This window comes from Thermobia domestica, chromosome 6, assembly GCF_964235325.1.
Source record: "Thermobia domestica chromosome 6, izTheDome1.hap1.1, whole genome shotgun sequence".
Lineage (NCBI taxonomy): Eukaryota > Metazoa > Arthropoda > Insecta > Zygentoma > Lepismatidae > Thermobia > Thermobia domestica.
This window is the reverse complement of record NC_137459.1, coordinates 101,743,921-101,888,099: the sequence shown is the minus strand read 5'-3', so window position 1 is coordinate 101,888,099 and position 144,179 is coordinate 101,743,921.

The following is a 144,179-nucleotide window of genomic DNA, read 5'->3' as shown; positions in this document are numbered from 1 at the left end:
AGTAACAAATAACGCAACATATTCTACTGTAATCGGTCACGAAAATAATTTTGTAAACCTATGAACTGTCTGACAGTAGTTACATCAGTACAATGCTGTCACCTGTTGATATTGTATCCTAGCTCAGTGGACGTTATGGAGTTTTTACAATCATTCAGCTGTTATTCGTAGAAAAGTCTCTATAACACCGCCTGGAGGAAAAACGACACCTACCAAAAATGGAGGTTGCTTTCTGTTGATGAGAATGAGAGTAAAAGAATGAAAGTAAAAGTATACACTTGCACGGTATTATGGACGTCTTATACACACGTGCAGTAGCCGTGCAAATACCCATGTGCACACAACGGCTTAAGAACCGGTAATTTAAATGTGCTTCATCCACGCAAATGCACATGTGCACATCCACTGCTCAAGCATGGGTTATGCACATGCGCTGCATCCACACAAAAGCACATGTGTATATAACGGCTACAGCACGGTTTATATAAATGTGTGCTTCATCCATGCAAATGCACATGTGCACATAACGGCTTAAGCACGGGTTACGTGCGTGCGCTGCATCCATGCAAATGCACATGCGTACATAACGGCTTAAGCACGGGTTATATAAATGTGTGCTTCATCCATGCAAATGCACATGTGCACATAACGGCTTAAGCACGGGTTACGTACGTGCGCTGCATCCATGCAACTGCACATGCGTACATAACGGCTTAAGCACGGGTTCTATAAATATGTGCTTCATCCATGCAAATGCACATGTACACATAACGGCTTAAGTACGGGTTCCGTACGTGCGCTGCATCCACGCAAATGCACATGTGTACATAACGGCTTATGCACGGGTTACGTGCGTGCGCTGCATCCACACAAATGCACATGTGTATATAACGGCTACAGCACGGGTTATATAAATGTGTACTTCATCCATGTAAATTCACATGTAAACATAGCGGCTTTAAGCACGGGTTCTGTACTTGTGCTTCATCCACGCAAATGCACATGTGTATGTAACGGCTTAGGCACGGGTTATGTAAATGTGTACTTTATCCATGCAAATGCACACGTGCACATGCACGACTTAATCACTGGTTATGTACGTGTGCATAACCCACGTAAATGCATATGTGCACATACACGGGTTATGTATGTGTGCTTCATCCACGCAAATTCACGTGTACTGCTTATGTACGGGGTTATGTACGTGTTCATCATCCACACAAATGCACATGTGCAAATGTACGGCTTATGCATGGATAGTGCACATGTGTCGTACACGTACGTGTTGTCTGGGTGTGCTCCCTAAGGCGGTGCGGTACCAAAGTAACATCCCATATTAAAAGACACATGCGTTTTTAGCACAATAACACCAAATTTAACTTAAGTGATTTAAAAAAAAAATAGTTTATTCCGGTAGTTCCTGCTACGGATATTTATGGTGAATTTTTAATATGATTTTTGGAAGGGAGGCTGTAGCCCTATATCAGTCACTGACACATGCAAGGAGCATCGAAATATTAATTCTGTGACATTTGTGATTAATCTGACCCTCACTGGCATTTCCGGAACAAAATTTGGAATTTTTATAAAGATCTATCATCTGATGCTTCGCCCCTGTGCCCCCCTAAGGCAGTGATTACTAAAATAACATTTCAGATGTGAAAAACTCATACCTTTGTGCTACAAAGACGCCAAATTACACATTAATTGACAAAAAGTACATTCTTTTCGTATGTCACTACTAAGGATATTTATGGTGATTTTTTGAGAGGGGGCTATAGCCCCATATAAGTCACTGCACGTGCAAGGAGCATTAGAATATTAATTATGTGACAGTGGTGAAAAATCTGACGCTCACTGGCATTTCCGGAACAAAATTTTGAATTTTTATAAAGATCCATCATCAAGTACTTCGTCCACTCTGCCCCCCTAAGGCGGTGCGTTATCAAAATAACATCCCAGATTTGAAAAACGCATACTCATTTGATACAATGACGCCAAATTTCACATTAATTATTAAAAATACCTTCTTCTCGTATGTCCCCACTAAGGATATTTATGGTGACTTGTTTATTTTTGAAAGGGGGCTGTAGCCCCATTATCAGTCACTCTTACATGTAAGGACATTGGAGCATTAATTCTGTGACATTTGTGATTAATCTCACGCTTACTGGCATTCCGAAAATAAATTTTGGGATTTGGTAACATATCACTCACCACCTTTTTAAGCCTCTTGCCCCCCAAAAGGGGGACCTTCACAAAATAATGTTTGAGACGGCTTTACTAGCTTTGTGAATATGTGCTTTTGCATTTTGTAACAAATACAACTCATTTGCTCCAAAATCTTCACGAATAATTATTGGAGAAAACTGTTTCTAAGATTTAACATTTAATCTCCCATAAGAAAAATGAACTTTCGTGTTTACACCCCTAAAAGGGGGGCTAAACAGCAATTTTCTCTTATTTTCTTTAAAAATTCGAAAAATTCAGATATTTCTCAATAAGAGTGCGAAATTAATAGTGTATAAACTTCATCTTATCCCAGTGCTGTAGAAAATAACACGAATTATGGAACAGTCTGTATATATATATATATATATATATATATATATATATATGTATGTATGTATAAGGACCTATAGTGTCAATGTGCTAGTTATGTTTCATAATTTATGTTAATTCATTCTCTTGGAAAATTTTGTGTTACTCTTCGTAGTGCTAGTATTAACCCAACTGGAAAAAAAACTCTATGAACAAAGTATGCACATAGCTAACTAGCTTTAAAACATTCTTTTGTTAACCATTACAATGAAGTGACACAGCGAATTATAGAGGTACCCCATTGGGCAAGATCAAACACTCCACTTGAACAAGGTAACTTGATTAGCGAGGCAGCTGAAGGACAAAGTGAATTCTGGTGTTCAACGATATGCATGAGTTGTGAGTGACAAGACTGGAGGCTACTGAAATTGTATATTCGTATATTCTAAAAGGAGCTTACATATATAGTCTTCTTCGTACACTTTTATACTAGGGGCTATATTTAATTACTTTTAAATACAAAATGTTTCTACTGATAGAAACAGTAAAACAATGTGCATCTGCTATATTAATAGAACGCTAATGAGTTGGTTATCTATGAAGGTTATGTTTGGCTGTTCATGGTTAAAACTCTGCTACACTAACTTTAACGAATTCTTAACCAACATCTATAAATATATGAAAATTTTTATAGGTCAGTTGTTTACAACTGAATGCTCTATGACGTAACGTCACAGTTAGGCCTACCGCTCACTGGTGACAAAACAATTAAAGACATTGGCTTCCAGGGCCGTGCTGTGGGAGCACGAGCGGGGCTACGGCCCCGGGCGCCGAAGTAAGGGGGCGAAAAATCGGGAGAAAAAGGAAAAAATAGGAAAAATTACTTGGAATATATATACTGTATGGGGACGCCGTCATATACTCTCGCCACTGGCGCTGATTTTCCACGGCACGGCACTGTTGGCTTCCTTTGCAAACACCTTTTTTTTTACGCGCTGCACACGGAATTAACTGTTGTGAAAAATAACTGTAGAAAACATTACTTTCTTTTATCTCCCTGCTTGGGGGCACCTCAGCAACCTTTCTGTCGTTTCGCTGCAGCAAGCGAACTTCCATAAGACTTAATGCATTTTTAGTTGTTGTACAACTGTTCCGTCGCCGAAATGCTGCCGAACTTCGCCACACCTCGGCAACTTTTCTGTCGCTGTCGCCTCGGTGAGCGGATTCTCATAAGAATCAATGCTTTTAGCTAGAGCAACCAGATTGTTGCCCGACAAAATGTTACCAGTGAGTGGTAAACCTTAGTGACCACACGGAGAAGGAACCTCATGTGCAAGTCGTAGTCGGATCGACCGCGAACGTCGGCAGCCTGCCGTTAAAAAATTGTCGGGCTGGTGGCGGCTAACGTGGCGGTACCGTTACGAAATTACAAGAATGCCGCAATTTTACTGCCATGGAAGTAATAAGGCGGCATCCACCGTTTCTCCTCGTCTGAATCGCTAGTTCCGCTCTTAAACAGGCATGTGGTTTCTATGTAATAGCCAGTGCCAGCTTAAAACTACCAGTACCGCCATTAAACCGCAACATGGCCGCTTCGTAACCGCCAGTGCCGGCTTGAAACCACCAGCATCGCCATTAACCCGCCACACGGGCTCTTCGCTGCTGCATTTAATCTTCTATTCTCAACTTTCCCAACAAGGTATTGCATTGGTAGTTATACTCTGGAAGTTCTATACCAGTACATGATTAAAACTCAAAATAACTAGCATGTTTGCTTGTTACTTCTTTGTTACTTTAACACCAAAGCCATGAGTAGCAGTGCTGTCACCTGTTGTTCTTGTATCGTAGCAGCGAACGTTATCGAGTTCTCACAATCATTCAGCGGTCATTTTTCGAAAAGTCTCTATAACACCGCTTGGCGGGAAAATGACAACTGTCATCTAACTTTATGACGACGCCAGCCATTTCGCTTCCGCTTCGATGGCTTTCCGCTTGGAACCGAAAGCGGAACGATGCCGGCAGTCATTTTTCCTTTACTTCGGCGGCTATCCACCAAAGAGAGACAGCGGGCTAATGATACTTGGCGGCGCTTTGCACACGGGAGAAGGAGCTGGCAAGAACCTAAAGTTGATAAAAGAAGTCGTGACAGGTAAACAATAACAGGATAGCGCAGTTGATTGATTTGCAGACATAATACTCCTGGACCCATGAATTACTACGCGTAATTCATGCTAACACTTTGATCACCACTTTGATCACTGTATTTCTCTCTGGTTTTCCCATGTTATAAAAGTGTGTTTCTGCGTTATACATCGGCCAGTTATAAATGACTGTTATAGGCTAAATCCTACCGCACGTTGACTTCACGAAATTCTCGAATAAAATAGAAAGGTAAAAAAAAAATGTTCTCGAAAAAGTTGAATACGGCGAGGAAAACTGTGCCATTATTGCATATCTTTTTGTTTTGCGCTTTCGTCATAAAGACACGAAATTTGAAAGAAATGAATCTTCGTACTCCACAAAATAGCATTATATAATCCACTCACACGAATTCAACATGCAGAAAACAGTAAAAAAACATTTGTTTAAACACTGGATGTGTAAGGTTCAAAGTTCCAGGTGTGTCTTAACGTACAGTAGACGAGAGGAAACAGGAGTACCCCGAGGGAACCCATGGAAACGATGTTGTCCACCACAAACTTACTTGAGCGGGTGATCGAACCAGGTGCTCCACGAACCAGAAATAAGCGCTCTACTACTGAGCCACCGTGCACCCTAAAAGGAAAACGAATATTATTTCATGCACAACCAACCATATCGGCCACATTACAAGTTCAACGTTATGCAGCGGTGGTTCGAAGAGCATAGTTGTGAATTTTAGTTGCTGCAATAGTCCAAACTCACCTCATCTTATCCCGATTGTACACATTTAGAGTATCATTTAACGTCAACTTTGAGCCCATCGCCGCCGAATTTACAGAAATAAAGTGGTTTGTGTGTGTAGACGTGTCATATCTCTAGCAAACTTTCAAAGCCACATTGCTTTCATGTCAAATCCCATTACTGCTGTGCTGGGAGTCGGGCTGATCATACCAGATTATAAGTAAGTGGTTATAATGTTTTGGCTGGTGAGTGTGTAGTATCCTTGATTTTTCAGGGTAAAATGAAACTAAAGACAAATTGTTACAAACTGATTTTCACATTAAATTGGTAGCATACAAGGTTTATCAGTCCAAGTCTGTTTCATCTTCAATTCCAATGAGATCAATCATCAGAGACCCAAAGCCACATACACTTCGTCCATCTTTACCATCATTGTTGATTTTTTTTCCTCGCGCATTTTTTTTTTTTTTTTTACCCAAACTATCAGAGTTCTTGCTTGTCAACATTATGTATCTACTCGATGAATCTAAGTCAACTGGTAATAAGCTTTCCGAAACTGTACTGTTAAATCAGTGTTTGATGTTATACGTGTTTTTATTATACTGTCTACTTCGGCTAGACATCTTAGTGTTAGAAGATTACTGTGTTGTACTTAAAGTGTTTGAGAGCATGTAACATGTTAATAATTAAGTTTTCCATGAAGAGCCTGCGTTTATTGTTTAGTCGTTCTTGTTCCTTGAACTGGATCTGTGGATATAGTAAATTGTTTGCCAAGAATTATTGTATCTGATTAGGGAACCAGCTGTCAGATCGAAAATAGTCCTTTGTATATAGTAGTTTTGAGATATAAATTCTTTGTAATGGAAGTTGTATTATATGAAGAGGCATTAAATACATATGGCATATATACGAGATTAGGCTGATTAAATGATGTAGCCTGTGTTAATCGTTTAATATTCTTATTGGTTTTCTGAAATATAGGGCAACTTCCTGCTAAATCTTGAAACGTGTTCTCCTTCAGGAAACACAGTTCTACAGCATATCTTGGAATTCCTTCCTTAAGAATCTTTATCAATCTTGCGTTATTTTATACAACACAATGGTGTTGTTTAATTGTAACAAACCATCTCTTTGAAGATTTGTTTTTAGGAAGGTCAAGCACAAATATATATATATATATATACATTAGTGGCTACCGCTATTTCTTTGGTTTAGGTGTAGTATTCTGAAAGCAATATGATTACTTCTAGGATAACATTTTATAATTCTTTGAACTCTCACATGCAAAGTTTCCAGATTACTTTTTTCTAAGAAAAAAAAACATTGTTATAAATTGATTAAAGTTATAAAATTTATTAGGAACTTTATTTCTTAAGATATTCTTATACAAAGTTAAATAGGAAATAACAGAACCTCCAATATTCTAGTTGTAATTCGTTAAATACAGTGTATGTTCTTAGCTCAAAATGTCTAGTTAAAAAAAAGAAAAAAAAGAAAGAAAGAAAGAAACACGATATTGCAAAAATCAGATATTTTTAAAGGAAATGCTGACTACCAACGCTTATTCCAAACTGTTTAAGCTTGAAACTAGAAATTTAAACAGTACCTAGAATTTGTAACTAAGTTATATTAACAATGACTTTTTGAAAATTCCACATAAAAGAGGGTAATAATTTGTTGCAATTAATGCAATAAAATGTCCATATCTCAAAATTCTTCAATATTACGAACATGATAATCAGTATTTAGGTTTTTCATTTAAAATAATTTTGTTTCAGTGGTTGATCTTATATTTGTCTAGGGAGGGAAGAAAAGAGGTGTAAAGGGAAAATGGTTTCAATTACTAAATATAAGGACTGTATCGAAAAGTAACTATCAACATTGGTAGCGCTTGTAGGCACGGGCCAGGCAGCTGAAAGTGAGTCCACACAGTCTGTGGGTTAGTTCGCAAGTTGTACTTAGCTGCTGTAGCATGTTAAATGCCGTGTGAGGAGTTGCAGAGGCTATGGGACGAATTCCGAGGAAAGTGAATTGCAAAATTGTGCACATATGGTGTTCCCAAAAAGGAGCTACCTACAATCAGATAGCAAAACAGATGAAAGTGCATCATGCAAGTGCGAAAACTATTATTGAAAAATTTGGTAATCATTTTATACTTACAGATTTGCCGAGATCGGGGTGCAGGGTGCAGGTAACCTTAAACTGGGCCAGTCGCGATTTAGCAAAAAAGGCAGATACTACGATCGCAATGGTTCAAAGAATTAAAACTAGGAATAATTTGAAAACCTACAGAAAGCAAAAAATAGCCAAACAATCGTCTAAGCAGAAATTGAGAGCACAATCACGAGTTCGCAAATTGTATGAACGAATTGTGAGCAGGGAAGGACACTGTGTTTTGATGGATGAAAAAACTTACATGAAGGAGGACTTTACAACACTTCCTGGCCCTCAATATTATACAAAAGTCAAAGATGAAGATGTGGATGACTCGGTCAAATGTGTTTCAGTGGACAAATTTGGACCAAAAGTGCTCGTGCGGCAAGCAATTTGTTCGTGCGCCTTACGATCTGGAATTTTCTATACACAGGGAACTATTAATCCGAAATATTTGAAAAGGAATGTCTACAGAAAAGATTGCTCCCTTTGTATAAAAAGCACAGTGTTCCCCTATTGTTTTGGCCGCGTTTGGCGACGGTCCACTACGCTAAATCTACGCTAAATTGGTATATTAAACACAAAGTGGATTTTGTTGTAAAACAGGTGAACCCACCAAACTGCTCTCAGCTCCGACCTATTGAACTGTATTGGGTACTTGTGAAGAAAAATGTCAAACAGGGTGGTAAAGCTGCCAGGAACATGGCTGAATTCAGAAAATATTGGTCTGCCGCAACGAGAAAATGCACCGCCAATATTGTGCAGAAACTGTTGGGTGATGTTCGACTAAAACTTCGTTTATTCATCAGACACCAACTGTAAATGTATACTTTTTTTCTCTTTGTATTCAACAAGTACTGTAGTGTAACAAATTGTATTTTTCCTTTTTACATCTCCTTCCATTTCTATTCCTGTTAATCATACATGTTGATAGTTACTTTTCGATACAGTCCTTATCTATATTTCGGAATCCCTTAAGGTGAGATACATGAAATTTAGTATTTAGATTTTTCATTTAAAATATTTAGAAACATGTTTCAGAGAATTTCGTATTTGACATTGAAAGCAGTGGGGGTTGTTCACTAAGATGCCCACACGAGGTTTCTGAGTTTTGTTGGCGACCTCGAGCTCAGATAAATTAAGTATAGAATGAGCAGGTGAAGGAATGCAAATTGTTTCCAGCAAAACACGCGATAGTATTTTGTAGCAAAATATATTCATCTGTAACAAAATGTGCTGCATTCGATGAGGAGAAGATAGCACTTCTTACATGAGGATCTTCTTGAAAGGTTCTCATAATAAAACTGTTTGACATTATCTCATTTATCAAGTTCAACTTCGTTGCTATACAAATGGACTCCCTGGTTCACAAGGAACTCGTTGCCTTTGTGCCATATGACGGTGGAGTTCTCTCAACAGCAAAACTCCTAGAAAAGTGAATAGTAGAACATCCTCTTCTATGTCCTTCTCTACTTTGACTTCAGCCATATCAGTTACCTTCATATATTGAAACACTTTGCTTTTGTCTCTATTGCTCGTACATTCTCTTCTTATTTTTTTCTTCCACAAAATGGACTCCCTTGTGGGTTAGTTAGAAATGCACGTTTCTAGAACACATAGCAAGTGTTGTTAAAAGGAACAAAAATTTAATTCCGGCATTTCGAAAAATGACTTGAACCTTATTTTATAGCATGTGTAGCAACACATTTGATTTTATGAAACAAGAAGAATTATAGCCAATAAAAAGAAAAAAATATATTCTTTGTAAAACTTTATACATACCTAATTGCAAGTATATTAATATCCTCAAGGGAAATGCCTTCAATTGCAATTCAAAATGTATGGTATAATATGCAAGGACTTTTCCATCGATACTCATTTTGAAAATGGCACAAAATAACAAACAATCTGTTCTTTTAGAAACTACTTTCTTCATGAAGAAATGCTAAAAGAATCGGTAGATAAGAAAGGAACTACATTTTCTTGCATTTATGGGAATTGAAATACTGAAACAGCACAATATTTTTAAGGATTTGTAATATCACTCGCAAAATTCCACATAGGAAATCTTTCAATATGTGTATAGTGTACTGCTTGGATGTATTGGAAAAATTACAAAAATGTTTTTTAACTTGTACTCATTTCACTTTGAGGTTTCTTTTTACTTATCGCTATTTGCAATTCCAGAAACTTGTTAATTTCAGAAACTAAACTTTTAGTGCATAGTACTGGAGTTAATTTCAGCTCATAAGCCACTTCGGCGGAAAACGACGCTCCTTGATGTGAGTATGGAAATATCAAGGTGAGTTCTGCTCCTCAACAAAAAATAGTAGTTTGAGAATGAGGGTGCTAAATGCATTTTCAGAATTGAACGCTTTCTGCTTTCTTCTTGCATTACCTTCAATATGATTACTATTGTTTTCTGGTTTGCACGTAGAAGTTCATGTCGAGTTTAGTTCAATAGACCCAATAGGGATCTTGAGAGGTGTTTTCTCTCTATAGAGAATCTGCAATTTGGCAATGTACCCAATAAGAAGAGAGAAGTGGGCTTTTCTTTTTTCTCCCTCTCTCTCTTTCTCTTTTTTTTATTGTTTGTTTGTTTTACTAAACTTCTGTTCTTTTACAGTTTGATTTGAATTTCCCAGTTCCTTCATTAGCTTGTCAGATAATTATTTTATTATCCAAGATCGGAATACAACCACAATTAGTAAGTTGCATCTCAATTCAATAATTTTCGTCTTCACTTAATTTTTCCCTCAAAAATTAAGGACATTATATATCGTACTAGATCAGCCGAACACATCCGATTGGGATCAAACTTGGTAGCAGATCTTGATCTGCTATATAAAAGTGTGAAACGCTATTTGTACACACTTTCGGTTCCTGAGTTATGGGTGGTCAGATTTTGAGTCGCATTCTCGAAGAAAAAAATCGTTAATCGAAATCACCCGATTAGGATGAAACTTGACATGCTGGTAAACCCTGATCTGCTATGTGATATATTATGGCGTTTCCGCTTCTGTTTCCTAAGTTATGCTCATTCAACGTTCCAATTCAATTCATTGGTCAAAATAAAAGTATTGTTTAAATAGACAGAAAATCCATCAAAATCAAATGAAGGACGATTTTTCGACTATATGTATTTCGCTTTAAATTAAACAATTTTAACCTTTTAACACGCTATTTTACATATTTGTTCCACAGTACTGGTATGAATAAGATTTATGTGATAAACAGACTAGCTTTTAAGCTATCGTTCGTGAGTACCAAATACTTTGATATTAAAGACGATTTCAGAATCAAAATACGAAGAAGTTTAAGAAATATCGACTTAAAATGAAATGCTGAATTTAAAAATAAATTTTAACCAATTTTAACAAACTTGCTAGAGTGAAAATTGTAAGAGCGCTAAAAAGCAGAAAATAATATTGTTCAATACTCTGCAATATTATAAAATTACTGTAAAGTTATTACGACAATTTCATTTGACTATTTAAATTACTGTTAAACTTGAATCATTTGTAGTCTTTAATAAAACTTATTTAATTCATTAATTCAGCCTCAAAAAAAAATTGACATTGTCAGACAAGTATAAATATTTGTGTAATCAATACATTCATTTCATCCTTGTAAAATTAGCCAATAAACAAAAGAATTGTATTCTTTTTATTACCACGCATACGTTCCTTTGCATCAAGAGGCTTCTGGTTGAATGATCTAAACTCCATTGTCCTCTCCCAACAAAACTGTTAGACTTCTCAAGGTAGTAGTTGCGAGTTAGACCTCGATTGTATGACATGAAGTGAGAGAATAAGCAGCCACTATTCGAGGATAGGATCATCTTGAAGTCGTCTCTGATTGGGAACTTAGATGCTCATCGCAGCAGAAGCAATCCATAAAGGAAATCCAGGTTATCATCAAGCCGAGACAAGAAAATTCATTCATCGCCTCTTGCAGATTTGACAGGATACGAAATCCAATCGTCAATCTTAGTTTATTTCATTACTTACGAGCCAGGGAGTTTCGCGTCTGTTTTTATTTATTTATTTATTTATTTAATAACCACCAGACACAACTCACAGGCCATTTTATACTGAATATTTAACAACAACAATAAAAATGGAAAGGATTTGGGAAGGCCAGGGCCTTTCGGGGAGACATTTTATCATTTCTAACAACTACGGCTCATCAAAAATAGAGGATTATTAAGGCAAGTGCTCATTTCCTATCCTCATAGTTAAATCTCTTATATTCCCCATCTTTTATCCTTTACCCAATGTAGTCGATATTTTATCATTTGAAATGGTTGAGTTTCATTTATGCATCAAAGCATGATCTTTCATCATAACAGTTAAATGCGAGTTGTTAGTTCTCATCCTCATCTACATTCCATTGAGTCATTTATAACAGTTCATGAATGAATTAGATTCACAACTGAGCTAATTGAACTGACATTCCACACTTGCACAACATTAATAAATCACTTGAAAGCAAACAACAAGTCATTACTATTATCTACATAAGAAATCTTGAAGTCTGTGTCAAGCCAAACAAATTAATAAATCATAAAATTAACATGGAAACTAGTTTTACATTAACTATTAATTTGTTTGACTTAACATAGACTTCATTTCTTGTAGAGCTAAGAGTAATGACTTATTTTCTACTTTTAAAAACTTGTAAATCTATCTATACACACACACACTATATATACAGTATATATAGTAAGTTTGGGTGATTCCGGACAGTCGCTGAATCCGGACATAATAAGCGTACGATAATACTGTTCTTTGCATGTGTAATGTGGAGATTAGTAGTGATGACTATTTGAAGCACCGTATCTTCCTACAGTTCAGTGCTGAGTAGGAAGTGGAAAGAGTGTTATACATAGTTCCAACAGTGGCTGAAAGAAGAAGAAATAGGAAAGTACATGCACGTTTTTTGACCTGATGTAACTTTTTAGTGCAAATTGTTAAGGTTATCCGCAAAAGTGGTTATCAGCAAATGGTTAAGTGAGAGATATATCGAAGTGGAGACCCTACTTTACTCGTTGCATATTGGAAGAATTATATTACTTTGCGAGTGTCTTCTCAACGCGTGCACAAGTTTACAGTGCTCAAAACGGGCGAATTCGTACGTTTAGGGAAGCATAAATTCGGACACGTTTATTACGTTAAGCTGAATCCGGACAATGTGATTAATGAACTAAGGGAATTCACAACACTCTCTCCTCTCTCGCTTTCCACGTTTATGAGTGTGAAATACTACGTGAAGTCTATTGCTAATATCTAACATCCATTCATTTTTGCCATAAATGGACTCCGAGGAATCACCAGAAAAAGCTATAAAATTATCTTAGGATCTAAAAACACAAATAAATTACAAAATGCTAATCATAAGGCGCTAAAAAATTCTACTCTACTGAATGGCTACATCATCTGGTATATTCCCATTTGATCCGCAACAAGTTCGGGAACATGAATTTCTTTTGTCGAATGAACATGATCCTCCAGTAGCTGGAAACAATTCATCTTCTGTTTCATCAGACTCATCCTCAAAAACGTCTCAATCGCCTTCAGAGTCATCAGTTAAACAGTTCATATCTATTCCTGCTGTTGGGTTTTCCAAACCCACATTCCAAAGGCCAGTTGTTGCTAAAAGATTAAGTGTCACGAATTGCAGTTTGTTTCAAACTATCTCCTCAAACACAATCGAAGGTGTGGATGAAAACAACTTTGGATTTTGTGGGAGAATTATTATGCACCATCATCAAGCAAATACGATTCCTCGGTGTCCTTTAGTGTGTGTAAGATGGACATATATTTTATCTGTGGACGATGTGTCTGAATTATGACTAGTGCTTCACGAAACTGGCAAACGTCATTAACGCAAAAATAATAATAATAAATAAATAAGTGCTAGTATCAATGCACACATATTATATATTTTACTAATAATCTAGTTCCTACTAGCAAAAGATAGCAGTACAATGTAGTTCTAATGGAAACAAATGTGATTACTATGTTTAATGATTAAACACTATAGTGGTAGTTATACTACTCTACATTTAGCTTAGTTTCAATAGTAATTAATATAGAAATTGCTATGTTAGTAATTTGTATATATTTATGATGTATTTGTATTTATACATGATACTAGGGGTCATACCGTGATACTAGGGGATCACAATATCGAAGTTTCCAAAGGATTCTGTGCTGACACTTATCGGTAGCGTCAGTTCCCGTGATTATGTCGCCATTCTATAGAACCATGGTCTAGATATTGTTGTTGCAATAACGCCATATTTTAAGATGATAATGGGTCTATTCACACAGCTCAAACTGTTGATGCATGGTTTTAAAAACATCAGGATGAAGGTGGACATCTGCCTAATCAACGGATCAGAACATCCGTTTAGGATACACGAATCCGGTGCAGATTACCGCCTACATCCTCTCGCAAGGAGCGTAGTGATTAGGGTGGGCCGATTTTTTTTTTTCAGATATTCAGGATTGAGTAGTTATCAAAAGTTGTGTATTGGTACGAAATGAAGTCATGTCAAATATGTTGATTTTAAAACAATATTTAACCGGGCCCCCGTGGCCCTACAGTTCCTAATTTTTTGTTGAAATAAAATGATGTTAGGTAATAAGAACATTTTTCCAGACAATACTATTAATACATAAAACATGAAATACATGGTTTTAATATACGCAAGTAGCTATTGAGACCTTAACTAACTTTCATAACTACCATATTAACCACGAAAAACCTTCGTGTTGAGCCCAGCTCAGAACTCTCAAACTTTAAGAGAATATCACTTTTTCGCATCTGGATGCAAAATGCTCAACACTGGCTTTCGGAAGGCGGCGCTTATATTGCTGAATTCAAATAAACTAGAAACGATATGGCTGCGAGCCTCTCTTCCTGTATTGTCTTGCCTTCGAATTAAGGATACGATTTTGAATTACAAGTCAAAATGCAAAACGACCATTAACCCCATTAAGAAATACCTCCATTAAGAGCCAAATTAAAGAAATTTAAGAACGGTGCTCAAAAGTTATTTGATATTTTCTCTTGCAAATGCTGCGATAGAGTAACCTGTAAGTGTGATAAATCAAATTAAATACCACCGTGGGAGCTCATATTAGATCAGAGAAATCAGAGACAAATGACGAGTTGCAATGTAGATAAAGCAGAAACCCATAGGCTCAAAAGAAAGCATGACACACAGATCGATTATGATGCTGCGGTACCAAATACAAGAGGGTTACAATCGTTAGCCTCAATCACGCACTTGAAACATACATACATTAAGTGCTTCCACCCCGAATTTGGACGATGAAGAGTTTGCATGGAGCTATCGTTTAGAGAATAAAATCTAAAGTAAACCTAAATAAACAATAGTGAGCTCTAAACAAATGAGTACCGCCAAAGATTTAACAGGTGTCTCGAATAACTCGGCTGCTAAAATTGTATCCGCTGTTTTAGAAGATATTAATTTACTGAACAAAACTAACCAAGACAAGGTAGTAGATAAAACCAGAATCCATAGGAAACTAGCAAAAAAAGAAAAAAGAGAAAACAGAAACCGTGTACAGTGTAAAGCTACTAATTTTAAGGGTATGTTTTGATGGCCGAAAATACCAAACTATAGTTCTAATTGACAATTGCAGTAGGCAAAGCACTGGAGAATATGCGGATTATATCGATTTGACCGATTGGTCAGACGTAATAGGAACGAAACCTCCAATTTCGGCTAACGTATCAACAGAAGAATTAACCGAAATGATTGTGGAAAAGAGGAGGTTCCACAGTTTGTCACGTCCCCCTTCCACACACAGGCTTTGGAGAGGTGTGTAAAGGTAGCAACAGAACCTTCTTCAGAAGTATGCGGTAGTGTTGCACGAGACGGTTATATTCGCGCAAAACTGAAAACACGAAAGTATCTACCAAGCTTCGAACATAAATCTCAATATTTTATTCCAAGATTCAACTAAGGAGTTTTAAGTAAGAGGAAGGTGGGTGGGAGGAACTCGCTGTGTAGTCATCTCCACGTGGTTAGTTCTGGGCTGGTTTGGTGTTTGTTGCTCAATTTTCCAATCTTACCTTATGTATTTGTGTCCGTACTATTATATCTACTAAACACCAATCAGACGAAGAGCTGCACATCAGATCAGAACATTTAAAATCCTGGGGTCAAGTTAAAGTATTAGGAATCTTAACCAATTTTCTATACATACTTAAAATAATGGTATATATTTAAAAAAAATAACACTTTTCGGACCCGCAGGTCTGGTGAAATATTTTTATCTGCCTCTGTTTTGGGGAAGAAACATAGTATTATACAACTTTTGCACGGTACTCAAACTTAATTTTCTGAAAACGAATATTTCAATAATATTTTCACTACTCACAACCATATTTTTTCAGCATTAACGTTCTTTCGGGCTCCCGGGGCCCGGTTAAATATATTTTTATCTGGCCCTGTTTTGGCGATGAAACATGACATTATAAATTTTGCACGGTACTCAAACTTAACTTTCTAAAAAATATATTTCAATAATATTTTCACTATTTACACTCTTTTTTTTTTAAATAAACGTTCTTTGGGGCCTTCGAGGCCCGGTTAAATATCTTTTAATCCGGCTATATTTTGGTGAGGAAACATAATATAACATTTTACAACTTTTGCACGGTACTCATAACATTTTACAACTTTTGCACGGTACTCAATCTTAATTTTCTAAAAAAAAAAAATCCGTTTTTGGCCCACCCTAGTAGTGATGTACTGTAAGCGAGGTAGTGTGATATTTTACTTGTTACCATTTGCGTTCTTCAAGAATAAATTTTACATCGCATTAGATCTGTTCTAAGGGTAAAGGTGGTTCAACGCCTGTTAATCCATTAAGTTGCACCGTTTTCAAAATGTTTCTATGAAATTCATATCAATTTGAATGTATTATACATAGTCACCTCCATAGGTTAAAATAGTTGGAAGAAATTTGAGGGTCCGGGCCCCAAAACCCACCCCTTGACCACGTCCCTGGCGTTTTACCTCATCAACCATTCATTTACCTATACAAAACCCAGTTTTTATGCTACGAGGAAGAAAAGCACCCTGGATTTGTGAACCCGGAAGAACATCACCACTACATCCAACGTGTTCCCAAAGACGCACTAAACCTAACAAGCCAGCCCGCTAAAAAAAAAATATATATATATATATATTTTCATGACTACCAATCAATTGTTATAAGTAGTTATACATTAAAGATTTTTTATTTTAACCCAACGAATTATTATTATTATTGATATTTTTAAACATTAGAATAGGTGCTTACAAGGATTCGTGTTGGGCCCCTCTGTAAAGGAAACCTAGATACGTGCCTGCACTGAATGATATATATATATATATATGTCATGGTGAAGACGGACGTGTTGGGCGATGGAGTCCAGAGCATCAAGAAACAGTCTAAGACCACAACTTGCAGTTCTTCTCGCCTATAGATGCTGTTTTTACCTGCAGTGATATGTCGTATAGTACGGTGTGTGGAATAAACAAAGTTCGGATAAGCGAGACCATAGTATATTGGTTATTCACGCAACTAAGCCTGTAATATATTTGTGCAAAAAATCAGCTTTCACTCTTTAGCTAAATTTGTGGTTATAATCGCACATTTTGCCTTATAAAGTATAGTCTCATAAAGAAAATATATTTTTAACATGCTGAAAAGCTAAAGAAAAAACACTTCCAATAATTTGCTATATCTCTCTTTTTTAATAACGGTAAACTTGTCAATTTCATTACTATAAATCACGTTTGGTACTAAGATGTCTGTGTCTGCGTATATATTTCACACTTTATTGAAGACAAAATTGCTTTTTTCGAAGAAAAAGAGTATGAGAGAAGCTATACAACAGCATAAACTGAAAACAACCGCTGTTACCAATGTGAATCCTGAATAAATACGTCGATTAAAATATACTATCAACAAGTTATTTCCTTATTATATTGTTTCGGTTCTTTTTAACATCAAAATTATACACTTCCTATCATGTTTTATAAACAAAAATATGGGATGGAATGGCATGGGATTCGATCTGGTGTCAAAATAGTATAAGAACTACTAGTCTGCAACTCTACTCACCTAAGCACGGAGACTACTTTCTGTTTGTTCTCTTTTTCTTAACTAATAATGCTCATAACCATGGTGCGTATCGCTTCGAACCTTAAAATAAGAGTTTTCTGTTGTTTGATTTTATATTTTGTTACGATATCTTGGTTACAGAAGCTAATTTATATTGCAGTTGGTTAACACGCGTTCGTTGGAGGTTCAACTCTTCCCACGATCATCAGTTCAAATCCCATGCTCGACAGTAACTTTTTCTTTTTTCTTCTTTTAAGAAGAGCTAGATTCTGTCAGTTCGTTAAACAATAATGTTTTGTTCTAATAATGTTTCTTAGCATTATTTTCTTCATTCAAGTTTTTTTTAATATTTACACATAATTCAAAATTATTTCTTTAAAGAACTTTACAATAATCAAAGCGTGGAGCTTCCAAGGTTCATTCGTTTTCTCCATTTTTGCATTCCATCATTACCATGCATCTCATTATCATCGTCTCCCTAACCTCAGACTATAATCGTGGGACATTAAACCTAAAGAAAGGATAAAATATATAATTAGATAACTATAGTATTTTTCTCATTATATGAACATGAACTTTAAAGTTGTCTACCTTATCATCACAGGAATAAAACATTTAATCAAATATTTCTAACATTTTTTATATCTTTAGACTAAATATAAATAAAGCATACACTGAAAATTATCTATCAAAAGGGACGAACTGGAACACGATAATAACGAAAATCATGTCTTCTAGTAGAACATACATGTAGAGTGTAAGAAATTGGTAACGGCAATCGGCAAAAATTAACCTGTAATGTTAAGAGTAAAGATGCCTATGGTGTAAAAGTCATGACATGTTATTCTTTTACTTATAAGTAATTATATGCTCCACGTACTACTTATTGTACCTATTTTTTTATTCTAGAGTATATTCCTTCTGTTTTAGCGGATCATGATCGAGAGTGTCTTCCAGGTTCGTTCACAACAGACGATGTCAAACTGTCCATATGATTAAGCAAGTTGTTAAAATCCACAGGCTTTGATTCTTTACCATTAGAATCTTGTGTTACATTTATGGTTATTTTAGCTCCCTTCCTCGGTATCTTTTTTAATGAATGCCACATAATCTTGTTTTAGGACAGTCTCTTAGAGCGGGTATTACTGTTTCAGTCCTCAAATATTCATTGCAGCTTTTCTTACCAGTTTATGACCTATAAGTCTTTTGTGCACGGACTTAAAACTATTAACTAGTTCTCTCACGGTCAAAGTGAAAACATATCTTGGAAAACTGTTAAGTCCTTACAAATATGATCTTGGACACAATAACCCTGTTTATAAGACCCTGTCAAATCTCGGGGCCGCGGTGGATCAGTGGTAGAACGTTAATCTCTGCAGCACGGGGTCCCTGGTTCAATTCCAGCTTGCGCCAAATGAACTTTTCGTTGGACAAACACTGTGCGTGTGAGTTTTCTCGGAGTTCTCCCGTTTCCTCCCACTTTTTCGTTCCATCATTCCATTCATTTCTCATCATCAGCGTCTCCTTTAGCATATCCGGCAAAATCATGAGACGTAAAACTTACAGATTTCATTTGTTATCAAATCTCAGAGATTTTATTCCTTTTCATAAATCTATAGCAATTTTATCCACTAATTATTCCAAGGCCTTTGATAGAATTAATCACAATTATCTCTTCCAAATTTTAAATAAATACGGAATTTTTTTATATTTCATTTCTCTTATCGAAGGGGTATATTCAAAACGAATTACAACGTTGAAGCTAAATGTTGGTTTAGATGCTCCCATCTCAGTTTATAATGGTATTCGACAAGAGGACACAATATTTAGTATTTTATTCAGTTTATCATTAGTATCACTTTTATATGCAACACACTTCCCACTTCCTGGTATTTCTCTGTATAATAAGTCTAGCAGTGCAATCATAGATAGATGATACTATTGCGCAATGAAGCAGATCTGGAATATATACAGCACCTACTAAACCTATATCAAAATGCCTCTGGCGCGCAACTTAATAAAGCAAAAGCAATAGGTGGGTGCGGTGGCTCAGTGGTGGAGCGTTACGGTGCTTGGGGTTCCTGGTTCGATCCCAGCTCGCGCCGTGTGGACTTTCTGGTGGACAAACACCGTGCTCGTGTGTTTCCACGGGGTTCCCCGTTTCCTCCCACTTTCTTCATTTCATTCATTTCTGATCATCACCATCTCGTTTAGCCTAACCGGCATAAGCGTCGAACGTAAAACTTAAAGATTTCATTTCATTTCAGATTTTGCAAATGCAAAAATATTATGTATACATGAAAAAATACCAATCCCTGTATAGATTGGCTCATGGTAATACTGAATAGAACACCACAGAAACGTTTGGTGCACTGACGTTTATATGTGTCCTTGAGCGATATATATCTACTCTCAATGTCAATCGAGTGATAGTCCTGTTTCAGTCGTGTTCGTATTGTTTCGAGCAATTTCACCGTATTTGTTTGGTTTCCCAAACGTTAGTGGTATGGGAGATATAGACAGGAATAAATTACTTCTATTTTATTTCCATATATTAGTATCTCCTTGCAACAGTGAGGCTGTATGAAATTTTACTTTGGGATTCGTAGGGAAAAAGATTTTTCCCTCTCCTCTTCGCAGAAATTCACAAAGGGGCAACGTAAGAATATACTGTATGTCTTGACGGGTTGATGCATAATCATTTCAAAATGAATACCTTTTAAGTAGAATACGTTTCACTAGAGGTTCTGCATCTGTGATGATGAACATTCGATGTTCTTAAGTCATACGGTAAATTCAAAGAACAAAAATAAATGTATTTGGAAAAAGAACGGAAATAAATATAGAAAAGGAAGAAATAACAATTAAAACACGAAAGCAATATTTACCCGTTAGGTAATGTCATTGTATATGAATACATTTCCCTTTCAATCAAAGTATTGATAGCAACGAGAATAAATTACTCGTATTATCAAAGCTTTTCCACAAGGTAAAATAATTGTCCAATACTTCACGGTTTATGTGGATAAATTAGTAGGTGAGCAAAATAGCGCAGGTGTTTAAGGCATAATGCTTGTAGTCTCACGGACGGAGGTTCGAGTCCCGTTAAAGTAAAATTTACGTTTTCTTTATTTAATGCAGCAGTTTCTACGCCTTCCGAAATGTTCATTGACAAACGCAAAACCAGCTGAAGTATCGGAGGGGACAGAATTTTTAGGTAAAACTCAACACATGGTTGTTTCATGATGCCAGTCTTGAACCAAACGAGTCTTTGAAAACTTTGAACACTTTCCATTTCTTGCTTGTAACGTCTGTAATACATTCGACTCAAGCAGAATGTGGACAATTACTGTTACTTTTTTCTTTTAAAAAAATTACGCTGTTAGGAACTTTATTTTGTAGATTAGAAATATATTTGTTAATTTCTTCATGTAAGCTATATACTAAATTTCACACCTTTCGCTGCTGGCCTCATGGAATTAAAACAAAAATACTCCCATCTCCACAATAGTCGCAACATTTCTAAAATTGTTAGTGAATAACTAAATTGAGTTGAGTTGAGTTGATTTTGAGTTTAACGTCCCGTTCAGCAGCGAGGCTATATGAGACGTGGACCTACTGATTAACGTGGAATCCGAGCCACATGAGCTCCCGCCGGGAATCGAACCCGGGTCTCCCACGCCAAAGGCGCGTACGCTAACCGCTTAGCCACGGAGGAGCTCAATAACTAAATTGAAAGTGTTCGAAATGCGATATGTGTCAGGAATTCACTACTTGTTCATTTAATGAAACGTTTACGACGGTTACTGATATTTAAAGGTTGCCTAGGACCAAGCTACCTAATTTAATAGGGTGACCGCAAGACGAGATTGTAGGCTGTTTCGTCTGGTCTCGTGAAAATGCTGTCCGGTCTCGAAAATTATATGACTGTCTCGTCTCGAAAATTATATGACTCTCGTCTCGAAATATCACTACTTAATTTAATGCGTTATAGAACTTTTACCTAAAAAAATGCTTACAGAGAATTAAACATTTACTGTGGAAGTATATAAAACAAGTAGATAGAGGGTAGAGTTATATAATGCATTTAATTAATTAGTGTTGCCACGAGACGAGACATTCATATAATGTTCGAGACGATACGTAATGTGAAAATTTATTAATAAATTCCCTATATTAGTGCTTTTAAGAAATATAATTTACTGGAAACCTTTCTTTATGCACAATGAGCACACAGGCAATACTTACGAAACCTTTGCAAGCAAAAAATGAAAAGTAGTAATAAAGTTGCAAGATGGCATTTTTTCATATTTTGATATCGTGATGAGTCTTAAACATAGAAGTTTAATTGTTTCTCACATACAGAAAACAAGAAGTTATAATAGTAAACAAATTTTTCAGTTCGAGGTTCGAACAGCTTACAATCACATCTACTGATTGACTATATAGTTTCACGTTAATCAATTTTGCTATCCATTTCTTACACGCGAACTACCTGTTCTACTAGAGTCATGATTTTCATCACTATAGTGTCCCAATTCGTCCCTTTTGATAGATAATTTTCATTGTTTGCTTTATTTATATGGAGTCTGAAGCAGGGGCGCCCGAAGAAAATTTTCTATCGATTCTATGGGGGCCCATCTCCATGATTGCTATATTACGTCTGGTATTTCTGGTATTTAATTACGTGGTTTGCTATATTATGTATACATTTTCGTGAGCCAGCGGGGGCCCAGGGCCCCACCCCGTACCAATGCCTGAAGTTATAGGAAATGCTAGAAATATTTGATTAAATGTTTTGTTTTTTATATGAATTCACGTTGTTCGCACTGTCAGTGACGTAGAGATTTCCGTTCTACGTTGACTTACAGAATTCTTCCTCAGTTTAGAAAAATACCTTTTGAATAAAGTTGATAATTTTCAAAATATTGGCCAAATTAAAGTATTTTTGCTTTTGATTTCTCTGTTTTAAAATAATATTGAATATAAACATTACAAATGTGTTTGTCATTAACCTTTCCTGCTGTGGAAACCTTCCGAATTTTCGAACATATAAAGGAAACGTAGATATTTTAAAACAATGTTAGCTTGAAGAGACGGATCAATAATTTTGCTCATACCTATATGTTTGAGCACTTTTCCTCCCCTTAGGATACGCTTATAAAACAAAGTTAAATTAGAAAAAAAAAACAAAGCCAGCACCATGCTGTAAACGTCGTCAACACCTAGTGACCCATTTGCCGGTAAATGTCGATCGTCCCTATAGCGACGCATCGAAGGGCTGCCGCTACTGTGCCACTGGCGGAAGGGTTTCGTCGAGTCCAAAGAGATATCTAGAGTCGGGGTATTGAAGTTACCATCGCGTAGCAGCGACGACTTCATTTAGGTCCGCGCTTCCTCGATTCGTAGCGGAGAATCGCGAAGGGACCAACACGAATTATCGCGTCATGTGCATGCGGTTATTGTTATATATTATTTTTCCTGACGAATTGTTCCTAAAGTTAGCTACGGGGTCAAGAATAATGCCTGTCTCCACATCATGAAGTGAAAAATCTAGAGATGAGTGCGTATAATTGTATGAATTTAGATGACAACTGTAGCCGATCGTTTGAAAGTGAATATGGGAGAACCATGAAATAAAGTAAAAGGACGCGCGTCATGTTGTTATAAAATTACATGGCGAACGCATTTTATCTAATCTCAAACGGTTATCGTCGAATATACACGGTTACAGGAACATTCTGATTAGCTAAATTAGAAATACCTCAACTATTTCTGCCTCTACAAGCGATGTTTTGTCCGTCGCCTTCGTGACCAAGTCGGAATACACGCTTCTAGTAATCCAAAAATTGGTTTTTCCCGCCTTCTGTGGGGCACGTATATTTTACTTTTTTAAAAGTGTTTTTTAAACTCTCCTTAATGTAACAGTTTACGCATATAGGCGATTTAACATATTTTAGGGGAGTAAATTTTTGTTCATTGGCGTCTCGTGACGTCGCCGCTGGTGGTATAATTTTCAAAACGGAAGTAGGGCCACCATCGATCATCGCTGCGGGGCCGCCATTTTTTGGAGAGATATTTCAGTAGCCCATCGGTGGTCCTCCGACGCCTACGGCATGGGGGGTAAGTCACAAATTAATTTTAAACGTTTTAACTATTTTGTGAATTTGGTTGATTTGGGTTTAACGTATTTTCAGCAGCGAGGGTATATGAGACGAGTCCTACTGATTAAAGTGGAATCCGAACCACACGAGCTCCCGCCGGGAATCGTTTGGCTGTTTTGTAAATAGATAATGTGAATTTAAAATATTATACAGTTTGATTTTCCTTCCCAAAATCAAAATTTTCGAAGGCGATGGGAATGATATCAGATTTCCCATATACAGAATTTGATCTGTCTATCTTTAATTGGTTCTAAGATATATTCTGATATTGTGATCAGTGTTATGACGTAGATTTCCGAAACTTCCGGTTGGCATGTAGGTATAAAAGTTGAAATAAAAGTTGTTGTTTTGTTGTGACGTTTCATTGAATAAGGAAGGCCGATTCTCGATGTCTCTTAACACTTTTACTCTATGTAGTGGCGTAAATATGGGCCCCGTATACCCCGCATTCTGGGGGAACAAGCCAATAGGGGACCCCAAATCGTGAAGGTAACGTAGAGAGGCGGTCCCACTTCACGCTGTCTGCGGGGAGGCCCCCAAACCTTTTGTTACTCCACTGGCTCTATGGTTAGCAATATCTACGCCGGAAGTACTAGTAAATCTTTACCATTTCTGGTTTTAGTAGAGTAATAATGATGAGATGACCCTTTTACTTGAGATATTAAATCGAAAACACGCTTGCCTCTTATATTACCGTTTTTGTTCTATGACGATCAACAATGTAACTAAAAACTCTTTATTTCTAGCAGTTTTGGTTTGAATTGAGGTTGACAGAATAGGTGGAACCTATCCTTAAAACGCTGAATCAGTTATTAAAAATATCGCTTCTCGATATCTTAATTTTTTTGTTCTGACAGGTGTCGGAGACTTTCGATATTTAATCATAGCATAGTTTCCAAGTCTAATATCCCTGTAGGAGCAAAGTCATAAGTGTTCATTTCAGACGGTTCTGCCATTTTCCTGTGGTGATTAGGTAGATAACTTTAGAGTTCATGTTCATATAATGAGAAAAATATTATAGTTATCTAATTATATATTTTATTTTTTCTTTAGGTTTAATGTCCCACGATTATACCCTGAGGCTAAGGGAGACGGTGATAATGAGATGCATGATAATGATCGAATGCAAAAATGGAAGAAATGGATGAACCCTGGAAGACCCACGCATTTTATAAAATTCTTGAGCATAGTAACATTCTTTGAAGACATAATTTTGAACTATTTGAAAATATTTGAAAAAAAAAAAAACTTGGCTGAAGATAATAATACTAAGAAATATTATTACAACAAAACATTATTGTTTAACGAATTGACAGAATCTAGCTTTTCTTACAAAAAAGAAAAAAAGAAAGAAGTCAGAGTATGGTATGGGATTTGAACTGACAATCGTGGTAAAAGTTGAACGCCCAACGAACACGTCTTAACCAACTACTGTACGAAAGCAACTTAATATACGCGCACTTGGTACTTTGTAGTAACACTCACTCATTTATAAGGAAATCACTGAGAGAAAATGTCTTATCGTTTCGCATATTTTGTGTCTTATTTCTATTTAATTTTTCATTTACTTGTAAAATCTTTAATACCTATTGTTGTTAGAGCTATGCTATATATATAGTCACAAACATTATAAAAGGTTTACGTTATATTTCTAATAGAGCACAAAATTCCCTCTGCAAATTTTGCTGCACAATTACCACGTTTACTGATATGGAACTTATAATTTAGCGATCAAAGTTTCGGAGATTTCTTTTTTTAATTATAACTTGCTTATTTCTTAATTTTTTTTTAAATTTCTTTTTTTTTAATGTGTGTTTCCTTGTTCTGCATATTTGCAAGGCAATTTTGATCATAAGAAAGAGAGCTATTCTCATTTATGTAATTTCTAAAGACATGCGACAGAAATTCTGGGCAGAAGAGTACCTACAGGACATGAAAAATTACAAGACTATGTGAACGGACAATACGCAGAAACTAAACGAAGGTGGTTTATTATATTCTGCGGAGAAACTTTTTAGGGGGCAAGAGCTCCCACCCAAAGGTCTTAAAGGACCCCGCACTTTTCTTATGGAAAGTGGCTTTCGGCTAATGTTGTTGAAACTTCGCTGGTTGATAGTTCTTAACATGTGGATCAAACGTCTCAATGGGCACAAAGACCGAAATCCACTCCTTCCCCCCAAAAAAACCGCCTCCAAGTAGTTGGGGGGGATTGAACTGATTTCATGATGTAAAACAATTTGTTGTTTTAATCAACTCAACAAGGACCCCAAACAACCACATGTTAGACTATCAAACTACCCCACTTAACACCGCCCTTTGCCCCCACATCCCCCCGCGCGAATTACCTTACGGATGTTCCATATTACTGTAGTTTATAGTTGCGCGTATGTGTTGAAATACCTACAGTTTTGGTCTCACCGACGATATAATGGGTTTCACGTATCGCTGATTACGAATCTGAGGTGAGAGTTCTAGAATTCAAGATGGATGATCAATATGGCAGATCAAAAACACGAAACTCCTGAATGTAGCCACAAATGTAGCTGTTTATTAGGGTATTTTGGGTCGTTGGTTACGAATCTGAGGTCAAAATTCTTGAATTCAAGATTGCAGATCCAATATGGTGGATAAAAACGTCGAAGCCACAAATCGTAGTAGACTAGAGTGTTTTTAGATCGCTGTTTAAGTACGCAACATTCCTTGATACTTCAGCCACCATGTAGAATTATTCTGCACCCTTGCCCTTTACCAAAACCCACAACAGATATCTTAATGCTGAACGGTGTTAAAATAATTCATCAATCATCTGTTCATTATTTTCATCATTTCGGTTTGCAGCATCTATTGTGGTACTATCAATGAGTCATCGGGATATCTAATATTCTGTAAATGTCGTGCATGGCCTAAATACCACAAGACACTTGCAACGTGCGCACATGTACCTAATGTACAAGCACCGCTTTGACATGTACAGTAGTAACCTTGAATAACATTTTGATCATAATCCTGGTCATCTTCATCATTGGCTACATATGCTATGAAAACTTGATGCTTAGTTGCATTGCGAAACCTTGAGTAGAGACGTATGCGCAGGAATCCCGGTTGAGTTACGTTTTCGTCAAGCTGGAATTGCTCATCCTTATCTCGTATTAGTTTATCTGGACGTAAGAGGATGAGAGATCTACTTGATATGTGCCTACAGTCAAATCTCGTAAGTAGTTTAAGTTAAGTACAGAGAAATCAATTAGGCCTTGATCATTCAGCGGTACACATTGACCGTTCCTTCTAATAAGATTATCTACCTCCGCTCTTGCTTTAACAACGTTCGGCATGATTGACCTATTTCTCATTTCTCTAGCTAATTCAATGGTTACATCTTGCATGAAAATAACGCGATGGTATCTGTTCAAAATAGCTCCAGCTATGCGATAGAAACTATTCAGTTTCTTTGCATGTTGCAGATTCAACGTCTGTGCTAGAAACTTAAAAACAGATCTTAGAAGCCCGTTTCTTGCCTCGAGTATCCATCGACTTTTAGTAACTAGTCGAGAAGTATTCGCTTCTTCTGTTGATAGTTGTCTTTCAAGTGGTAGTAGGAGTGCGGGCATTCTATGATCAATTCCTAAATATTCCAGTAAAGGAATTGCATCGCGGTATCCTCTGTCTACTAACACAATGACCAGGATTATGATCAAAATGTTATTCAAGGTTACTACTGTACATGTCAAAGCGGTGCTCGTACATTAGATACATGTGCGCACGTTGCAAGTGTCTTGTGGTATTTAGGCCATGCACGACATTTACAGAATATTAGATATCCCGATGACTCATTGCTAAGTACCACAATAGATGCTGCAAACCGAAATGATGAAAATAATGAACAGATAATTGATGAATTATTTTAACACCGTTCAGCATTAAGATATCTGTTGTGGGTTTTGGTAAAGGGCAAGGGTGCAGAATAATTCTACATGATGGCTGAAGTATCAAGGAATGTTGCGTACTTAAACAGCGATCTAAAAACACTCTAGTCTACTACGATTTGTGGCTTCGACGTTTTTATCCACCATATTGGATCTGCAATCTTGAATTCAAGAATTTTGACCTCAGATTCGTAACCAACGACCCAAAATACCCTAGTAAACAGCTATTTGTGGCTACATTCAGGAGTTTCGTGTTTTTGATCCGCCATATTGATCATCCATCTTGAATTCTAGAACTCTCACCTCAGATTCGTAATCAGCGATACGTGAAACCCATTATATCGTCGGTGAGACCAAAACTGTAGGTATTTCAACACATACGCGCAACTATAAACTACAGTAATATGGAACATCCGTAAGGTAATTCGCGGGGGGGGGGAATGTGGGGGGCAAAGGGCGGTGTTAAGTGGGGTAGTTTGATAGTCTAACATGTGGTTGTTTGGGGTCCTTGTTGAGTTGATTAAAACAACAAATTGTTTTAAATCATGAAATCAGTTCAATCCCCCCCCAGCTACTTGGAGGCGGTTTTTTGGGGGGAGGAGTGGATTTAGGTCTTTGTGCCCATTGAGACTTTTGATCCACATGTTAAGAACTATCAACCAGCGAAGTTTCAACAACATTAGCCGAAAGCCACTTTCCATAAGAAAAGTGCGGGGTCCTTTGACGTTCGCAAGGCAAGAAGTGAAGCGAAATGAATAAAATTGTAGACGTAAAATGAGGAAATACGTGTTTCGTTTTTCTGGAAAAACGGTTGGGTGACGCATAGACACCTATAAACATTTGATCAGGGAATATCGACTATAGTAATACGCGTACGTCAAAAGAGAACTGCAACGAAACAGTATAAGGAAAATACGTAACAAATAAAGGAATACGTATTTTTTTAGTTTGTGCGGAATAACCTGTAGGGCGAAGCTCTCTTCGAGAAAAGATTTTGCTGCAAGAGCACGTTAATTCCACTTGATGTAAAAAGCAGAATAAAAACGTTTTACTTTGCGTGGACTCGAACCCGTGACCCTCTACGCAGAAGTCCTGTACGCTAAACACTCATCTAAGAAACCTAACGGAAAGCATTCCTTTGCTTAAATTTATAACCGAGGGACATTATTATGTGCAGGTCTAATTCTCTCTCTCTCTCTCTCTCTCTCTCTGTTATGTTACACAAATATAATATGTTTCGCACACTTTTGAATATTAGCTATGCTTTATGTCCCATTATTTGGCAGTAGCTTTTAGCAGACTGTTCTCCCAAATAAAACTTAACTAACACAGTAGTAACCAATGTTTGTTTACTAATTTTCTAGAAGGGGAAGAACTTAGACTCTTGGCTAGCTCTCGGAAACTTAAGAATTACAGCCCCCCTCCTGGGCGAGAGGTGACTATCCCTCAAAGTGCTTGGGAGAAATTTCTCCCTAATTTATCATTCTCCTCCTCCCCAACAGAAAAATAGTGCCTAAATTGTTAGCGAGATTTATCCCTTCCTCTAATGAATTCCACATTGATTTGCATGTCACACACATAGGAGAGTACATATCACTTGGTGGCAGGGGCGTAACCAGGATTTGATTTTGGGTGGTTGCTGGCTAAACGTTCATTTGGGGGGAATCCGGGAGGTCCACCCCCTGGAAAATATTTTAATAAAACCGCAGTTGAGGTCTTATTTTAACAACTTTTACAAATGTCGGAAGTTCCAGACCTCCTGGCCACGCCATTGCTTGGTAGCATCCATTTTTCCTAAACATCATCAGTCTCTGCTCACTTCCACGTTTAGCCATAATTTTATTCTTTCAAGCAAAGAAAATACAATCGTTCTCCTTCGCATTTGGCGCTCTTAAAAGTAAAATTGTGGTATAATTAAACGTGCGACTTTGCCATTTTGAATGTAAATTTATGCCTCTTCCTCCTCATAACAAATCTCATGGGCGCAACTTGCTCCCTAAACCCCGCGTGTGTGCTCCACCCTGTTCCTAATAGAAAAGTTGAATTTGGATATTTTCTACAAGACTATTGGAGAGATATAAAATTTCATATCCAGTATTTCTGTTTACTTGGTACTGAAATTAATACAATTGGAAGTAATTGTTTTCTGTAAGTATAATTGTGCACAACAGCCAGGATAAATGCTTTGCGTTGCTAAAAATGTATGAAAATTGTTAGGAAAGTTTCTAGAGGGATGGAAAATATTCTTCCCAGGCTGGGCTAACAGTAAGTAAGTTAGTGCCAGGGAAAAGAAAACTAGAGACGAGGAATTTCCCTAGCTTTCCCACTTACAAATAAACGTTTTGTAAGTAACAAATGTTTGTGTCTGACGTATGACTGCCTATCATTACGTGTGACTCCGTGGATGAGTGAGTAGAGTTGTTGCTTGGTATCCTTGAGATTCATCCATCCCATCCAAGCAGTTGAATTTTTTTCATTCTTTGTTTCCCATATCTTAAGATGTTTTTCCCCCTCTTTAATCATATTATGTTCTCAAGTATGTTCTCCATTTGAATTCAACAATTGGTAGTGGGATGCTCTCAGGTTCGGGTGAGCCTTTACATGTCTACTTACAAAATCAAAATTTTCGACAAAATATGGATGCTATCCTATCATTTTGTCTCAAACTCTAAATTTGAAGATGTGACTGTATCTCTATTTCAACATATTTGCATCTCTCGTTCTCCATTGTTATCAAATATGACATAAGATGGCTTGGGAGCAAAACTTCAAATCATAAAAGCGCTATACCAATGGGCTCACTCTCACTAAGCAATTAATTAAATGTATGTGTTCTCACACTGAAGGAGGGGAGATTCGCTCTTTCTACCCTAATGTAGTGACGCAATATTTATTCAGGCTCTGCAAAGTCATTTCAGATCAAACGACTGAAAAGTGTTCATTCCAACGGCAACAGGATTGGACTTTTATTTTATTTTATTTTATTTTATTTTGTACTTTACCTTCACGAATAAGACAAATATCAAGTAATATATTTGACATATGAACTACACGTCAGAGATTCATCTAATTTTGGAAAAATGATGTTGTAGATGGAAGTGGGAATTTCGCCCAAGTGTACGGGAATTTTCACTGCCTAGCGATTATGCCACCCATTTTCCTTTAAAGCTAATTCGGTTGCAATACTTCAATTGGTGGAGCAGTTTTGCCATAAATCTCCATACGACTGTGCCATCCAGAAGTGTTCCATACTGTACATCAATCTATATACGTAATTCTCAATTCGACAATCGAAGTTCTGGTAATATAAGATTGGTAATTCCATTGATTGAATTTCAAGACTACGGAGAGAAACCACGCAAGTACAAAAATGAAATTTTGTGGGGAACAAACACAGCAACACTAAAATTATATTTTATTTTAACTTCTACAGTGAAAATAATAGCCACATGTTGATTTTCATACTGAAACTAGAATAATAATTTGATTTAATTACCTTGTGCAAATAATTTACTTATACAATCACAGGATTATGCTAGCGTTCATAGAATCTTACGTAAATATCAACGAGGGGACTTTTACTGCATAATCTCATCTTAACTCACGAATACATATTCGTAAACAATATTTTCTTTTTTATTATTTTTGGTCTGTTTCTGCAAAACTACTCTGTTTTAAAATCAAATTTCAATAATGTGCTATACATGTTATAATATTTAGACAAAACATTTATCTCAAAGTTTGTGTATGTTTCCTACTGATTACTTTCATGTAAGAATAATGCAAAACTAACATAGTGTCAAAATACAATATACAAGGTGTTATGGAACTAGACTGGCAACCTGTGGAGATGATTCTCTACTTTAAAACAAGAAAGAATGATCCCGTGGATCTGTGGGGAAAGAGTGCATATTTTGGGGCTAGGGCCACCCAAATGCGTGAAAAATTATACGGCAGCACACGCTAGTTTGTACAGGAGGAACCATGGAAATGGCGGGCCTTAACACTTCCTCCTGATGCATTTCGTGAAGGTTTACATTTTGTTTACTTTTAACCCTCCTTTAGGTTCGAACATGTCTGTTCTTCATGCCTTATGGGGAATTCATTGCGTACCGGTTACACGTTATTGAAATATGCGCTTTTGGATAGCGTATGTGTAACTTTATTTACGCTGTCATGTACGGTCAGCTCCAGTACCTGGTCTCTAAAATAGCTTGTATTTCAATGTACATTTCCTAGCTTTTGGAGGGCCCTAACTCCGAAACTATGCACTTCTTCCTAGAGGTCCGTAGGAAATTCTCTCCCTATTTTGATGTGAAGAACCACCTCTTAGAGTTTGTCAGTGTAATTCATTAACGTCCTAAATTTAAGGTAGGTGCAGGTAAATACGCCACGTTAAGGGTGTTGGATTTTTTACAGCCTTAATGTTCATGAAACGCAAAGAACAACATATGTGCATTGAAGGGCAGCCTTTTCCGCGTGTAGAAGAATGTAGCAATGATCCCACTCACTTCTGTCTTTTACCCAAGGTAAAATAGAAAGTGTTACAAGTTGGTGTATTTACCAACACGTGCAGGCAATTACGCCAAGTTTAGGATACTACTAGAAAACTTTAATAAATCTTGCAATTTCTTACAACGTCTGTACTATACTAACTCAAATATTAGTACACAACATGGTTGATGCAGAAAATAGAATAACCAAAGTGCAACATGATGATAAAAAGATAAATTTTTAAAACGATAATGTCCAAAGTTGAAATGAAGTTCCAAAATGAAAAATTTTAGTCCATAAGAAGATAAACAAACAGTGTCACTGTACTGTACTGTGACTTAAAAAGACTACCGATATTGCAAGGAACATGTAGGACAAATGAAAATATCTTCGTCTACTGCAGTTAGTCCTGTACAGGCCCTGGCGTATTTTACTGCACGATGCTTGGTATTGATTTAGTAGCCATGGAATCACAAATACTGAAGTTACACTTACAAAACAAACTGTTCCTAGACGGACACAAAATAAAGCGTACATTGTTGTAAACAATCGGCAATGATCTGAGTTAGCACGGTACTAATAACGGATTCTTACCTCTATTGAAATAATAACGTTCTTCCACGGAACCTTCCCGAAGCAAACAACACTGTACGGAGTGGTGGTCTCAGACTTGTCTTCCGGAGCATTTGTCAAATAGGACTTGTCGAAGCCCGTGGAACATACTGGAGGTGCAGAGGATTTCGTTGAAAACGTCTTAGCAGTGAACACTTGACATATTTAGCTGCACTGGCATATATACCTGCAGTTACCTCATATAAATTTACAAGCCTACAGGGTGGACCATTTATCTTGATACGCACTTGTGGCCTCTAACTTAATTAATGAAAAACACTGAAATTTTGTAAAGTACAAACATCGACAGTTGACATTGTCATTTCTTCGAAAACAAAGAACACACCAACGGAATTCATCCATTCGGGATAAAACTTGGCATTGTGCTTGACCTAGACCTGCTCTATAGCATTATGTTGTGTTGGCTTTTGGTTCCTCAATTATAGACAAATAAAAGCTATAAATCAAATCTGGATGTGCGCTGTGCAATATGCGTGTACCCGAACACACACACAAATCAAATATATCGACCCTTTATCTATTACATGAAACTAAATCATGATATTACCCATTTGGGGCTACTTAAAAAATATCATCTTTAAATGTAATATATTAGAAATATGTTATTTCTTAATTGGTATTCGAAAGCATCTCCTTATACTCCAATTTCCTTTATATAATCCGTAACGAAATATCGCAGTACTCGAAAACATGGATAGTTGGATAGAGTATTTAGTAATTCGTAGATAATTCATATGAATGCCGTTTACTCTAGCTTTGGAACTGTGTTGCCATAATATAAAAAAATAATATCTGACCAAAGCAAATCACTTTTAATAAATAATAGTGTTTCAGTTTCCGTAACGTAACATTTTTTCATCTGACCCATTATCATGTTTAAAAACAGATTAACTATATCCTAAGATCATAATTTTCTCGGGAATCTCGTATAGATTAAGTCTTGACTCTCTCTCTCTCTCTCTCTCTTCTGATTTGTGCCCATATAAATCAGAAAAGTTACTATACTTAACAAGGGTAGTATTTTAGTCCAAATGATAACTTCATCTAACAGTTTCTCACTGTCTAAAGCACCAACCTGTTACTCATTAATTTCTGATATTGTAAATACGAAACTTTTTCTTCTCTTAATATAGCACATATTAAAGCAAAGTGGTAACTAAGTTGCACGGTTCCCTTGTAAAATTTCAAGAAAACACCTTTTAAGAACAATTTTTCTTTTCTTGTTTTATGGTAACACAAAATAAAACTTATAAAGCATAATAACCCGGAAAATGTGTCGCACCTTCTTTTTCTGAGTCGATCTCGCTTTATACTTCCACTGTAGTTAGCATTGAAATATACTTTATACCATGAAGTTCATATTCAGTTACTCCCTCCGGGAAAGTAAAGAAAAAATAAAGTCGCTGTCTGAAACACAAAGAGTTTTGTCTTTGACGCATAAGTGGACGAATCCTGATGAAAGGATAAAGTTCTTGCCAAAATTTAAGATCACAATAAAGCGCAAAAAGGAGCTGACACTCGTAAAATTTTCACATAACTGAGCTGATACTAGGAAAATTTGACCTCTGAAGCAGATGAGAGACGGAAGGAGCAACACAAAGCAGTATATCAGTAGGAAGTTCTTATATGAATAACGGTATTTTCATAAATCATAAAAGAGCAGTCAATGTAAATGAAATATATTATGAAATATGTTACCCTGTAGATGTATCGTGGTCTTCCCCGAAACGAAAGTCATGTAGCTGACTTTAAAATTGCTAGCCTAAAGGAATTCATTTTCTCTTCACATCAGAGTGTCTTTCTTCTCAAACGAAAAGGTATTACTTTCCCTTCTTTGGGTTCAACGTTCCTTTAAAATAATAGAGAAGAAAAGATGCCGACCTTTTTAGCTGGCACTAGTGCTAATATATATATACAAATTTTAGCTATGGTTACAAGTAAGGACGTCACAAACCCTACGAAATTACATACGAAACTCTATTTTATTTCAGCAAGCGTAAAACAGAGAGATTCTTCCCGGACATTGCGTTCTATTTCCTCCACCATAACTCCACTAAAACAATAGGAAATATTACTGTTGTTTGGGGCTAAAATCCTACACAAGTAATATGGCGAAATGCGAGGAAAACCAACCCCCTGCTTCAAGTTTGCACATGATGTGATGTGTGATCATGTGGTCTTTTTTGTGGATTAATTGCCTAACATGTTTGTTTTAAGTTTCATGTTCAATATTTAATCTAACTCATATAATTCTTTTTTTTTTTTTTTTTTTTTTTTTGAAATTATTGTAATGTCAGATGCTTCATTTGAAAGTATTCTATTTTCAAAAATTAGTGCAATCATTTAACTTTCTCAGTTTATCTAAATATTAATTTCATTTCTACTAAAGTTGAAGTTTTGTAACTTTTGGAAGTAACATTTATACCTGTAATTATAAACTTCACTACTTATAAATAATTCTAGGAATTACGTATATATTTTGAAGAAAAAGAGGCTATGTGTGGGGGGTGATTATTCATCCTCGACCAATGACTTTTCCGTATTCGGTTTTGAATGCTAAACGCAATTTACGCATTGCAGCAACCATCGTTTAATTACTTGTAGTTACTGATGTAATTACCGAAATTACTGAAATTAATTACTTTAATATTTTTTTAAATAAACTTTACTCATTCTATTCAGCATCACAAAAAATCAACAAGGGTTGATAACCTGTGTGCATTCCATAAGTGCAAGATTAAAATCATTCGGTCGTGTGCTTGGAGTTCGATGGGTAACATCAAGTGCTAGATCTGTGCGTGCTGTGTGGCAAGACTACAAGGCATAAGTGAATCATTTTGATGTATCCAGCAACGACCCAAAAATAAAGAGTAAAGGAAAAGTTATCTAGAATTGTTTAAAATGGAAACGCTTTTGTGTGGAATATTGGTCTTTTATATGATGCATTGGTGGATTAGAAAGACCTATTGCTAGAACTTCAATATCCCTCTTATTCACTTTTAGGTGCCCATAATCTCTTAAACCAAAAGTGTAGAGTGTTGAAATCTATGTATTCTGATACCTATCCTGGTTTTCAAATTGCTTAAAAACTTTCGAAGAAGGGTGCTTTTAGAATGATACTTTCCGTGGAAAGTCAGTCAAATGTAACAAGGCAAATCCTTTCGAAACCTTGTCGAAAGCATGAAAGCAAGAATGTTTACAACATAAGATCTGCATTGCTCTACTAGTGCGGGCACCATAAACCAGAACAAATACACTGAAATCTTCAAAATTTGAAAGTTCTAGACAATACAAACTGGCCAAATTACCAAGACGTGTATTTCGGTGACTATTCAATTACATTTTTGTATAATCTTTTTAAATTATCACAAAGATCAACCCAAAAGTGATTTCTAGGATTTAGAGAAGTGTCGGTAACGGATTGCAATACAATTACGATTTATAACTACTACTTGCTGTTGTAAACACACTAATTGTATCTACATTAGAGTAAGAACGAATTTTGATTTGCATGAACGATATTCTGACACCTACGAGAAAGTTACTAACTTCAAACAGAATGTCACATCTAGTGTTTTCGAAAACTAATGGACCACCACTGGGAAACTTTAAACCCCAGAAATTCGTCCGATCTTGGATTGACCATGCTTATGCTATAACAAGTCAATCTTGACTCAGAGAAGAAGTCGGAAACGAATTTGCCTGTATTAGAAGCCCTGCACTGGAAGCCCTGGAGTCGGCCAAGACCTATGTTCAAGGTACAATCCCAGTATTTACATGGTGTGGCTGAGAATAAATCATGGTAAACCCTAATCAAGGTGGCTGGACTAATGTTCGATTGCAGGATCTCCCTAATAAGACACTAACGCTCTATGACACTATGATTATTACACAAACAAGGAAATTTAAGTTGCCTAATTAAAATGTCAAATTTCGATATTTTATTGGACTGTATAGTTGAATAGTAAAATACAAAAAATATACCTACACTTCTCATTTTGCATTTCGACCACTGCTCATATAGCCTCTGTGCTGACAGGGGAGCTAAATTCCAATCTTACCAATCAAATGACATAACTTAAGGTTCGTTTACCATACAGAAATCCATTGACCAACTGATATAATAGAAACTCTCGCTGATTTTCCACCTATTACACACCACCTTAAAGCATCCCAGACAACACGTACGTGTACGACACATCTGCACTATCCATGCATAAGCCGTACATTTGCACATGCGCATTTGTGTGGATGATGAACACATACATAACCCGTGCATAATCCGTACACGTGAATTTGCGTGGATGAAGCACACATACATAACACGTGTATGTGCACATCTGCATTTGCGTGGATTATGCACACGTACATAACCAGTGACTAAGTCGTGCATGTGCACATATGCATTTGCATGGATAAAGCACACATTTATATAACCCGTGCCTAAGCCGTTACGTGCACATGTGCATTTGCGTGGATGAAGCACACGTACAGAACCCGTGCTTACGCCGTTATGTGCACATGTGCATTTGCATGGATGAATCACACATTTATATAACCCGTGCTTAAGCAGCTATATACACATGTGCACTTGCGTGGATGCAGCGTACATACGTAACCCGTGCTTAAGCCGTTATGTACACATGTGCATTTGCATCGATGCAGCGCACGTAAAGAACCCGTGCTTAAGCCGTTATGTGCACATGCGCATTTGCATGCATGAAGCACACATTTATATAACCCGTGCTGTAGCCGTTATGTACACATGTGCACTTGCGTGAATGCAGTGCACGTACATAACCCGTGCTTGAGCCGTGCATTTGCACATGTGCATTTGCACGGCTACTGCACGTGTGTATGAGACGTCCATAATACCGTGCAAGTGTATACTTTTACTTTCAGTCTTTTACTCTCATTCCCGTCAACAATATAAAGTAACCTCCATTTTTGGTAGGTGTCGTTTTTCCTCCAGGCACTGTTATAGAGACTTTTTGACGAATGACAGCTGAATGATTGTAAAAATTCCATAACGTCCACTGGGCTAGGATACAAGATCAACAGGTGGCAACATTGTACTGATGTAACTACTGTTAGACAGTTCATAGCTTTACAAAATTATTTTCGTGACCGTTTACAGCAGAATATGTTGCGTTATTTGTTACTTGGCAAACATGCCAAAGATACCACCTAAAGCTTTGCTAGTTGCAAATAATAAACTCCAAAAGTAAAATTCTCACTGACAATTATTAGTTATATGTGATATACTTTGAAGGTGATGTCTTTGGTGTTATAGATGGTGTTACTGGCCAGGCACCAAATATATAAACTCTTTTTTTTTCGTTGCAGCTCGAATATGCTTTTACGTTACCTCTGCACTATGAGAAAATCACCTTTGTCCTATATGTTATTCATCTGAGTACTGCGTGTATATCATCTCTTTTCTACATGTAAATCACCTCTGTGCTACGTGTAAATATCATTTTTCCTACATGTAAATCATCTGGGTACTGCGTGTAAATCACCTGCGTGTTACATGTAAATCATCTCTGTCCTACATGTAAATCAACTGTGTGCTACGTGTAAATCACCTCTGTCGTACATGTAAATCATCTGGGAACTGCGTGTAAATCACCTATGTGCTACGTGTAAATCACTGCTGTCCTACATGTAAATCACCTGTGCACTACATGTAAATCGAAAAATCGAGTTTTAAGTCCCACGGTTATGCCGGTTAGGCTAAAGGAGACGGTGATGATGAGTAATGAATGAAATGGTGGAATGAAGAAAGTGGGAGGAAACGGCAGAACCCCGAGGAAACCCACGCACACGGTGTTTGTCCACCACAAAGTTTACTTGGCGGGTGCTGGGATCGAACCAGGGGACCCCAAGCACCAGAGGTGAACGCTCTACCACTGAGCCACCGCGGCCCCCTACATGTAAATCGAATACGTGCTACTTGTAAATCACCTGCGCGGTAGGTGTATATCACTTGTGCGAGACGTGTACGTATGCATTGCACATGTACTGTGCACGTGAAGATGTTGAATAGGACTTGTGACGTATATGTGCATCACATGTTTAGGCGTGCATTTATACAGATGATGCACATGTTGCATCCGTGCAATTGTACGTGTACTATATGGATACTGTACGTGCATTGTGCTGTCTGGGATTATGAGATCACTATGTGCATATAAGTTTGTCGAAAAGGTATCCAGATCTCTTGTTCACAATGTATAAGGACGCCGAAACTCGAAATAGCATTAAGCTTAATTATAACTCTTTTCATCTTATGACAATTAACGATGGCATATTGTTGTCAGAACTTTTCATCATCTGAGTATATTTTATTCTTCGATTTATTCACTCGCAATGTACATAATTCGATTAATTTGACCTTCCTCCATTATTATCAGCAACATTGTGTTACTGAGCATTAGAAAAGTAAATTGTTAAGAATCATACAGCCATATTACTAAATCATATTCGCGTCGTCCTACAGATTCAATAAAAATAAAAGTTAAATAAATTGGAAACGCAAAAGGGCAAAAATATAAAATGTAAAAGAAATAATAAAATAAAAGATGAAAATATAAAAATAACTAATCGCTTTAGTAGCCCAGTATTAATGTTCTGCTCCCATCAATATTTGTGAGTACAAAATATATGTAACTCAATTTTCTCTCATTTTACGTCTATTCTTTCCTTTTAATTGTTCTGTATTTGTTCCTTTTTTTTTTTTTGTTATTTTAGTTTTGATTGAAATTCTATTATCAAACCCCTCCATAGAGTATACAAAATATAGAAGTAATACAAAAATCACTACCGACAGACGATGTAAAGGTCTGTAGAAGAAACGAAGAAAACAGTAAACGTTTGTAGATGTTCTTCTTGATCATCAATTACTTTTGAAGTACAATTTTCAGTAAATCATCATCTGAACAAGGAGCAGGATGAACGTTTTTCGAGCACGAGATGACGTGGAAGACACCTCGAGCAAATGACTCTAGAAAATGTTCTCCCAGTTACCACCTGAGTTAGTGGTGCTATTTAGCTTAAGAGCAGTAAAGTGTGGTCTCGAATATCATGAAGCAAAGAAGAAGTCAGTCACTTGTTTTTTCACACACGTATTTAATATTTCATAAGATCATATCTCATGGTATATTTTTCTATTCAAGAAAAATGCTATGATAATTACGTAACAATATATGCACCTGGAAAAAATAAACCAAATTTTTCAGTTTTGCGTCTCACACTATGCCCTTTAGGCTAAAAGGAACGTATGATTAATGATTGATTATGAAAAAAATTATGGAATGAGAATGTAGAGAAGTCTGGTAAAACCCATGGACAAAATGTTGTCTTCTAGAAATTCTGTTGTCCTGGAGTCCAACCAGAGCTGATCGCTCTACAACTGAGCCACCCTGCTCTAAGCATGTGCTTAGAATACGTGTAAACCTTGTAAATGCATGAACCATATGCTATTCCAGCCCGACTGTCTCCATACTGAACCACAAATAGAACCCATCACCTTCATACTCTTCTATAATGAACAGGAGGATTACTCTGAGATTTGGACTTGTTGTTTGCTTTCAACTTGTTGACTCGAATAAGATTGTGTCTATATTGCATTGGATATAGTAGGCTACTGTAGAACAGTTGTCTATTATACTTGATCACTTTGCAACAGAAAAGAAAGACATTTAAAACATTGATGATGGTACACTTCATTAACTCAACACAGACTTTTCTAAACGCATATTGTTCTGAGTGGAAAACGTTTGGTATAAATCATGGTGAGAATATGTTTACAGTATAAATTATCAAGAAAATCTTTATTGTAATGATGACGCATTAAAGTTCTTTTTCTCCTTATCTAGCATGCTCCTCGGTTATTTCAGAACTATCTTCTTTGAGGTAAAGTCTGAGTGCATTCTCGGAATAGAAGACAAATGTCATAGAATTAATTTTCAAAACGCACATAATTCTAATTCCTCCAGTGAAAAATGTATCATACAGCTCTGCGGTAACTTTGAGTGTTTACAGATTCAAAACATTGATAAACCTTTCCATTCACGTTGAGGTACAGTGAAGTTTTCCAAACTTATGTGATTATATAAGTTGGTGTACACCTTTTCTGTTCTCGTGCATCGTCGAGTAAACTGTTCGTTAGAAATGGCTTTAGTGGAAACGGTTACTAGGAACTTGATTGGCAGTAGGCATTGCGTAGTCGACTGAATAGGATAGAAACGACGTGGTACAAATTGCACTTCACATTCTCTCCATTTATTTTTCCTTGTTTTTACAAAGAAATGGAACTGGAAGGAACACATTGAAGTGACTTGGATAATAGCTTCACTTTCAAACTTAATTCTATACCTAACAACGTGATATCAGGAACAGGTGCATTTGAAAGTAAAATAGACATTATGTGAAAATCTCATTACGAGTATTACTTTAAAGGGTTTCTAGTTCACCACTAACACAGTAATATCAAACTAAGGGTAATTTATTTATTTATTTTTAGTATTTGTGGTTGTTTATCCTCCTCTAGCTGTAAAAAAACCCTGCTAACTTCCATAAAGATGTCGTAAAGATATCGGACATCATTATACTACAATATGTGCCCACATATCACTCAACGGATGATGCAAATTTTCTATGAGTTGCAGTGTGAAATCCCTCCTCACCCACCGTCTTCTCCAGATATTTCTTTCACAGACTACCACTTCTTCCGGCATCTCGGACATTTCTTAGCAAAGAACAGCTTATCAGATGAGAGGACAGTGCAACGTACGATTGACGACTTCTTCTTCTCATCGTAAACTCCAGAGTTCCTACCTCATAGAATTCGATCGTTCTCTGAACAATGATAAAAGTGTGTGGCTGCAACCAGAGAATACTTTGACAAGGAAGGCATTGTAGTTCTAACTTAAAAAAAAAAAAAAAAAAAAACTCTTGAGTGACAAAAGGAGGGAAAAGAATCAAATTCAAGATTTCAATGAACTTGAGCTTTTCATAGCCCATACATATCGAGAAAGTCTGCTACTTACGTTGTCCTGACATACCGCATACTATGCTATAAGTCATTTCTCTGGGAAAAATCTAGAAAGGCTAGTCTTCGGGTGAGTTTCCTACGGACGATATTCTCAAAAAAACAACTTGTTCTTACTTCATTTCAAAATATGCTATTAATGACATGGCAGTATGACATAACTGATTTGTTCTGAAAACATCCACGAGGGTTAGTTTATTCTTGGAAGTGAGTTTTATTTTTATGCGATTTTCTCAGAAACGACTTACGCGACTCTGTTTATATTTCATAAATAAATATTTCAATAATAATTCTATAATGTTGTATAAGGACTTGAACGAGAAGAGACTGTCTTGAGTCGTGTCTGTTGTCAAGAAAAAGATGTCTCGAATCGTGTCACGTCTCAAAAGTATAGGTATGTCTCGACTTGTAACTTTTGTAACTTGTCTTGAAGAGTTCTGTCTCGACTTGTGTCGAATTTCTAGACGAAACGTCTCGTTTTCGTTTTGAGATAAAAATAATACAATGTATAGCACAAATTAAAAAATTACTGCAGAAAATCAATAACGTTCTAATCAACATTAATCAACTTTAACAAACTATGACGGAATGAACCAAAGCCACTCGCAGCGGGAGGCACATGCCACACTGGATTCTGGAAAGGTGTTAAATTCCCGGAAATACATCTCAAAACATACTAATTTGCTCTCACATAGTAGGGTACAATATTACTTTTAATATTTATTTCAAGTAATATACTACTATAATTCATCTACTGTAATTTTTAAGGTTATATGCATAAATAACTCTCGTTTCGTATGATGTATTGTGTACACGCATGTATCAAAGAGAGTGCTTATTTGCGACTGTGCTTGTGTGTCGGTCTTTTTTCTCCTTTGGGTTTTTTTTCTTTCCTTGATACAAATCCTGTGAGCGTCTCTGCAAGGAGCTGGTAATCAGATGATACGAAGATGATCAATGTGATCAATGGCTAGTTGACAAGGCAATACTTTTATGCCTTTTTCAGCTCCTAACTTTGAAATCATTTATATATATATATATATATGAAATGTTTACGTTTGAGTGCTTCCCAGTAGCGCCCCCATTTTTCCACATCTTTCAAAATACCATATTTTTTTTAAAAAAATCTTAAAACTTCTCTATGTAATTATTTATTAGAAAACACTACTTAGTAGAATAGATTTTTTTCTTTAACGTCCGATGATTATCTTCCGAAGCTTTAATGATGCTTATGAATGAAATGGTAGAATGAACGAAGTGAGAACAAACGGAATATTCACTATGAAGCCCAAACATAGCCCGCTTTAGCGCGAGCTGGGGTCGAACTAATGACCCCACCACCAGAAATAAGCGCTCTATCACTGAGCCACCGCTTCCGCGAATAGTTTGTATTATCGATATGTACCCCATTCTGAAAGAATGAGTTTTCCATTAAGTAATGATTTTATTGATTTAGATGACAAACTAAGCAAGAAATAAAACCATCTAAAAAATTGTTCGATTGTTTAGTAAGTAGTATTTTGTGAAATATAGAAAACTACACAGGTAAATTGTAATATTATTATTTCATTCCTGAACTATTTTTTTTTTTAAATGAAGCTGAGATTGTTGCTTTTAATGTTCAAGAATTTACCACCAGGAAATAAATCCAGAATCATGTACAACTAAAGCGTTTTTCACAGTCCTTTGCACCTTTCAAAAACAAACCGCGTAACTTGATGTTGTATCACTGCGCGCACGACTATTTGCTGATTGGTGAAGAGGAAATTGTTTCGTCTGTTTCCCGCAATATTTCTGCTGCAGCACGTGCATGTATTTCTGCTACTGCGATGTGCATTACTCGTCTCACTCTCACACCGTTGCCGTGATATAGGGCAAAATACCCAATACTATATAACTCCCCCTCTTTTAAGAGCAACTGAACATTGTTATTTTTCTCCAAACTGTAATTATAGATGAAATTACAATGAGTTATGTCAAATTATCAACTGAACGATAAAGAGATGGCGCTGGTATGTAACAGCAAGCATATTTATCATTATGGGAGATTATTTCTTTGTCATTATTTCTATAAGAACATGAAAATTAGCTATTATAGGTCTTAATTTTCTTCAAGTGAATTGAACAACGTTGATATCGCGTTTGATAAAGTATTTGCTTTTCTTCTGCATTTACGGGTTTGCCTTGTTTATGTTTAACAGAATAACTCGGAGCAGCAGGTAACCTGCTGGCTTCCTTGGGCGACATCTTTAAATTGTGGCGCGCACTTCTTGTGTTTTGTCATTTGTTGTAACAGTTTTTCCTTACAAATTCGATTTTGGTTCAAGATTTCGATCCCATATAGATACATACTTTGAGTCGAAACCTAAATGTTCTTACTGTGCCTTAAAATACATTAATTACTATAATACGTTTAATACTGTTGTTGTGTCCTATTTGCTCATGGAAGAATAAACTGTTATTAGTCTCATTTTCAATGTTGCTAACTCATAGTTATTATTCAGTTTTTCACAAGAATGGTGGTCAAACAGTTGTGTCATTTCATGAAAATGGGCTAAGAAAATGAAACAGAGAAATCAAGTGAACTCCCTGTTCTTATTGAAGATAATAAGTTTCTTATAGTATTTCAGATCTTTGTTTGACCTTTCATTAGAGATGAGAAAATAATCATTTAACAAAAAAGAGGGGAGAGAGAGTGTGTGAGGGGGATAGAGAGAAGTTAAAGAGGATAAAACCTGTTTTAGTGATTCACTACGAAGTAATATGAGGCTAATTTTTTCAGTTATAATTTGTATATCGCCTTTTTAAAATGCGATCAGAACAAATGACATTTAAAAGATGCAAAAACCGAATATTCAGTGCCGGAAATGAAATAATGTACAAAGGAATCTTCAACATTTAAGAATTTTTATAATATTAGATAGGAATGTTCATAACTTTTGAATCTTATTTTTTTTTCTATCTGCAGTGAAATTAAGAGGAGGTACTATGTGCATGCTAAATAATGTGTCTTTGTTCCTATGTAGAATCTAAAAAGTTTCTTGGAATTTGTTGAATGAGATGTCGATAGTCTTCATACTCTCATGACTGATATTAGTTTATGGCGTAACTTTTGTGTTTGATATCAAATGAAAGGATAAGTCACGAGGATTCAAAATATATTTTATAGGTATTTTATTGTATATAACAAAGGAAATAAAATAATAAATTCTCTATTCAATAAATAAGTAAACTCAGTAGTTTTCAAGTTCTTACAGAATGAACAATTGCTTGTTCCAAACACTCGCTCGCCTGTAATGGAAACGTACAAGGAACTCAATTTTAAAATGAAATTAAATAAAATCTTTTGAGTTTTACGTCCCACGATTATGCAAGCTAGGCTAAAGGAAACTGTGATGATGAAAACATGAATGGAGTGGTGGAATGAAGAAAGTGAGAAGAAATTGAAGGACATAGGGGAAACCCACGCACACGGTGTTTGTCCACCACACGGTTCACTTGGCGAGAGTTGGGATCGAACCAGGAACCCTATGTGCCAGAGGTGAACGCTCTACCACTGAGCCACCGCGGCCCCCCAAGACCTCAAGTTTGGATAGAAGTCGTGAGTACAACTACACATGTTTCTAAATCTGATAATTAACTCCTATTACTATATGATCCGCGTACTCGTCGTCGGGCGGGAAACCCGCGTTCGATTTCCGGAGGAAATTCATGTAGTTCGAATCACTCGTTTGGCTGTAGGTCCAAATCTCATAGAACCTTATTGTTGAAGGGGACGATAAGCTTTAATCCATCCATCCAACCATATATCTGCTAGTAGGAACACTAAGTCATCATGTAATAGTGGCTCTGAATCCTAACATTTTAGGCAGATTCTCAGCTAGAGGAAACGTTAGGAGTGGCGATAGTAAGTTTTAGTTGTAATTTACACTGGTAGAGGAAATTCAGCGTTCTGCCCTTCTTCCTCGTGGCGCGTGTATGCGTTTACATAGTAGTTCAAAGATTCAGGAGAGCAGTGTGTACGCCACTGCAAACAAGATAAAATGGTTCCTGATTCTCCTATCACAAGCCCATGCCATTTTGTTTTTAATCTCATTGTTTTCCCCCTTCAGTTTGTTTATTCATTGCTTAGCACAAAATTGCATAGAACATTTTTTGTTTAATTAGTTGGCAACATTTGTGCACTGCAGTCTGCATTGTTTACAAGAGGTGCAAAGCTTCGTGAAAATCAGATTAGTTTGAAAGTGTGAAAGTAAAACATTCGTTCAGTGCTTCAGAAAAAAGTAACTTATAACTTGAGAAGAATTAGACATAGGAACTAACTTGTGGTGGAAGCATTTCAAACCTAGGGAGCGTCACGTAACGGAATAATGTTATACAAGAAACAAAGCCAAGAAGCTTGGGCTCTAGGAGAAACACTGAATATAGAGATTGAAAACTGGAAACAATGTTGCACTGAAGAGTATGGCCAGCGAACTAAGAAGGAAAGTCAACAATGTCAGCGAATATTCAATAAATGTAAGTGCATTGACAAAGCGATTACGATGAAATTACAGATGTTACGGATTACATAAATGACAGTTTAAAATTATAGAGCAATTTTAATAACATATTTTCTGCAGTTAAATTCAATGGAAATAGAAAGAAAGATCAATTATATAGGAACTAAGGATAAAAAGGTATTTAATGAGCTAGATACATGTTGAGGCAGATGAAGAAGATAGGTTGAAAAGTTGTGTGACAGCAAGAATGAGCTCTGTATTTTGCGTGTGAAAAAGGAAACCGAGGAAAGCAAGAACGGCAAAGGATTTGCGATGGCAAGAAATAAGTTCGAGGGAATTTATGAAAACAAAGAACAGAAATGCAGTTAATTAATTAAGAATATAGGAAAAGAAAGAGAAAGAAGAAATATCGTATTAGGAATTCATAATAAAATTAGAAAATAATCACCATAAAAGTTGCTAGAAGTACTTAAAGTTATACTAGGGGGAAAATTGATATAAATACTAGGACTAGGAAACTATTACCTTCAAATTGCACGCTGGTAAAATGCAGCTTCGAGTGTGAAAAAGGAAGAGAAAAGAAAAATTTTATGGATGAAGATCTGAGAAGTTAAAGAAAATCATCTTTAATATCTAGAAGGTGTAGAGATACTGGTCTAAAGCACGTCAATCAAGCATATTTTCTGTACGTAGGCTACTTATCTAAATTAGCCACTTTTCTATAGATCTTATGGTGGCCAACACAAGCAGATTTTAGTTTGTCGAGAAAAAGTTTTTTTTTCTTAATGAACACGTAAAAACAAAACAATTTGAAATGCATTGAACAATTAGCGCAGTTTAATGTGATGTGAACAACTTCTGATAATTTAAAATTGATTACAATATTAATATTTACTTTCAGATGTGTACAGATGATGCTCATGATTTAAGAAATAAATTACCAATAAAATGTGTTAAATTCCAACATATTCAGTTAAACTATATAACTAAGTAATTGAATCGCATTTATTGCATAGATAAGATAGAAAAAAAAGCCTGACGGTTTTCAAATTGAAATTATGACAAGACTATTATTTCACATATGATTCTTTATTTCCCAACTGAACTATAACACAAAGTGATTTGCTTACAATAATCACTTATGAAATATATTGCACCTATATTCATTAAAATTATATTTTCCTAGATATTTCCTGGATGTCAGCGAGCCCTATTCACGAGTGGTGTAATTAAAAGGATTGCTTTTTTTCTTCTTTTTGGATCAATTCTGTACAGACGTAAGTGTAAAGTGACATTGCAGCCAACTTAATGAAATGAAATGAAATCTTTATGTTTTACGTCCCACGATTATGCCGGTTAGGCTAAAGGAGACGGTGATGATGAGTAATGAATGAAATGGTGGAATGATGAAAGTGGGAGGAAACGGGAGAACCCCGAGGAAACCCACGCACACGGTGTTTGTCCACCACAAAGTTCACTTGGCGGGGGCTGGAATCGAACCCGGAACCCCAAGCACCAGAGGTGAACGCTCTACCACTGAGCCAGCGCGGCCCTCTTCAGCCAACTTAAATCACTTCAGTCGCCACAAAGCGTTGGTCAGCAAAACATCGAACATCCGTTTTGAAGACTTTAAAAATTAGCCAGTAATTGTAAATCAGTGTTCATTTCGCCGAGAATTCAACATTCATCGGAATCACCGTGTTCTAAGCAGCAAATTCCAAGGTAAGAACTTTCCACAAGAAGCTTGCGATGTGAAGGTACTTTCAGCAAAGGCGCGAAAAGTTCGAACTACAAAGAATATTGAGAAAACCATCTGAAAAACGCAATTTTCAAAGATAGTCTCTTTCATGACTAATAATTGTAGTCAAAACTCTGAGTTATAGTTCAATTGTGAAGTAAAAGACGATAGGTATAATTACCAGTTTAGTTACAATTGCAGTTTTATCATTTTTTTTCCTGACGGACCCTGTATAATGACTTCGCACGTTTAAATATTGACAACCGCCCTTATGTTATATTTTCAATAGTTTATAAATCTATAGTTTATGCATATTGAATCATGTAAGACTAAAACTATGTTTAAAATCTAACACTTGCGTGTAACTAGAGTTGCCCAGAAGACAAAATAAATAATTGTTCGTTCTCGTTTCGTGGGCACGACTATTTGCATATTAGTTTTCTGCAGCATTTTGGTAACCGTCTGTACCACGTATATACATTATATAAACATATAATCACAAACATACGTACTTACATTATGCCATCAATATACCCAACATTCTGATTATGAAGTAATTTGATGCAGTACAATATGAGGGTACATCAGTATCTATGAAGTTATTTTGTCTTTTCTTGTAGCGGCAATAATTACTTTTTAACTGATGTACCTTTCCTCAATAGCCGCCACTGGCGTGAAGCAAGAATTGGAATAATAACGATAGTGGAAAGAAATGGAAGAACTCATGAACGCAAAGGTACCTCCGCAAACTCATGTGGGCCGGGAACTAATCTGTGAAATTTCTTGATAAAAAAGAAATTATAACTAAACAGCCATAAATATATATTTATCAACATTATATTATTTTCCCCTCACGTACCATCTATTTCAAGGCATAGTATATTTTATTCCTATTTCAATTGAGGAACGAAGTCCAAATTTTATTGAAAGCGACATAGATCTCCCTGCATTTTCTTATATATATATATATATATATATATATATATATATATATATATATATATATATATATATATATATGCTGATCCAGAACTGTTTAATTATGTATTTTCTCATTTCAGAGGTTGGAAGTAGTTTTTTTTGAGGCAGAGTAGCTTCGAAATCCAAAAATATGAATTAATTAATTCCCTCTCACTTTACTACCCACGCAGAAAGTTTACTTTTTCATTAACTAAGTAATTTAACTAATTTTGTTTATAACATGGAAAATAACACTATATAAAAGAATCAGTTTCAATGTGTAAATTAAATGTTGTTATTGATTTGACTTCTATATCTTTATATCTTTTTCTTTTCACTTCTTCCTTCTAGATTATATAAACTCCTGCATAATATAAGAAAAAGAAGGTTCTTAAGGGTTAGAGTATCCAGGGAAACCGAAATGAAATAAGAAAAGCACAAGTTTCAGATCAGTAATTCCACGAAAAAGGAATTAGTAATTCTGGAATCTGAAGACAACAAAAGTCAACACAAAAGGCAATATTTCCTGACTTGGAAGCAAAACACAAACTATGCTAAAATATTGCAGCAAAGTATTTCTCATAGATAAATCATGGTATAAGTATTACAATCTTTGAGAAAGGAATTAACTATGTTGATTTTTAACTTCGGTCCTGGTAGTACTAACTACGTCATTTGTTCGGGAATGTTGTTGATTGTGACATGTTAAGTAGATGATCCAATTGTTGTGTTTTAAAACTTTAGATTATCTTTGCTTCTCTCAGGGGCATCTGTGAGAATTGATAGTGGGTTAATTATTCTAAAATCGTAATACTAAGGTGGTTTGTAGTTTTACATTCGATGATCTTCCCGAAAAGCTTTACTGTTACACACCTTCTTTTGCTACAAGTTTTGACCACTATAGTTCTTTGATTTGCAGAACGTTTAGAGTCTAAGCTATCCTAAGAGAGATGTATATTTCACTTCTTTCAGGTATACTGTACAGAATAATGCATTGCATTTTGTTCCTTTGTGAAGTATTAATGTTCTTGAGAGTATTAGTGGGATAATTTTAACACAGTGTTTCACATGATTATATTTGGCAGGAGACTATATTGTTTTGTAAATTAACGAGCAAAACTTGAAGCAATAGAGTGGCATAAATCCTCGTTTGATAGATCCATCAAAATAAAAACAAGAAATAAGGTTATTTTGTGTTGAGGGTTTGGAGACAGAGAGAAAACGGCTTACTTATCATCCGAAGGTACTCAGAACAGCATGAATAGTTATGAACATGTTTAAATATGATCGAGGAAGTGATCGGAACATGTTTCATCGCCTGATATTCGACTGCATTTTCATGATGCAGGTTCTTGCCAATACGCTCATAATGCACTAATTTCATTACACAGTTTATGAGCGTAATGTGAGGGAAGTGAGGGCAAACTTTAGGAAATCAGAGAAAACTTGTGAACAGTTAGGTAAATAAATCAAAATTTATTATGTATTAATATATTATAGATTTCCAAAAAAAAAGTATCTGAAAGAGTGCCATTTCATGGAAGAGTGATAAAAATAGTGTTATTCAATGCGAAAATATCTATTAAGCTGAGATATTGGGAACTTATTTACAGATATTACTTCGTAAACTAACAAAGCACGAATCTCAAGCATACCTTCAGCCATAACCGCATTTCAGTAAACAGGCAGGTTTCGATATTTTTTTTTAAGGATGACATAACAGTTAGGATCGAAACTTTATGAAGGTAAACAATGATAATGAAATCATTAAGTTTTACGTCAAACGGTTATGCCGGTTAGGCTAAAGGAGACGGTGATGATGAGAAATGAATTAAATGGTAGAACAAAAAGTGGGAGGAAACGGGAGAAACCCGAGAAAACTCACGCACACGCCTTTTGTCCACCACAAAGCTCACTTGTCGCGATCTGGGTTCAAACCAAGGACCCCATGCACCACAGGTGAACGCTCTACCACTGAATCACCGCGGCCCAACGTTATGAAGGCGTGTTGCGGTTGAAGGAAATGAGCTTTAAAAATTCCGTGGGAAACTCTGAAATCATTCATAATATTTTCCGTTTAGAATGATCTTAACTTTGTCCTGAAATAATGTAACTTATTGTATTTGTTCTTTTGCCGCAGGTGACTAACTACTAATGTCTGCTCATCCAGGCCTTACAGTGTGGATGAAGTATGACATCACAGTCAAGTATTACGACAGTTTTGAAAATCACAGTCTTTGTTAACCAAATAAATTTACACATGAACTTAAAGCATGAAACTTGACTGAGACTGTCGTTTGTAACGTGTTAATGCAACTGTCAACAACTGAGGTCACAATGAATATGCCAACAGTAATCAATTCGTGCAAATGAAAGATACGACGACCCCAACGTGCCCAAGAAGATTTTTGAATTGAATACACTATTGTTGTAGAATCTAGTCACATAATACTATCTTCATCTCTTCATTCAGAAACTTGAACTCAAGATCAAGTTAATGTATTATAATTGTAGGTGTGCGGACATCTTTTTCGAAATGGAGATTTGACTGGAGAATCTGAAATATAAATATAATTTCTCTTCATCATTTGACATGAAACTGGTGTCGTGTTTGCAGTTATTATGCTCAGAATTTGAATATTAATTTTCTGATACCTCGAGTCTTTAAACAAAACTTCTCAAGTATTAACATGTTTTCTAAATGTGTCGTAGAACCCCTCCAAAGTTAGAACATTTTGGAGTGCCTGGATCAGTAGAAATCCTTGTGTCTCGAACAAAGGCCCTCGGACTCGACATAAAACAACATGTATTTCGAGAGGCACATCTTTGTCGCAGAGATCAATGATAACTTTCCTCAATTTCTTACTTTGTCATGAATAAATAGTCATGCCATAACAAAGAGTGATCGGTATCTGTCGTCGAGAGAAATTTATACAATCCCGGCTCCATGTTCTTGTTGCTGGAGGGAAGAGTATAATGCAGCGTTTCCCAACCGGTGTGCCGTGAATGGGCCGCTGGTGTGCCGCGAAGAAATCGAAACTAATTATTAATTCTATAGCAATCAAATTGCAAGACAAAGGAAAAATGTATAATAGTATTTCACATTACTGTGAACCTCTACTATGAATCTACAACTTTAAGTTTCATACCGTGTTACTTTTCTGTACATTTCTAATGTTGAAAAAAGTATTTGTTATCATTGTTATGACTATTATTGCTTCTTTACTGCTGCAAACTATTTCGTAACTTGAAATTTTAAAATATCATTCAATCCTTTCGACAAAGCAAACATGCATACAAATTACCTACGTTTGTGTTTTAAAACTAAAAGAGATTTGTTTGTTCGTTCGTTATTTAGTGAACTTTCTTCTTAGTGAAAGGTTGGATACAGTATTCGAAAAAGAAAGCTTAGTTTTATTAATATTGAGTCCAATATTTAATTACATTTGTTTTCTACTTTTAAATTAGAATGAAAAATAAGCATAATGATTTACCACGGGGAAAAAACAGTGATCAAGCTTTCTTCTCTTTGAGAAGGAGATGAGTAATCACAGAAAAAAAAATACCACGGTATTTTATATTTACAAATAATAATATCTATGAGTGTGCCGCGAGAATTCAAGTTACACCCATAGTGTGCCGCAAGTTGAAAAAGGTTGGGAAACGCTGGTAAAATGTAATTATGGATGCGCACGAGTCGAGTCGAGTCGAGATTTAAGCTTGTCTCGACTCGTCTCGAGAAAATGTTGCCTCGACTCGACAGTTTTTGTCTCAACTCGACTCGAATTCGAGACGAGACGTCTCGAAATTCAAGTCGAGACAAAATATACGAGTAAAAATATACGCACACATCAGCCGGAACATTTTGACTACCTACCTAATTGTCAATATGTCCATCTTTGCACGGATAACAACGGCTACGCGTCTTGGCATGCAATAATGTAATGTATTGTATATTACGTTTATTTAAATTGGAACACTTCATGATCTTGAGTAAAGTATCAGTAAACTAGAATTTATGTTTTTATGGAGAACGTAAGCATAGCAATTATAAAAGGTGGGTAAGGTACGTATGAATTTTGAGAAAGTTTATTTTACGAGTCTCTTCTGGTTCCGCCAACTTATTCTTTAGTTTTTTTTTCCCTCAAAATACTCATATCTCACAAATAAAACAGGTATTATAAAATCTCTTACCACTATTCTTTAATACTTATAAAATTACTTATATTTCTACTTACTAATACTTATAAAATTCTTTAATACTTATATAACTATGCTAAATTACAATAGACTGCCAATTGCTCATTCAGATAATTTATGAAGTTCACTTTATCGCAACTGTTTTATACAAACTAGATAATCAAATATTATTATTATTATTATTATTATTATTATTATTATTATTATTATTATTATTATTATTATTATTATTATATTTGAAGTGAAATCAAATATCACGACATCAATTATTAGTTTTAATTAACTGAATTGAGCTGATAATTAAATATTGATCTCGAAAGATTAACTATTAAGTTTATGCGTTCTGTATCTTTCTAAAGTAATAAATCCTGGAATTGGTTTAAAGGAAGGTTGTTTCTGAGTGAATTCTGTTTTCAAAGTAATAATAAAAAAATATAGAAAGATTTTCGAGACATTCGAGTCGAGTCGAGATTTTTACGAACAGTCTCGACTTGAGAATTGGAGTCGAGAAATGCATTTGTCTCTACTCGTCTCGAATTGTACAAAGTGTGTCTCGACTAGAATCTCGAGTCGAGTCGAGTCGAGATTCGAGACATGTCTCGACTCTTGCGCATTCCTAAATGTAATTAGGGATACAAGGCGAACAAGCAACGTTTTCCAAGTGTTACACTTCGATTTGCTTGAAACTCCGGGGGTGAATAAACAAATCAAAAGTAGAATATACGTGTTTTCTTTATATCGGCCAACGTGGGGATGATGGGGGTAAACATCCCCTAAAGTTCGAACTTAGGGAAATATGACACATTTTAGCAAGGCTATAACTAGCAGCGCAGAATGGGAATTTGTTTGAAACTCCTCAATTCAATATGTAATCAAAGTAGGACATACGTGTTGTTTATATCAGCCAACGTGGGGGATGAAGGGGGTAAACACTTCTCTAAAGTGCGAAAATTGGGCAATATAACACCATGTAGGATAGGCCATAACGAGCAACGCACTCTTTCGATTCACTGGACGCTTCTAAAATTAGTAGAGGAAGAAACGATAATTAGAGAACACTGTAATAGTAGTCGATACGTCTGGCAAATGGCGGATCAATTACGAATATTGTGTCATCATCTGCAAACAATGTGAGAAGTGCTATGAATTCCTGTTGCTATGCAGAGATTTAAGAAAAACAACTGATAGATCCCTTGTAAATATTGGCTAGGGTGAGAAATAAGATTGTAATTCGTTACTACAGTTTGAATTGTCATTTGTACCTGTTTTAGAAAGCAATATCTTGAGTGTTTAGAGCATGGTTTCTATCAGAGCAATATATTCAAGTACAAGTGTGCCAATTCGTTATCAGTGAACATTGGTCAATGGGTATGCCTTGTGTCCTATATATCATTGATGTCGTGCACTGAACGGTATGTACATGTGCACAATAAAACATGCTTATCATTATGTTTATTGGGCCGTAATAATTTTAAGCCCTATCCAACCCATTAAACCCATTAAATGTCATTCGTCTACTTGCAGTCTATTTTCCTATTATAGACATTCCAAAACCACCTCCAAACAGGGCAGAGATATACCTTGCAAACTACCTACGGAAATTGATCAGTGACACTGCAGATAGAGCCGCGTCAATATACAACGAAGACGTTATTGTACACTTTGATTTTGATGAGGATGCCACGGAAGAAAATGCCATCACTGATTCTGGAGAAATGGGCGAAACTTACGAGGAATATATGAGAAGGAGAGCATCGGGGACCTGTGGTGTTATGAGTAATGAGTCTGTGGACTTGGAATACAAGAGGAACGCAGCTGTATTATGGGAAAGGGAAAAACGAGACTGTCGTGACGTCCGTTATGTGACACTATAAGAAAATAACGTTCCGAAAACAGTTGTGCCGTTGGGAAAAGCAAGTCTCTTCAGGAAGAACACGCAAACACAATTGCGTGAGGTGTCGCTCACCGTGCTTCATAACTTTGAAATCTCCGTCAATGGACATTTACCGTTGCATGACGTAGATCTGCAGCGGCGGGCTCTCCAGGCAAGTCAGGAGGATAACCTCGCATTATCTACCGCATCAAAAACGTGGTTGTGAGCATTTAAGCGGGCGCTCGATATTGTTTCATGTAAAGTGACCAAACTTATAGCTGTTTTCCAACATTAGCCAATGTGTATCTCTAACGACGTAACTAGTAATGGTCTTAACAGATGTAGCGCTGCGTATGTTCGCAATTTAGGGGAGTTTTTACCCCTTAATCCCCCACGATATAAGAGAAAAGGCATGACCTACTTTTAAGTATTTTATTCACTGCATAAGTTTAAAGCAAATTCCCATTGTGCACTTTAGAGAGGTGTTTACTCCTTCATCTCCCACGTTGACCGATATAAAAAGAAAACACGTATGTTGTACTTTTGATTCCTTTATTCATTGCAGGATTTTCAAGTGAATTTCCATTGTCAGTTGCTAGTTATGGCCTTGCTAAAATGTGTCTAATTACCATATGTTCACACTTTACAGGGGTTTTTACCTCCTCCATCCCCCACGTTGGCCAATATAAAAAAACACGTATGGCCTACTTTTGATTCATTTATTCATTGCAAGAGTTTAAAGCAAATTCCCATTGTCCGTTGCCAGCTATGGTCTTGCTAGAATGTGTCACATTGCCCTATGTTCGTACTTTACTGGGGTGTTTACTACCTTCATCAACCACATTGGTCGATATAAAGAAACACGTATGTCCAACTTCTGATTCCTTTATTCACTCAGGAGTTTCAAGCAAATGGGAGTGTGACACTTGAAAAACCTTGCTTGTAAGCATAATTTGCGAAGTCAACCATCATTGCTAATTAAGATAATTTACAGTTATCATTCATTCACTCACTTCTACTCATCTTAATAAATAAGACTAAGGACGCTCTCTGTTGATATAAATTATTAAAATGTTTTCAAATGTACATGTTTTCTCTCTTATATAGGTCAATATAAGCTTTAATCATAGTAACCTACGCGTTGTTTAAATCAGTATGACCTTTGTATAAGTTGAAGGAAGCATAACTTGTAACTGCTATCGTGTATGACGGAAAATTGTTCCATTTGCATAACATGTATAAAATATTTTCATGCATTTTTGTAAGCAACAATATAGAATATTTTTCTGAAAAAATCACAGCTGTAGGTAGCACTATCTATGTCATGTCACAGTTGGCGTTTTTTCTTTCCCTTTACTATTCACTGATCACTCTTTCACTTATATTCAGTAGCTCCTTACAGACCTGGCATTTCTTAGTCTGACCTGTGTACTAAATTTCATCTGAAATGACTCAGCACTTTTTGCTGCAGCAAAGTATAATTGTTACATTTGTCATTCCCTGACCTTTAACATCCTCTATTTTATATTAACACTTAAGATCCAGGTGTGTATTTACTAGTCAGTGTAGAACACTAGAGAGTTTAGTCAACTTTTAAAACATTTTTAACACCAATGTAATGATTGTTAGTAAAAATACGTTTTATGTTTTTAAAGTAGGTTCTTCAAGGATGCCGCAGCGTACAAGAAATAAATCTGTACATTAATATTTTTAATTTTGCCCCCACGGTGTTAATTTATTTCATGGATATTTTTATTAATTTAAAATTTCAAACCTATAGCTTTTGGAAATTTTATTTGGAATATTTCCACGGCCTAGCGTTATCTTTTTCACACAAGAACAAATAATAATTATTATGAAAAACAATTATCCATTTCAGATTTCAAACAATGCTATTGACTTAATATCTACAATATTGAAGAATAAAAGAAAGAAAGATCTCTTAAAAGGCAGTTTTCTTTATCGCTTATACTCAATGCGGGAAAAGGAAAGGGCAGTTTTCTCGTTGTGTTTCTCTCCAGTACCAACTGAAGGTTGGATCACAAGAAATTGAATGGGGAAACGTCAGTCTTTCACCAACTTCCATGTTCAGCAGTTGGGAGCCAGTTCGACGACCAGAGAAACAGAATAAAATAAAAGAGATACCAAAGGAAAACCAAACAAACAATGGAAAACTTTTTAAAAGAAAAAAAACTGTAACTTAACCTTCTCTACTGAGAAAGAGGTTAAAAGAAAAATGAACATAAGAGAAAATGTGGTTCGCTTGGCATCTCGAAAAAATAAAGAGAGAAAATTACTAAAATGGAGAAGGAAAATCTAAAGAAGGTTAGAAAAAACTATCAATGGAAAATAGACCATGTTGACTGACAAGGATAGAGCAAAAGAAAGAACACTACTTTTCTCGAATTGAGAAAGGAAAATAGTCCAAGATTACACGTGCCAGCAAGAAGAGAGTTACTGCCGATTCAAGATTAATTGTAACACAAGTGAAACCTTCCTAAAGAACGTAACATTGTGTTGCCTTTCTTTACCTCTGAATTGCAAAGACGCTTTAAAACATGCTTTAAAAGCACAAAGAGAAACGCACACTAGAAATGCAAATACTCTATTTTTATGTAAGATAAGTACACAGGTCGTCGGTATAATTTACCAATATTATTAGCGAGTAATGGAAATTATTTTGTCCAAAGACGATATATATATATATATATATATATATATATATATATATATATATATAAATCGATAGATGTGACCCCATTAAGAAAAAAATGACATGAATTCTCAGGGGTAAGTTCAGGAAAATCTATGTTTTTTTTCGTTAACATAGAAAACATTTCCAAACACAATATTTTTACAAAATCTTCCAAAAAGAATTTACTTTTTGTGGAGTTCATCAATGTTTTTCTCATATTAACGAAAGGTTAGAAAAAGCACACTGTTTGGTAAAGTTAAATGTTTGGTAAAGTTAAATAAAAAATGGGACAAACTTAAAGAACCACTTCCCTAATATCCATTAAAAGTTGTTTTTTTTTGTTTCTTATCTGGATTTTAGGATAAACTCCCAATGCTTTTGGTCTTAGTACCAATTCTTCATTTTAACCCCACGAGGATTAAAATTAGGAATTATAATTGTGTAATTTCGTGGCCTTATACAGAGACATTCTGACGAGTGATTAGTGCCATACTAAAGAGTTCGACTAACATATGTTTCCTGCAGTAGTCAGGCCTTTAGTATGATGTTAATCATACGTCAAAACGACTCTGCATAAGGCCTTCGGTATGTATTGCCATTTAGACTTTCACGTATAAAAGATGACGTTTGTTGGCGACATTAGTACATGGGTAATTGAGGAAAAAAGAAAGGAATGCGGAAGAAAAAAACGGAAAGCCTTGAACCTTATGTTAAGTACTGTCCCTTAATTTACCTGGTGTGAATGAGGAAAATCAAAGAAAAATGTCACTTAAGATGGCTGATCTGCAAAGGCTTTTACACTTTTTTGATCGAATGTCCCCATGGGAAAAATTTTACCCTCTATAAAAAGCTTTTTAGGGCATTTTTCTATATCCTTTTAGTAACATTTTTAAAACTAATTTAACAATTATTTAAACAAGAATTTGCATAAATGAATAAAATTGAATAAATAATATTCTATAATTTTATCAACACTAGTTATGACAAGAAGTTTATATTTGACTAATGCAAGTTTGATTGTACGTATAGTTGCATATATTCAAGTCTTACAACAACTATGAAAAATGGTTGCTTGGTTGAGTTTTCAGTTCCGTTTCAGCATAGAGGCTATATGAGACTTCGACCTATACTGTAAGAAGGAATCCGAATTATTATAATGCGTTCAAATTCAAGGCTGCTCTCTCAAAGGGACTCAAATCCAGACACCTGTGCACCAAACTATAATAAATCTGATTCTAAATAATATGTTAAATCCTAAAATTAGAAAAGAGTCGCATTTCATTAAAATTGTTTTCTTTTTTTCACTAAAATCTCTCAGATTTGATACTAAAACGTGTCATCTATCCTCTTGATTGTGCCACAAGAACTCTATGATAAAAATTGAAGATGCAAGTTTAACAAGCTGATCCATTTTGTGAGAAGTTGGGGTACTACTTGTAGTTTAGATACCTATCTAAACTCCACAAGTAACGAAAAAAAAATAGAAAAATGAAACAAACTTCTAAAATTTTATTAGCCAGCTGTTAAAAATGCACTGAAGAGCAGAAAATATTAGTTTTAAAAAGCTGAAAGCAGAAAATAATTTTCAAAATCGATAAAAAGTTACTTTCGTCAATACTAGTACAGTCAATAAATTCGTGGACTAGTACCCAGAATATAGGCAAGAGGTAGAACCCATCGATGCTGTGGTCGATGTGAACGTCCACACATACACATACACAGGCACTTTACACAGGCCTTCAAAATAGCTCAAGCATAATTTTCTCTTCTGATCTGTCTTGTCTCGAGTTTTTGCATTTTGGAGATGATGGTGATTTCCAGCTGGCTGCTTTTCTCATTAGTTGTGGATCGTAGAGGAGACATTATGTTTCATCTCTTGTTATTATTCAATTCAGGAACGTTCCATCGGCGTCTGCACTTCTGATCGTTGATCTTGTGTCAGAATGCGGTGCTAGCTGACACGCGACATGTTCAAGTCATCCGTCAGAATGTTGTGGCACATACCATGGCTGATCTGACTGCTTTTGCAGTGTCATCTACCAACTGGGAACAGTTAGCGAGCACAAGCATTGCAACCTCTCCGATCTTGCGTTGTGTTCAGACTTTTGTTGACCGACCTACTGGTTCATAATCCTCTCAACTGTTTCTCTTCTCCGTAAACTGTTGGTGCCACTTAAACACTGCACTGCGGACCAGGGCGTTGTCAATCTACACTTGTCTGATCATGCTCAGCGTTCCTGCAGCGTATTTACCTAGTTTGTTGCAGAACTTGATGTTTGTCCGTTGCTCAAACTGCGATATTCTGCAAGTCTGCCGCGGAGCAATCAACTCCTTCCACAACAGAAACAGTACTCCTGTTTACACTCCATGCACAGTCCTGCCTCTTGCTGGGTAGAGAGATGAACTTCCACTGATTCATCAAGGATATCTTATCAACTGTAATATACCATTAGTGCCACACTGCGTCCAGTCCACGAACTTACTGACTCTAGCAGTATATACTTTTAAAAGCTGTGGTAAGTCAAAAATATCTAATTAAAATTATACGAGTAATTTAAATGGTAATATTATTAGGCATTAATTTTTTCTGCTTGGCGCAGACTTCTAAAATTGTTATTAATAATACTATACGATTCGATTGATTGGTTGATTTGTTGCACTTTCATGAGGGCATCAGCAACTAGGCTATTTGTTTCCGTCACGAGTAAAGTAATATACTTTTATAGGTTATTGGTTGCTTTAGTTTTAATATTTTCTGCTGATTAGAGCATTTTAGTTATTTACTGCTTTCTGTTCTTTTAAAGTCAGTTTCCGGATTTTCTTTAGACTATGAGAGTTGCACCAGAAGCATATTTGGGTTCGGAGAAGAAAATTACTATTCAACAAGAGTAAGAAAACTGTAGATTCACAGACCATGTATTTGAGGCTGCTATTGAAATGTAAAAATGGCCTCTCTCATTTTCATATGCAACATAAATGAGAACTACAGTAACTGGTTATTCAACTTAGTCTCCGGCAGCACCATATGCATTATAGTCAAAGGCAATACAGAAACGGCATATGGAAAGGTTAGAAAACAATTCGGTGAGAAAAAGATACGCACATACATTGGCATAGACAATGTAACGCACATTAGAAAATAAAAAAAATCTAAACAAAAGTGCAGTTGCACAGAATAGAATATTAGCTTCAGGTCCTTTAAATCAGGATAATTGTTCAGAATAGGAATCTAGCTCTGCTAAATCGAGGGGAATTATTTTTAGTATTATTATTTCAAGAAAAATGACGTGAATTTATATCACATCGAAAAGTAAATAATTACTCATCTAAAGTTCAAAATGTCAAATACAAATGCGCTAACTAAGGTTTATATAGTAATTAATTATGTAATAAGAAAAGAAGGTAATTCTTACTGTATGATTTATATATATGGCCAAATAGAGTTGAATACAAAAATCTAAGCAAGTGACTTTTCGATACAACTGATAGAAATTGAATTACAACAAAATTCAAAATAGATACAAAAATATTAACCTTAAATATATATATATATATATTTAAAGACTTACCAATTTAATGTATAAATTGAATAATAGGAGATCTTCCAAAATTCAATAACGAAATACACCATCTTAAATGACCGTTTATCACATGTTGAATCACAATCAAAATGGTCAAGAATAATGAAACTTACGTCGAAATCCTTTATCTTACTCAAACACACTTCACAATAATAAGATATATTTTAACTTTCATATAAGGATTTGCTCTATATAACAATTCTGGTAATAACTTCACGATAAATTACACTTGGATTTCTCAAACATTGTAAAGACATTTTCTCCGCCGATTTTTACTTCACTTATTAGGTGATGTTTCACCTACCCCATTCCGAACTATTATATTTAGTCCAACCCCGAGCTTTCAAACGTAGAACGAGTAGTTCCAAAAATGACCGTTGGCGCTGACAATCAATCATACGGAGAACCATACTAAGCTTCCTCTCGACAGTAGCTGAAAGCACTACAGGGTAGGAAACTAAACCAAATTATCCGGACTCTCGAGAGACCTTTCCTTTTTTTTTTTAACTACGGAATAGCGATTTAAATCTCTTACCGTTACAACAAGGAAGGAACAACGCGAATAGAAGACGAGCAGATAACAAGAAGATGGAAGGAATGCATTGAAGAACTCTACAAAAGAGACAGAATAAACAAAGAAGAGATAGAGAAGGAAGAAGACTTTGATGAAAATGAATTAGCACCATGAATTTTACAGTGCGAATTTGACAATGCTTTGGACAAAATGCAACATGGTAAAAAAAAAATCTTGAAATGAAATCTTTGAGTTTTACATCCCACGCATACGCAGGCTAGGCTAAAGGAGAGAGGCAACATGGGAAAAACTCATGAATAGGTCAAATACCAACGGAAATGATTAAGAATCTCGGAAAAGCAATATCCCAAAGAGGAAAGGAGCACGGAAAAGTGAAGAACGAAAGGGAAAATCGAAGAACGGCTATCGGAGGACCAGTTTGGATTCAGGACGAAAAGGGGAAGAAGGGAAGCCATGCTGAGTCTATGGTTGATGATGGAACAGCACATCAGAATAAACAAACCAATTGTGATAGCATTTGTAGATATAGAGAAAGCTTTTGACAACGTAGATTGGAATATCATGTTCAGAGCATTGAAGAACCTGAAAATGGATTACAGATACAGCAGAATAATAGTCCTGAAAAAATATATAGAAACGAACGTTATTTCTATATTACTGTTGGATTTCTGGTAACATAACTTTGTAACGTTAGGTTCTTTTCTTACTAAGTTTAAAATTCCACATTTTTATCTGTTCTCCATTTTCTTTTCCTTTTCCTCTCGCTTTCTCTCTTTCTCCCCCCCCCTCTCTCTCTGTCTCATTTCTGAACCTCTGTGTAATAGAAATTCCTTTGGTTTCAATTTTTCATTGTGTGTGTTTCAGTTTCTCCCTAAATCAACTTATGTATCTTGTTTCGTCTCGGTTATGTTTTATCGATACTAATACAAGTGTACTTTGAAATCAGAATTGCGTTCATGTTGTTAGTTAATTTTAGTATGGGAGAGAAGAAAGGAGGAGAGAGAGGGGGTATCTTTCCCAGACACGATTATGGGATAAGAAGGTTTATATTGGGTGGCCTAGCTGCACGGCGTTAGCTGTCGCGATTTTTTTTTTTTTTTTTTGATGCGGAGTATGCAAGAAAAAACTTAACGAGGTTTGGTGTCGAAAGATATTGAAATCTAAATAATAACTGTTGACAGGTTGCAAAGTCATATTCATCACTCGTGCCTTCCGTATTTTGCGTGTTCTCATGGGCACGTATACTTTGGCCCTATGTTATACAATATCAGTTTACCCTTGCTCTTACCAATATTGTCCTTATAATAATGCCAAATTATCAGTTAGTCAGCCTTGATACCTCACAAAGAGCGTGTGTAGAGAGAAGTTTGCGATGATTATATTTAATCTATGCTTGTAAAGACAAAACGTATTGTACTTATAAATCATATGACTTTTTAAAAATATTACGTGTATGTTGGCAATGTTCAGTACACAAGGAAGTAAGCAAACTAATACTCTTAAGCAGAGACAAAATGATTTATGATTTTATGTACAAAGTACATTTATAGTGTTTTTCTAGCCCTGAAAACCTTAAAGTACTTTTTAGTCAAAGGAGATTTACAGATATGTGTGGTTAATTCACATTACTCAAGAAAAAAAAAATACAATTAGTAACACGATAGAATTCTATAGGGAAATTTCTCGATAACAAATATTATTAATACTTTATATAGAGAAAAAATGAATGAGTTGCTTACACTTTCCAAAATGTTAAATTGATATTATGTTTGGTAGAGAAATATATTCTATGATTTTATATTTGAGGATTAACATATGTTTTAATCTAACCAGTATTGAAAACCAATAGTGCAGAAAAATAATAATTTCAAAAACATTGTTAAAAATTGGAAATGGGAAATGTTACAATAACTTGTTCCTTTATTTAGGCATTTAATAAAAACTGTATAGATTTCTAGTAGGGTGTTTAAGGGCGTTAACTGAAGGAATGTCTTTACCGTTAGTCTGTCGCACTCGGCAAACTCCATTCTACTTCTTGCTTATATCTAGTTTTCCTCTGATTCCTTCTCAGAAACGGAATTCAACACCACCTTTTCGTCTGAATTGTCAGAATTCTCCAATATCTCTCCTTCAAATTTTTCCAGGGTTCGAGGAAGATATGGATGGCTGTTTCACTTGGGGATTAATCCCTTTTCAATGATCTCCCACCCACTATTTTCTGGCGTCAATATTTCAGGAGATTGGATGACTTTCATTGTTCCAAACTGTGCATCGCAGAATTTTATTTCTCAGAACTGACTTGTATGGTGGTAAATGCGCAGGATCAATATTTTAGATACCTGAGAAAGGTTTAGAGACATTAGTTGGCTTAGAATTCTTGAGGTACAACTGAAATCTTGCTGTATAACATTTTTTTATGTTTACTGTCCGTAAATGTCACATGTAAACTCTTCTAAAACGAATGCTGCTTCCTCCGTTATCTTTGATGATGAACCAAGATAGAGCCTCTTGATATATTGTGGTCTTGGTCAATATATTGAGATACCTTTGTTTGAAGAAGCTGCTGTGTAGTCTGAGCCAGTGAAGGTATGAAACCCTAGCAATGATTTAAAAATGGTGGAACCCAATTTTGGTGATGAAGACGAAACGTTAATAACACGCCTATTTTTTCCAATTCCAAAATCAAGCCAACTCTGGTGATCATGTTTGATGTGTGAAGAATTATAACACCGCACAAAAATATTATCAAAACATCTGTATCTTCTGTACGTTCAACCACATATTTCTGGTATGTATCACCATCTGCTCTCAGAGATGTGTCACTTCTTAAAATGTTTTCATAATGGAAAAAAGTCTTAAATCTGCCTCTTCGTGCTCGCAAGTCAAGTCTGAAACTTCCTTAGAAAAACCACTTTGATTGACAAAACATTTGCTGTCTAGCGTTAAAAACAGAACTTGTTTTTCACGATTCCTTGTGGGTATCTTGTTGCCAGTCCTTTGCAAGAAAATGTGACAAAAATGTCTTCAAGTCCGCATTACTTAGTGCCTTATGGAAATCTCTAGTTCTCTTCTGGTGTGATCCCTGTATGCAAAAACCTTATGAATATTGGACTGCTCCTCTTCTGATTCAGTCTACATTGTTGATGGAATGACGCTTGTTTTGGTCGAAGATTACGTCAATCCGAGTTGCTTTAGTAGAACATACTTTCTGCAAGATTAATGAAGATAAGCCTCCGTACGTCTCAGGTAATTTGGATGTTAGACTGTGGAGTAGAAACATAGCATCAATGGCCTCGTAATTCTACATTTCGGTGATTCGTCTGATGATAAAAGTTTTTCAAGATGACGGAGCAATTATGCCTTATCAGTTTTAATCATGATTCCATCAATATGAACTAAAGAAAGTAGCAAGGGTGTCAATGAATACTGAAGGATATTCTCTACGAATATTTGCATTTCAATAGCGAGACAACATATTCTACCAAATACACCACAAGTAAGTTGAACCTCTTTTATCTTATTGTATTTTGTGTTTATGTTAACTTTTACAGTATCTGCTTCAAAATGTGAAATAGTTTCTTATGATTTCTCTGCCAAATATCTCGATGTCTTTCTTACTTTCATTAACAAAGGCCTGCTTCAACTGATTTCCGCGATCCATTGTTCCCAGAAGATATTCTTTTGTTTCATCACTTGCTGCTTTATCTGTTCCAATATTGTAAATTATATCATCCTGAAGTGTGATGGTGAATGGGTTAGCTGATTTTTCAATTACATGGTATACTGCCTGGAGATCTGAATTGTTTCGAAGAATTCCAAATTTTCTTAGTTCACTACAGACATCGTCCTTAGTGTTTAATCCTGCCATCTCTTTCAGTCAGTAACAATTTCTGATCTCATACTTCTGGTTACAGTCCAACGTAAATGAGCTGAAGGTTGTTTTGTCATATCTGAAATTTCTGTCAGTCTGCTTGCTGAGTCTTTGTTTACGGTGTGCTCTAAGGTTTCATCATTTGTAGAACCTGCGAAGGGTATGTTTGAGCGTTTAACTGACAATCCACCGTTTCGAAGCTGAGCCTTAAAACCAGAGTAGTTCTCATCAATATTTTTCAAGTTTTCTTCATATTTAACCATCCATCGAGCATAATTTAAATGGTTTGTGTTTTTTTTTTTTTTTTAAGAGATTTGTCATCACTAGCAGACAGAAAGTAAAGAGGTCTACATCATCCATTCTTACAGCTCTTGACATTCTAAGGTACAGATTTATGGAATCGATGTACATGAACCAAAATTGAAGGGTAAGGGGAAAAAAGAAGGAATGTCACAAAATTACATTTTTGAGAAAACGGCATTTTAATATTGGAAATCACGTACAAAGAATAGGGTTATTAAATCTTTCGTCCCTTTTTACATGGATATTTCTACATCTACGCGTGCATGGCATATACAATCAAGTAGTACCAAGAGTCACCAACAGATAGGACAAAACACCCGGTAAAGCACATGCATGGACATTCCTAGTTTTTTCCCCTTACCCTTCAATTGTGCTATTCACCCATGCTCACCTGTGAATGTAGCATTGCATAATATTTCATATTCAGCAAAAAATTATTTAATTTCTTCTGGGTTTTCATTTGCTGCATAAAAGTCTCTATCATGATATATATTCACAAAATATACCTCAAATCTAGGTGGAATCTCTGTATTAGAGCGGTTGAAGAAATTTTTGATATGTTGAATTTGTAATGCTAGTTGCAAAAATAGGATAGAGACGTTTGGATCTATTGACAGAATTTTGTGCAAGAATTCCACTTTCTCATAGTATATGTAAACATTCACACTCTGATATGGTCCTTCCTCACCAAACCCCGTTAAGTTTTTTTTCTTGTACCATATGACGTATTTTTGACCCTTTTTTTTAAAAAAAAAAACAAGTCTTGTCTTAAGGGGACTTGGCACCCAATTATTTTGTCTTACAACGTGTTTTGGTGATTGGCACATGTAAAGGAACAAAATAGCGAAAGAAAATTTCTTGTACCTTATGACGTAAATTTTGGCTCTTTTTCGAATTTTGAATTTTGTCTTATGGGGCTAAATCCCCCGAAAATCTTGTCTTACTGAACAATTTCTGTTTTGGGTATTCTTCTGCACCAAACCTGTTAAGTTTTTTCTTGTAACTTATGAAGTAAATTTTGGTCTTTTTTCTAAATTTCGGGGCTCACTGTAGCCAAAAGCCCCCGGTTTGGCGCGCAAGACAAAGTTTTTCTTACGTTTCCGACCGACCCGCACCAGAAGTGGAGGTGAAACAATTTGTACCTGTTGACGTGATTTTTTATGTGCTAGCTCCCTATCCAATATATATTACAAACTCACTCCAACTTGTAAATTATTCATTGTAGATTTGGAAAATTCAAGATTACTAATAAAACTCCAACTGACCAAAGCAGTATATATATATTTCTTAAGATTATGTATTTGTGTTACAGTTTCGGCTATATAACATTGCATTCCTCACCCACATTATCTGAAGAAGCCACATTGGGAGAATCGGGCCCCGGCCCGCGACAATCTGTCTGCTTTATTCTTTTCAGAAGATACATAATACAGATTGTATTGAAAGTCATTGTACAACATATGGGATTTAGCAAATAAATAAGGTACAATAAGGCAAATTCGTTTTCAAAAACAATAGACTACAGCAGGATTATCACAAAACACAGTAGGTCGATATTCAGCATACAAAAGGATTCCAAAGACAGAAGAAACGAATTCTCTTAGAAAAATGGGGTATTGCTTGTCAATAGCCAGATAGAAGAGAGGAACTCCTTCTTGGTCCGTGATCGCAATGGAATAAGGTGTAGCGTCTAAGTAGTGGTTCAGCTGAGAAGTATCATTGGTCCAGATATGGGCTGGGCGAGACGATGCAGCAAGGGTGGCGGCCTGAACAAAGACTGGCGACTGCTGTGAGAGAATAGCGTGGGCCACCAGGTACGTAAGAGAAGATACCGGGGTGGCCCACGCGACGTAGCCGGCGAGCACCTGTCGCACATGCCGGGAAACATTCACAAGACACCACGGCACTGTTTGAATTATTTCCAAATAGTTAGGTAGCACTGACATACAGTTCATGTCAAAGTCCAGTTGAACATCAAGAAAGGTAAGTTTACGGGTAGGTACTAGCACTGATTTCTTCTCATTGATGGGCCAAGGAAGTTGGTGCAGAAGCAACACACAACGTTGAAGTTCGTGAGGAGGGCCCATGATTAGGATATCGTCATAATACACTAGGAAATGCACAGAATCTAGATGTTTACCGAGTTCAGTTTGTACCGCCACTTGCATGAAGAGGGGGCTCCGCGACCATCCCATAGGCAGGCGGTAGAACGAAAGTAACGGCCTATTAGACGAATGCCGAAGTTTTAGCGAGTGTTCGGGTGAAGAATCACATGGTAGAAATCTTTAGAAAAATCCACTTTCACCATAAAATCATCAGGCGAGGCGAGAGGAGCATCATCCGAGACACAAGGCACAGTAACGTGGTTGGATTATGAATAAAGACGAGTCCAGGGAGAACAGTCATTACCACACAAACATCAGAGTCTCTTTTTGGAACAGAGAAGATGTGAAACGCATTTTTAACAAGAGACTTTGGCACTTCTTCCACAATGCCCACTTGTAATAGCGCAAACACAACAGGAGCATATTCCAAGCGTGTACGGCGAAGCACACATGGAGCGTCCGTAGGAGGCGTACGATGCACAACACTAACACAGCAGAAATCTCCGAGAGGAAAAATCACTGGATTCGCAGGCACTATATGATTGGTGCGAAACTGAGCGATGTTAGATTACGAGAGTTGATCCTTACTAGTCATACTTTCACTACCAGCCGAAGCGTCCTCCTGATCGTCCTCAGGAAATTCATTTAAGTTCTGCAAAATTTGCCTCCAGAAGGGTCAGTCGGGAGTCAAAGCTGCTACCGGTTAATGAATACGTAAGTCGCGACGATGATCTATGCCACGCTGGTCAGCGAGGTATAGGAAGAGTAAACAAGGATCCCTCGGTGGCCAATGGACGTCGTCCGTCTGCAGGTTTATTCGAGAGCTAGGTCGGCGAGGGGATCGTAAGGTTATATGAGAAAGAGACGCTGATCCACCAAAGCATCTTCGATAGGGTCTGGAGGGGCGTCAGGGATAGGTAATGGAGCCCAGAAATCAATTACAGGAGGGTCATCTGGGTCCTCAGGAGGAGGATGCAGAGTTGCCCTTGGCATTCGTCTTTGCCGTCGCCTTCTTCTTCTGCGGAGGGCTGGAGGCTGGTTGGCGAAAAAGAGGCGGCCGAAGATGGACCAACAAGAAGGGAACTGGAACAAAATTGGCGTTGGTGTCGGCCGTACGCCAATCGAATTGTATAGCAATGACCAGTAAGCGCACTCGTTCTTTGAAGAAAGTTTGATCTGCAGGCGAAAGTTGTTCATAGAAGGGATGAAAATGATAAATTCTCTAGCTTCTGCGTAATCACGCCGTCCCAGCATGTTGACTTCAATTCTGGACTGGAGGAAGGCGATAGCTGCAGGCATGTCGAAATCGGCAGCGGCCTTAGCGGCTGGAGGCGGCTAATGCTGCTGTTGTTGAAGGCTTACCACAGCTTCGGCGAGATCCTTAACTCCATTGACCAATTCAACGGCAGGATCCAATTCCTAGGATGAATCGTCATCGCGTTCACTCATGGGCGCAGGATGAGGAGCCGACAACCGTAGGCCCGGAAAGAACGAACGAGCGATAGGAGGTGTGGAAACCACAGGTCGACGAAGCAACGTGAGCGTAGAAGCAGCGTAAAGAGTAGACGGTTTAGCTTGCACCGGGGTAGTAACCGGACATGTCGAACGATGGACCTCAGTGTTACAGACACAACAGGTGAGGCCCTCACTGGAAGGCAGGGTACCGGGCCAACGAATGGGCTCCAGGGTGTACGGAAGGACGAGATAAATCATCAGATGCCGTGCGCGAGGTCCCGCTCTGCTCGAGCTCTCAGATCAACTAATCGGAGACACATAGCCGAAACTGTAACACAAATATATAATCTTAATATATATATATATATATATATATATATATATATATATATATATATATATATATATATATATATATATATATATATATATATATATACTGCTTTGGTCACTTGAAGCTTTATTAGTAAACCCACTCCAACATCTATGGTACCAATTCACTTCTTTTGTGAGTTTCCTATCCTTTGCTTGTGTTAGTAAGGAAACATGCATAGTGGGAAGAAGATTCATGGTCATAATAGAATGATGCAGTGAGTAGAGAGCGCAGGTTCAGCAAGTATCTATATATTAAAATGCTAGGTTTATATGTTTGTCTCCAAACAAAAGTTTATATGTTTGTCTCTAATCCTTGCGACAATGAGATCTCGAAAACCACAAGTGCTAGATACGTGCCACTTTCTCTGGTTTATTAGAAATTGTGTGTAGATTGTCCAGTTCTAATTGAATATATAGAAAAATGTAATCGTTATTTCTTTATTATATTTTTAGGGGCACATTGGAAATGTTAAAATTAAAAAAAAATTAAAGCATCATACACTATGAGTTATAAATTCCAACACAACATAGTTGTATACAGGGATCGTATATCTCTCAGGCGTTTTCTTCATGGTCAAATGATAATGAAAAACGAAGGACAACCATTTCTCCAGGATAAGATGAATCTTCATTGTTTGGAGTGTTTTGCCCAAAGAACACCATATATCACTGGCATTATAATTAATTGTATATGTAATGTATTTGCTTATTACATACCACATGCAAGAAGAAAGAAAACACTGATCATACATGAATTAGGAACTCCAACCAGAAGTATGCTGAAACTTGCAAACGGTGCAAGATATTGAAAAAATATCTCCTTTATTGTACCCGTTGTCTATTCTTTCACATGTGTCTGAAGAGGTACACGTACAGATATTGTGAGGTATGACAATGAGATTCATGCTCATATGTGAATGATGCGCTGTGTAGAGAGCGCAGGTTCAGCTAGTGTGTATATTTAAAGTATGGGTCACCTTCAGATTTTCAATTTTTCCCCGACCTTAGTTTTCAAAATATAAGATTGAAATTTTGCACTCGTATTATGTACTAAACAACATTTAAAAAACTCAGATTCCTACGTAAACACAGGCCCCGGGCCAGAGGAGCGAAAAAATCTCGATTTTTATTTCGAAAAATATCCCGGTTTTTTCCGGTTTTAAAGTTTCTTGTGTATAATATGGACAAATGGACAAATGAGGTATAAATCGTGATCCTACGATAAATAGTAAGTAAGCAGTAGCTGTTTGAGTAAAAGTCTAAAATTTACCTCATAAAGTGGAAATCCTAAAAGAGTTAATAATTTACTTACTCAACCAATAGTTACTTGCATAAAGCTTGTCGTAAGCTATCAGATCCAGAGAGATCTGCAACACTTAGTCCTATCAGAAAAAGAATTCCGATTTATTCGTGATACTTCATTTAATAGTTATGTGATATTTACCCACTCTATATAAGTAGAACGAAATGTCCACAAATAAACAGGGTTATTCATAAATTTCGTAGGTCCCCACTGTTGCCATCTTCTTTTTTATCTATGTAGTAAAATAACAATTCAAAACTATTCCTGTATTATCAATGGACTAAATTTTACACCTTTCATCAAAGCTTGCATAGGAAGTCGCTAAATATAAATTTCATTATTTTAATCTCTATAAAATTATAATTATTTATCGCTTTCGGGAATTTAAAAGCTAGTAAATCACAATTGAAGTTTTTTTTTTTTAAAAAAAAAATATACTTTTTTCAAGGCCTTCTCCAAGTTTTATAAAACAATAGACCTATTTCTTCTTTCTTCTATATATCTAACACCTCTATTTCCTTCTTTTAATTTTGTTTTATGAAATCTGTCAATATTATATCTATTGAATCGCTGCTGTAAGTTTGTGCTTATTAAATGTAGCTAATAGAAACACGTACTGCAAACACAATAGCTATGACAACTTTGAAGGCAAATAGGAAGCATCTAGTTCTATTTTGTTCTGTAAACACACAACGTAAAACGTGATCTTAGGATATTGCTATTTTTCCAGCTCATAGATAATTAGGATAAACCTCAGCTTACATTATACAAGCCTGATTAATGATACCTAAGACTACGAGTATGTAGGTATACGTTTAAATGTGAATTCCAATTTGAGAAAAAGTTTTATGGATGGTAACTGTAAGCAATGAATTACAAGCTCCCGTTTGATCAAACTGAGATAATAATACTAGCAAATGTAAGATATTATGCATAACACTGAGGCAATTTTATCATCATAATAATATGTTAGTTGTGTACTATATTTTACATAATTATTACGTTTTGCCATCCATCTACATGTTTTGTATTTGTGTAACCGACTTGAGTGTTCGTGGTCCATGTTCGGGCAGCTATTTATTTGTAACCGCCTGTAGTTCTGATCTGATCGCTGTCCTCGGCTCGTGGTATTACCAATAAGTATACTCCTGATACTTTAACTTACCTGGACAGGACGACGAAGACCTCTCCAAGAAAGGTTACAAACTATTTCCAAAAAACTCGTCGGTCTCAATAATATGAGCATTAGGCGCCGAGAGGTTCGGGTGTCTCGTCTCGAAAACCTCACGGACGATCAGACGGTCATCCAGACCATAACGCACACAAACACCACTCATACATACAACGAAAACACACTGGGTTAAATGACACTATACTTATTTATTAGAACACTATTTTGAAAAAAGAATAACGAAGAGAAATGAACACAACACTGGACACTAATAAATTTTGCCGCTGAAATTACGTTTTGCCCTTTTCGGGAAATAGAGCCCTTTATATATATATATGATTATAATTCAGATATCACTATAAATACTTTTCTCACACCATGAACACACTTGGGGGATTCGCACTGGGGAAAAGTTGTCTGGATCGTCCCACGATGAACCCAGTTGTTACGCTGAAAAGTCCTGCAGCGTAAAAGTAAATCTTGAGTAAATAAACGAAAAGAAGGTCTTCACAGTTGAATTCTGATATTGGAGGGCGCGAATATAACTTTTGAAACGCACAAGGTCTGCGGACCTGGGATTTCACTGATTGGGGCTAGCCGTAAGAAATCGTCCTTCATCGGCTAAATAGCTTGTGCCCCTTAACACAACTTATGTTTGAAGTTCAACGCGAGATGCGTGGTTGCATCTTCCAGACCTGTAGTCAAACTCCTCGAGCGTCCAAGCTCAAGCTACGGGTTGCAATGGTCAACGGAATAGTGTTGGCAGTTCATTTCAAAAATCACTCGGTTAACTCACCTGTATGCACATACAAACAGAATACGGAAAACAATTTATGTTAATTTTAGTCAACTGCCTATAATGCACTAGACACGGCGATAACACTGGCGTGAGAAAGTACAGATAACGAACTATGAAAATTGTGAGGCTGGTGCCACTTTGGCTACTGAACATCTGGTCAGCCCGTATTTCTCTAATCTATTGTAATGTTTCCATAAACGATTAACGAAAACACTTAATTCAGTTCCCAATAACTATAGAATATATACTGTGTATATAATGAGTCAGGGAGAAACACTGAAATGGTTAGTCACTAACTGAAATGTTCTCAGCAAAAGCAATGTTTTAAATATATATAAGAAAAAAACGATGAAAGACTTCTTTGTCCAATTGTGTGGGAAAGAAGCAATTCCCACCAAAGAAAGAACTTATATGCGTTGCAGAATAAAGTATAAATCGAAAATAATAATCACCGTCTTTACGAAATATACAGAGTGTCCACAAAAAATCCTTCTATAACCTGGTAGCGGTTATATATGGTGTCTGAACGTGGAACGACCTGTCAAGTGCACACGTAGACAGGTTGAGAACCCTTGGCCGTATGACGAAATATGAATAAAATTAGGTTTTTCACCTGAAAATTTAAAATAAGTTAGTTGGCAACACTGTCATATGGTGTGAGACTTACGTGTATAAACGATGAATGGTTTTTCACCTGAAAAAAGGGCTATTTAAAATAGTTAAATAACTTGTCCACTCACTACAACATGATGAGGTTCCTGCATGAGCAATGTCCAATCCAAATGTTCCATAAAGTAATAAGATCCTCTTGAACAATTGGTGCAGTTGGGTTTCCTTATCTTCCGTTTCTTCACATGTTGAAACCATGCTGTCTTCCTGTGTGAGTATCCTCCATTCCTCCATGGTTCTCCAACGAGGAGTTGATGAGGGGAGAAGGGGAGATTTTTTTTTTTAACACTGGTGTGAGAAACGAAGTACGGTTACAACACCTGTATGATAACTTTTTTTTTTAAGTTCGCAGAAAGCGTTTATAGGGCTATTATTTTTTTATTTTTATTTTTTTTTAACACGCAAATACTTTTCGTAAAATGTTTAAGTGTTCCGTTTCGATCACTTTATTTGATATAATATGAGGTAAATACGTTATAGGGCTATTTAAATGCTTTTTTTTTAAAAAAAAACACTAATAAATTCTTTTCATAAAATGTTTAAGTGTTCCGTTTCGATCACTATTTTGTGCAATATGAAATAAATATACACACTCAATAACTATTCATGAAAACATCGACTTAAAGAGTTATCAAATATCTCAATAAAAATTAGTAAATATACTGATATCTGTATTTAAAATATCAAAATGTGAATGAATAAGCAAATAGCAGAACATGTTAAAGGTACTAAAATATTAAAATTATTGTTAAAGTTTCGATATCACTCTGATATATTTGAAAAATATGAAAATCATTGAAAAAGTAAAATGAATGGAAATGTAAACACATGATAAACTGACAATATATAAACAAAATAAGATTTTCACCTGTATGTCCTTTTTTTTTAACTGTGCCTCGTGTTGTTTGGCAGAAAAGAACGAAAAATCGTTTTTTAAAAATAAGAAAAAAATAAACTTAAGTGTCAAAATTGACGTTCATAGTAATTCCAATTAATAAGCATGATTCTGCATATCAAAGAAAAGATCGTGATTTCGTTGACATGTACGAAGAAAATTTGGCACGCCATAAGATCAAATGCCATCTGCTCGTCGAGACTTTAGTTCGATAATGCTCAATACAACAAATGATTTTATTCTGAAACATATTTATTATTAGCTTAGGCCTAAAATAATGGTTGCTGTACACTTCCAAAAGGTAAACATTGTAGGGTTATCAGAATAGATGGGTATTATCTGCAAAGAATTTATTAATAAAGTGTTGAAAACTATACAGTGTTGATCCAAGTTTTTCAAAGGTCTGAATCAAGGAAGTTGACTCAATAGTCCAAACATTCCTGAAAATAAATGGTCATTACATCATGAATTGACCAAAACCATAGGTGGGGAAAAAATGTGTAATACTACATGTACTTACACACGAAATATGCCATCGACACCTGCGAGGCAAGACTAGAAACGTGGAAAGGCCTGCAACCATAGGCACTTACAAAATGTTTCTATACACAACTGAAATATCAACACTAATATTCAGTAAAATACACGTATGTTCCCTGGAACATAACGTACATCATCCACCTGGAAAAAGATGTGTAAACACACAAAATACTAATGCTCTCGTAGCACCGTAAAATGTTTCTACAAGACAAAATACATGAGACCTATTAAATGGAAAACATGAGATACAAACAAGAATATAGTCAACGACATTACAACTCTCTGGTCGGTTTGAAACATCCAATTAAATTCCCTACAAGACACTTATGTCACTTCACGACAGTTAAATTTTCTTAGGCATCTTCGCTACAAATATTCATAATGGTTTTATTAACTCATTAAAATTCAAAGTCATCGAGCATATGAAATAATTGATAGAAAATAATTTTTTATAAAACGTTATGGCTTCATGCTGTTGGAAAGAAAGGAAATAAGTTTATTTTTTCGGGATCTATATCAATATTTCAGAGACGGCTGAAACCTCATAAATAATGGGCCATGTCGATTTTTGAAGAAAATCATCCGTCATTGGCAGTATGGCTGAAACCTAAAGGTTTGTATTCCAAAACCTTTGGCCATGTCGATTTCTGAAGGAAATCCTCCATACTGTTTGTTATGGCTGAAACCTAAAGGTTTATATTTTAAAACCTTTGGCCATGTTGATTTTTTTTTAAAAAATCCTCCATAACAATAACAATTTTACTAATAAATTCCAAATAATTTTGGGACATACTGTGACTACAATATAACTTTCTCAGAATTAATGTATAAACTAAACATTATAACATATTAGCATACAAGTACACAATATAGTTACGATTCATAAACTTTAAAATATTCACTGAAATGTTACTAGACAATAACATACGCTAAAAAAAAAAAATCTAACCTAAGAATACACATGGTTAGTTACAGGTTACTATAAAAGAAGAAGAGAAATGAAAACTATATTTTGCGATTGATGGCGAAAATACAGTTAGCTATGGAATATCCAATGGATTAGCCACATCCATTTTTGCAACAGATCTGCAATTCCAGGAAAAATTGCCTCCCTGAAAAAAAAATATTTATATTTATCCCCATAAAATATCCTACCCGAAGAAGTTCCCCTACGGTCGTTCAGTGGTCTAGAGAAGACAAAAAAAAAAAATGTTAATTAGAAATTACAAAAAAATATAGAAGTTAAACATATTTCCGCATATATATTAATATGAGGGGAAAAACGACCGTTCACCATCAGAATATCTGTTCATATAGTTCCTTCTACAATAAAAAGATTACTGCTTTCGTTCGGAGAATTATACTATTCACACGACATTCCTGCACATTCTATTACCAACAAGGAAATGTCTGTTATCACTTGTTTAAGGCTTAGCCTACTTTCCGTTCTAAACTTTTCTCTTCGAACAAAATATATCATGTCACATCCTGGAAATTCAAATAAGTCAAAATCGGGTAAATGACGTAAATGAGGTTCAATAAAATTACAGTAAACACTTCAAAATGAAAACGAAAATCTAAGATTAACACTGAAAAGAAATTTAACGTTGATTATAAATGTAAAGTTTCATATTCTACGCATGAGATTACATACTAAGTTTCATTTACAAATACAGAAATATATACGTAACTAACAACTAAAAATTTTCTTATCCTGGGCATCTCGATACATTTTTTTTCTAAAAGAAAATCAAACATTAATTCTAAATACAATGTAATAACATATTTAAGAATTTCGAAAGTGGGAAGGGATCCTAAAAAGGGATTTAAAATTTAAAACATTTAATAAAAATATGTTATAAGGCCAAAATATCTTCCCACTAGCTAGGAATACGGAACTGCGCCACTAGTTCAAATTGCTTTTGGATAAATGCAATCTCCCTACGTATGTGATACGTTAATTATTTACTAAAAGATCTAAATTCAAACATCTGAAATGAAAACAAGAAAAAATTAATGACATTAAACTAATAATAAGTCAATGATAAGGTTTGCAACATTAGTATTCAATTGTGAGGCGCGACACGGAGTAAAGACCAAAAGCGGAAAAGAATCAGCTGTATACCGTCCGTTATTCGTGGACATTAACAGGTGATCGAAAATGCAGCGATTATCTTATCAAAATAAAGAAAGAAAAACGTGTTATCTGCTCATTGCCGAACAGTTAAAAGCTGGAAGCAAAAAGGAGTTTTAAAAGAAATGCGTAGCTCTTCTTTTCGTGTCCAGGTGTTCTATCAAAAACTAAAAGCAAAAAGGAAGAAAATGAATACATGTTTATCGCTTAGAAATGCGTCGCTCTTCTAGGAGAAAAATTTGTATCAACACACAAATTCTTGGTTACCTTTTTTTTTTTTTTTCCTATGATTACTGTTTCTGCTTTGATAATTACGGTTTGTTCGTCTATTTCTACGATGGTTCCCTCTCCGTACAAATCTATGCTTAATGTCACACAAATTGCGGTTCCTGTCTAGTATGTGATAACTCAGGTTACGTGCCCGTGATTTACGACTCCTTCTGTTTCTGCCTTTTCGAGTGCGGTCTTGGTTCTGATTCTCTTTAAATTTCGTATTGTTTACGCTCCGGTTTGCGTATCTTTGCTTATTGCTATAATTGTAATCTCGTTTACGCCTTTTCTCTCTGTGGTTTGTGGTAGTTATTCTTGTGCGCTTACGACCTCTGTCGTGTACAATCATATGTTCATGGATTTCACTACTTCTACTACAAGCGGCGTCACTAGATTCTGAATAGATAAAATCGTTGCCAGATTTGTTAAGAGGTTGGTTTAGACTACCTGTCTCTGGTTGGAGTTCAGATTTCTGCGTTTCCTTTTCATTAAGAGTGTTAGTGTCTGGCTCAGGTTCCAATTCCAATGTTTTGTTTACACTAGGAATATCAGTCACTAACTGAGGTTCAATTTCCGGTGTTTCGTATTCAGTAGGAACATCTAACTGTAACTGGGGTTCACATTCCGGTGTTTTGTTTTCTGTATTTATTTGCTGACTATTTTCACGAAACACATCCCGTAAAGCGTCTACCTTCTGACCTAATCCACTCTTTGACTCAACGAGATTCTCTTTCAAGCGAGCACAATTCTCTTTAAACTCAACACAGCTCTCTTTAAAATCAACTTTACTTTCCTTTATGTATCTCTCAATTTTTTCATTATTTTTATCTAGTTTTCGTTCTAACCTATCTAAATGCTTTTGAAAAACTGAAGCTATCTTAGTAAACAAATCTGCTTCGTTATATGCCATCTTGAACAAGATAAAGCTTAAAACATACAATTAGAATAAAATATGCTATCACAAAACATATTATTAAAATCACCTGCAAGAGAAGTTTTTTTTTTTTTTCAGATTACTGGTTCTAAGCTGGAAAAGAAGTGATATATTAAAATATTGATTTTACAAGTATATTCGAGCACCAACGGTCTCGATTCGGGTCGGTAGTTCGGGCGTCATTTATTTATAATCGACTAGAGGTCGTGGTCCATGTTCGGGCAGCTATTTATTTGTAATCGATTGAATGTTCATGTCGCTGTTCGGGCGTCCATTTATTTGTAACCAACAGGAGTTCGTGGTCCATGTTCGGGCGAACATTTATTTGTAACCGCCTGTAGTTCTGTTCGCTGTCCTCGGCTCGTGGTATTACCAATAAGTATGCTCCTGATACTTTAACTTACCTGGACAGGACGACGAAGACCTCTCCAAAGAAGGTTACAAACTGTTTCCCCAAAAAGCTCGTCGGTCTCAATAATGAGATGAGCATTAGGCGCCGAGAGGTTCGGGTGTCTCGTCTCGAAAACCTCACGGACGATCAGACGGTCATCCAGACCATAACGCACACAAATATCACTCATACAAACAACGAAAACACACTGGATTAATTGACACTATACTTATTTATTAGAACACTATTTTGAAAAAAAAATAACGAAGAGAAATGAATACAACACTGGACACTAATAAATTTTGCCGCTGAAATTACGTTTTGCCCTATTCGGGAAATATAGCCCTTTCTATGTATATATGATTATAATTTAGGTATCACTATAAATACTTTGCTCACACCATGAACACACTTGGGGGATTCGCACTGGGGAAAAGTTGTCTGGATCGTCCCACGATGAACCCAGTTGTTACGCTGAACAGTCCTGCAGCGTAAAAGTAAATCTTGAGTAAATAAACGAAAAGAAGGTCTTCACAGTTGAATTCTGATATTGGAGGGCGCGAATATAACTTTTGAAACGCACAAGGTCTGAGGACCTAGGATTTCACTGATTGGGGCTAGCCGTAAGTAATCGTCCTTCATCGGCTAAATAGCTTGTGCCCCTTAACACAACTTATGTTTGAAGTTCAACGCGAGATGCGTGGTTGCATCTTCCATACCTGGAGTCAAACTCCTCGAGCGTCCAAGCTCAAGCTACGGGTTGCAATGGTCAACAGAAAAGTGTTGGCAGTTCATTTCAAAAATTACTCAGTTACTCACCTGTATGCACATACAAACAGAATATAGAAAACAATTTCTGTTAATTTTAGTCAACTGCCCATAATGCACTAGACACGGCGATAACACTGGCGTGAGAAAGTACAGATAACGGGCTACGAAACAACACAGTTGGTGCCACTTTGGTTACTGAAACATCTGGTCAGTCCGTATTTCTCCAATCTATTATAATGTTTCCATAAGCGATTAAAGAAAACACTTAATTCAGTTCCCATTAACTATAGAATATATACTATGCATATAATGAGTCAGGGAGAAACACTGAAATGGTTAGTCACTAGCTGAAATGTTCTCACTAAAAGCAACGTTTTAAATATATAAATGAAAAAATGATGAAAGACTTCTTTGTCCAATTGTGTGGGAAAGAAGCAATTCCCACCAAAGAAAGAACTTATATGCGTTGCAGAATAAAGTATAAATCGAAAATAATAATCACTGTCTTCACGAAATATACAGGGCGTCCACAAAAAATCCTTCTATAACCTGGTAGCGGTTATATATGGTGTCTGAACGTGGAACGACCTGTCAAGTGCACACGTGGACAGGTTGAGAACCCTTGGTCGTCTGACGAAGTATGAATAAAATTAGGTCTTTCACCTGAAAATTTAAAATTAGTTAGTTGGCAACACTGTCATATGGTGTGAGACTTACGTGCATAAACGATGAATGGTTTTTCACCTGAAAAAGGGCTATTTAAAATAGTTAAATAACTTGTTCACTCACTACAACATGATGAGGTTCCTGCATGAGGAATGTCCAATCCAAGTGTTCCATGAAGTAATAAGATCCTCTTGAACAATTGGTGCAGTTGGGTTTCCTTATCTTCCGTTTCTTCACATGTTGAAACCATGCTGTCTTCCTGTGTAAGTATCCTCCATGATTCTCCAACGATGAGTTGATGAGGGGAGAAGGGGAGTTTTTTTTTTTTTAACACTGGTGTGAGAAACGAGGTACGGTTGAAACACCTGTATGATAACTTTTTTTTAAAAAAAAAAGTTCGCAGAAAGCGTTTGTAGGGCTATTAAAATTCTTTTTTTTTTTTAACACACAAATACTTTTCGTAAAATGTTTAAGTGTTCCGTTTCGATCACTTTATTTTGCGTAATATGAAATAAATATACACACTCAATAACTATTCATGAAAACATCGACTTAAAGAATTATCAAATATCTCAATAAAAACTTATTAAATATCTTCTTTTTAAATATACTGATATCTGTATTTAAAATATAATAATATGAATGAATAAGCAAATAGCAAAACATGTTAAAGGTACTAAAATATTAAAATTATTATTAAAGTTTCGATATCACTATAATATATTTGAAAAATATCAAAATCATTGAAAAAGTAAAATGAATGGAAATGTAAACACGTGATAAACTCACAATATATAAACAAAATAAGATTTTCACCTGTATGTCCCCTTTTTTTTTTTTTTTAACTGTGCCTCGTGTTGTTTGGCAGAAAAGAACGAAAAATCGTTTTTCAAAAATAAAAAAAAATAAACTTAAGTGTCAAAATTGACGTTTATAGTAATTCCAAGAAATAAGCATGATTCTGCATATCAAAGAAAAAGATTGTGATTTCGTTGACATGTATGAAGAAAATTTGGCACGCCATAAGATCAAATGCCATCTGCTCGTCGTGAAAATCGAGACTTTAATTCAGTAATGCTCAATACAAAAAATGGTTTCGTTCTGAAACAAAGTTATTATTAGCTTAAGCCTAAAATAATGGTTGTTGTTCACTTCCATAAACGTAAACATTGTAGGGTTACCAAAATTGATGGGTATTATCTGCAAAAAATTTATTAATAAAGTGTTGAAAACTATTCAATATTGATCCAAGTTTTTCGAAGGTCTGAATCAAGGAAGTTGACTCGCTAGTCCAAACATTCCTGAAAATAAATGGTCATTACGTCATGAATTGACCAAAACCATAGGTGGGAAAATGTGCAATACTACACGTACTTACACACACAATATGCCATCGACACCTTCGAGGCAAGACTAGAAACGAGGAAAGGCCTGCAACCATAGGCACTTACAAAATGTTTCTATACATAACTGAAATATCAACACTAATATTCAGTAAAATACACGTATGTCCCCTGGAACATTACGTACATCATCCACCTGGAAAAAGATGTGTAAACACACAAAATACAAATGCTCTCGTAGCATCGTAAAGATATGTCTCTATAAGACAAAATACATGAGACCTATTAAAAGAAAAACATGAGATACAAACAAGAATATAGTCAACGACATTACAACTCTCTGGTCGGTCTGAAACATCAAGATAAAATTCCCTACAAAACAGCTATGTCACTCCACGACAGTTAAACTTCCTTAGGCATTTTCGCTACAAAATATTCAAACTGGTATTATTAATGCATTAAAATTCAAAGTCATCGGGCATATGAAATAATTGATAGAATATAATTTTTATAAATTATTATGGCTTCATGCTATTGGAAAGAAAATAAGTTTATTTTTCGGGATCTATATCAATATCTCTAAGACGGCTGAAACCTCATAAATGATGGGCCATGTCGATTTTTGAAGAAAATCATCCGTCATTGGCAGTATGGCTGAAACCTAAAGATTTGTATTCCAAAACCTTTGGCCATGTTGATTTCTAAAATCCTCCATACTGTTTGTTATGGCTGAAACCTAAAGGTTTATATTCCAAAACCTTTGGCCATGTTGATTTTTTTTTTTAAATCCTCCATAACAAAAACAATTTTACTAAAAAAAAATCCAAATAGTTTTGGGACATACTGTGACTAAAATATAACTTTCTCAAAATTAACATGAAAAATAAACATTACAACTCATTAGCATACAAGTACACAATATAGTTACGATTCATAAACATTAAAATATTCACTGAAATGTTACTAGACATTAAAATATACTCTAAAAATCTAACCTAAGAATACGCATGCTTAGTTACGGGTACCATAAAGGAAGAAGAGAAATGAAAAACTATATTTTGCGATTGATGGCGAAAATACAGTTAGCTATGGAATATCCAATGGATTAGCCACATCCATTTTTGCAACAGATCTGCAATTCCAGGAAAAATTGCCTCCCTGAAAAAAAATATTTATATTTATCCCCATAAAATATCCTACCCGAAGGAGTTCCCCTACGGTCGTTCAGTGGTCTAGAGAAGACGAAAAAAAATGTTAATTAGAAATTACAAGAAAATATAGAAGTTAAACATATTTCCACATACATATTAATATGAGGGGAAAAACGACCGTTCACCATCAGAATATCTGTTCATATAGTTCCTTCTACAATAAAAAGATTACTGCTTTCGTTCGGAGAATTATACTATTCACACGACATTCCTGCACACACTATTAGCTAGCAAGGAAATGTCTGTTTCACTCGTTTAAGGCTTAGCCTACTTTCCGTTCTAAACTTTTCTCTTCGAACAAAATATATCATGTCACATCCTGGAAATTCAAATAAAGTCAAAATCGGGTAAATGACGTAAATGAGGTTCAATAAAATTACAGTAAACACTTCAAAATGAAAACGAAAATTTAAGATTAACACTGAAAAGAAATTTAACGTTGATTATAAATGTAAAGTTTCATATTCTACGCATGAGATTACATACTAAGTTTGATTTACAAATACAGAAATATATACGTAACTAACAACTAAAAATTTTCTTATCCTGGGCATCTCGATACATTTTTTTTTTTTCTAAAAGAAAATCAAACATTAATTCTAAATAACATGTAATAACTTATTTAAGAATTTCGAAAGTGGGAAGGGATCCTAGAAAGGGATTTAAAATTTAAAACATTTAATAAAAGTATGTTATAAGGCCAAAATATCTTCCCACTAGCTAGGAATACGGAACTGCGCCACTAGTTCAAATTGCTTTTGGATAAATGCAATCTCCCTACGTATGTGATTACGTTAATTATTTACTAAAAGATCTAAATTCAAACATCTGGAATGAAAACAAGAAAAAATTAATGACATTAAACTAATAATAAGTCAATGATAAGGTTTGCAACACTCATACACAGCTGACTGAGGTGTGAAGTGCTACACAGAGCAAAGACAGAAAAAAGAAAAGAATTAATCAGCTGTATATCACCCGTTATTCGTAACCATAAACACAAGTGGTTCTACCGTCTGGCGACTGCCTTATCGAAACAAGAAGAGGAAAGAAAAACATGTTATCTACTCTTTGCCGAACAGTTAAAGGCTGGAAGCAAAAATGAGTTTAAAAGAAATGCGTAGTTCTTCTTTTCGTGTCCAGGTGTTTTATCCACAACTAAAAGCAAAAAAGAAGAAAATGAATGAATGTCTATCACCTAACAGTTAAAAGAAAAATTGAAAGAAATGCATTGCTTTCCTAAAAGAAAATTCGTATCAGTGTAGGATTTTTTTTTTTTTTTTTTTTTTTTTTAATGAAGTGAATCTCACTTAACATCTGTTTTAATTCCTGCTCTCTGTATAGCTTCTACGTAATTGTAGTCCACCGGTAAGGTTAGGTGCGATTAATGGGATACACGTAGGCTCCCAATATATTGAATTGAAGTAATAATGTAACCAAGGATCTCCTAAATAAAGAGATAACAAACGGGTGGTTGATAAGTTATTAACCTGTAAAGGAGTTGAATTATTCTCATCGGACTTGTTTTCGGAATTTGACAAGTTGACTTCTCCACTAGGGGAAAAAGAGATTGGTTCTTGAGTTTCATTAACAGGTGACAAATTAAGGTCATGCAAAAGATCTTCTGGTAGTTGGCGACGTGCCAAGGCCATCCAAATTTCACGGGTTTCAGGGGTAGGTTCCCATAACTTAGTCCTGTCTATCGAATGAAGTCCTAAATATTCACCTGTGGAAGGGTCAACAAGTTCAACAACACGGTCATTAATGACCTTAACACATAAAAGGGGTCCTCGGTACAAATCAAAAAATTTTGATATTTCACCTTTCAATAGACTACTGATATTACGTTGCTTGAGAAAAATCAAACTTCCTTGTTTTAAACGTCGTCGCTGTTGCTGACTGTCGTTCCATCGTGCGTTCCTTTTTTCAATGATGGCTTTTCGTCGGTGGTCTGCCATAAGTAATTTATTCGACCAACTAATCCCGTCTTCCTTATCAAAATCTTCAGATACCTGTAAACCAAAATGCTTAAAAATGGGACGAGAAAAATGAATATTAAGATACAAACTTGCTGGTGAAACACCAAGACTTTCAACGATGGAGTAATTATGTAACAGAACTGCTTGCGTCAGGTTCTCGGCCCATTTATTATGTGACTGACAACATAATAACCTAAGAGTAGATACAAGAATTTTATTAGAGTGTTCTGTGATGTTACTCATTGGGTGATACGGTGTTGTATGATGGACTTTAATATTGTACTCTTGCATTTTAGATAGAAACTTTTTGCTATGAAACACTGCAGCGTTATCTGTCAGCACCGCCTGAACGATACCTAAATGTAGCATGTATATATCAAATAAACACTTGATGACTGAAGTAGCAGTGGCGTTCTTCAAGGGGTAAGCTGTACAATATTGAGTAAATACATCAACAGTAACTAGTGCGAAACGCGCACCATTTTTGCCTGATGGGTATGGGCCTAAAAAATCAAGGGCTAATAAAGCTCTAGGTTCTGAATAAGGATTAGTGGACAAGAAACGAGCTGGTGGGTGGTGATCGGATTTAAATTGCATACATTTCACGCAATCCTTTAAATGTTTCTTCACATCTGATCTCATTTTGCTCCAATAAAATGATTTTGAAATGATCCGAAGCGTTCTGTCTACTCCTGGGTGATCTAAATCGTCATGGTAAGCTGTAAGAACGTTATTCACTAATGACCTGGGAATGCAAATTTTATATGAGTCTGGGAAATGAAAATTTCTGTACAAAAGAATACCATTATCAAGTTTGAAAAATTTTTCCCAATTGCGTGAATTCCTTGGGAGCTCTTCTATCTTCTCGCCTGCTAAGAAAGAAATAATGGGGAGATAATTAGGATCTTCCTTTTGTGCGTTCTGTAACTCTTCAACTGAAATATTTTTGATTTTGTCTTGAATAGCCTGTAAAAGATGAACACGTTTAGTTGGTAATTCTTTGGAAGGGAAGAGACGTGAAAGCGCATCTGCACAAAGGTTCTCGGAACCTTTCTGGAAACGTATTTCGTACTCCAGCTGCTGTAATTCCAGGGACCATCTAAGAAGACGAGTGTTCCAAGGCTTAGCCTTATCCAACCAACTGAGATTTTTATGATCTGTAATAAAAATAACATGGTGACCAATTAGCAATTGACGCCATTTTCGGACCGCAAATACGATTGCAAGACATTCGATCTCACTCACACTATAGCGAGACTCAGCAGGTGTTAAAGTCCGACTAGCGAACTGGATTACCTTTTTCTGTCCATCACTGTACTGATATAGGACTGCACTAACTCCCAAGCGGGATGCATCCGATTCTAAGTAATAAGGTAAATTCAAGTCAGGGTGTGACAAGAGAACATCTTTACAAATATCGTCTTTAATTTGTTGAAAAGATTGTTCGTGTTCTTCAAGCCATTGCCACCGTTTTCCCTTTTTGAGAAGCTGAAAAAGAGGTTGCATTTTTTCTGAGAAATGAGGAATAAAATTTCGTGACCAATTAAAGAGACCAATTACAGATTGTAAAGATTTAATATTGGTGGGTCTGGGTAAGTTACGAACCGCTTCTATGGTTTTTGGATCTTTTTTGATGCCTTCGGGAGTAATCAAGAAACCTAAAAAAGATATGGAATTAGTGCAAAACGAACATTTTTCAATGTTAAGAGTAAGATTGTATTCTCTAAACTTTTCAAAGATTTGTCTCAGCAATGCAAGATGTTCTTCGAAACTATCTGTAAAGCAAGCCAAATCGTCAATGTATCGTAAGATTTTAGCATGTAAATCTGGTCCCAATACTTTTTGGAGCATACTGTTTAAAACACTGCTACCATTTTTGTAACCAAAACATGTGACTCGATATTGGTAATGCTGGCCTTCGAAATTAAATGCTGTATATTCCTGGGACTTAGGAGTAAGCAAGGCCTGATTATAGCTACTTACAAGATCCAGGGAGCTAAGGAAAGGTTTACATTTTACTTTTAATAATAAGTCCTGTATGCCCTCAGATTTTGTTTGACGAAGTTCTACAAACTGGTTCGGCAAGCGAAGATCAACACATATTCTTGGTTTCCCGTTTTTCTTGGGAACTACAAGGATAGGATTGCTGTGAACAGAATTTGAATGACAAATTAATCCTAATTCTAATAACTTATGAATCTCATCTCGTACATCTTGGAGATACTTATGAGGGATGGGATATTGTTTACGTACCAGTGGCTTGTCAGTTTTTACCTCCATCTCATAAACGAAGTCTTTACAGAGACCTGGATAATTCGTAAAAATATCCCTATATTGTGACAAAAGAGAGTATAATTGCTTTTTTTGTCGGTTGTTTAAATTAAAAGTGCGGTTAACAGCATCTCTAATCTGCTCGTCTGTAGCACATTGTTTTACAAAAGTGGCAGCTGAAATAGAAAAATTGTTGTCTATCGTATCTCTCTCTTCATCTTCGGAGATTTCCTGAAAGTCAAAATTTTCTGGTAAAAGATTAATAATGGTTTTCAAATTATTATATTCCATGGAAATCGTACCATCCGAAAGATTAATTTGGCTTCTCAAAGCAGTAAGTGCATCAAGTCCTAAAATAAGATCTTGATTAAGAGATTCTGTAACATAAACTTTTACATAAACAGAAATGTTATCAATTTGAATAGTGACTAATGTGTAACCTCTTACTTTTCTTCTGGTTGACCCACTGAAATCCACTAAAAGTACATCATCAGCTGGAGTGAGTTTGGGTGACGTCACATCTGCGCTAATGCGTTTCCAAAGCGCTAAAGACATGAGGCATGTATCGGAGCCTGTATCCGCCAGACATTCAACTTCAGTATTACAAACTAAAACTTTAAGTTTAGCAGAGATAGGGTTGGGTTGCGCATTAATATAATGGTCTAGACAGTCTGTGTCCGATTCGCAATCACTTCTAGCTAAATCAGGATTATTTACACTACAAATGTGAGTATGCGATACCAGAAAATGCTTAGTTGGACCTACAGTGGGATAGTATGTATTGGCCGGTACCCGGTCCTCAGTACCGCCTTTTAATTGTTTTCCGAGTGGCCAGAATTCCATTCATTACGTCGGTTTGACCGGTTTGAGTTGTTCCTATTGTTATGATTTTGCCTATTATTGTTATTTCTACTATTATTATTCCTCCTTTCATTATTGGTACTATTGTTTCGCCGATCCCTAGAATTATTGTTCTTTCGTTCAGGTCTAGTCTTAGAATTATCGCGCGAGTTGCGATTCCTGTTCCGTTCCTCACTATTTCTCTGATCACGTGATCTCAAGGGTCGGTTCCTGTTATTTCTACTATGGTCACGTCGCGTACGACCTCGGTTCTGATTCCTATCAATTCTCATATTATTTACACGCTGATCCTGGTACCTTTGATTATTATTCTTATTATACGAAAAATTTCGTTGGTTACTTTGGAAACTGAAATTTTGATTACCATTATAATTATTACCCTGCTTGTATCTTTCTTCTCTACGACTTTGCTGAGCCTGTAAAGTTTCTAATTTTTGAATTGCGGCCAAAAACTCCCTGATATTATTACATGAATGAAGAAAGAGTTCAGTTTTAAATCTATTAGGCAAAGTCTGTATTACATCTGTAAGTATGAGAAATTCAGGCAATTGCGGTGTCAATTCACGAAGTTTATTGAATTGATCTAGCGCGAAATCATGTACGGAACTATGTACCTTGGGATCGAACCTAGTACTCTTACAGGTTGATAGCCTGTGTTGTACTGTGGCTTTTCCCGCGAAAGCTTCAATAAGTGCTTGTTTGATTTGCTCATAGTTAGTAAAATCGTCTTTCCTGATATTGTACCAACTTAACGAAACTCCTTGCAACAAATGTGGAATGAGTTTAAACAGAGCTTTATCAGAAAGGTTGGCTAATTGAGCTGTAAGCTCTAGCTTTTGCAAATAATTGTGAATTGATTCACTGGAAGGATCACCCTGAAATTTAGGGAAACACTGAATTTCCTTAAGCATGACATCGTCTTTTAATTTCGTATTTTTTCTCTGGCGATTAGTGAAAGTAACATTTTTGTCGCGCTTGCGCCTTCGGTCACATACAACCTTGATTTCTGAATCATCACTTGTACTATCACTACTACTGGTGTTCTTACACTCCGAATAAGCCGAATCACTATAATGCCTAACTTGTCTAGGAGTATCTGTTTCTACTCGGGGTTCGAATTCTGACGCTCTATTTTCGGTACTTTCTACTCTCTGGGCGAGCTCTACCATATCACGTCTAATTTCTTTTATGTTCTCATCTATTGCCCGTATTTCGGCACGACATTCTGCGTTAGATTCATTTTTTACCTTCATATTGTAATCTATCAGTTTCGCCTCTTCATATACCATTTTAATGTCTTTACCTTGCCTTTCTACGCGTTCGGAAATTTCCTCAATACGGTCATGCATCTCATCTAATTTATCGATTGTGTCTATATGTAAACTAACGCAGCGTTCCTTATTAGCCTGACACACATCCCGGGCTGATTCCAACTGCCCTTGGAGGGATTGTGTGTAATCGTGCAGGCCTCCTAAATGATTCTGAATTTTACAAACTTTTGTTTCTATTTGTTCTACACGATGGCATGTTTCTTCAGTCTGTTGCCTAACTTCGACGCTGGTCTGTGTGGCGAGTTCGATTGCCTGTTTAGTACTATGACTGACTTCGTGAAGCTGGTCATGAATCTTAAGTGTGATGCCATCGTATTTTTGTTCGAGGATTTCGTTCCTTCGTTTACTTTCAGCCTCTACATTCCTAATACTTTGTTCTAATCTTTGGTTATTTTCGCGACATTCCCTTTGTACGGCGTCTAACTTCTGACCTAACTCACTCTTTAGTTCTTTTTCTAATCTAGCTAGGTTTTCTTTATTCTCAGCACGGGACTCTTTACTATCTTTCTCTAATCTAACAAGATTCTCTTTAAGATGAGCAAAATTCTCTTCATTTTTATCTACTTTTTGTTCTAATCTATCAAAGTTCTCTTTAAAAAGTGAACTTATCTTAGTAATCATGTCTACTTCCTGTGCCATCTTAGACAAAAATAAACTTGAAAAAACATACAATTAGAATAAAATATAATGTCACAAGCTATGATTAAAATCACCTAAAAGAGAAGTTTTTTTTTTTTTTTTTTTTTCCAGATTACTGGTACTAAGCTGAAAGAGAAATGATATATTAAAATATTAATCTTATATGTATATTCGAGCACCAACGGTCTCGATTCGGGTCGGTAGTTCGGGCGTCATTTATTTGTAACCAGTCTCAAGTTCGTGGTCCATGTTCGGGCGAACATTTATTTGTAACCGCCTGTAGTTCTGATCAGATCGCTGTCCTCGGCTCGTGGTATTACCAATAAGTATACTCCTGATACTTTAACTTACCTGGACAGGACGACGAAGACCTCTCCAAGAAAGGTTACAAACTGTTTCCCACAAAGCTCGTCGGTCTCAATAATGAGATGAGCATTAGGCGCCGAGAGGTTCGGGTGTCTCGTCTCGAAAACCTCACGGACGATCAGACGGTCATCCAGACCATAACGCACACAAATATCACTCATACAAACAACGAAAACACACTGGATTAATTGACACTATACTTATTTATTAGAACACTATTTTGAAAAAAAATAACGAAGAGAAATGAATACAACACTGGACACTAATAAATTTTGCCGCTGAAATTACGTTTTGCCCTATTCGGGAAATATAGCCCTTTCTATGTATATATGATTATAATTTAGGTATCACTATAAATACTTTGCTCACACCATGAACACACTTGGGGGATTCGCACTGGGGAAAAGTTGTCTGGATCGTCCCACGATGAACCCAGTTGTTACGCTGAACAGTCCTGCAGCGTAAAAGTAAATCTTGAGTAAATAAACGAAAAGAAGGTCTTCACAGTTGAATTCTGATATTGGAGGGCGCGAATATAACTTTTGAAACGCACAAGGTCTGAGGACCTAGGATTTCACTGATTGGGGCTAGCCGTAAGTAATCGTCCTTCATCGGCTAAATAGCTTGTGCCCCTTAACACAACTTATGTTTGAAGTTCAACGCGAGATGCGTGGTTGCATCTTCCAGACCTGTAGTCAAACTCTTCGAGCGTCCAAGCTCAAGCTACGGGTTGCAATGGTCAACGGAATAGTGTTGGCAGTTCATTTCAAAAATTACTCAGTTACTCACCTGTATGCACATACAAACAGAATACGGAAAACAATTTCTGTTAATTTTAGTCAACTGCCCATAATGCACTAGACACGGCGATAACACTGGCATGAGAAAGTACAGATAACGGGCTACGAAACAACACAGTTGGTGCCACTTTGGTTACTCAAACATCTGGTCAGCCCGTATTTCTCCAATCTATTATAATGTTTCCATAAGCGATTAAAGAAAACACTTAATTCAGTTCCCATTAACTATAGAATATATACTGTGCATATAATGAGTCAGGGAGAAACACTGAAATGGTTAGTCACTAACTGAAATGTTCTCACTAAAAGCAACGTTTTAAATATATATATGAGAAAACGATGAAAGACTTCTTTGTCCAATTGTGTGGGAAAGAAGCAATTCCCACCAAAGAAAGAACTTATATGCGTTGCAGAATAAAGTATAAATCGAAAATAATAATCACTGTCTTCACGAAATATACAGGGCGTTCACAAAAAATCCTTCTATAACCTGGTAGCGGTTATATATGGTGTCTGAACGTGGAACGACCTGTCACGTGCACACGTAGACAGGTTGAGAACCCTTGGCCGTATGACGAAGTATGAATAAAATTAGGTTTTTCACCTGAAAATTTAAAATTATTTAGTTGGCAACACTGTCATATGGTGTGAGACTTACGTACATAAACGATGAATGGTTTTTCACCTGAAAAAAGGGCTATTTAAAATAGTTAAATAACTTGTTCACTCACTACAACATGATGAGGTTCCTGCATGAGCAATGTCCAATCCAAATGTTCCATGAAGTAATAAGATCCTCTTGAACAATTGGTGCAGTTGAGTTTCCTTATCTTCCGTTTCTTCACATGTTGAAACCATACTGTCTTCCTGTGTGAATATCCTCCATTCCTCCATGGTTCTCCAACGATGAGTTGATGAGGGGAGAAGGGGAGATTTTTTTTTTTAACACTGGTGTGAGAAACGAAGTACGGTTACAACACCTGTATGATAACTTTTTTTTTTAAGTTCGCAGAAAGCGTTTATAGGGCTATTAAAATTCTTACCTTTTTTTTAAAAAAAACACAAATACTTTTTGTAAAATGTTTAAGTGTTCCGTTTCGATCACTTTATTTAATATAATATGAAGTAAATACGTTATAGGGCTATTTGAATGCTTTTTTTTTTTTTTTTTTTTTAAACACTAATAAATTCTTTTCATAAAATGTTTAAGTGTTCCGTTTCGATCACTTTATTTGATATAATATGAAATAAATATACACACACGATAACTATTCATGAAAACATCGACTTGGAGAATTATCAAATATCTCAATAAAAATTAGTAAATATACTGATATCTGTATTTAAAATATCAAAATGAGAATGAATAAGCAAATAGCAAAACATGTTAAAGGTACTAAAATATTAAAATTATTGTTAAAGTTTCGATATCACTATAATATATTTAAAAAATATCAAAATCATTGAAAAAGTAAAATGAATGGAAATGTAAACACATGATAAACTGACAATATATAAACAAAATAAGATTTTCACCTGTATGTCCTTTTTTTTTTTTTAACTGTGCCTCGTGTTGTTTGGCAGAAAAGAACGAAAAATCGTTTTTCAAAAATAAAAAAAAATAAACTTAAGTGTCAAAATTGACGTTCATAGTAAATCCAAGAAATAAGCATGATTCTGCATATCAAAGAAAAAGATTGTGATTTCGTTGACATGTATGAAGAAAATTCGGCACGCCATAAGATCAAATGCCATCTGCTCGTCGTGAAAATCGAGACTTTAATTCAATAATGCTCATTACAACAAATGGTTTCGTTCTGAAACAAAGTTATTATTAGCTTAGGCCTAGAATAATGGTTGTTGTACACTTTCAAAAACGTAAACATTGTAGGGTTACCAGAACATGTGGGTATTATCTGCAAGAGAACTTATTAATAAAGCGTTGAAAACTATAAAGTGTTGATCCAAGTTTTTCAAAGGTCTGAATCAAGGAAGTTGACTCACTAGTCCAAACATTCCTGAAAATAAATGGTCATTATGCCATGAATTGACCAAAAGCATAGGTGGGAAAAATGTGTAATACTACACGTACTTACACACGAAATATGCCATCGACACCTGCGAGGCAAAACTAGAAACGAGGGAAGGCCTGCAACCATAGGCACTTACAAAATGTTTCTATACATAACTGAAATATCAACACTAATATTCAGTAAAATGCGCGTATGTTCCCTGGAACATAACGTACATCATCCACCTGGAAAAAATGTGTAAACACACAAAATACAAATGCTCTCGTAGCATCGTAAAGATATGTCTCTATAAGACAAAACACGTGAGACCTATTAAAAGAAAAACATGAGATACAAACAAGAGTATAGTCAACGACATTACAAATTTCTGGTCGGTCTGAAAACATCCAAATTAAATTCCCTACAAAACAGCTGTAACAAGCTTCCTTAGGCATCTTCGCTACAAATATTCAAAATGGTCTTATTAACATATTAAAATTCATTCATCGAGCATACGAAATAATTGACAGAAAATAATTTTCATAAACGTTATGGCTTCATGCTGTTGGAAAGAAAGAAAATAAGTTTGTTTTCGGGACTTATAACGATATTTCTAAGACGGCTGAAACCTCATAAATAATGGGCCATGTCGATTTTTGAAGAAAATCATCCGTCATTGGCAGTATGGCTGAAACCTAAAGGTTCGTTATCCAAAACCTTTGGCCATGTTGATTTAAAAAATCCTCCATAACAAAAACAATTTTACTAAAAAATTCCAAATAGTTTTGGGACATACTGTGACTAAAATATAACTTTCTCAGAATTAATGTATAAACTAAACATTATAGCACATTAGCATACAAGTACACAATATAGTTACGATTCATAAACTTTAAAATATTCACTGAAATGTTACTAGACAATAACATACGCTAAAAAAAAAAATCTAACCTAAGAATACACATGGTTAGTTACAGGTTACTATAAAAGAAGAAGAGAAATGAAAACTATATTTTGCGATTGATGGCGAAAATACAGTTAGCTATGGAATATCCAATGGATTAGCCACATCCATTTTTGCAACAGATCTGCAATTCCAGGAAATATTGCCTCCCTGAAAAAAATATTTATATTTATCCCCATAAAATATCCTACCCGAAGAAGTTCCCCTACGGTCGTTCAGTGGTCTAGAGAAGACGAAAAAAAATGTTAATTAGAAATTACAAGAAAATATAGAAGTTAAACATATTTCCGCATATGTATTAATATGAGGGGAAAAACGACCGTTCACCATCAGAATATCTGTTCATATAGTTCCTTCTACAATAAAAAGATTACTGCTTTCGTTCGGAGAATTATACTATTCACACGACATTCCTGCACATTCTATTACCAACAAGGAAATGTCTGTTATCACTTGTTTAAGGCTTAGCCTACTTTCCGTTCTAAACTTTTCTCTTCGAACAAAATATATCATGTCACATCCTGGAAATTCAAATAAAGTCAAAATCGGGTAAATGACGTAAATGAGGTTCAATAAAATTACAGTAAACACTTCAAAATGAAAACGAAAATTTAAGATTAACACTGAAAAATAAATTTAACGTTGATTATAAATGTAAAGTTTCATATTCTACGCATGAGATTACATACTAAGTTTTAATCATAAATATACAAGTGTACATATAATGAATAACTAAAAAATTTCTCTTCCTGGGCATCTCGATATTTTTTTTTTCTGAAAAGAAAATCAAACATTAATTGTGAGTCATACGTATGATAACATGTTTAAGGATTTGGAAAGTGGGAAGGGATTCTAAAAAAATTTTTTTTTTTTTTTTAATTTTAAAACACAATAAAAATATATATTATAACGCCAAAACATCTTCCCATTGGCTGGGGGTACGGAAATCGCGCCAAGATTTCAAATTGCTTTTAAAATGCAATTCCCCTACGTATGTGATACGTTAATTATTTACTAAAAGATCTAAATTCAAACATCTGAAATGAAAACAAGAAAAAATTAATGACATTAAACTAATAATAAGTCAATGATAAGGTTTGCAACATTAGTATTCAATTGTGAGGCGCGACACGGAGTAAAGACCAAAAGCGGAAAAGAATCAGCTGTATACCGTCCGTTATTCGTGGACATTAACAGGTGATCGAAAATGCAGCGATTATCTTATCAAAATAAAGAAAGAAAAACGTGTTATCTGCTCATTGCCGAACAGTTAAAAGCTGGAAGCAAAAAGGAGTTTTAAAAGAAATGCGTAGCTCTTCTTTTCGTGTCCAGGTGTTCTATCAAAAACTAAAAGCAAAAAGGAAGAAAATGAATACATGTTTATCGCTTAGAAATGCGTCGCTCTTCTAGGAGAAAAATTTGTATCAACACACAAATTCTTGGTTACCTTTTTTTTTTTTTCCTATGATTACTGTTTCTGCTTTGATAATTACGGTTTGTTCGTCTATTTCTACGATGGTTCCCTCTCCGTACAAATCTATGCTTAATGTCACACAAATTGCGGTTCCTGTCTAGTATGTGATAACTCAGGTTACGTGCCCGTGATTTACGACTCCTTCTGTTTCTGCCTTTTCGAGTGCGGTCTTGGTTCTGATTCTCTTTAAATTTCGTATTGTTTACGCTCCGGTTTGCGTATCTTTGCTTATTGCTATAATTGTAATCTCGTTTACGCCTTTTCTCTCTGTGGTTTGTGGTAGTTATTCTTGTGCGCTTACGACCTCTGTCGTGTACAATCATATGTTCATGGATTTCACTACTTCTACTACAAGCGGCGTCACTAGATTCTGAATAGATAAAATCGTTGCCAGATTTGTTAAGAGGTTGGTTTAGACTACCTGTCTCTGGTTGGAGTTCAGATTTCTGCGTTTCCTTTTCATTAAGAGTGTTAGTGTCTGGCTCAGGTTCCAATTCCAATGTTTTGTTTACACTAGGAATATCAGTCACTAACTGAGGTTCAATTTCCGGTGTTTCGTATTCAGTAGGAACATCTAACTGTAACTGGGGTTCACATTCCGGTGTTTTGTTTTCTGTATTTATTTGCTGACTATTTTCACGAAACACATCCCGTAAAGCGTCTACCTTCTGACCTAATCCACTCTTTGACTCAACGAGATTCTCTTTCAAGCGAGCACAATTCTCTTTAAACTCAACACAGCTCTCTTTAAAATCAACTTTACTTTCCTTTATGTATCTCTCAATTTTTTCATTATTTTTATCTAGTTTTCGTTCTAACCTATCTAAATGCTTTTGAAAAACTGAAGCTATCTTAGTAAACAAATCTGCTTCGTTATATGCCATCTTGAACAAGATAAAGCTTAAAACATACAATTAGAATAAAATATGCTATCACAAAACATATTATTAAAATCACCTGCAAGAGAAGTTTTTTTTTTTTTCAGATTACTGGTTCTAAGCTGGAAAAGAAGTGATATATTAAAATATTGATTTTACAAGTATATTCGAGCACCAACGGTCTCGATTCGGGTCCCTGTTCGGGCGCCATTTATTTGTAACCGGTCCTGAGTTCGTGGTCCATGTTCGGGCGGCATTTATTTGTAATCAACAGGTGTTCGAGTCGCTGTTCGGGCGTCCATTTATCTGTAATCGCAGGAGTGCGTGTCGCTGTTCGGGCAAACATTTATTTGTAACCAGCTGGAGTTCAAGTCGCTGTCCTCGGCTCGTGGTATTACCAATAAGTATACTCCTGATACTTTAACTTACCTGGACAGGATGACGAAGACCTCTCCAAGAAAGGTTACAAACTGTTTCCCAAAAAGCTCGTCGGTCTCAATAATGAGATGAGCATTAGGCGCCGAGAGGTTCGGGTGTCTCGTCTCGAAAACCTCACGGACGATCAGACGGTCATCCAGACCATAACGCACACAAACACCATTCATACATACAACGAAAACACACTGGATTAATTGACACTATACTTATTTATTAGAACACTATTTTGAAAAAAAAATAACGAAGAGAAATGAATACAACACTGGACACTAATAAATTTTGCCGCTGAAATTACGTTTTGCCCTTTACGGGAAATATAGCCCTTTATATATATATATATGATTATAATTCAGATATCACTATAAATTCTTCGCTCACACCATTAACACACTTGGGGGATTAGCACTGGGGAAAAGTTGTCTGGATCGTCCCACGATGAATCCAGTTGTTACGCTGAACAGCCCTGCAGCGTAAAGGTGAATCTTCAGTAAACACACAAAAGAAGATCTCTATAATGGAATACAGATATTGGAGGGCGCGTATATAACATTTTAAACGCACAAGGTCTGAGGACCTGGGATTTCACTGATTGGGGCTAGCCGTAAGAAATCGTCCTTCACCGGCTAAATAGCTTGTGCCCCTTAACACAACTTATGTTTGAAGTTCAACGCGAGATGCGTGGTTGCATCTTCCAGACCTGGAGTCAAACTCCTCGAGCGTCCAAGCTCAAGCTACGGGTTGCAATGGTCAACGGAATAGTGTTGGCAGTTCATTTCAAAAATTACTCAGTTACTCACCTGTATGCACATACAAACAGAATACGGAAAACAATTTATGTTAATTTTAGTCAACTGCCCATAATGCACTAGACACGGCGATAACACTGGCGTGAGAAAGTACAGATAACGGGCTGGAATACAACGCAGTTGGTGCCACTTCGGCTACTGGGACATCTGGTCAGCCCGTATTTCTCTAATCTATTGTAATGTTTCCATAAGCGATTAAAGAAAGCACTTAATTCAGTCCCAAATAACTGCAGAATATATACTGTGCATATAATAAGTCAGGGAGAAACACTGAAATGGTTAGTCACTAACTGAAATGTTCTCAGCAAAATCAACGTTTTAAATATATATATGAAAAAACGATGAAAGACTTCTTTGTCCAATTGTGTGGGAAAGAAGCAATTCCCACCAAAGAAAGAACTTATATGCGTTGCAGAATAAAGTATAAATCGAAAATAATAATCACTGTCTTCACGAAATATACAGAGTGTCCACAAAAAATCCTTCTATAACCTGGTAGCGGTTATATATGGCGTCTGAAACGTGGAACGACCTGTCAAGTGCACACGTAGACAGGTTGAGAACCCTTGGCCGTCTGACGAAGTATGAATAAAATTAGGTTTTTCACCTGAAAATTTAAAATAAGTTAGTTGGCAACACTGTCATATGGTGTGAGACTTACGTGCATAGACGATGAATGGTTTTTCACCTGAAAAAAGGCTATTTAAAATAGTTAAAGAACTTGTTCACTCACTACAACATGATGAGGTTCCTGCATGAGCAATGTCCAATCCAAATGTTCCATGAAGTAATAAGATCCTCTTGAACAATTGGTGCAATTGGGTTTCCTTATCTTCCGTTACTTCACATGTTGAAACCATGCTGTCTTCCTGTGTGAGTATCCTCCGCGATTCTCCAACGATGAGTTGATGAGGGGAGAAGGGTTTTTTTTTTTTTTTAACACTGGTGTGAGAAACGAGACATGGTTATAACACCTGTATGATAACTTTTTTTTTTTTTTTAAGTTCGCAGAAAGCGTTTATAGGGCTATTAAAATTCTTATTAAAAAAAAAAAAAAAAACAAATACTTTTTGTAAAATGTTTAAGTGTTCCGTTTCGATCACTTTATTTGATATAATATGAAGTAAATACGTTATAGGGCTATTTAAATGCTTTTTTTTTGTTTTTTTTTAACACTAATAAATTCTTTTCATAAAATGTTTAAGTGTTCCGTTTCGATCACTTTATTTGATATAATATGAAGTAAATACGTTATAGGGCTATTTAAATGCTTTTTTTTTGTTTTTTTTAACACTAATAAATTCTTTTCATAAAATGTTTAAGTGTTCCGTTTCGATCACTTTATTTTGTGTAATATGAAATAAATATACACACACGATAACTATTCTTGAAAACATCGACTTGAAGAATTATCAAATATCTTAATAAAAATTAGTAAATATACTTATATCTGTATTTAAAATATCAAAATATGAATGAATAAGCAAATAGCAAAACATGTTAAAGGTACTAAAATATTAAAATTATTATTAAAGTTTCGATATTACTATAATATATTTGAAAAATATGAAAATCATCGAAAAAGTAAAATGAATGGAAATGTAAACTCATGATAAACTGACAATATGTAAACAAAATAAGATTTTCACCTGTATGTCCTTTTTTTTTTTTTTTTTTTTTTTTTTAACTGTGCCTCGTGTTGTTTGGCAGAAAAGAACGAAAAATCGTTTTTCAAAATAAAAAAATAAACTTAAGTGTCAAAATTGACGTTTATAGTAATTCCAAGAAATAAGCATGATTCTGCATATCAAGAAAAGATCGTGACCTCGCTGACATGTATGAAGAAAATTTGGCACGCCATAAGATCAAATGCCATCTGCTCGTCGAGACTTTAGTTCGATAATGCTCAATACAACAAATGGTTTCATTCTGAAACAAAGTTATTATTAGCGTAGGCCTAGAATAATGGTTGTTGTTTACTTCCAAAAACGTAAACATTGTAAGGTTACCAGAATAGATGGGTATTATCTGCAAAAAATTTATTAATAAAGTGTTGAAAACTATTCAATATTGATCCAAGTTTTTCGAAGGTCTGAATCAAGGAAGTTGACTCACTAGTCCAAACATTCCTGAAAATAAATGGTCATTACACCATGAATTGACCAAAACCATAGGTGGGAAAAATGTGTAATACTACACGTACTTACACACACAATATGCCATCGACACCTGCGAGGCAAGACTAGAAACGAGGAAGGCCTGCAACCATAGGCATTTACAAAATGTTTCTATACATAACTGAAATATCAACACTAATATTCAGTAAAATACACGTATGTTCCCTGGAACATAACGTACATCATCCACCTGGAAAAAATGTGTAAACACACAAAATACAAATGCCCTCGTAGCATCGTAAAATATGTCTCTAAAAGACAAAATACATGAGACCTATTAAAAGAAAAACATGAGATACAAACAAGAGTATAGTCAACGACATTACAAATTTCTGGTCGGTCTGAAAACATCCAAATTAAATTCCCTACAAAACAGCTGTAACAAGCTTCCTTAGGCATCTTCGCTACAAATATTCAAAATGGTTTTATTAACTCATTAAAATTCAAAGTCATCGAGCATATGAAATAATTGATAGAAAGTAATTCTCATAAACGTTATGGCTTCATGCTGTTGGAAAGAAAGAAAATAAGTTTATTTTTCGGGATCTATATCAATATTTCTGAGACGGCTGAAACCTCATAAATAATGGGCCATGTCGATTTTTGAAGAAAATCATCCGTCGTTGGTAGTATGGCTGAAACCTAAAGATTTATATTCCAAAACCTTTGGCCATGTTGATTTCTGAAGGAAATCCTCCATACTGTTTGTTATGGCTGAAACCTAAAGGTTTATATTCCAAAACCTTTGGCCATGTTGATTTAAAAAATCCTCCATAACAAAAACAATTTTACTAAAAAATTCCAAATAGTTTTGGGACATACTGTGACTAAAATATAACTTTCTCAGAATTAATGTATAAACTAAACATTATAGCACATTACCATACAAGTACACAATATAGTTACGATTCATAAACATTAAAATATTCACTAGAATATTACTAGACGTATAAATATATTAAAAAATTTAAACTAAGAATACACATATCTAGTTACAGGTTACTATTAAAATGAAAACGAAAATCTAAGATTAACACTGAAAAAGAAATTTAACATTGGTAATTGTAAAGTTTCATGTTCTACGCATGAGATTACGTACTAAGTTTTAATCACAAATATACAAGTACATATAATGAATAACTAAAAAATTTCTCTTCCTGGGCATCTCGATACATTTTTTTCTAAAAGAAAATCAAACATTAATTCTAAATAACATGTAATAACATATTTAAGAATTTCGAAAGTGGGAAGAAATCCTAAAATATTTTTTTTTAATTTTAAAACAATAAAAATATATATTATAACGCCAAAACATCTTCCCACTGGCTGAGGGTACGGAAATCTCGCCAAGATTTCAAATTGCTTTTAAAATGCAATTCCCCTACGTATGTGATTACATACTAAATTTTAATTATAAACGTATAACTATATATATATATAAGTAACAACTAAAATTTTCTGATCCTACGCATCTGGATACATTCTTCTTTTTTCTAAAAGAAAATCAAACATTAATTGTAAACGACAAGTAATAGCATATTTAAGAATTTCGAAAGTGGGAAGGGATCCTAGAAAGGGATTTAAAATTTAAAATACTGTAAAAAATATATATTATAACGCCAAAATATCTTCCCACTAGCTGAGGTACGGAAATCGCGCCAAGATTTCAAATTGCTTTTAAAATGCAATTCCCCTACGTATGTGATTACATACTAAATTTTAATTATAAACGTATAACTATATATATATATAAGTAACAACTAAAATTTTCTGATCCTACGCATCTGGATACATTCTTCTTTTTTCTAAAAGAAAATCAAACATTAATTGTAAACGACAAGTAATAGCATATTTAAGAATTTCGAAAGTGGGAAGGGATCCTAGAAAGGGATTTAAAATTTAAAATACTGTAAAAAATATATATTATAACGCCAAAATATCTTCCCACTAGCTGAGGTACGGAAATCGCGCCAAGATTTCAAATTGCTTTTAAAATGCAATTCCCCTACGTATATGATACGTTAATTATTTACTAAAAGATCTAAATTCAAACATCTAAAATGAAAACAAGAAAAAATTAATGACATTAAACTAATAGTAAGTCATTAATAAGGTTTGCAACACTCATACACAGCTGACTGAGGTGTGAAGTGCTACACGGAGCAAAGACAGAAAAAAGAAAAGAATGAATCAGCTGTATATCACCCGTTATTCGTAACCATAAACACAAGTGGTTCTACAGTCTGGCGACTGCCTTATCGAAACAAGAAAAAGAAAGAAAAACATGTTATCTACTCTTTGCCGAACAGTTAAAGGCTGGAAGCAAAAATGAGTTTAAAAGAAATGCGTAGTTCTTCTTTTCGTGTCCAGGTGTTTTATCCACAACTAAAAGCAAAAAAGAAGAAAATGAATGAATGTCTATCACCTAACAGTTAAAAGAAAAATTGAAAGAAATGCATTGCTTTCCTAAAAGAAAATTCGTATCAGTGTAGGATTTTTTTTTTTTTTTATTAATGAAGTGAATCTCACTTAACATCTGTTTTAATTCCTGCTCTCTGTATAGCTTCTACGTAATTGTAGTCCACCGGTAAGGTTAGGTGCGATTAATGGGATACACGTAGGCTCCCAATATGTTGAATTGAAGTAATAATGTAACCAAGGATCTCCTAAATAAAGAGATAACAAACGGGTGGTTGATAAGTTATTAACCTGTAAAGGAGTTGAATTATTCTCATCGGACTTGTTTTCGGAATTTGACAAGTTGACTTCTCCACTAGGGGAAAAAGAGATTGGTTCTTGAGTTTCATTAACAGGTGACAAATTAAGGTCATGCAAAAGATCTTCTGGTAATTGGCGACGTGCCAAGGCCATCCAAATTTCACGGGTTTCAGGGGTAGGTTCCCATAACTTAGTCCTGTCTATCGAATGAAGTCCTAAATATTCACCTGTGGAAGGGTCAACAAGTTCAACAACACGGTCATTAATGACCTTAACACATAAAAGGGGTCCTCGGTACAAATCAAAAAATTTTGATATTTCACCTTTCAATAGACTACTGATATTACGTTGCTTGAGAAAAATCAAATTTCCTTGTTTTAAACGTCGTCGCTGTTGCTGACTGTCGTTCCATCGTGCGTTCCTTTTTTCAATGATGGCTTTTCGTCGGTGGTCTGCCATAAGTAATTTATTCGACCAACTAATCCCGTCTTCCTTATCAAAATCTTCAGATACCTGTAAACCAAAATGCTTAAAAATGGGACGAGAAAAATGAATATTAAGATACAAACTTGCTGGTGAAACACCAAGACTTTCAACGATGGAGTAATTATGTAACAGAACTGCTTGCGTCAGGTTCTCGGCCCATTTATTATGTGACTGACAACATAATAACCTAAGAGTAGATACAAGAATTTTATTAGAGTGTTCTGTGATGTTACTCATTGGGTGATACGGTGTTGTATGATGGACTTTAATATTGTACTCTTGCATTTTAGATAGAAACTTTTTGCTATGAAACACTGCAGCGTTATCTGTCAGCACCGCCTGAACGATACCTAAATGTAGCATGTATATATCAAATAAACACTTGATGACTGAAGTAGCAGTGGCGTTCTTCAAGGGGTAAGCTGTACAATATTGAGTAAATACATCAACAGTAACTAGTGCGAAACGCGCACCATTTTTGCCTGATGGGTATGGGCCTAAAAAATCAAGGGCTAATAAAGCTCTAGGTTCTGAATAAGGATTAGTGGACAAGAAACGAGCTGGTGGGTGGTGATCGGATTTAAATTGCATACATTTCACGCAATCCTTTAAATGTTTCTTCACATCTGATCTCATTTTGCTCCAATAAAATGATTTTGAAATGATCCGAAGCGTTCTGTCTACTCCTGGGTGATCTAAATCGTCATGGTAAGCTGTAAGAACGTTATTCACTAATGACCTGGGAATGCAAATTTTATATGAGTCTGGGAAATGAAAATCTCTGTACAAAAGAATACCATTATCGAGTTTGAAAAATTTTTCCCAATTGCGTGAATTCCTTGGGAGCTCTTCTATCTTCTCGCCTGCTAAGAAAGAAATAATGGGGAGATAATCAGGATCTTCCTTTTGTGCGTTCTGTAACTCTTCAACTGAAATATTTTTGATTTTGTCTTGAATAGCCTGTAAAAGATGAACACGTTTAGTTGGTAATTCTTTGGAAGGGAAGAGACGTGAAAGCGCATCTGCACAAAGGTTCTCGGAACCTTTCTGGAAACGTATTTCGTACTCCAGCTGCTGTAATTCCAGGGACCATCTAAGAAGACGAGTGTTCCAAGGCTTAGCCTTATCCAACCAACTGAGATTTTTATGATCTGTAATAAAAATAACATGGTGACCAATTAGCAATTGACGCCATTTTCGGACCGCAAATACGATTGCAAGACATTCGATCTCACTCACACTATAGCGAGACTCAGCAGGTGTTAAAGTCCGACTAGCGAACTGGATTACCTTTTTCTGTCCATCACTGTACTGATATAGGACTGCACTAACTCCCAAGCGGGATGCATCCGATTCTAAGTAATAAGGTAAATTCAAGTCAGGGTGTGACAAGAGAACATCTTTACAAATATCGTCTTTAATTTGTTGAAAAGATTGTTCGTGTTCTTCAAGCCATTGCCACCGTTTTCCCTTTTTGAGAAGCTGAAAAAGAGGTTGCATTTTTTCTGAGAAATGAGGAATAAAATTTCGTGACCAATTAAAGAGACCAATTACAGATTGTAAAGATTTAATATTGGTGGGTCTGGGTAAGTTACGAACCGCTTCTATGGTTTTTGGATCTTTTTTGATGCCTTCGGGAGTAATCAAGAAACCTAAAAAAGATATGGAATTAGTGCAAAACGAACATTTTTCAATGTTAAGAGTAAGATTGTATTCTCTAAACTTTTCAAAGATTTGTCTCAGCAATGCAAGATGTTCTTCGAAACTATCTGTAAAGCAAGCCAAATCGTCAATGTATCGTAAGATTTTAGCATGTAACTCTGGTCCCAATACTTTTTGGAGCATACTGTTTAAAACACTGCTACCATTTTTGTAACCAAAACATGTGACTCGATATTGGTAATGCTGGCCTTCGAAATTAAATGCTGTATATTCCTGGGACTTAGGAGTAAGCAAGGCCTGATTATAGCTACTTACAAGATCCAGGGAGCTAAGGAAAGGTTTACATTTTACTTTTAATAATAAGTCCTGTATGCCCTCAGATTTTGTTTGACGAAGTTCTACAAACTGGTTCGGCAAGCGAAGATCAACACATATTCTTGGTTTCCCGTTTTTCTTGGGAACTACAAGGATAGGATTGCTGTGAACAGAATTTGAATGACAAATTAATCCTAATTCTAATAACTTATGAATCTCATCTCGTACATCTTGGAGATACTTATGAGGGATGGGATATTGTTTACGTACCAGTGGCTTGTCAGTTTTTACCTCCATCTCATAAACGAAGTCTTTACAGAGACCTGGATAATTCGTAAAAATATCCCTATATTGTGACAAAAGAGAGTATAATTGCTTTTTCTGTCGGTTGTTTAAATTAAAAGTGCGGTTAACAGCATCTCTAATCTGCTCGTCTGTAGCACATTGTTTTACAAAAGTGGCAGCTGAAATAGAAAAATTGTTGTCTATCGTATCTCTCTCTTCATCTTCGGAGATTTCCTGAAAGTCAAAATTTTCTGGTAAAAGATTAATAATGGTTTTCAAATTATTATATTCCATGGAAATCGTACCATCCGAAAGATTAATTTGGCTTCTCAAAGCAGTAAGTGCATCAAGTCCTAAAATAAGATCTTGATTAAGAGATTCTGTAACATAAACTTTTACATAAACAGAAATGTTATCAATTTGAATAGTGACTAATGTGTAACCTCTTACTTTTCTTCTGGTTGACCCACTGAAATCCACTAAAAGTACATCATCAGCTGGAGTGAGTTTGGGTGACGTCACATCTGCGCTAATGCGTTTCCAAAGCGCTAAAGACATGAGGCATGTATCGGAGCCTGTATCCGCCAGACATTCAACTTCAGTATTACAAACTAAGACTTTAAGTTTAGCAGAGATAGGGTTGGGTTGCGCATTAATATAATGGTCTAGACAATCTGTGTCCGATTCGCAATCACTTCTAGCTAAATCAGGATTATTTACACTACAAATGTGAGTATGCGATACCAGAAAATGCTTAGTTGGACCTACAGTGGGATAGTATGTATTGGCCGGTACCCGGTCCTCAGTACCGCCTTTTAATTGTTTTCCGAGTGGCCAGAATTCCATTCATTACGTCGGTTTGACCGGTTTGAGTTGTTCCTATTGTTATGATTTTGCCTATTGTTGTTATTTCTACTATTATTATTCCTCCTTTCATTATTGGTACTATTGTTTCGCCGATCCCTAGAATTATTGTTCTTTCGTTCAGGTCTAGTCTTAGAATTATCGCGCGAGTTGCGATTCCTGTTCCGTTCCTCACTATTTCTCTGATCACGTGATCTCGAGGATCGGTTTCTATTATTTCTACTATGGTCACGTCGCGTACGACCTCGGTTCTGATTCCTATCAATTCTCATATTATTTACACGCTGATCCTGGTACCTTTGATTATTATTCTTATTATACGAAAAATTTCGTTGGTTACTTTGGAAACCGAAATTTTGATTACCATTATAATTATTACCCTGCTTGTATCTTTCTTCTCTACGACTTTGCTGAGCCTGTAAAGTTTCTAATTTTTGAATTGCAGCCAAAAACTCCCTGATATTATTACATGAATGAAGAAAGAGTTCAGTTTTAAATCTATTAGGCAAAGTCTGTATTACATCTGTAAGTATGAGAAATTCAGGCAATTGCGGTGTCAATTCACGAAGTTTATTGAATTGATCTAGCGCGAAATCATGTACGGAACTATGTACCTTGGGATCGAACCTAGTACTCTTACAGGTTGATAGCCTGTGTTGTACTGTGGCTTTTCCCGCGAAAGCTTCAATAAGTGCTTGTTTGATTTGCTCATAGTTAGTAAAATCGTCTTTCCTGATATTGTACCAACTTAACGAAACTCCTTGCAACAAATGTGGAATGAGTTTAAACAGAGCTTTATCAGAAAGGTTGGCTAATTGAGCTGTAAGCTCTAGCTTTTGCAAATAATTGTGAATTGATTCACTGGAAGGATCACCCTGAAATTTAGGGAAACACTGAATTTCCTTAAGCATGACATCGTCTTTTAATTTCGTATTTTTTCTCTGGCGATTAGTGAAAGTAACATTTTTGTCGCGCTTGCGCCTTCGGTCACATACAACCTTGATTTCTGAATCATCACTTGTACTATCACTACTACTGGTGTTCTTACACTCCGAATAAGCCGAATCACTATAATGCCTAACTTGTCTAGGAGTATCTGTTTCTACTCGGGGTTCGAATTCTGACGCTCTATTTTCGGTACTTTCTACTCTCTGGGCGAGCTCTACCATATCACGTCTAATTTCTTTTATGTTCTTATCTATTGCCCGTATTTCGGCGCGACATTCTGCGTTAGATTCATTTTTTACCTTCATATTGTAATCTATCAGTTTCGCCTCTTCATATACCATTTTAATGTCTTTACCTTGCCTTTCTACGCGTTCAGAAATTTCCTCAATACGGTCATGCATCTCATCTAATTTATCGATTGTGTCTATATGTAAACTAACGCAGCGTTCCTTATTAGCCTGACACACATCTCGGGCTGATTCCAACTGCCCTTGGAGGGATTGTGTGTAATCGTGCAAGCCTCCTAAATGATTCTGAATTTTACAAACTTTTGTTTCTATTTGTTCTACACGATGGTATGTTTCTTCAGTCTGTTGCCTAACTTCGACGCTGGTCTGTGTGGCGAGTTCGATTGCCTGTTTAGTACTATGACTGACTTCGTGAAGCTGGTCATGAATTTTAAGTGTGATGCCATCGTATTTTTGTTCGAGAATTTCGTTCCTTCGTTTACTTTCGGCCTCCACATTCCTAATACTTTGTTCTAATCTTTGGTTGTTTTCGCGACATTCCCTTTGTACAGCGTCTAACTTCTGACCTAACTCACTCTTTAGTTCTTTTTCTAATCTAGCTAGGTTTTCTTTATTTTCCTTTTTTAAATCTTCAATATTCTCTTTATTTCTATCTACTTTTTGTTCTAATCTATCTAGGTTTTCCTTATTTTCAGCACGAGTTTCTTTATTTCCCTGTTCTAACCTAGCGAAATTCTCTTTAAATTGAGCAAAATTCTTTTCAAGAAATGAATTCATCTTAGTAATCATATCTACTTCCTGTGCCATCTTGGACAAAGATAAAACTTAAAACATATGATTAAGATAAAATATACTATCACAAAACAGTATGATTAAAATCACCTGAAAGAGAAGTTTTTTTTTTTTTTTTCAGATTACTGGTACTAAGCTGAAAGAGAAATGATATATTAAAATATTAATCTTATATGTATATTCGAGCACCAACGGTCTCGATTCGGGTCGGTAGTTCGGGCGTCATTTATTTGTAACCGACTTGAGTGTTCGTGGTCCATGTTCGGGCAGCTATTTATTTGTAACCGCCTGTAGTTCTGATCTGATCGCTGTCCTCGGCTCGTGGTATTACCAATAAGTATACTCCTGATACTTTAACTTACCTGGACAGGACGACGAAGACCTCTCCAAGAAAGGTTACAAACTGTTTCCCACAAAGCTCGTCGGTCTCAATAATGAGATGAGCATTAGGCGCCGAGAGGTTCGGATGTCTCGTCTCGAAAACCTCACGGACGATCAGACGGTCATCCGGACCATAACGCACACAAATATCACTCATACAAACAACGAAAACACACTGGATTAATTGACACTATACTTATTTATTAGAACACTATTTTGGAAAAAAAAATAACGAAGAGAAATGAATACAACACTGGACACTAATAAATTTTGCCGCTGAAATTACGTTTTGCCCTATTCAGGAAATATAGCCCTTTCTATATACATATGATTATAATTCAGGTATCACTAGAAACACTTTGCTCACACCATTAACACACTTGGGGGATTCGCACTGGGGAAAAGTTGTCTGGATCGTCCCACGATGAACCCAATTGTTACGCTGAACAGTCCTGCAGCGTAAAAGTAAATCTTGAGTAAATAAACGAAAAGAAGGTCTTCACAGTTGAATTCTGATATTGGAGGGCGCGTATATAACGTTTTAAACGCACAAGGTCTGAGGACCTGGGATTTCACTGATTGGGGCTAGCCGTAAGTAATCGTCCTTCATCGGCTAAATAGCTTGTGCCCCTTAACACAACTTATGTTTGAAGTTCAACGCGAGATGCGTGGTTGCATCTTCCAGACCGGGAGTCAAACTCCCTGAGCGTCCAAGCTCAAGCTACGGATTGCAATGGTCAACAGAAAAGTGTTGGCAGTTCATTTCAAAAATTACTCAGTTAATTCACCTGTATGCACATACAAACAGAATATAGAAAACAATTTCTGTTAATTTTAGTCAACTGCCCATAATGCACTAGACACGGCGATAACACTGGCGTGAGAAAGTACAGATAACGGGCTACGAAACAACACAGTTGGTGCCACTTTGGTTACTGAAACATCTGGTCAGTCCGTATTTCTCCAATCTATTATAATGTTTCCATAAGCGATTAAAGAAAACACTTAATTCAGTTCCCATTAACTATAGAATATATACTATGCATATAATGAGTCAGGGAGAAACACTGAAATGGTTAGTCACTAACTGAAATGTTCTCAGCGAAAGCAACGTTTTAAATATATATATGAAAAAACGATGAAAGACTTCTTTGTCCAATTGTGTGGGAAAGAAGCAATTCCCACCAAAGAAAGAACTTATGTGCGTTGCAGAATAAAGTATAAATCGAAAATAATAATCACTGTCTTCACGAAATATACAGGGCGTCCACAAAAAATACTTCTATAACCTGGTGGCGGTTATATTTGCATGTAAAACCTGCATACTGTTAACTATCGCTCTAATCATTCTAGCATTTAAACTTGTTTCCGCTAAGCTAACTTAAACATGGATTAAGTTTAGTATTCAAAACTTAGGACATTTCTTGATATTTGAGTTGAGTTGAGTTGAGACGTGGACCTACTGATTAACGTGGAATCCGAACCACATGAGCTCCCGCCGGGAATCGAACCGGGGTCTCCCACGCCAAAGGCGCGTACGCTAACCGCTTAGCCACGGAGGAGCTCTTTCTTGATATTTATTTGATAATAGTGTTACAAACTTTATACAATCACTGAGACAGAAATGAGCTGAGGATCTGTAATTTGGTTCACAGACGCGTACTTCTTTACATATTCACCTTGAATTACCTTACATTTCCCATATCTATGGCTCAGTAAGTTAATACTACACAAATAGAGTTAATACTCCAAGTCTGCGGAGTCATTGTGTGGGGACAAACCAGGTCCCCACTTCATCAATAACCTTCTCATTACCATCAAAACTCTTACCCTATTACCGAGTCTTTATATTTGAAAAGGGTAAGTATTACACGGAGTTAAATCAAGGGAGTATAGTAGATGGGACAAAAGATTCTTAACCACATTAGTGCACAAAACAATGTTTCTGTTGGTACATTGTTCGCAAGCAGCAACAAATTTTCTAGAGAAAACCGAGTCTTCTTTTCTTTGATATCATCCCGTAAATTTTGCAGCATGTTCATGTACAATGTTCCTATTATTGTATCTTCTATCTATAAATCATTAAATATTACATCTTTATGGTCCCAAAACACAGACAATAAAACCTTGCTGCATTAATGTTGCACTTAGATTTTCTGAGGATATGAGACGAGGTATGTTTCCATATTTTACTCACAAGTAAACCTTACGTTTGGGTGAATCGAGTTGCTGACTGAGACACATATGAGAAAGTAGTACTAAATGTGGTCAGTATTTCAGTGAAGTTTTAGGTGCGAAGCTCCAGGGGTTTAGGAGATACAGCTACCAGAACATCACATGGAAGTACAGAATAGTCTTCATACAGTTGGAGGTAAAAGCTCTGTAAGACCTCTTGTAACGACAAAAGGTGAATAACAAATATATGGGTACATATTAGGACTAGGGGGAAGTCATATAGTAAGGGTATACCTGACGGCGGCCATCTTGAAATCCGCCATTTTGAATTAAGGTTAAGTTTTTAAAATAGGAATAGGGTCATGTGATACATGATTTAAGGCGCAAATTTAATCAGAAAAACAATGGTGACGTTAATTTTTATTTACGCGCAATTGATAAAAAGTCACAGGGAAATTAAATATTATTGCAGCATATGTATTAGTCCTTTACCCCACCTTGTAAATTTTGTATTAATAATAATAATTAAATAAAAAGCAGGTGGATAAATATTAGGTCTATGGTAAGAATTGCCTTGATGGCCGCCATGTTCAAATCCGCCATTTTGAATTAGACAAAAGTTTTAAACAAAACGCATAACAGTGCCACCTTATTAATAGCAAATTTTACCATAAATCCAACGGTATAACCATTTTTGCTTTATCATTAACCAGCATTTGTTATCGCATAAGCAAGTTGCTAATTTAAGGAAAAATGACCAAACTGGAATTGAGTCATAATTGAACTTGGGTCTTTCTTCCAGAAAAGTCCTCAATTAGTACAATCAGTATGTAGTTCAGAAAAGAGTGCATGACTTGCACAAATGCTCTGCTCACAGTGAGCACACCTGACAAAGGCAATCGAGTTACACTTGACACATTTGTCGTTAACAATTCCGTCAAAGCAGTAGTCGTAAGGAGCGATCCATTTAATTTTGTGCTGGTTAATGATAAAGCAAAAATGGTTATACCCTTGGAGTTATGGTAAAATTTGCTATTAATAAGGTATCACTGTTATGCGTTTCGTTTAAAACTTTTATCTGATTCAAAATGGCGGATTTGAACATGGCGGCCATCAAGGCAACTCTTACCATAGACCTAATATTTATCCACCTGCTTTTTATTTAATTATTATTATTAACACAAAATTTACAAGGTGGGGTAAAGGACTAATACATATGCTGCAATAATATTTAATTTCCCTGTGACTTTTTATCAATTGCGCGTAAATAAAAATTAACGTCACCATTGTTTTTCTGATTAAATTTGCGCCTTAAATCATGTATCACATGACCCTATTCCTATTTTAAAAACTTAACCCTAATTCAAAATGGCGGATTTCAAGATGGCTGCCGTCAGGTATACCCTTACTATATGACTTCCCTCTAGTCCTAGTATGTACCCATATATTTGTTATTCACCTTTTGTCGTTACAAGAGGTCTTACAGAGCTTTTACCTCCAACTGTATGAAGACTATTCTGTACTTCCATGTGATGTTCTGGTAGCTGTATCTCCTAAACCCCTGGAGCTTCGCACCTAAAACTTCACTGAAATACTGACCACATTTAGTACTACTTTCTCATCTGTGTCTCAGTCAGCAACTCGATTCACCCAAACGTAAGGTTTACTTGTCAGTTCTTTGGTTTCAGATTCAACATTCACTAGTAGTCACTACTCTGTTTACAAAAGCAACCTTGTCCTTGTGATATAGATCCATAATGCTTTCTACAGATTGCACACGTTGCTGCTTGTGAAAAGCTATCAACAATCGCAGAATCTACATCGCTTCCACTTGGCTTATATGCAGAATGCCATGTAATATGGTGTTAATGGAACTCCTATTAGTCTTCAACTCTCTAGCTAAACAATTAATAGTCAAGTGTCTATCTTCAGAAACTAGATGTTCTATTTGTGCCACCACGCTTGGGTCTACAGCCATTTAGGGAGAACATCTTCTTTGGATGAGATGATAACCTATTATTGAGATAATAGTCTATTATTGTGCGAATTTTTACATTACTAGAGCATCTCTATCATAGTGAGAATATAAACTTTCTAGTTTCTTCAACCTCGCAGAATAAAATTTGCTATGTTGGTCCTTTTCCATACATTCTCACGTTTAACCGTAATTTAATTGAAGCAGAGTTCCATTTGATTAAACCCACTTTAAAAAAATAGATTTCTCAGTTTGACTTATATGTTTATATCTTTGTATGTTTGCATGTATGTATGGCTGACGCTATTATCTCGAGAGCCGTTGGACATATTTTGATGTGGTTTTCACTAAGCGAGTAAACTGTTCCCCAGAAAGGTTTTACCTATATCTATAGTCTAAACGAAAAATGTATCAATGATTTGATAATTAATCATTACGCATATCTACATTTTTGGTAGGGAGGCCCATTTTATAGAGAGTTTGCCCTAGCTTTAGTTTAAGCATCTAACTAGAGTACGTTTATTTTTTCTTGGCACGCTTCCCGCCTAAAGGATAGATCTCTCTGTAACGCATCGTTGACACGCCACGATTGAGAGTTAGAATACCCTAGGAGACATACCAAAACGCCGCACTACTCACAAATCACTGTAACACACTTGTTCGCGCTAAGCGCTTCAAATACTCACCAAATAGTAATGTCCTTACCTGATGGTCTGGCTGACAATTAACGTCACTTGCACGGCAAAATCAATAAGATGTCTATTGAATTAAAACGTTCACTTAAGTACAAGAGGAAAATACTTTAAAGGCCAACCAACAGCTCTGGCGGGAAGTGTGCTAAGGTAAAAGAAACGTATTCTAAACTACTGGATAACAGAAAAAACGAAAAATAATTGACTTTAAAAAGGCACTAAATAGAAATAAAATAAAATAAAGCGATAATAATGGTAATAATAATAATAATAATAATAATAATAATAATAATAATAATAATAATAATAATAATAATAATAAGCTTGAAAGTAGAAAATAATTTATTACTATTATCCATAAAAATTGTTTGAAGTTCTGGCATGCGAAACCTACTAATTACCATCTAAATAATTTTATATTAGGCAATTACTTGTTCGGCTTAAAATATATTTTATTTTATTGCCTTTTACTGCCTTTTCTTGTAGTCGGCGAGTTTTTATTCTTACTTTTTATTTTTGTGTTCTGTGTTGCTTATACGTGATGATTCAATTAAGATATCCAAAATTTGATTATTCGCCAGCGCTAGCAACTGTTTTGAATTGTGGGGGCGCGGTGGCTCAGTGGTAGAACGTTCACATCCGGTGCTTGGGGTCCTTGGTTCGATCCCAGCTCGCGCCGTGTGGACTTTGTGGTGGACAAACACCGTGCTCATGGGGTTTCTTGGAGTTCTCCCGTTTCCTCCCACTTTCTTCATTCCACCATTTCACTCATCTCTCATCATCACCGTCTCCTTTAGCCTAACCGGCGTAACCGTGGGACGTAAAATTTAAAGATTTCATTTAATTTCATTTTTTGTTTTGAATTGCAAGAAACAAACTCGGGAGGGAATTTTCCTAAAGCACAGTATTCTTTTCTTAAAACGCAGAACAACCGACACTTTTATTATTGAGAGAGGCATAAGATAAAAGTAATCCAGCCAGACTTTCCTTGAGTCGTGTAAGCTCTGTGAAAGTAAATCAAAGAGAATGTTAAAGTAGAAAGCTTTTTTTCACCTAACAAGAGTTACTAGTGCAAAAAAGGATGATCTTACAGAAAATGCCATTATCTTTTACAAAAGCTCTGTTTCTTGAAACGCTTCTGGTTTTATGTAATGCAAACTTTCTTTTTTAAACAAAAAGCTACATGAGGAAAGTGATCATGGTTTGGACCACTTTCATGTCAGATTCACTATGTAGAGATGTGTTCTTTGATTACCAGTGCAAGTTACTGACACGGACGATGTTGCAGAAATTATGTATCTTGTCGTACGAATCTGGAGTTGCGTAAGATGAAATATTAAAGAGATTACACTTGTAACCCGTATCTAATTTATGGATTCACATTAACTGCATGCAGATAATACAAGCTTTGTATTTGTGTACATTATTCCGCAGTGTTTAGAATCTTTCAGTTATTTTTATTCAATGTGTACTTGTTGTGTTAGGGTTGCACAGAATATTTTTGTTTGTTCTATAACGCTGAGTGAAAAAAGAAAATGTTATCTTTATCAAAGACTTCGCACTTCTCGAACTTTGTGGGAGAACTATTCGTTTAATAATATCAGCCTCACAATAGTATTATGAATGTAGATAGACAGCTCAAACAACCTTAATGAGGCTACTAGTTTTAATTCATTTTACTAGTAAATGTTGGTTACATCTCTAAGTAAAAGTGTAAGAAGTATAAAAAATATTATTTGAATAATTTTTAGTCCTAGAATCTCTAAATATGGCCAACAATAGTTTACTTACCTGCTTAAAACACATAAGAAAATTTATTCGCATCTGGAATATCTGTTCCTGGTTGCAATGTTTCTTTCTTTCTCTTCCAGTCAATTTATATCATACCTAGGGCTTGTTATTATTGCCAAAATTCGAGTTTTAGACGGTGAAAGCATTAGTTTGCAGGAATGTCAAAACATCTACTTAAAAACGTCCTAAAATGAACTATACGCCAAAAGTGCTCGGCTCTTTATTATTATGATGGTTATGACTTATGCCGAGCCAAACTGGTGCATAAATCTTCAGATATTCTTTCAAAAAGTTGCAGTACTTGATGTAATATACATAAATTCCACAACCTCGATGAACTGAGCACTATATTTTCTTATAAGGAATTCAAATTCTCCACGGTCATATATCTGCTATTGTTTATTGTGACACTTAAATTAGTAAGCATACCTCGCTATTAACTGAACCTGATCTTAATAAATCCTTCAAAGGTACAATCCCCCCAAAAATATCGACAAACACACTGCTGAAGAGGAGGTGGAAAATCGCAATGAGACAGTAAGCAGTCATCCTAGTTCTGTAAAGACGGACATAAGCACGGCACGAGTAGAAGAAATTATTCAAAATGATCAAAATGAACGAAGGGTAACTATCCATTCAATTGTCTCAGTGCTGTGATTGATCTATGATACCGTGTTTGATGTGTTGCCTGTTTCCAAGTTGTGTGCCCTCTGGCTTCAACGTCCGTTACCCCGGGAAAAGAAAAACACACAAACGATATGCAGTCTCACATTTCTGGAGCGGTATCACCCTGACTGGCAGTTCTTCCTTGGTCACATTGTCACTGGGAACGAAATATGCCTTCATCATTTCGTTTCAAGAAGCAAAAGAGCCAGCATGGAGTGGAAAGACTTGACCAGGTTACGTGAAGCCATCCGACGAAAACACCCAGACACGTTGAGTGGTGTCACCCTCTTGCATGGCAATGCCAGGCTCTATCCTGCTCGCCAAACTCTAGCATGCTGTAATAGTTCAAGTGGTAAGTGTGAAGCTATCCCCCTACAAATCAGATTTGACTCCCAATGACTATTTCCTTTCTCCGGCATAGAAGGAACACCTCTCTGGAAATAAGGTTCGCTTCAGACTATGATATGAAAAGAGGTGCTGAGAACTGCTGAATGGGCAGGAACGTGATTTCTATGAAACCGTGTTAGAATAGTTGGTGCTGTTTTCTGATAAATGCCGGAATTTATTTGATGATATGTGGAAAAGTGGTCGTCACATACGTTGCTTTTCTCCTGTTTGTATTTTCTCTTTCTTCTTAGCACACACTTTTTTCTTAGCTTTGTAACCTGTTTCTGATCCACCTTCCTATACATGTATACGATTAGTGCCTTAGGCATTACCATTCTAAATTTTTGAAGAAGCTGGCGTGCCCTTTCTTGCTTAAACTTGGGTTTAAATGTCATCGATCTTGTTACCTAACACCTTACCGACCCCAATAATTATGGATTTGACACTACTTTCGGTCATCTTAGATATATTACTTTTCACTTCTTCTCACCCATATGACGATGGGGGTTGAATTTGCCCTTTGATGGTATCGGGATAGCAACTATTCATTTCAGTGATACCGAAAGCTATGGATTCAACACTAATATCGGCAGTTTTCATTTATTTTTACACGCCACCACACAGGGGTGTAAATGACGGTTAAACTTGGACTAAAATGGTATATGTATAAACGAATGTATGCATGTGTCTAAGTTCCAGCATAACTCTGAAACTATCTGGAGCAATTTTAACCAAACTTCGTACACGTATTACTTAAAAGCTGGAAAACAATATTGTCGGGACAAGGAGACATATTATGTATCTGTGACTTGGATCTAAAAGGGCCAATGTCACTTTTTGGCAAAAAATTAGATGTTCGTCAAACTGTAAACAGTATAAATGGATATTTTCTTGTGCTAGAAAAGCACATGTTAATATGAATGGTATATATTCCAAAATATTTCGTGTTGATATTTCCTTTCCTTGCACAAGAAAACATCCATTTATAGACGTTAAAATTGAAAAGTATCATCAGTTTTGGCAAAAAGTGACATTGGCCCTTTTAGAACCAAACCACACACACACACACACACCTAAATATATATATATATATATATATATATATATATACAGCGAAACCTCTCTAAAGCGGACAGCTGTGGGGAATCAAAAATGTTCGCCATAGAGAGGTGTCCACTTTACAGAGGTTTCAATATTTTCTTATGTAAATTAATAAACAAGGTAATATGCAATTAGAAAAAAATATTTTTGCATGAATCACGTATTTATGAATATTACCAAAATGTTACTGTACCTGCATTATCTTCCGTCATCCAATTCCCTATGTTCGAGGCACAATATGGGAATAAGATGTTATAGTTCTCTGCAGTTTACACTTATCGCTACTTACTACGTTTGCGGTGTGTTGTTTTAATTTGTGAGTTAATTGCAGTCCAGTAATGATTTTCTTAAGACAATATGCGTACCCGAGGTCAAAAATACAAAACTTCTAAACTTGTCTTCTGCTTCATTAGAGATTCCAGCGGGGCAGTAGAATGTTGTGTCATCCCAAACAGTGGGCAACTGTCAATCACTTTTCTTTCTGAAACAGGTTGGGTGGGAAAGGAATGCAAGCAAAGGACATAAGGGTGTTGTGAAACAGAGACCCTTCCTCTGGGTTGCTGAACAGACAGTTGAGGAGGCAAAATGCTGTCACACCCTCATGTTCTTCATTGGTGACATACATATGAATTACTAAAAGTGTATTTTTACTGTATTTTCCAACTTGTTTCTAGAGAAAGTGTCCGTAATACGGAGGTAAATAATACCGATAAAAGACAAGAGTGTCCGCTTTAGAGAGGTGTCCGTTAGTAGAAGTTTCACTGTATATATATATATATATATATATATATATATATATATATATATATATATATATATATATATATATATATATATATATATATATATATATATATATATATATATATATATATATATTATCAAAAACTTTGCAACATTTCTCCGTTTATTTTTAATGGCGTGTTTATATAATGAGTTACATATTCCTTGCTACAGGTTTTCGCGAGACACTTAATTTTCCGCACACATTTGCTCTCTCCTTAAGCTGTACATTTAATCAAAGTAGCATGATAGAAAACTAGTTCCAAGTAAGTGACAAATATATCCAGAAAAATTACTTCAACCGGTTATGATGTTTTCCTGTGATTCGATCACAAATGAGATCAGTTTTATTTTTATGTAATTGAGAAAATGAAGAGAATGTGTGTATATTTCCTGTTACTAGTATCAACAAAGTAGGTAAGGTATCTTAATAAATAATAATAAAACACCCTACAGCCAAATAATTAAATTGTTTATGGCTATTGTTTTTTTTTTTTTTCATTTTTCTTTTTTTAATGAAGCAAATGTATAAACAAAGAAATATCATAAATGAACACAAGGTAAACAAATAACTAAAAAAATAAATTTAATAATAAATTACAGAAAATCATAATTAGAAAGGATTGTGGATATTAACCTTGCGAACTGTTTAGGCATAACATAAATGAAGTAATGGATTCAAACAGCTACTCTTTAGCTTCTCTATGCATTTGTTGAAGTCTTGTCTGAATTCTATAATATTAACGTTCAACAGAAACGTTTTGTGCAAAGATGAAACATATATGAATCAATAGACCTTATTGACCTGTCAAATATTATATTCATAAGTGCAAACCTTCATGCGTACTTTTAAAAATAATGTAGGGAAAAGGTTTTTCTTTAAAAATATCTAAAAAATATGATGCTGTAATACAAGAAACATGCCTCTTACCGATGTGAAACTAATATGGAAACTAGTACTAATACACTAGAAGGAGGACAATATATGGTACTATTAACGACATATATTTAATTTTATTTTATTCAGTTTAGTGTCCCTTTCAGCAGAGAGGCTGTATGATACCTGGACTTACAGCTTAAAGTGGATTCCGAACACATGAGCTCCTACCGGGAATCGAAACCGGATCTCTCATGAAGCGCGTACGCTAACAACTTATCCACTATGGAGCTCATTAATGAAACATAGTCTAAAAATATAATTAACGTGTAAAATGTTAATTACTGTTTGATTACAATATTGCCGAAAGGTAATTCATATGTCAATCGATATATTATATGAAGGGGAAAAAAGTGGTATGCCTACGCGTGAACTTGCACGCGTAGTTTTTGAGAAAATAAAAATATGAACATTTGTGGTGCTAAATGTATGTCGTTCGCACCCAATAATAATAAACAGTTTTCGTTTTCCTGAAACAAATTCTGATTTATGAACTGAATATATAGCAAATTGCACCTTTAACATTACATTCAATCTATTGTTGTTTGTCCTTTCTTACCGGTGACATAGTACATCTATCTTTCATATACTGTTGTACTTCTAACTGTGCTGTACAGAGTGCGACAAAAGAAAACATATTTTGCGTAAGTTTGTATGTAATACTTATTTTCTGATAGCTTACAATCTAGTCATGTCTTTAATACATATGGTTTTCCACAAACAATGCTAATCCTCATATTCCAAACTCAAAACGTTGCCACCTGATATTGTCACGTGTAAAACAAAAATAGTTTGGTGGACACAAACGCCTATTAATATCAATTACGTTAATCTAGAAATCAAAGACACTATCACTGGAGTAAGTACTCCCGTGTGACACATAAGCAATATATTTTCGTCATATGAAATGCAACGCAACAGTAAAATGTGAATTTTCGTGGTTTATTACAAGAGAAATTGGATTTGTTTTAAAATATGGCTGTGGCGTTTGCAGAACCTTTAATTTGCTATCAATGATTGGCTCAGTTTCAAGTGCAAAAATGTCAACGATTTTCACCATTTTCCTGAATTGATGGATATTTTCATGTAGTAAAAGGACCAACTATTTACTCATGCGTTGAAAACGGCTAACAACGCAGTTGCTTTGAAAACTGACCTTGCTACAACAACTTCCCATATTTACAAGATGAGAATGTAATCCACAATTGACACTATAATTTTCTGTCAGTAACTTCTTACGAACTCTTCCTTATAGTTACGCATTTTTTAAGAATAATTATAGAGGGTGTTTCAAAATAACACCGACAACATTTGGGAGGTGATTCCTGACACCAAAATAACACAAAGTATAGACCAACCTGGGTGCACAAACGTTCCTTTCGGCTGCCGAAAACATGCAAAATTGAACTTTAAAAATTCATAGCTCCAATACTATGGGAACTACCGTAGTCGGATCAAGACTTCACTTAGGAACTAATATGTGCACTATCCAAATATCTATGTTTCAGAATAATAAGGTACTTCCACAACGATTTTTATAGAGGTAGTTTTATGAGGGCTTCAATTTATATGCCCGTAGCCAAACACCCTCTATAAAAATTGTTGCGTGAATACCTTAAGATTCTGAAACATTGATTTTTGAATAGGGCACATATTAGTTCCTATGTAAAGTCTCGACACGACTACGGTAGGTCCCATAGTTTTGGAGCTATGGGCCTTTTAAGTTCATTTCTTCATGTTTTCTGCAGCCTAAAATTCCGAAAGGAAGCATTTGTCTACCCAGGTTGGTCTATCCTTTTTGTCTTATCTTGGTGTTAGGAATCACCTCCCAAACGTTGTCGGTGTTGTTTTGAAACACCCTTGTGTTACTTTAACTTTACGAAATAACTTTATAAAATAAGTAAGAAAGCGAAACTAGAACTTCGATATGCATACCTCATTTTCTACCTTGCTCCCTTCTTATTTCTACTTAGTCGGAAGTATGAAATGAAAGAAGAATCTAATAAGCTAGTAGTTGTTAGTTCGTTCAAAAGTTTAAAGAAGTTATATTTTAATTATTCGGAAGACAGTTAACGTTTTACCTTTGAAAGAAAATAAATATTCACACTTAAGTAAACACAGCACGTTCTTTCGCCCAGTGGCTAGGGGTGCTACTTTGATGGAGGTGGTCCTGGTTTCGGTTACCATGAGGAAAGCATTAAAAATTAGAATATATTACTACAGTTCGGATCCCACCTTAACCCTTTGGGGATCTTATGGTACATTTTGTACCATACGCGTTTTTCATGGTACATTGCGTTATTTCTCTTCTATTTGAGCTTTTTCGTCCGTTTTTTTTTGTTTGTTTGTTTTTCAAGTCCAGAGACATTGTAGAAGACATTACGTATGGTTTCAGACCGTCCTGCGTCCAGACATAGGAGGTGATGACGTCATAATTTTGAAATAGAACTTTTCCCTATATGAAGCCTATGTTCATTATTTTTTGGCGGGCTTACTTTTTCACGCAGAAGATTGAAATTTTGCACAAGCATTCAGTTTACCGAGTAGTATTTACCAGATCTTTTGTTCTGATGTCAGTGTTAAAACATGGGGCAAAGGGTTAAAAAAAGGGATATTTTTACCCCCAAAATCCCGTTTTTCAGGATTTTCCCGCCTCACATACATGATGGGGACACGTGAGTCATACCGTCTGAAAGGCAGTTCCATTCTGAAGAGAATGACGGTCAAATCATTATCCTAGGGTAATTAGGGACGTCTCAGGGATTTTTTGAAAAATATACTTCTATATAGGGAAAAATGGGACATGGTCGGTATATTTTTTGGCGGGCTTACTTTTGCACCTAGAAGATTGGAATTGTGCACAAACATTCAGCCTACCTAGTAGTATTTATCAGATTTTTTTCAGATCTCTGCATTAAAACAGAGGGGGTCCAGAGAGGAAAAAGCTGAAAAAAGGGATTTTTAGACCAAAAAATCCCGTTTTTCACGATTTTCCCGCCTCTGATACACGATGGAGACACGTGAGTCATACCGTCTGAAAGGCAGTTCCATTCTGAACAGAATGACGGTCGAGTTATTATTCTAGGGTAATTAGGGACGTCTCAGTGATTTTTTTTTTTCAAAATATACGTCTGTATAGCGTAACATGGGGACTTTTCTGATTTTTTTTTTCTGGCGGGCTTATTTTTGCACGTAGAAGATTGAAATTGTGCACAAACATTCAGTCCACCGAGTAGTATTTAACAGATTTTTTTTCAGATTTCTGCGTTAAAACAGGGGGGTCCAGAGGTGCTAAAAGTTGAAAAATGGAAAATTTAGACCAAAAAATCCTTTTTTTCTGGAATTTTCCGCCTTAGATACATGATGGAGACATGTTAATGGTACCGCCTGAAAGTCAGTTCTATTCAGAAGAGAATATGGGCGACACATGACCCTAGGGTAATTAGGGATGTCTCAGGATTTTTTTCCCTGAGATCATAGTGTTTTGTGGTAATTTGGGGCATTGTGGGGATTTTTGATCTAATTTCTCCCGCCCGTACTATTCAAGATAGAAACTTGAAATTTGGCACACACATTCCGTACACCAAGTACTATTTATCAGATTTTTTTTGGATGGCTACGTTCACACAGGGGGTTCCAGGGGGGGTCAAATTTCGAGAAAAAATTTTCCCTCCGAAACTTTCACTTTGACATTTTTCCCCCTTCTGGTATATAGTATGAGCATGCAAGTAGTACCGTTTGAAAGCCAGCTCTATTCTGAAGAGAATGAGGTATGAACCATGACCCTCGCATAAATAGTGACGATTCAGTAGCTGCTTGACTGAAAATCTAAAAAAAAAAAAGCCCAAAAAGTCTTGATCTCCAAAGGGTTAAACTGTAAGTCCATGTCTTAATACTGGTTCAGTTGTAAAAAAGGAACACTTAAGTCCAAAGAGCAAAGAAACATACATCACATACTCCCCACGAAAATCTCGATAATAATTATATTTGGCCTAAATTTAAGGGTTTGATTGGCAGAATTAATGACTGTAGTTAACTTCCCTTTTAAGCATCAATTCTAATGAGAAGAGTACCTCCATTTTAACCTGAACTACAAACCACGCATTCATTCACCAACAATCTAATACGGGTCTCTCGTGCCAGAAGCAAGAATTATGCCCATTGGGATACAAGAGTAGCTTCTTTAATAATTCATTTCCAAAATGACGTATCTTCATTCATATCATTTACTTTATTGGTGAAGTGTTGGTTCTCCGTTTCTTCTTTCTGCATTTAATAATAGAAGAGGATTTGTATATTGAACGTTGTATAATGTGAATAGTGCACACATAGAACCTTATTGAAGTGCAAACACACTTTAACGCTCGGCTAGCAAAAATACTAGAAATAACGCTTCTGACGAACATAGAGTAATTTTTGACCCATCAATATTATAATTAATATTTTAATCGTTTTTTAAACGAAAATATAGTATTATTACTAGATTTCCAATTTATTTCAAGCTTAGTATTAATGATGAGCATATTGATCTTCAGTGGCGGATCTAGAGGTTAAAAGTTGCGGGTGTGCAACCAGAATCTAGACTATGATAGCTTCAGCACTTTCTTCTTGCTGTTTACTAAGTTCACAAAATATCTCATCTGAAGTTTTCAAAAACTTTTGCTTGGACATTATTACCGCACAATTTATTTGCAGACGCGCACAATTTATTTGCATTCTTCGCTTGCACGAGGGAAGTCGAACTAATTTTTTTTTATATTTACTCTGACAGGCAGTATTACCAGTTGGTAAAATGAAATTTCCCGTCTGTAGACATGAAATTTTCCAATATGATTCAGTGTTTCCTGTTAATAAATAATGCACACAAACACACTCAAATACGCGTTACCATTAGTACATACTTTCAAGAAAATAATCACTTATCCTACATATTTGGAATAAAATTTCCGCCACTGGTATAAATTTTCTGTTTTTTGGAATTTTTTGCCACCTGGCAACACTGCTTATATGTTTGAGCATGCTAAGGAAATAAGCAAAGAGTAGAAATGATCATGCAGAGTGAGAAAAATGGCAAGAAATCGGATGGTGTGAGGTAGACAAGACAAATAAAATATTCTTCAAGTAATCAGCGAAAATGGGTCATTCAAGACCCAGAGAAAGAATTGCTTATTTGTGGTTGACAAATAAAGAATGTTAAGGTAATCAAGATGCTACTGCATAGTACGATACGTATGCTAGAAGAAGCATGCCTAGGCCAATGACCGGAAAAAGGAAGAACAAATCGGAAAAAAGTTAAAATAAGACATTTATTAATCATATTTATGGTTGATTAGGATTTTAGATTTCTGGTGTTTCTTTGTCTATGGCCCATTTAGCCCGTCAAGTGTGAGGTATGACATCCCTTGTCGATCACACAATCCGAGGAAATGAAGGAAGAAAGGATTGGGGAAGGAGAGAGGCGGCTGGGACCTGTAAGTTAAGTACCATCCTCGCATTTGCCTGGTGTGAATAAGGAAAATCTTATTTCGACTGACTAGCCTGTAAAAGCTTTTATACTTTTTATTTACAGTGTCTCCACAAGGAATCAAACCCGGAACCGCTCTCACCAAATATGAGAGAGTTAGGGACTATGCTACGTAAGACCACATATCTACGGTTGAATATCTTAAAATAGTCTGTTTACACATCATTATGTTCTAGTTTCCTCATATTTAAAATGCATATTGACGTTCTGAACAATCATTTTTTTTTGTTTTTTTTTTTCGTAATAATAATGTATATACAGTGGACAGTTTTAAAATTTCTGATGATATTCCTTTGAATGGAAGTATTCACAAGCAGTTTGTGGTAGTTTCTTTGAACACAACTGTATTAAAGCAAGCGTAATAAATATAAATTCAACTATGTTTGAATGATGACTAAGTGTATTTGCAATCATATTTATTTATCGAAAGACGGTTACATAGTAAATTCATTCTATTTCAACAAATGGGTCTAGTTACTTGTTTTCATTGTAAAATAGATCCATACAAACAAACTGGTTGACCTTTCCTACACACCAAAGTCAAACACTACAATCACTCAGTTATAAAAGATTCATCTACTATTCCTAAATATATTACAAAATTAATTGAAATACTTTTTCAGTGTTTATATTGTGTGAAAAACAACATATATAATTTAATGAGTTATCGATGAACAGAAAAAAAGGACAGTTCAGGAAAAAAAATATTAGCTAAACTCCCCAATTTACTATATCTTAACTACTTCTAAAAACAGCAATAATAAAAGTGATATTATTATTATTAATAATAATAATAATAATAATAATAATAATAATAATAATAATAATAATAATAATAATAATAATAATAATAATAATAATAATAATAGATCCCGCAAAAAAATAAAATTTAAACAAAAGTAAAAGTTTTTATCAAACACAATCAAACATTTACTGAATTAGTCATGCCTAGAAAACTTCAAGTTATTATTACTGGTCTTCAAATAATGACTTAGAGAATCAGAGAAATCAGCAGGCAGGATGTTCCTTGAGATCGAACTAAAGTTTCTCGAATCCATGTCGAGTTGAGTTGAGTTGATTTTGAGTTTAACGTTCCTTTTAGCAGCGAGGCTATATGAGGCTGGACCTACTGATCACCGTGGAATCCGAACTACATGAGCTCCCTCCAGGAATCGAACCCGGGTCTCCCACACCAAATTTATTTCGATTCTACCTTGTTGATACTAGAATGAAAGCTGTACGGTTATAGTTTTAGTTTTATTTCGTCAAAGTTTGTAAGCAATGAACACGTATTATATATCATCTCAAATTTGTCTTCACTCACTCTTGAGGTAAGAGATAAACAAGTTTGAACTGGTTTCTGAAGGGTTACGAGCGGCTGCCAGAGGGAAGGGTAAACCTCTAATGCAGGTTTCATGTTTCCCGTTCACAGTTGTTTATCAAAGCTAAAATATTTTATTCACTTTCTCAGCTGAAGATTCCAAGTTATTCAAAATCGTATTTCAACGAAAATACTTCTATTATTGGGTTTAGCATATAGAAATTCATCAACTAAAGCACCTAAATAAAACTTTCATTCTGTTGCACTTTGATTAATTGTTTTCTAAAGATGAAATAATAAAAGAAACGGAATCTCCAATTAGCAATAATGTAAGATTTCATTCTGGATTAACTATCAATATATCATTAAACTTTAACTATATTTAAAGAATTAACGAATAGTACAAACCATGTTGCACCATGTTTTACTTAAGACAACAAATTGGTAATAGAAAAATGTACGTACATAAATCGTCGTTTATAAAGAACTAAATTAAAGCTTGTCTGTCTGCCAATACTGCAACAACCGCTTCAATATGCTCAATTCAGAAAACATTATAACAAATTTAAAATGATGATTTTCTTAAATTTTGTTTAAGGAAACACGGAGAGGTTTGTATTTTTTTTTTATTTAGTACTTCTTACAAAGGATAAAAACAAGAAAAATTCTATGTTCAAGTTAACTCAAATACACCCCTAATGACACTTAATTTTCAAATTCAGGTTTGTATTGAAAGAGCTCTAGGTATAATTGACAATAAATTGCACGTAAACTAAGACCAATAGTTCCTAAGTTAAAGCTTGCAAAAGGCTATAAAGGCATTGTATACTAAGGATTTAAAACAAAAATAGATGCAACAGATTTTCCTATACAGGGTGTTTTCAAATACATGTTACAATGGGTTGGGAGATGATTCTACAAGAAAAAATGTAATATCAAAAATATCGAAAGTGGCTCGGTTTGCGAGTGAAAGGTATCCGAAAATAGGCCTACATCATTTTTGAAGCATAATAGTGCAAGATGGAAGAAATTTATCAATCCCGTATGAAAAGAAGAAAAAGGAATGCCTACCTGAAGAATACAATGATCTAATAGTTCATGCACAGTTTAAAGTATGCGAGGAGATTCTTAAAGAAATAAGGGAATCTCCCATGAAAAGTACATAAAATTGATGACTATGTTCCACATAATGTTGACATCGGAATGTAGCCATTGAAAAATTGATGATGAATGTTCACATGCGCTACTATGATTAGGACACAGTCCCATGCCATCAAAATAGGAAAATAACACTGCAAAGGTCCTATTTTACACGGTGCGCACTGTGATACGAAGAAGAAAAGAAAACAATTAGTCCTATATCCCACTACCGCTGGGATACCATCACAAATGGGCAAGAAACGGGAAAAGAAGTAAAATTAGTGATAAGTCTACGATTACTGATACGCTGCTTTACAGTTGATAAAACAAAAGTGAAATAAATGCCACATGTCAGGCTATACACGAGAGTCCCCAAACTGGGTAATCTTCAAACAAATTAATACGGAGAATGTCGAGAAAACGCTCACTATTGCAGGTAACATTTCAAAGAACAGTAGATCTGGAAAGAATTACCCTAAGCAGCGCACAACTGCTGCGCATGCAGGTCGACGACACACGATACAGCGATCTCCAATATTTGCACTAGTACCTTTCACTATGTGGTGCTGATAGAGGCTCACAAACACTGATATACTCAGAAAAGTTGTAGAAAATGTCCACCATTCATTTTAATATAAAGATGACATCAGAGAAGCACCGATTTTCTGGTACGCGCTAATACCTTTGGCACGTTCCTTATTGTCTCAGCAGTAGTAGTTACACAAGCAACTACGTCCTCAGCACTTTCCAGAGGAATTTCATACACGAGTCTTTTCATCTCTTCCCATACAAAGGCATCTAGTGGCGTAATGTCGAAGGAGGGAAGTGGCCATGGAGTAGCCCTGACTCCCAATGAAAGTGTGCAGTAGCGCAGTCATCTTGAAACCATACCCGCTGTATATCTGTCAGTGACACGTATTCCAAATGTTCAAGTAATACGTTACGTAGAAACGCGCAAGTCCCATTACGCAAAGCAGGGGCTAAATTTAAGAGCTAATCACAGGGTTACCTACTATGCCACACCAGATATTCACTGCGAACTTACGTTGATGCTGGCACAAAATGATCCCATGCAAATTATCCATTTCCAGACTATCCGTTGTAGCTGTTGAACTTGCCATTCCTGTTGAACATTGCCTCATCGGTTCACAAAACTACTGTTGGGAAATCTGAAATGGCAAGAATTTGTGGCACGTACCATTGACAGAATTCCATGTGCAGGGGTAAGTCTGAAGGCAGTATGTGGTGCACTTTCTGCAACTAGTATATGTGCAACTCTCATACTGAAGAATGCAGAACACATTATTATAGCTAAGACATATTTATACTCCATTTTTTGTTCTTGTAAAATAATAATTATATATGTCAATCCATAAATGTAATAATATTATTACGTTCATGTGTAAACTTAAAAAGAATCTGACATAAAGTATATCTCTTCTGTTCCTATCAATAGCTTCGAGTATGTGTCTTCTTCTTTCCTTCTTTTGTCATCGTAATAATAATAATAATAATAGTAGTAAATGGACACTGCTTTCCTCAGAAACTTGTTACTTTAAGGTCTACAGTGTAGAGCTCTGCTGACGACAGCACACTGGAAATTGTTTATAAAAATACCGAAAAACATTATTCGCTAAGTTATTGTCTACGGTTCGAACTGCAAGAAATGATCATATTTCTCCGCGATAATGTGAATACAAAAGTGAAATGTTGTGTTTGTACACAATTTCCTTTTCTCGAATGACTGGATATATTTAAAAAAAAAAAACTTCTACTGTTGTAAAAAAAATATAAAATATATGCCTTCAGGGGAATCGATCGGAGAACCCCGTGAATTTGAGCCCACGATGTTACCGATTACACCATCAAGACCTGCTTGCAAGGGAAGCGCTACATTGAGTGATTTGGCGAAATAGTCCAAGCACTTTACATCGCATTGTATTTTTTTCCTGGTTTCGTTTATATTGCTTTCACTCTGCTTTTTTCGCAGAATGCACGAAAAAGCAAATACATTTTTCGTCACGATGCCCAGGAATACTGTTTTAACTGATGAACAAATAGGAAGCTACTGGCGAAATGATATGGGGGCAATGTGTAGTATTTTATTTTCATAGCAGCAAGGGGCAAGATACTATCCCGCAGAAAACATGCATAAACTTTTTTGACAGAGAATACACAATGAACATGGCAGCATTTTTCCTGACAATGACCACCACTACAATGTATCCGTGGTTTCTAACTTACATATAATACTATAATCTGCGGAGGATACCATAACTGATAGAAAACAACATACATTGAGTGAGGCCATCAATGTGTGAATTTACTATCAATAATTGTTTCCGGATCGAATAAAATAACAAAACATTACAATTTCAGCACACTTGACGTTGCCCGCTTTTCACAACACACACCCAGGTAATGTTGCTGTGATTCATATGTTGCACTGACTTCCACTTGGCAGCAGCACTTTATACCGGAGATAGAGTAGAGAACGGATTTAGGCACGGGGACGGATATCGGGCACTTAACCTTACTTTATTTCATTAAGTATTTTGAGTACTATCAGTACATTTCTTATTCAATCCTTTCCTTAACTATATATAAAATTACATGAGCTGACGTAAATTATTGAACACTTCCTGTACGGCTACAATGATTAAATTTAGCATGATTGTAGCTTTCCGGAACTAACCCACAGGAAAATTGCCAAAAGTGAATATTTTTCATTTTTAGGGGGTCTAAAAACGGTATGAAGAATTTCCTAGTGTTATTTAAGGGGGCCTTTTTTTGGACCTATAATCTCATGTTTTAGGTACTTAGAATTGGAATAAAGACTTGAAATTCGGTATGCTTCTACGTTTTTGTTAGCGTTGCCTAAGTAAATCATCAGAAATAAAAATTCCCAACCGTAGAGTGGTTTTATTGAGAACTGAGTTTTCTGCACCCCAAAATGTTTAGACACTTCCGGCAGGATTAGAATGATGAAATTTGGCATGATTGTGGCTTTCCAAGACTAACCGACAGGAAAATTGCCAAAAGTGAATATTTTTAATTTTTCAGGGGTCTAAATCGGGATGAAGAATTTCCCATCCTATTTAAATGGGCGTTTTCTTAAGATACAAAATCTAATCTTTTAGATAGTTGAAATAGGAAAATAAACGATTGTGGATTCAAGAGGTGCGAGGCCGTAGGCCAAGAAAGACAGTGTGTGGGGGCAAATCCCCGGATGGGCAGGTTCAAGAAATATGAAGAACAAGTTCACGAAATTTACTGTTGATGCAAAGGCCGATAGATAAGAAATGTGAGGCCGTAGGCCGAGTAGAGCCGGGAGTCTGGGGGGCGGAGCCCCCAGCTAGCCAAAGGCTAGTCTAATATATAAAACTAAAAATGTTAATGTTTGTGACCTCGTATCTCTTGAACCATCCGACTGATCTTGATCAAATTTACCATATTAGTGAGGTTTAAGCCTGGGATGTTTTTTATTATTTCACTTTGACTGTGCAACTTAAGGGAGGGGAACGATGACATATTACAAAATAATCGAAAATGACCGGTATTAGTTTCGAAACCTTCGTTTTCGGAATCGTGGAGATAAACAGTGACACTTCCGATGCCGTTTAAATCCAAATTCAGCCCCGAAACTTGGGGGCGGAAGAGGAGAGATGCATAAAAATGATCGAAAATGACCGACATTAATGTCGAATCCATAGTTTTCGGGGTCGCTGAGACGAACAGGGACACTTCCAATGCCGTTTAAATCTAAATTAAGCCCTTATTGTCCTTTTGTTCCAAATAAAACGCATTCTCGACGTGCAAAGAACGAACAATCTCCTAGTAATTTCATATGAAGTACGTAAGACGTAGGTACTTAATTTGTTTATTTTCTTTATTCCTATTAAACTTGAAGAATATAAGACATTTACTTAACATTGTAAAATTTAGGAGAATTTTCTCTGTATATGTTTAAGTTTATATGATAATTTATTTGTTTTGCCTGAATGTGGAAGGCGCTAGGAAAATTCAATCTAAATTGTTGCTGATGTAGTTGAAAGCAAACATACTAATTAAAAAGAAAACAATACGTCTGAATCCCTCGCGATCAATGATTCCCAGTGTTACTTCTAACGTTATTGTAAACACTAACAAGAGAACAGCAGACTGCTATGTGATCAAATTATTTCCCTCCAAACCATGTCTCTACAAGACTAATAATAATTACCCACGTACCACTGAATCAATAAATTAGCACTATATAAGGATCACATATAATTAAGCTCTACAGCAGGCTACAATCGTCTCACTAGACGTGCATTGCTTCAGAGAATCTTCCATCGATATTATTATCTTCATTGATGTCACTTTCCATTACTGAAATACTCATAAACGCAATCTATCCTTTTTTTAATGCTCTTTGTAAATTATATGGCATAGCTTAAGATTTTGAAAAGGTAACTCACATTACTTATTTTGTTTCTCAAAGAAATGAAGTGATTTATATTGTTGTGGTGATGAAAAGAATAATTAGTAAACCTGTGAGCACACTTTAAAAGATTTTAACAGTCAATCTACTTAACATTTCCTTAAATTTTACGATAGTATCACTTTGCTTCTGTTAAATTTATATATAATTCGGATTAAGCTTATAGGCTACGGTATGCTGCAAAACAAACAGTTCTGAAATTCGCTTATGGATGACGTGCAGGTGCAAAGTGGTATGAGCTGTGTGCGACACATACGTGCTCAGTTGTGTGGACTATCGTAGTGTGTTGTTGGCGCGAAGGTAATGTTACTCACAGCAGAGGAAAAGGTGTTTATTGTCGAGCACTTTTTCCACTCATACGGTGTGGGGCAGCGTCTCACTGCAGGAGATGAACACGCACGTCTGCTCTATTGCTCTGGAGTGTTAGCTATGGCATATGAAAATACAGATTTCATCAACATATGGTTCAGTGATGAAAGCCATGTGTACCTTGATCACTGCATGAATCGACTAATCGACAGTTGATTATGGTCCAATTCTTGCATGATGTGCGCGGTTTTTGCCGCACCAAAAAACTGTCGTTACAACAACAATCGATGCTGCAAAGCATAGCTACTGCTCACCCTGTTAGTGAGTTCACTTGCCTTTCTGCCCAGGAGAGTTTAGACATTGCTTGATTCCCCGTGGAACAGATTTTCCGTATCCTTCCCAGTAACCTGACCTCGTGCTTCTAGATGCCTACAAATGGGGTATGCTGAAGGAAGTAATTTTCCTAACAGTTAACCCCTTCAACTATACCAGGGTTAACAGAGAAGATTCTTAGCGGTCATTTGTTTTATAGTTCCAGCAACCTATGTTGACTAACATGCTCATGGACCTACAGGACCGCTATGAAGAATGTATGCGAAGTAATGGTCAACATTTTGAACACTTGATGTACAGGCATGATTCCTTTAAAATTTACAATATACTTTGAGTAACATTTAGTTGACATCCATTTGACAACATTTATCATGTTTCATTATGTTGTATGAGCTCATCCGTGGCTAAGCGGTTAGCATACGCGCCTTTGGCGTGGGAGACCCGGGTTCGATTCCCGGCGGGAGCGCACGTGGTTCGGATTCCACGTTAATCAGTAGGTCCACGTCTCATATAGCCTCGCTGCTGAAAGGGACGCTAAACTAAACTCAACTCAACTCATTATGTTGTACAATGTTAACGATGTGATTTCAGTACTATTTCTTTTGACGCATACTGTATTTGTATGATTCTGATAGAAGAACTTGGAACATAAGGGAACAAGACTCAAAGTGTGCGATATACGAGTTTCCTATTGCATACTTGATAGTACACTGATAATCAAGTCATAAGTGGAAGTTTTGTTTATATTGATATTTTAAACACTTATTTTGTTCTTACCTATTGTAATTAGAACACGGGACACTAGGTTAGGAGTGAATTCTGTATCGTACGTGTGTATATGGCTCAATTAAAAGATGGCTGTTTTGCATAACAGTAGCCTAATTTCGACAAAGAACGTTGGGTAGAGAGAGATCGAGAGAAACAAAAGACGTTACCACTTTACTTATATTTTGAATCTTGTTTTCTTTTTTTCGGACTTGCGGCCCTCATCATAAGTCAAATTCTGAGAGGTGAGGTTTCTAGGAATATCGGAAGTTGTCGTATCTAGCACATAAAGGAAGAAAATTTACAATTCTTGTAATTGATGGAATGGCATATTTGACAATTGATTCAGGACATCGCTGTCAAGTCTGCAAGCTTCCTCTTGGACTACCTATATCGCTACAAATTGTTTACAGATAGTTCTTGTGGTATTCAACCAACCACAATGAAATAAGTGACAACAAAGCTTCCTTCTCATTTTTTTGGCTGAAGAGCATTGCAAATGTATTGCTGTATTTCATTAACAGGTAAGGGATTAATTAATGATAGCAACTCATTTAAATTCTAACTTAAGTTTCTAACTTAATCAGATATAAAACGTAAACAAAACAATTTAAGTGTGTATTTCTAACTGTAAATAAAAGTCTCACATGCTAAATTCAAGAAAGTGAGCATAAAACCTATTTCAAATATGTGTTTATGTTTTCTTTTTCAATTTTTACATCATTTAAAAATATATTAGTAATACAGTGTAAGGTTAAAAATATAATATATTTTGTTAAACATTGAGAAAATTGTTAACTTGACCTTCAAAGATAAATGCTTTAGGGTTACTCTTAGTAAGCCAAAGGCTTATTGCAATTGACGAACCCTAAGGTAAGTCCGTTGGACTCACCGTTATCAAGTTACCTTATTAGAGCACAAGTTACGTATAGATTATTTCTAGAAATTACATGTTTATCTTTTCACTTCCTGTTTGACAAATACAATATTTAGAGTTTTCTTTTTGCCTTAGTTGAAGGGAATTAATTCAGGTTCCTATATATACATGACACAGCATTCTCTCTAGATTGATGATCCCCATCGTAGCTAAGCGGTTAGAGTACGCGCTTTTGGCGTGGAAGACCGGGTTCGATTCCCGGTGATAGCTCATGTGCTTTGGATTCCACGTTAATCAGTAGGTGCCAACTCATATAGCCTCGCTGGTTAAAGGGACGTTAAAATCAACTCAACTCGTCTGTCTCTAGACAGCAATAATATAAGCATGTTCATCTGTAAAATATGATGCTGTTATTATTGTTGATATTCCCTTTTCCCAAAGGAATTCCAAGTAGCATTACTTGTTACTTGCTAGCAATACTTCTAACCTGGAAAGTAATTTTTCTTAAGGTTTGTCAGTATTTATTTAGGATTTAGATTTCTGGGCTTTCGGCATCTATGGCCATTTAGACCGTCACGTATGAGGATTACGTTCCTTGGCGAGCACACTATCCGCGGAAAGGAAGGAAGAAAGGATTGAGAAAGGAAAGAAGCGGCCTGGGACCTATATGTTAGGTACCACCCTGTCATTTACCTGGTGTGAATGAGGAAAATCCTGGAAAATCTCATTCATGATGGCTGGCCTGAAAAAGCTTTTTACACTTTTTCGACCAAGTGCCCTCACTGAGAATTGAATCCGGGACCGCTTCCTAAGGTTTGTGCAGACTGCCTCCCACACATCACGAATCGGTGCTAATTTGTCTTTTGAAGGACGTCAAGTCCTAGTTCTTGTGTCATCGAAAGGAAGAAACAAAAGAAGTTCAAGGAATCTGTCTACTTATGGCAGCACGAAATATTGCATATTTCGAGTCTCTTAGTATAGAGCAAAAACTGTATAATAATGACCCTCCGAGTGACAAGCCGTAATGAGATTTACAAACAATTGAATCATTCTCACCTCATCATAACATTTGCAGAGTGTTTTTCTTTCCTTTTCGCATGAACTCTTTGTGCTTCCTCATTGGTATATTTTACTACTTTATTCGTTGCAGTTGATGTGATAAAAAGAACAAAACTATCCCTTGCACCTTATACTTGTTTGCCAGGCGGAAGAACTTTTGGACGTGGCAGTTTCTATAATATTGATGACTCCAATCTCTGAGATTAAAGTCGGGCATTTGCTCCTGGTCTCTTCTGAAATAAGATTTTCTATCGTTGCTAAGATCGAGATTGTCCTCACTTTCTGTAAGGATATATCTGTAATAACTCGTCACTCTTACATTGTCATCATCACTAACTTTATTTTTAGGTTCAAAATCACTTTATTCACAGTCTGAGAAACATCTAGTACGTCCATGATTTTACGAAACTTGAAAGAATCTAATTTCGTTCCACATGGCAGCAATAATTCAGTGCAAAGAAAATTATTGTTAATCTCAATAGCAAATATACAAAGGTACCGTACTCTTCTTGTTCTTTGTCAACACAAACCATTGTTAAGTGCTCATGTCACTATCATCAGGTCAAACACATGTCAATTATATTGTGAACTAGTTGTTATGCCTGTTCTTCGCACGGGTCAGATAAAATATCTATGTCAACATACTGAACAAAGAAAAAAAATAAACATTTCTAAAATTGGTTCTATTTTGTATGAATGCATATCCGACAAAGTAGATGTGTTTCCATTGGGATGACCTTAATAGTAAACACGGTTTATACTTAACCATTAACTAACCTGCTTTAAACCACAATAAAACCATCTACTACTAAATATAAAAGAATCACGTGAATGTAGACAAAACTATGGATTTCACACAAATATCGGTCATTTAAGATTATTTTTACATGTCTCGGCACCCTCTTTAGTATGGGCCTCGTTCATAAGCTAATGGGGGCTAAATTACCACTTTCTTGAGTTTTACTATTGAGCTCAGTTACCCCGAAAACTATGAATTACACACTAATTTCGGTCATTTTCTACTTATTTTACATGTCCCGGTAAACGACCACCCTGAGAGCCCCTGGTTCGAAATTTCAAGGATTAAAAAAAAAACTCTTCATCTTGGTCTGGGGCCTGGACCAAAGCACCCGTGACTCACATTTCCTAAGTTTCGGTCTACTCGTCTGGTCCCCAGGCCGCGCACAGACAGAAAGAGAGGCGTACACACAAACAAACTCTTCATTTTATTTATATTAGACTGAGTTTTATCTTTAGCAATTTACTTTCACTTGTTTCGTTTTAAACATATCACTGGCATACAATTAGCTGTCTGGCAATTTCTCATTTCTTGATCTGATCTTATATTTTAAAAGTTTCCCTGGCATATATTTAATTTTCAATTTATAGAGAGTAATTCATTTCCTATAAACGTATTTTCCTTGTGCGAAGAACGGGCATTTTAGGTACGTTGTGATAACTCTGAAAAAATCATTGTATTTTCAACGATGTCTGTAGACATTATATCTTCTTCTTTTAAACAAACTTGTAAATAAATGTAATGGCTCAGACTCCGGTCCATCGTTGCCTGTTAACTTATTTGGTGCTATTTGAGCACACTGGGGCCAAAGAGCATTAAGTAATTTGAAGATGAAACTGACATGTATTTAACTTTCTGTCAATGTACCTCCCAGAAAAGTTGTTTCTCAGTAATCTATAATTTTAGTTAATTATGATTCTGAATAAGTAATTCTTACCGTAACTCTGAAACACATTTCTTTGTAGAAATAGTGTAGCTACTCTATACAGACTCTTCTTGGGTTGGCCCATGGCGATACTCAACTTGGAACAGGTAAACTTCAGGGGCGCCACAGAGATAATTGTGTTTAGATTTGGGAGGCAGCCTTTAGTAGAAGAAGTAGTAGTAGTACAAATAGTAATAGTAGTAGTTGGTAGTAATAGTGGTAGCAGTGGTAATAGTAAAACAAATAGTAGTAGTAGTAGTTTGTATAGTAGTAGTAGTAGTACAAACAGTAGGTGGTAGTGGTAGTAAGTAGTGCTAGTAGTAGTAGCTCGGATTCGGTTAAGTTAGGTTAAGGTAGGCTCTGTTGTCTGGCTCCCATCATCTAGACATAACCCCACCATTTTCCTTTCAGAACATTAAATAGGTTGAGAAGAACCTGAGCATAATGATAATGATACCTGTAAACTTTAATAAAAATGACCCCGTATTCCTAATGTGTACCGTCCTACTGGTGCGCATTCTAGAACATTTTCGAACCTATAGGAAAATAATATAACATGCTGGCACATTCTACAATAACTTCCAACATTTTGGAACATTCTAGAACATTTTGGATAATTTTAGAAGGTTCTAGAGTATCCTAAAAATTCTAGAGCATTCTCGAACCTTTGGGAAACTTCTGTAACAGTCTGTAACATTTTCCAAGATTGTTGATAATTCTAAAATTTAACCCATTTTTTTTTAGCACAGTAACACCGTTGCTAGGGCGTTTTCTCCCTCTAGGACTGATGCTGGTCCAAACTCCCATGGGACTCCGGGTCTTGGTTTCAGAGCCTTTGTGGCACGCACGGACAAACCACGCTTACTTTTATTATATGTATTGATTATAAGGAAACTATAAGTAGAGCCGGTCAACTGGCTATCAATTCCGAAAAATGTTTTGTGGCTATAAATAAATCAAATATTAACGAAAATCTTGCGAAAAATAATCATAATAGATATAACAGACCAACTGAGGAATATATTGACTCATAAATTGATAGGACATGTTGAAACGTTTTATGGCGGAAAAAACGAATGAAGCAAACCGAACGAATTTACCTCAGGCTTTCTAGAGTTAAATAAACAAGAAGGATAATCCATATTCCAATTTGTTCTCGTGCATGCGTTGATAAATTACCACTTGCTGCTACGTATAACTTCTGTAATCTAGAAGTACCTAACCACAAAATGTTTAGGCATACATCCTGAAGGATATTAATGGCGTTGTCCATTGTTTTAACAATAGAAATTCTCCTGTGGATGAATTATGCCTGTCGTTTTACTTATGTAGTTGTTTTCTTAGAATAGTAATGAATTATTCCATCTCCTTCAGATTATTTTCACGAAAACTAAGAATGAAAAGAAGACAATTGAAGCAGAGATAATAAGATGATCCAACGACTTCCCTTTCAAACGTAGGCATAAAATTAAAGTTGAACATTCATCTTGTAAGCTGAGAAATATTTTAACTACTTGAAATTAATTAGATCACATTGTTTACGGAATTTACGATGTTTTGATCCCAATTAGCTTGACAGCGTTCCTTTTAACCTTTTTTCACTTTAAAAAACATTTTAAAATAAAACAAACGAGATTCGTGGCACATTTCATTCGAAGGTCTCTCTTTGATTTTCATACCATCACGCGGACATTACACGTGTCATTTAAGAACAAAAAGAAGTTTGTTGTAATTCCAAAGCTTTCATTTATGTTAGGTACTTGTTAGTGCAACCTTTGAGTCGTAGTTTTAAAAGATATTGGCTTAAGTAGCTAAATATATGCATAAACTAATTAAATGTAACGTATTATAGCAAAACAATCACTTTCACATTCAACAACAGAAATAGAATCACGCTGTTCAATAAAGTACTTCTAATTTTATATATATATATATATATAAATTCTGAAAAGTACAAAATACTATATGGGTTGGGTTGTTGGTGCTTAGCGTCTCTTCTCAGCACTGAAGTGAAATGAGGCATGGACCACAAGGCGTTCAAAATTAACACTCACCCACCGAGAATCAAACCCAGGACTACGTGCAGCAAAGACTTGCACACTATCTACTAGACCAGCGGAAGAGCTGTATGACACAATTCGTATAAAGATAGCACAAAAACTTCAGAAAACTTTAGAAGTAACAGTAAAGAACTTATATGAATTTGATTATAAAGAGAAGAAAGATTTATATGGTCAAACTCTACCTCTGTGGCTTAAGTAAAGAACACAAAGGATTAACGATACAGTTGAAGCTTGCTTGGATCATATTTTATCACGCCAATCCACTCAGGTTTGTTTTTGTCAGTCTTCCCAAAATCTTAGCCTTTATGTTAGCATGTACTGTATTTCCCAACTTCTCCTTGACCTTCAACTGACGGAGCACACATTGTTCTTTGATTGGTCATATCTTGATATAGTTAACCACCTTCGTTTATTCCATTCTTTCTGTTCATACACCATTTCCATATCTGATAAATTCCTTCTTGTGTCTTTCTTCCACATCAAATTAACGATAAGTTGCACAAATGGTATCCGCTGCTCGTACATCTATGTTGGGGGTGTGCGTATGGATGAATATCCCGGCGTAGCTCCGGGACACCTGGATTGATTTTAACGAAGTTTGGGTTACATATGACTTTAAATCTGGCGCAAAATACTGTACTAGTAAGACACACCAAGGGTAGCAGCTGGAAGAAGTGGCATGTAAAAGTAATGCAAAATGAATGATATGAGTGTATAATCCATAGTTTTCTTGGTCGTTGAAATAAATAGTGACGGTCCCAATGCCGTTTAAGTCCAAGTACATCCCTATCGACAGAGAATAGAGGGAGGGGAAAATAAAATGTCAAAAATGACTGGGACTTGTTTCGAATTCACTAGTTTTCGGGGTCGGGAAAACATATGACTAATTTGAAATGACTTTTGGAAAATAGGTAGTCCCCACCTTAAGCTTGTTTTCTAATCATATCAATTAGATCAAAAATGTATTCTGTGGGGGTACTGTGTTTCAATATTTATGACAAAAATAGAATGTCTTCTGTATTTTTATCATTACAATTTCATTGAAATGCATATTCTAAGAGGGAAGGTGGTTCAAATATCTCCCATAAACCTAATTTTTGCCGTGCAAACAACGGACAATTCAGGATTTTAAAATATTTTTTTTTCAAATAAAAAGGACTATGTCATCACAAAAACATGGTTATTGGACTTTTTTCTTTTTTTAAAAAAGTAAACAATGTTGTTCATATAAGGTTACAAAACATTCATGGTCTTGTTGACATCGAGACAAACTTATTGAGAAAAGCTGCTTGGCAATGAACAGATAACTTATGAAAAGACAACCCTAACGGCACGCTTTGTTTGATGATGTATCGTTCAATGACACCTAATGGTATGTGTATGAACCTTTGTCAGTAGTTGTATGTTTACTCCAACGATCAGTTGTGATTTTGCTATCCAATCGTGCCGTAATATGGGCACAATTGAAAGCGATTCGGTGACATGCGATCTTACTGTTTACATTTACGTTAACCAATTGAATAATGCTAAGAATATGCAAATACTATAAACCGCGGACGAGTACTGTTAGCTGAGAGATAAAGCACGTGTTCAATTCATTATTATTTTGAGAGAAGAAAATCATTATCTTTGAAAATGGTTAAGTTATCGGGCAGAGCAGTGTGTCGGACTCTTGACAGATAGTCACCAAGTGCAGTGGTGTAAATATTACATGGAAACGCAGTGATCGTCCAAAAATAACAATTTCTCTAAAGGATAAGTTCAAGGGAAAAACAAGCAAAGGGAATATACGTTGACCGATCTCGAAGAACTAATAGAACTATGGAAGAGACATTTCCAATCGGTATCAATAAGACAGTGGCTAAGCGACTTCAGATCTATGGTCTTTGAGGTAGGATTGCGGCAAAGAAACCTTTCCTTCAAGCAGAAAGCATTACAAAAAGATACTCCTGGGCCAAAAATAAAATAAAACCAGTTGAGAATGCTTCAAGAAAATTGCCAGAACGAACTTTAAAAGAATGGAGATGTGGAGCGGGAAGCATAACTATCATTATTCCTAGATCTAAAAGAAATAAATCATTTCATAAGCACCTCCTTCTCTTTTTCGCAAAAATAGCAAAATATCATTTCTCTATGACTTACAGTTCTCGTGATATGGCTACCTAAACATCTAGAAATTCGAACTTTTTGGCCAATATCTGCGGGACGGTGGCCAGTTGGCCGGTAGACAGTTAATCAGTGGCCACCGGTTATTATTTGGTACCAAAATGTTCACCATCCGCTTAGGTATTGATCAATATCAATATGATCTCTGTGTAACTTACGGTTCCCGATATTTGGATCCTTAAATCTCCCGAAAAAGGAACTATCTTTTGGAACGGTAAGTAATAGAGAGATGATATTGGTGTTAATCAATCCCTAATAGAATATTAAACATTTTCGTACCGATATTAATTGGTGGCCACTACCCAACTGGCTACTGGTCAACCCAGTGGACAGTTGGATAGTGACCACCGGTTACTATTTGGTACCAAACTATTTACCATCCTTTTAGATGTTGATCAACACCAATATGATCTCTGTATGACTTACGGTTCCCGAGATATGACTCCTTAAACCTTTGGAAATCAGCCATTTTTGGCTAATATCTCGGGAACGGGAAGAGTGACGCGGAAAATTTAAGCACTTTTTTTCTGGTAGTTTTTGATGCTCTGTCGAATGCAGGGTTCAAAATTGAAAAAATCGCAAATAACAGACAGACGGACAGACAGACAGACAGACAGACAGACATAGAGAATTTAGTAACGAACATTTTAAGTTCGCTGATAAAACAAAAACTGGAAACATGAACAATGGCAGAGAACACTCTGGACAAATCTAAAGTAAAACTTTTCGCTTTCCAACGCCAGAAGTGTCTGCGTCGTCGTCCCGAAGAGCGATTTCATCCCAACCGTGCGAATGCTACACTAAGGCACGGACAAGGTAGCGTCAGTGTTTGGAGATGTTTTACAGGTTATCAAATTGGTAATTTATTTAGAGTTAATAGAATAATGGACAAAAATATGTTTCATAACGTTTAGGTGATCAATGAAGAACGTGGAGAAAGTGGGGCAGTGACTTTGTACTATAACAAGATTGTCGTCTCAAACATTCTTCCAGGCTATGCTGTAATTATCTGCAATGCAAAGAGGATACTTATATCACCAACAAATTGAATAGTCGCCACAGTCACCGAATTTGTTTAGCAATCGAATTCTTGCATGATGGACTTGAAAGGACAATCCGTAAAAATATGTCAAGGAATACTGAAGGTCTTTGCAAGGCTCTTCAGGCCTACTGGAGTCACATAGCTTCGCAAACGTTGGATAAATTAATCAAACAAATGCCTAACTAACTAACTAACTAACTCTATGGCCTATGGAACCCGGAGGTTCAATGCCGCGTTCACAAAAGCTCTCCACTGACTTCTATCCTTAGCTAACTGCATCCAGTTTCTACTTTGTATTCCTATCTCTGCGAGATCCATCTTAATATTATCCTCCCATCTGCGCCTAGGTCTTCCTAATGGTCGTTTTCCTATGGGTCTTCCAGTCAAGACTTTGAAAGCGTTTCTACTTTCTTCCATTCTAGCTACATGGCCTGCCCACCTAAGCCTCCTAGACTTGACGACCCTAATAATGTTGGGTAAACCGTATAAACTATGTAGTTCTTCGTTATGAAGTTTCCGCCATTCCCCATTCTCGTTCCTCTTGGGTCCGAATATTCTTCAAACAAATGCCTGAAATTTGTAAAGCTTTTATTAAGGCTAACAGCGTTTGCACACGTCCCCAGCAATGCCGGGCCCGGCTCCGACAATGCCGGGCCCGGCTCCGACAATGCCGGAACCGGAACCAGTGCTGCTTTTCACACGCGGTTGGCAAAACCGGTGCGGGCTCCAGCAATGTCGGTGCCGGCGGTGCTTTGCACACACATCCCGCTAATGTTGGTGCCGAAAAGTAAAGTTTGAACGTGAAGGCTGACAAGGAGGGTGTCCGAAGTGTAAATCTCAGATTTCAAAAATGTTTGTGCAGATCGTTAGGGGGGCTCATAGAATAAAGATCAGCGCAACAAATTTCGGAGGAACCTCATATTTGGGTGGGGCAGTGCCCCATTTGAGATTTTCGGCCTTCGCAGTAAAAATCGGCCTTTTGATTTGAAAATTGACTTATTGTTGTCGACAATCGTTATCATTCGTCTTCATTTGCATAAAGATAATTCAATTGTGGGTCAGGGATCCCTATGTGTGTAGGGGTCCGCCTCACAAGTGTGATACGTGTTCCTCCTTCATTTTGATGAGCTGAATTCAAATATGTCATTATAAGTTCTTTGTGGAGCACATGTGCGGCACAGGTCTCTACCTAGTTTCTGGGATGCTGAATCACAAGTAGAAAGAGAACTGAAGGGCTTGAAATAGAAGTTTGGTAGAATCAGTGCTTAGTGTATGGATTGAAGCCAAAAGGGATTTTATGCCTGTACATGACATGGATGTTCGGAAATGGGCAATTGAAAAAGCGAAAGAAATTAATCTTGAAAACTTTAAGGGTTCCAAAAGTTCCTGCACCCCTTTTAAACGGAAAAATAATATTGTGTAGCGAGAAATAACAAAATTCGTGTCGCGAGCAGACGTTGACTCTTCACAACAAATAGAAACTTCAGCCACATCTTTCCAGCTACAAGTCAGAAATACGTTACGGGAATTCGATATAGACAATACTTATAATTCCGATCAAAGTGTTTTTGCAATGAAACTGCACCATAATTGTATGTTGGGCATACAAGGTGGGAAAAAAGTAGAAGCTTCTGCACAATCCAAAAATGCCTTATTTCATAGCTATACGATAATATCCCTTATGTCTCGCAGTGGAAAATTAGTTGAGCCATTATAGATTGTATTCCCAGAACCGACAGGAAAATTTGGAGCACAGGTCAAGCGAACTTTATTCCAGATCCCAAATGTTAAGGTTTCTGCATCAAAATCTGGAAAGGTGGGTAAGCTGCATTTGGAGGAGTGAATCCGTGACGTTTTGGTTACTAACATAGGGGACAAAAGTG